The sequence below is a fragment of the Drosophila arizonae genome, chromosome X (assembly GCF_054131065.1).
Source record: "Drosophila arizonae isolate 15081-1271.41 chromosome X, UAZ_ARI_1.0, whole genome shotgun sequence".
NCBI lineage: Eukaryota > Metazoa > Arthropoda > Insecta > Diptera > Drosophilidae > Drosophila > Drosophila arizonae.
The window spans coordinates 35,206,664-35,350,842 of NC_142927.1; the positions used below are offsets into that span (position 1 = coordinate 35,206,664).

General features: G+C 39.2%; 1 protein-coding gene and 2 long non-coding RNA genes across 14 annotated transcripts; 2 read left to right on the forward strand and 1 right to left on the reverse strand.

The window, feature by feature from the left end:
* Positions 1–1,214: 1,214 nt before the first annotated feature.
* Positions 1,215–3,770, reverse strand: LOC149268269 (uncharacterized). The gene is made up of 2 exons (XR_016271151.1): positions 1,689–3,770; positions 1,215–1,631 (listed from the first exon to the last, which is right to left on the reverse strand). It is a non-coding gene; the product is annotated as an uncharacterized LOC149268269 (long non-coding RNA).
* LOC108620656 (leucine-rich repeat flightless-interacting protein 2) lies at positions 3,764–114,760 on the forward strand. Of its 12 annotated transcripts, none has more exons than XM_089474778.1 (9): positions 3,779–3,875; positions 4,063–4,190; positions 36,725–36,929; positions 79,971–80,258; positions 84,533–84,896; positions 84,949–85,107; positions 85,159–85,343; positions 113,028–113,071; positions 114,432–114,760. In XM_089474778.1, the coding sequence occupies exons 3-9, from the start codon at positions 36,843–36,845 to the stop codon at positions 114,505–114,507; spliced, it is 1,203 nt and encodes a 400-aa protein (XP_089330904.1). In that variant the 5' UTR covers positions 3,779–3,875; positions 4,063–4,190; positions 36,725–36,842; the 3' UTR covers positions 114,508–114,760. The 12 variants fall into 12 exon arrangements, with proteins under 12 accessions (XP_089330906.1, XP_089330904.1, XP_089330905.1 ...); XM_089474779.1 differs by having other exon boundaries at positions 36,777–36,929; XM_089474775.1 differs by having other exon boundaries at positions 3,793–3,945.
* Positions 114,761–115,923: 1,163 nt separating this feature from the next.
* LOC149268270 (uncharacterized) lies at positions 115,924–118,518 on the forward strand. The gene is made up of 2 exons (XR_016271150.1): positions 115,924–118,012; positions 118,069–118,518. It is a non-coding gene; the product is annotated as an uncharacterized LOC149268270 (long non-coding RNA).
* Positions 118,519–144,179: the final 25,661 nt, after the last annotated feature.

Here is a 144,179-nt window from a genome sequence, read left to right on the forward strand (position 1 = left end):
AATGCTATGCAATATGAAATGAAATACATATGTCATATTACACTCAAGCTTTACTCATTATTGTCAAAAATTTCTAATTAAGACCAACGGTAAATTTTGGGCTTTACAATTTGCACAGGCTGTTGTGCACAGAAAGAATACAATTTCGCGACGAGCAATAAAGTTAGTAGTGTTTTACGATAATTTTTTCGGTTAAAAATGTGTATAAAATAATTTTAATTATATATAATTATTTACGGATATAAACACATTTATAAACATGATTAGCAATAATAATATATAAATGTACTTATGTACATATGTATGTATGTTCATACATAGTACATCTGTTTAAAGTGGTTATGACAGTCCGTAAGACCGACCAAATGCAAATGCTGGGCTTTAAAATTGCTACAAGCAGCAAGAGTAACGCACGCAGGTCACAAATGCTCATACATGTAGCAAGGGACTACAAGTGTGTGTGTACTTGCCCGTCGCGAAATCATATTCTTTATGCGTATCAACGCTTTCATACCCTTCCCACGAATAACCATCGAAACGCTTACATGTTGCTTGCATGAGCGTGACAAATGCTTTTATGATTTCGGTATACCCTTCACTCAAGAGGAAAGAGCTGGGATCGTCGCGAACAATATTCAATTTCTGTGCCCTGCTGCTATTTGAGAGGCCATAGAGAGAGAGAGATAGAGTGAGAGAGAGAGAGAGTAGGAAAAATAGCGCATAGCCGTGCTTCATATAAGAATGGCACCATTTCGTTTGAGCGCTTGCAGCACACTGATTTTGTCGTGCAATATTTTCACTGCTTGAGCCTCAAGAGACTGAGCCGAGCAAATACGAAGTTGTGTAGTCTCCTCAGCGCATTTTTTCGTCGGTGAAAAAATTTGTTCTAGATGTCTAGTCTATGTGTTCTCTGGTTAGTGGTTCAGGGTAGTATCACCAGTGCTGCCAACTTTTTACCAGAAAAAAGGCTGGTTTTAGATGGAAGAAACGGAAAAAAAAGCTGAAAAATTTTAATTTTTTTTTTTTCATGTTTTTTGTTTTTTTTAATTTACAAGATTTTTAGCATGCTGTCTAATTCTTCGCGACTAGCATCGGTTTCAGAATCGTACGACCTGTTAGTACCTATCATGCGAAGGAACTTTGTATTCATAGCAGCATTTGCCCAGTCTTCGCAAACCATATCTGTGTGTTATATTAAATAAAAAAGTAATATATAAATCGGTATCATCTTTTCACTCTTAATAAAATATTATCTTATGCTAAAAATACTGTTTATTGTTCTTAGGCTCATTGAGTTCCTTAACTTGGACTTTACAAAGTTAAGCTGGCTATTTAGCGTTCCACCTCCGCGTTGGACCATGGTAAAAATAAACATTTGCAGGGCAACAGCTGCCAAGTCAAGGAATCTGCTGTTGCCGCCAGAATCCTTGTACTTAGAGACTTCATTCCAAAATTTGGAGTTGTCATTGACGTTTTACCACTTAACTAGATTAATATCATAGTACTGCCGCTAAATGTCGGCTATTCTGTCTACTTGGAGGTGTTCTAATAATTCTGAGATTCCTTTTTTTTTTAGTGGACAGAATTTTGTCAACGGAAAAAACGTCAATGTTTTTAAATTGTCGGGGAGCCTGCAGATGAAATGAAATTATTTAACGGTCGGTAGAAGAATCTGACAAATTGGTTACCTCTGCTTTAGCTGCTTTATGAGTTCAATCACAAAATAAGAGCAGCGAGCACGAATTTCTTGTTCGATATCGTAGTCTTACAATAACTGCAATAGACCCTTGTGTCGCTCGTGTCATCCCTGAGAAGCCACTTCTTGAATTCTTCGCTCTTTATCCAAGCATCACGGCACTTTTGCTTATATTCCTCTGGCATGGCGAAATTTGTAGCCAAAAAAAATCCCACTTATTGTGATCACAGTTTGTGTAAAGTAGTGGTGGTGATATTGGCGAATATCGATATAAACGTATGATAAAGCTGCCACTCTTTGACACATTTGGTATATTTTTAACAAACTTCTTCACAGGTTTATCGAAAATGGAAGATTTTAATACCAAACTTTTTTTACAAGTGGCAACCGCGCTGCTACATTTTTTTATTGGTGGCAGTATTAAAAAAAAGCGAAAAAAACCTAATTCATTTTTAAAAAATTCCCAAATATTTCCCGCAATTGGTCTTCGGAAACAGCCAGATTTGACGGGAAAAAAGCTAAATTGGCAGCAGTGGTGCTGCGACTGTTGTCACGAAATGCACGCATTACCAAATGAAGCACGGCTATGCGCTCTTTTTCTCTTACTCACTCTCTCCCTCTCTTTATGCTCTCTCTCTCTATGGTCTCTCGAATAGCAGCAGCGCACAAAAATTGAAAATTGTTCGCGACGATCTCAGCTCGTTCCTTATGGGTGAAGGGTATACCGAAATTTGTTCGCCACGTTCATACAAAATGATAGCGTTTTCATGATTTTTTCTAAGAAGGGTATGAAATCGTTGGTGCTCATACAAATATGATTTTGCGACGAGCATGCACACACACACTCTCCCTTGCTACATATACTATGAGCATTTGTATACCTGTGTGCGAAGCTCTTGCCACCTGTAGCAATTTTACAGTTCAGCATTTGCATTTGGTCGATCTTGTGAAGTGCTCACATATGTATGTTTGTATGTATGTATATATACATTTGTATATATACATATGTATGTATATATACATTTGATTGTGTGTACGCATGGGATGTGCTGCTCACAATTATGGGATATCACTTGTAGAAGCATTTGTATGCCTATGTGCCTTTACATGTGCGTGTGTGTATGTGTTTGTATGTATGCATGGGAGATGAACATTGGCGTGTGCCTCCCTCAACTTAGATTTATGTGAACGATTTTGGGTTTTAATTGAAGAGGCGCTTTTATTTATATACAATTTGCTCAGGCAGCAAGAGTTACGCACACAGGCCACAAATGCTCACACATGTTTCCAGAGACTGCAAGTGTGTGTGTTCTTGCCCGTCGCGAAATCATATTCTTTACCATAACCATAAAACGCTTACATTTTCTTTGCATGAGCGTGACAAACGCTTTTATGATTTCGGTATACCCTTCACTCAAGAGGAAAGAGCTGGGATCGTCGCGAACAATTTGCAATTTTTGTGCTCTGCTGCTATTTGAGAGACCATAGAGAGAGATAGAGTGAGAGGGAGTAGGACAAAGTAGCACATAGCCGTGCTTCATATAAGAATAGCACCATTTCGTTTGAGCGCTTGCAGCACACTGATTTTGTCGTGCAATATTTTCACTGCTTGAGCCTCAAGAGACTGACCGAGCAAATACGAAGCTGTGTAGTCTCCTCAGCGCATTTTTCCGGTGTTGAAAAAGTTTGTTCTACATGTCTAGTCTATGTGTTCTCTGGTTAGTGATCATATCCTAGTTTAGTTAGTTCCATATTATTACCGCTTGGTTCGTTCATTTAGTTTTCAATTCAACTACAATGAAGAAATTCATACGAATTATCCCTACAAAATACGAAAATTTTCTCAATAAATGAAAAAGGGAAATTAAAGCAAATTATTTAAGAAATCGAGAATTCCCGTTGCCCACTGTTTTTGAATTTTTCCCGCAGTCGACTTTTCTAAAAACCAGATTTGACGGGTAAAAGCAGATTTTTTCTCTCAGATATGTTTCATTCCTCTTCATTAAAAATCAACGCTATCTATACGAAGCAGCATTGAAATATAAACTTATGCTGAGTATGTACGATCGTGACAGTAGATAGGTCGGGTACGCGATGTTACGATGATTGAGCAATTTATTTCTTTCCCATGTACTAAAAAATTTTTTTAATCCATTTTACAAATGAGTAAAATAAGGGTGTAAGCTTATCGTAAAGAAATACTAAGTTCATTCATTGAGTTCTGTGAATATTTAATTAAATCTAAATATGTATGTAAAGTATGCGTGATGCTGCAGTTGCTCAAAGCCTATTTGATTCAGCACCATAAAAAATTAAGTGCAAGATGATAGTCCAATGTTTTAAGTTAAGTTTTTGTTCTTCACTAGATTCATCCGCTACCGCGGTATTAAAACTTACTTGTAATAAACTTATCAATAATTAGTATTTGATAGTGGGTTCAACGAAAAATCGGACAAGACTTACATATTTAGTTCAATGGGTTGTTTCCTAAGCAGTAAGTTACTCAAGTGTGTTAAGTTTTCATATTTATACTCGTTTACGAAAATGAAATGAAATTTAGAGCACATACTCATGAATATCAATTTATTAAGTGTTAAGATTTTTCCGATCCGACCGCTAGGGGCGTGGCCAATCCTAAAATGCATATTAGTTGAACTAGTAAACTGAAATTTGTAATGTATAGTGGTGAGCAAGTATGGATACATGTTGGCCAAGTCGACGTTAAAACGCATGAATCGGTCTGAATTGGATCGGATTTAGATTTACTTGTTATACCGTGGCGAACAAAATTGTTGGTACAGCAAGCTTTTTAAACTTTATAGCAATTTTTAAAATCTTTTTAAACGTTATTTTAATAAAATAACAAATTGCCTAAATAGAATAGGCTATTTATTATTTTTTCAGATCGTAATTATAACAATAATATACGTGCACTCCCAAGTCTCAAGTATTTGAAATACGTTGGTTAGGGGTGGATATAGGGGTGGGGGGTAAATTTTAACAAAACTCGACATTGTATAAAATGTATATAAATATACATTCAAACTGTAAAACCGCACTGTAAATACGCACATTAAAAAAAAAAAATTTAAGTCTCTAGCTCTTATATCTTCTGAAATCGACGCGTTCATACATACGGACAGACAGACAGGGCCAAATCAACTCAGCTCGTCGCCCTGATCAAGAATATATACAGTGGCTCACAGCTTATTTGACCCAACGTAAAATAAAAATTTCATCTGCTCATTACTTTTTACCCAATAGAAATTTTTGAAAAATTCAAACGTGGAATTGTTATTTCAATATTAAATTAATGGAAAGCATAACTTTTTTATTGATATTTAAAAAAACACAGTAAGAAAATAACAAAAACTAAAAAAAGTCATAAAATCAATGTCACAGCTTATTTGACCCATTAGTTAATTTTAACAGTAACTTAAAAATGATGGGTAGTTTTTTTACACTTACTATTTTGCATAGCCCCCTTATTGATCTAATACTGCCTGAAGCCTTCCAGGCATTGAAGCCACCAATTTTTTGGTTGTTTCGGACAGGATTTTCCCCCATTCCTCGACTAATGTCGTTTTTAAATCTTTTTTGTTGAAAATATTTTGAGACCTGATACTAGTGTCTAAAATGAACCACAAATTTGTATTACATTACATTTACATTAAGATCGGGGACTGTGCTAAAGGTTTGAGGTTATGCGGCCAGTTCCATACCCACCAAGACTGGACGACAACCGATGTGTGCTTTGGGTCGTTCTCCTGATAAAATGTAAAGTCCTCTTTCAGGGCAAGATATTCAGCACTTTGCATAAGATTTTGTGTTAAAATGCTTAAGTACATAATCTTATCCATGGTGCTTTCAATAAAAGCTAGTTTTCCAACTCCAGAGACAGACATACAGGCCCAAACCCTCACAGACCTTCCATCATGCTTTACTGTGGGTTTCAGGTGCTTCTCTTGCAGCTCGGTATTCGCTTGTCGCAAGACGTAGGGCCTCCCATCCAAACCAAATATGTTAAACTTGGACTCGTCAGCGAAAATGGCTTTGTTCCAGTAGCTGGTGTCCTTGTTTATGTACTCTTTAGCGAGTAGGAGCCGGCTTTCCTTATTTTTCTTACTAATGAAAGGCTTCTTGCGAGCAATTCTACCATGTAAATCATGGTCTCGGAGTATACGACGAATCGTTTCTGCACCACACGACTTCCCCAGCTCTTGCTCCATCTGACTAGCCAGTTTTGGAGCGGATAACTTGGGGTTTTCCTTCATTTGGCGCACAATGTATCGCTCATCGGTGTCATTGAAAATTTTGTTGGCAGCCGTTCTACCCCTATTAACCACTCTGTTTTCAAAAACAAATAGGTTTATTATGTTTTTTACTGTAGATTCGGGTAAATTAACGAACTCTGCAATTTTTCGCCGCAAAATTCCATTTAAAAAGTGGTGTAGCACCAATTCCCGCTGCTGTATTGTTGTGCGCTTTCCCATTTTTGCAAACACGTGTTTCCTTAACAAAATCTCACTTTGAATGGTAAAAATACTTCAGCTTCACATTGCGAATTCAATAATCAAACCAAAAACTGAAATAGTACCTTTAATTTCCATTTTACGCGAATATACATACCTGTTCTTAAAAAAGTGTGGGTCAAATAAGCTGTGACATTGATTTTATGACTTTTTTTTAGTTTTTGTTATTTTCTTACTGTGTTTTTTTAAATATCAATAAAAAAGTTATGCTTTCCATTAATTTAATATTGAAATAACAATTCCACGTTTGAATTTTTCAAAAATTTCTATTGGGTAAAAAGTAATGAGCAGATGAAATTTTTATTTTACGTTGGGTCAAATAAGCTATGAGCCACTGTATACTTTACATATATACTTTATGGGGTCTGCCACGACTCTTTCTGCCTGTTACATACATTTCAACAAAAACATTATATCCTGATTTCCCATTGAAAATGGGTTCAGGGTATAAAAACCTAAAAAATATAGAAAAAATGGGTAAAACCTATAATTAATATTTGGTGTGTAACGCTTTAGTTTTAATAACGGCTGATAAGAGGTTCGGCATCGAAAAAAATGTTTTTGAGTAACATCTTCCCTAATTTTCTGCCATTCTTTAAGAAGAGTTTGTTTTCGGTTGGTTTTGTTCTGGTTTTGCACGTTTTCAGATGCGCCTATCCATTATTCCCACAAGTGTTCAATTTGGAGATTGTCATGTTGAAATGCGAACGAGCTTGGTAGTCGTAGTTTTTCGGCATTTTTTAAAGGCTATCTTTCAAAATATTTAGATATAAATGTATGTCCATTATACAGTCTACAAATACCAACTCGCCCACACCTGAAGCAGACATGCAACCCCAGATCATTACCCCACAACCACCATGCTTAACTCTTGGGTAATATTGTTTTTGTCAAAATTCAGTATTCTGCTTTCTCCAAACAGTTTGGCGCTCATCCGATCATAATATATTGAATTTGATCAGATGACTTGCTAACATAATTCTCAGCGTAGTCCAAATATGACTTTTTATAACCATCTTTGATGCACTGTTTTCGTCTATCCATACGCGCTTTGTCTTTGGCCTCGTGCAGTACTCTGCGTATCGTAATCGGGTGCACATCATTCTCTATTTCATTTTTAACCCTAGCAGCAATCTGTGTTGATGTTGTTTTGGGATTTGCATATTTCTAACGATTTTCATGCAAATTGTTTACTTTTTAGGGCTCTTCTGTCACTTTCGCGGGATATGTCAATACGACATTTTTGCTGCAGATTCCTACCAAGCATTCTGGTCGACATTGTTGTGTTCCCATTAACATTAAGTTTCCTGGCCAGAATAATCTCTGACCTATCTATTAACGCCTGAGGTCGTCCAGTTGAACGCTTTGACTCCAGTGTTTCATTGTTCTCTGCGCGGCTAAAAAATATTATAAACGGTCCTCTTATAAACATTTCTGCAATCTCCGAGACCGATTTGCCTATGGAGTGGTAATAAGAAACCAATTGGATCATGTCAAATTACAATAGATTTACTGGCATTTCTAAAGTATCCAAAGTTTGTCAAGATTTAATCGATTCTTACAAAATATGACGAAATTCTTCAGAGCATAGTATAAGCCACAGCTGTTCACATTAAAAAAGCTAAAAACAACGGTAAAGTGAATTTAGCAATAATAAGAAATAAAAACAAGTAAGAAGACTCTAGTCAAGACTGCTCGACTACGAGATACCCTGAACCCTCCAATCTGATATTCTAATTACTGTGCACTTCTTTTCAGCACACATACATACACACGCACATTAGAACCGGCTCTGCTAACTGTGCAATAAGCAGCGACTGCGCTTGGGCTGCGCTGCAGTGTGAGCAACATTATAAGAATTTATTTGTTGAATAATTTAATTTCTAGACGTACAATCTTAATGAAACTTTCAGAACATAATCATAATGTATGTACATTCCAAAGCACAAGTCTCTAGTATTTGAAATACGCTTTTTACAAAGGTGAGGATGAGGAGTGGAAATAGGAGTGGGGGTAAATTTTAACAAAAATCGAAATTGTATAAAATATAAATAAGTCTACATTTAAAATTTAGAAGCTCTAGCTCTAAAGGTGTAGAAGATATAATTAAATAACTAGTTTTCGATAAGGTTTTTAATCGATAATAAAATATCGAGAGTAGTTATCGATATTTAGAGAAAAACTTGATATGCGCGTGATATACACGGACCTAGGAAAAAAAGTTTCAAGTCTCTAGCTCTTATATCTTCTGAAATCGACGCGTTCATACATACGGACGGACGTTCGGAAAGACAAACAGACGGACAGGGACAAATCGACTTAGCTCGTCGCCCTGATCAAGAATATATATACTTTGTGGGGTCTGCCACGCCTCCTTCTGCCTGTTACATACTTTTAACAAAACCATTATACACTGATTTCCCATTTTCAATGGGTTCAGGGTATACAAATTTGGTCATCCGATTACCGCCCCCTTCAATTTATTTCAGTTAATGACAAAAATTAACACCTTTGTATAAAGCTTTTATTATTATGCTCATTCAAGCGAAATGAGTATATTAGTTTTGTGCAATGTCCGTCCGTCTCTCCGTATGAACGCAATCTATTTCGTCGCTATTGAAGCGAGACTTGAAATTTTGAACACATACACATGTATATATCCGATTTAAAAAGTGTTAAAACTTTCCCGATCCGCCCACTAGAGGCGTGGCAAATCGGAAAATGCGTTTCCCGATATACCAGAAAATAATGTTGATTGAAGAGCTATGTAGATCCGCGTCAACCACCCAAGATCACGAGTATGGCGGATAGGATAGGTGAAAAACTTAATTATCTACGCCTACTAGGGGCGTGGCAAATCGGATCTGAAGATATTGTGATTTTTCGAATTCTGCTATATTTTAGGCACTATTGATGCTAGAGACCTGAAATTTGGTATATATACGCGGTAGATATATGTCCGCCCATAGGGGTCGTGGCAAACCGCAAAAGATTATATCTCCTACAGTTTAAGAGCTAGAAGCTTCAAATTTGGATAGTTGAGTTACTGGTAGTCTCCTCTATCGATGCCCCAAAAATAATTTTTAAGCCTCTTTAGGGGCGTGGCAAATAGAGAATTACCCTGTAATTTTCACATTTTTCGAGCGTAAGAATTCAAATTTTTTATTTAGGTTACTGGTTGCTCTTTCTAAGAACTGGCCAAAAATGAGGAGCCTACGGCCACTAGGGGCGTGGCAATTTACAAAAAAAGAGTTTTCCGCGGGATTTGATCTCGCACCCAAGCCAAATAGCATGTTTGTCAAAATAACTAAAATAAAGATCACCAGCGCTTCTGCCTACAGCACCACTGAGTCGTTTCGAACCGCAGTAGTTAAAGCGAAATAACATTATTGTTATGACGGCATATAACAAAGAAAAGCCAGTGTACCGGCTGGAAATTCAAAAACAATGCAAAGACAAATCAATCGATACTGATGTTCTTAGAATATGCTAGAGTACGCATTTATGTGTACATACATACATACAGATACAGCTATACGCATGTATAAGACTGGAATGCTTGATGCTATGCGTGCAAACCTATACATACATACATATGTGTATGTATATGTATATGCGTATATGTATTTGAGCGCTATTTAAGAAGGAACAAATTTAAACATAAAATTATTCCTATAAGAAAAAGGAAAGTGTTAAGTTCCATTCATTCAAGCTCGCATCTTCCCAATAAAATATCTATTTTATAAAAAACAAAATATGTACATATGTACGACGCATGTTATGTTAGAATAGGTAGGGGAAGTTTGAAACCACTTCGATGATATATATATATATATATATATATATATATATATATATATATATATATATATATATATATATCATCGAAGTGGTTTCAAACTTCCCCTACCTATTCTAACATAACATGCGTCGCCTTTATCACCCGCGCTGCTGCTTTGCTTGATCAGCCAATCAGCCAATCAGCCAATTAAACAAAATAAATTAATAACAAAGCGTCATCTGAAAACTACAGTAACGGCTAGAAAATCTAGAAATCAGTCGAAATTTTAAAAATATTATAAAAGGCGCGCTTCTGTCTGTACGCATAGAATACACGAAATACAATTAAAATTGTATAAATTATATATGTAATTTGAAGATCCTAGCTGCAATGATGCAATGATGATAGCAATAGCTATCGATGATTTTCCAAATTTAATGGGATCATGCCCTGTTTTTTGTTGCTATATAATCTGGTTGACAGCGTTTGGGCAGTGAATGAGTATTCTGCAATCGGTATCGCCCGACTGCAACATTCTTACTTGTTTTTATACCCTGAACCCATTTTCAAAGGGAAATCAGGGTATAATGGTTTTGTTGAAATGTATGTAACAGGCAGAAGGAGCCGTGGCAGACCCCACAAAGTATATATATTCTTGATCAGGGCGACGAGCTGAGTCGATTTGGCCCTGTCCGTCTGTCTGTCCGTATGTTTGAACGCGTCGATTTCCGAAGATATAAGAGCTAGAAACTTCAATTTTATTTAAAATGACCGTATATACAGCGCGGACGTCAAGTTTGCTTTTAAAATTCGATAAATCATCCTGTTATGTTTTTATCGAGTAAAAACATTCAAGTTCAAGTCAGATGTCATAAATGAGTTTTGTATTTAATTTATATTTTTAAATACACCGAAATTGAAATTTTAACCATACTAAATGGGCATTTTTATTTGTTGGGTTCTGGGTAGTATGTAGTCGAGCACTCTCGACTAGAGTTTTCTTACTTGCTAAGTAATATAAGTAGTGGGTAGTGCCGCCTTTGTTTGAAATTACTTCAAAAATTCGATTAGAAATGGAATTATAAAATTGTTCAATATAATTCCAGGACATAGTTGACCAAGCGTATTCAATATCGATTAACTCTGTCTTTGTACAATACTGCTTTCCAGACTCACAATTTCCTGATCACCCCTCCCCCGACGTTTTCAATGATATTAAGGTCGAGTGAGTCTGGTGGCCACTCCATGAGATCAATTTTTTGGCCCTGAATCCAGGACTTTAGGGATGGAAAATCTAATGCTGGTTTTCAGGCAGGTAAAAGAAATGCGGAACAGCAGTTTTAAACACGGTGTTATAGTCCTATGCGTTCATGCGAGATGTCAAAAATTGAAGCTTGCAAGTGCTGTAGTAAGATATTGCTACCTACACCAATGCCGCACCACCCCCCCGCCGCAGCGGCTTGGCAACCGTTCCAAATAATGTTCTTCTATGAGTAGGTCATGGATATAATAATTATAGCCATCAGTTCCTTCTAAATTCCTTTTTTCTCATCAGAAAAGACAACATGCTGCCATTCGGTAGACCACGTCATTTTCGGCCGGGCAAAATTAATGCGTATTGCTTTTCTCAGCATATCGACTGCTGTCTTTTTTTTATTTCTGTCTCTTTAGGTAATTAACTTTCTTATTTACTCTTTGGACCGCTGATAAGTTCGTCTTAACACTGATTCTACCCCTAATCTTCGTGGTCGATTCGTGGGATTTCGAAGCTTCCCGAACTAATGCTCTTCTATTTTCTTGTGAAATCACTTGATTATTGCCGCCTATTTAGGTTTTTTCTTAGTTTTGCCAATTGGTTTTCTGTTTTTTCCTGTCTTTGCAATTTTATGGTAGCATAGTATGCCTAAATCATTCATTTTTTAACCAAAGATAAAACTGTTTCTTTACCCATACTATAAATATATTGAGTACTTTGACCTTCACAAGAAAGTGGTGAGTGTAATTGCCAAAATATGCAAGATAACTGCAATTGCATTTGGGGGCGCTAATCTGATAACACTAATAAGTGCACGCATTGTTTGCTAAAATAAAGAATAGAAAATAAAACATAAGACAAGATATGCGAGACATCTTATATGATGATAATAAAACCTGAACAACAACTAAGAAGTTTCGTGCAAGAGAAAAAAGTAAAAGAATGATAAACAAGTAAGAAAACTCTAGTCGAGAGTGCTCGACTAGATACTACCCTGAACCCAACAATTAGAAATGCCCATTTAGTATGGCTGAAATTTCGATTTCGATGTATTTAAAAATATAAATAAAATACCAAACTCATTTAATGAAATATAAAAATATTTTGAAACAATTAAAAAAGTTATCATCAGTTGCACCCCGATCGGGATTCGAACCGCGACTTCTCGATCGAGCGTCATGCAGCTAACACACTAGGCCACCCCACTCCTGCTAGTGGCGCTGGCAAAACTCAAATAGATTCACTGCTGCAGCGCCATCTACCAAAACTAAACGAAACTAACTGCTGATGTGATTCTAAGAATCTGCTAGAATAACCAAACTATTAAAAACGCACATAAAGTATAGTTAAAATTTCAATTTCGGTGTATTTAAAAATATAAATTAAATAGAAAATTCATTTATGAAAATATAAAAACATTTTGAAACAATTAAAAAAAAATTAACATCAGCTGCATCGACCGGGATTCGAACCGCGACTTCTCGATCGGGCGTCGTGCAGCTAACACACTAGGCCACCGCACTCCTGCTAGTGGCGCTGGCAAAACTCAAATAGATTCACTGCTGTTGCGCCATCTACCAAAACTAAACGAAACTAACAGCTAATGTGATTCAACGAATGTTTCTGTTGTAGCTGCTGCACGTGCTTTGTTAATTGGCCAAATATTTGATTATTTTTTATTAATTTTTGACTGAACGGAATTTAATGAAACTTTCAGCATATGATCTACATATTATATTGAATATTTGAGAAATTTAAAAAAAAAGAAAAATCATTCACAATTAGCTATAGTGGCATCTGATTTGAACTTGAATGTTTTTACTCGATAAAAACATAACGGGATGATTTATCGAATTTTAAAAGCAAACTCGACGTCCGCGCTGTATATACGGTCATTTAAAAAAAAATCAAGTCTCTAGCTCTTATATCTTCGGAAATCGACGCGTTCAAACATACGGACAGACGGACAGACGGACGGACGGACAGACGGACAGACGGACAGACGGACAGACAGACAGACGGACAGGGCCAAATCGACTCAGCTCGTCGCCCTGATCAAGAATATATATACTTTGTGGGGTCTGCCACGCCTCCTTCTGCCTGTTACATACATTTCAACAAAACCATTATACCCAGATTTCCCATTTTCAATGGGTTCAGGGTATAAAAATAGAAGATGACGCGCAGTGTATATTCTTCTCCATCTCGTAGTCGGGCAGTCTCGACTAGAGCTTTCTTACTTGTTTTTATTTTAAGGAACAAAAATATAATTTTTTGTTTATATCCACTTTTGCATGTTTTTTTACTATTTACGATATTTAATATTTTTTCAAAGACCTTAAGTTTTAATCACACTTGCAATGTGCTTAGGCATACTTTCCACCAATTTTTCAAAAGGGGCATGCGGAATTTCGTTCCACTTTATCTAGACCCTACAGAAAATCTCTCCACCCCATTTGGTGGTATATCCAAATTTGAGAGCCCTTTTTTAACCAAAGCCCATAAATTGTTAATGCGGTTGAGGTCTGGACTTTGTTTAGGATACTCCATTAACAAAAATTTTAAAATGTCGAGCCAATTCTAGACGATTTTCGCTTTGTGCTTGGGGTCATTGTCCTTCTGAAACACGATACAATTGTGTAGATGGGTCTTCAAAATATACAGATAGTCGTCCTTCTTCATAATTTTATCGATCATAACCAGCCGATGGTCCACCATGTTTTTTGCTTTGATTTGATTGATATTTAAATATATTTTTAACAACTTTTAATCATGGCATCATTTCTTCAATCACCGCAAGCCGTATCTATGAAGTTTTATAATATACATATATGCTTTATCTGACGGTTGAAATTGAGTTTAGTTATCCTAGTTTAGTTAGTTTCATATAATTACCGCTTGGTTCGTTCATTGAAAATTGAATTACTGAACTATTTGGTTTTAATACGAATTATCCCTACAAAATATACGCTCAATAAATAAAAAAAAAGCGGAACTAAGCAAATTATTCATTAAGCAAGTAAGAACGCTCCAGTCGAGACTGCTCGAATAGGAGATACCCTGAACCCTCCAAGCTGATATTCTACGCATACACACGCACCCACACGCACGTATATTACGCGCTCTGCTGACTGCGCAGTTAGCAGCGACTGCGCTTGGGCTGCGCTGCAGTGTAGGCAATATTATGAAAATTTATTAGTTGAATAATTTCTCTTGTGGTAAGACTATCTTTATGAAACTTTTCATATGGTTAAACTGTGTGTACATTACAAAGCACAAGTCTCTAGTACTTGAAATACGTTTTCTACAATTTGTGGGCGAAGGGGCGTGGTATCCAAAATCTGTAAATTAAAAAATCTTTGTATCCATTAACTATATATACAATGCAATTGAAGTTTTCAGGTCTAAAAATGTTCAAATTAGGCTGAAAAAACAAAATCAAATTTTCGATTATTCTCGATAAAAAGTTATCGAATGAGTTATCGAAAAATAAGATAAACTTGTACTGCCTATGGTATACACGAGTATGCATGCCCAATTTCTCTCTATCTCTTATATCTTCTGAGATCGTTTTCCTCATACGGACGGACGATGGAGCGAGCGGTCAAAAATACTTCTAGTGGAGATAAAAATCTAAAACTATTTTCGAAATTCAGTAAAAATATTACAATTAGAAAAAGCAGAAAAAAGCGCTGATATTCAACTCCTTCCCAAAATTATACCCCCCCACTCTAACTCAAGGCAATGGGGAAAAATAGCTCTAGTTGAAGTATGGATAGGAAAATAATGTTGTTTTATTTTAATAAATCAAAATCAAATTTTTTTTAAAATGTCCGTAATTACAGCGCGCATATCAAGTTTATCATTAAAATTCGATAACTCATCCCGATCTTTTTTTATCGATAAAAAACCTTATCGAAAACCAGTTATAAAATTATATCTTCTACACCTTTATTGCTAGAGTCTCCAAATTTTTAATGTATGCTTACATGCAATTTATACAATTTCGGTTTTTGTTAAAATTTACCCCCCACCCTTAAATTCACCCCCTCACCCTCACTTTTGTAAAAAGCGTATTTCAAATACTAGAGACTTGTGCTTTAGCAATTACATGCATATCCATGTTATAATTATAATCTGAAAGTTTCATGAAGATCGTACGTCCATAAAAAAAGTTATTAAACAATTAAGTTCTCATAGTAAGCGCACACTGCAGCCCATGCGTGTTTATGCGTGGGTGCTTGTGTGTGTATGTGTTTGTGTATGTGTGTGTGTATGTGTATGTGTGTGTGTATGCGTTTGTGTATGTATGCGTGTGTGTGTGTGTCTGTATGCGTGTGTGTGTATGTATGCCTGTGTGTGCGTACGTGCCTGTGTGTGTGTGTGTGTGCGTGTTTCTTGTGTAAGCTGAAAGACGCGAAAAATTATTGAAATATCTATTGCTCCAAGGGTTCAGGGGATCTCGTAGTCGAGCAGTCTCGACTAGAGCTTTCTTACTTGTTTTTATTTTAAGGAACAAAAATATAATTTTTTGTTTATATCCACTTTTGCATGTTTTTTTACTATTTACGATATTTAATATTTTTTCAAAGACCTTAAGTTTTAATCACACTTGCAATGTGCTTAGGCATACTTTCCACCAATTTTTCAAAAGGGGCATGCGGAATTTCGTTCCACTTTATCTAGACCCTACAGAAAATCTCTCCACCCCATTTGGTGGTATATCCAAATTTGAGAGCCCTTTTTTAACCAAAGCCCATAAATTGTTAATGCGGTTGAGGTCTGGACTTTGTTTAGGATACTCCATTAACAAAAATTTTAAAATGTCGAGCCAATTCTAGACGATTTTCGCTTTGTGCTTGGGGTCATTGTCCTTCTGAAACACGATACAATTGTGTAGATGGGTCTTCAAAATATACAGATAGTCGTCCTTCTTCATAATTTTATCGATCATAACCAGCCGATGGTCCACCATGTGAAACAGCCCCATATCATCATGCTATGCTTTATGGTCATTTTAACCTTTGACTATTAAAAGAGTTTGGTATCTTCTTCACTTAGAAGGGAAGAAAAACGATTGTCGCGAACAAATTTATTTATTCCTTTGCCTATAACTCACTCATTAACTTTTACGAGCTCTCCCATTTTCGATAATTATTGTTTTTTGACTTTTGTAAACAAAATAATAATTAAACGATAATTGTGCTAATTAACCCTGTTCAAAGTGACAATAAAAGACATGGATTAGTAAGTCCACACATGCGTGTTTATGCGTGCATGCCTACGTGTGTTGTGTAATCAGAAGGGCGCGAAGAATTATTGAAAAATAAATTCTCGAATTCTTCGGGTTCAGGGGATATCGAAGGGTAAAGGATGATGTCAGAGTGGCCGCGATAAGCGATGCGATGCTATAAGCGAGAATTATCATAGCGATTTGTAAAGCAATGCCATGTCAGAGTGAAATAGAGAAATATTGCTTGAATTGCCAAAAAGAATACACACCAGTGTTGCCAATTTTTGTTGAGCAAAAAAAGCTGTTTTAGTGGGAAGATACTTTAAAAAAGCCGAAATTTTGTGAAAAAAAAATCGGAAAAAAGCAGATGTTTTTTGCTTTGATTTGATTGATATTTAAATATATTTTTAACAACTTTTAATCATGGCATCATTTCTTCAATCACCGCAAGCCGTATCTATGAAGTTTTATAATATACATATATGCTTTATCTGACGGTTGAAATTGAGTTTAGTTATCCTAGTTTAGTTAGTTTCATATAATTACCGCTTGGTTCGTTCATTGAAAATTGAATTACTGAACTATTTGGTTTTAATTCAATTACAATGAAGAAAACTTCATTCTTCATACGAATTATCCCTACAAAATATACGCTCAATAAATAAAAAAAAAGCGGAACTAAGCAAATTATTCATTAAGCAAGTAAGAACGCTCCAGTCGAGACTGCTCGAATAGGAGATACCCTGAACCCTCCAAGCTGATATTCTACGCATACACACGCACCCACACGCACGTATATTACGCGCTCTGCTGACTGCGCAGTTAGCAGCGACTGCGCTTGGGCTGCGCTGCAGTGTAGGCAATATTATGAAAATTTATTAGTTGAATAATTTCTCTTGTGGTAAGACTATCTTTATGAAACTTTTCATATGGTTAAACTGTGTGTACATTACAAAGCACAAGTCTCTAGTACTTGAAATACGTTTTCTACAATTTGTGGGCGAAGGGGCGTGGTATCCAAAATCTGTAAATTAAAAAATCTTTGTATCCATTAACTATATATACAATGCAATTGAAGTTTTCAGGTCTAAAAATGTTCAAATTAGGCTGAAAAAACAAAATCAAATTTTCGATTATTCTCGATAAAAAGTTATCGAATGAGTTATCGAAAAATAAGATAAACTTGTACTGCCTATGGTATACACGAGTATGCATGCCCAATTTCTCTCTATCTCTTATATCTTCTGAGATCGTTTTCCTCATACGGACGGACGATGGAGCGAGCGGTCAAAAATACTTCTAGTGGAGATAAAAATCTAAAACTATTTTCGAAATTCAGTAAAAATATTACAATTAGAAAAAGCAGAAAAAAGCGCTGATATTCAACTCCTTCCCAAAATTATACCCCCCCACTCTAACTCAAGGCAATGGGGAAAAATAGCTCTAGTTGAAGTATGGATAGGAAAATAATGTTGTTTTATTTTAATAAATCAAAATCGAAATTTGCAAACAAAGTGGCCGTGGTTAAACCACTAAAAGCCTTTATAATAAAACTTATAAAAATAATATACCATAAAACAAATAAAAAATAGAAAAATAACACACTTAAATTGAAATCAAATACAGCTAAATATATCGAGTTAATCTTCTAATAAATCAATTACAGACTTTGATAATTTTGATTTTTGTTTGCGCGGTAACTCCCTCTGCTCTGTTATTGAGGGATCGGAACTTAAAAGCAAATTGGAAATAGAGTTTTGTAATACTCAGCAATTTTTTTTCGCAACTGTACGCTACACAAGTTTTAAGTTCAACTGGATCTGCAATATACCCATTGTCCTCAATATCATTTTGCAGAAAATTAAAAACCCTTTCCGCTTTTTCAGCATGAGTTCCCTGTTGCGCGCACCAAATATCAAAAATATGTAGCTGCAAAAGCTCGCAATGATAGAAACTAGAGGCCTGCACGAATACGTTTCAAACGCTAAACGAGACACCCGTGTCTTGGTGGTGCTTGGTTTCACACTGTTTCGTTTTGTTCAAAACTTGCATTGCTCACATACCGAACGTAATTTTGTAATCTTAGCCATTACATATTTTTTAACAAATATTTATATATATATTTTTTTCAAATTGAAGTTTAAAACCATAACTTCATTAATCATGGCACTGTTTGTGGCAATATTGCTTCTCTTTTCGGAAATTAATAACCGGGCCTGAGAGAAAGCCCTTACAGACGAAGCACTGCTGGCGGGAATGCATAAAATTTTACAGCTTACTTTAAAAAGTAGTGGATAATGTTCTTTATTCAAATTCCACCACTCTAAAACGTTAAATCCATCTGAGTAAAAAACTTTGAGAGACATGTATGTATGAAGTTCAGAGTTAATACATTCAGTTAAATTGTCACTATAAACTGGCATTTCGTGAATATATACTTCTTGCTCCTCTGTCATTTTTATACTCATTCACGAAAGTGAATCAGTATATTGGTTTTGTGCAATGTCCGTCTTGCTGTCCGTCCGTCTGTCCGTCTGTCCGTCTGTCCGTCCGTCCGTCTGTCCGTCTGTCCGTCTGTCCGTATGAACGCAATCTATTTCGGCGCTATTGAAGCTAGAGACTTGAAATTTGGAACACATACTCGTGTATATCTCCGATTTATAAAGTGTTAAAATTTTCCCGATCCGCCCACTAGGGGCGTGGCAAATCGGAAAATGCATTTTCCGATATACCAGAAATCATGTTTGTTGAAGAGCTAGAAAGCTGAAATTTGGTATGTAGGTCCGCGTTGACCACCCAAGATCACGAGCTATGGCGGATATATCTACGCCCATTGGGGGCATGGCAAATCGGATAAAACTGTATCTCCTAAAGTTATAAACCTAGAATGCTGAAATTTTGCACGTCAGCTAATGGTATGATTCTATAAAGTCTGAAGATAAATTATAAGTCTACGCCCGTTGGGGGCGTGGCAAATCGGACCTGAAGATATAGTGATTTTTTAAATTCTCCTATATTTTGGACACTATTGATGGCAGAGACCTCAAATTTTGTATATATACTCGGACTGATCACCCAAGACCAAAAAGTTTTGTCGGATATATGTCCGCCCACAGGGGGCGTGGCAAACCGCAAAAGTTTATATCTCCTAAAGTAAAATAGCTAGAAGCTTCAAATTTGGATAGTTGAGTTACTGGTAGCCTCCTCTATCGATTCCCCAAAAATAATTTTTACGCCTCTTTAGGGGCGTGGCATATCGAAAAATACCCTGTAATTTTCACATTTTTTTAGGGTAAGCATTCAAACTTTGCAGTTAGGGTAACGTTATCTCTTTCTAAAAACTGACCAAAAATGAGGTGTCTACGCCCAGTTGGGGCGTGGCAAATCGGAATAACCTGTATATTCTACAGTATTAGAACGAAACTTAACTACTAAATTGTTGATGGGATGTGAATGAGTATTCCGCAGTCGGTAACGCCCGACTGCAACGTTCTTACTTGTTAATATTGTTTGGTCAGAGTCACTTCCTAACCAATAGTTTGCCATTAATTCTTTACACTGTTCAACTATTCGTTCTTTTTCAGCGTTACTCAAACCAACCAATCTGTTTGTGGGGGGAAATAAAAACAAAGCAATTTTGTGATAGTCCGTAATTTAAGGATCCACAACGGTTTGAAGTAGGCTAGTTAAAGAAGATTTTAATTGGCTAGCTAAACCAGTATCGCTTGAGTCAACTTTAGTTTTTCTTTTTAAACAAGTAAGAAAGCTCTAGTCGAGACTGCTCGACTACGAGATCCCCTGAACCCTTAGAGCAATAGATATTTCAATAATTTTTCGCGTCTTTCAGCATACACAAGAAACACGCACACACACACGCACGTACGCACACACAGGCATACATACACACACACTCATACACACACACACACGCATACACACACACACGCATACACACACATACACAAACATACACAAACATTTACATACATATACACACACAAGCATAAACACGCATGGGCGGCAGTGAGCGCTTACTATGAGAACTTAATTGCTTAATAACTTTTTTTGTGGACGTACGATCTTCATGAACCTTTCAGATTATGATTATAACATGGATATGCATGTAATTGCCAAGCACAAGTCTCTATTATTTGAAATACGCTTTTTACAAAAGTGAGGGTGAGGGGGTGAATTGAAGGGTGGGGGGTAAATTTTAACAAAAACCGAAATGGTATAAATTGCATATAAACATACATTAAAAATTTGGAGACTCTAGCAATAAAGGTGTAGAAGATATAATTTTATAGCTGGTTTTCGATGAGGTTTTTTTATCGATAAAAAAAGATCGGGATGAGTTATCGATTTTTAATGATAAATATGCGCGCTGTAATTACGGACATTTAAAAAAAATTTGAAGTCTCTAGCTCTTATATCTTCTGAAATCGACGCGTTCATACATACGGACAGACGGACAGACAGACGGACAGACAGACGGACAGGGCCAAATCAACTCAGCTCGTCACCCTGATCAAGAATATATATACTTTGTGGGGTCTGCCACGCCTCCTTCTGCCTGTTACATACATTTCAACACAACCATTATACCCTGATTTCCCATTTTCAATGGGTTCAGGGTATAAAAATTTATGTATGGTATGACTGAATGTAGTGTCGAATAGTCTTCTCCTTCCAATGTTTTTGAAGTCCTTTCAAAATGTTCTAAAATTTTTACAATAGATTTAACATTGTCAATGCTTACCGAAAATTTTCATTTTTCTCTTTTAAAATTGTAGTGATTTTTTCGCAGTTTTGTGATAATGAAAAAAAAAGTGTAATACACTGTATTCCACCTAGTCTGACAAAAACTTTTGAGAGATACATTGAGTTGGGAATTTATCCCAGATTTTTAAAAATATTTTACTATCTTGTTACAATTGAGTAACAGGTCAGATAGTTTTAAAATATCTTTAAATGCTTTCTCCACATTATTTAATAGGTGATTTATGCAATGAATGTGACTGCCACTTTTAAATGCGTTAATCATGTTGGAGCCTCGGTCAGTGACTGCTATGGCTTTGTCGTCATCCATTGCCAAATTATAATCATTCAAAATTTTTGTGATTTTATTCTTAATGTTTGCGCCTAAAATAATAAACATTATTTCAAAAGAGCTTTTGGAATATTAATCAAGCTATTCTACCTGTATTTGATTCATCTCCCATTGACTTCAGTGCTAGCAGGCGGGTGAGTATTGCACCGTCTCTAATATACTGCACTTTGCACGATATATATGATCTCTTTAGGAACTCGTCCGTCCAGATATCAGATTTGATGCTATAGCCGGATGTTTTCGCTTTAATAACATCTGCTTTTATATTTTCAAACTCTAAATTGTAGAGCTCTGACACATTTCTCGAGATTGTCGACGGGTGGGGAGTAATTTCATCTATATTTACTCCACCAGCATATTTTGCTCCAACTTTAGTAAATATTGCAAGTAATTTCGTTAACCCATCGTCTTTGATGATATTAAAGGGTCGACAATTTTTGAAGGTCCATTCAGTAGCAGCTTCTAAAATAAGCTTTTTGGTTTCTGGATCGACACGTGTTGCAGGGACGTCTGTTTCAGTTAACGAGTTCTTTGCTGCACACAGCATTTGTGTTTAACTAAATTGGAAGTACAATTAGAGTACTTCAGAATTTCGAAACATTTTTTGCATCCAACAATATTTTTTAACTCTTCTCCATTCTCATCCATTACCATTCCTAGTGTATTCCAGACTTCACTCCGTCCTCTTTTGTCCTTAAATTTATATATTCCTTCCAGCAATTTGGTCTTGATCGCATCATATTGTTGGATGGTATGAGAGTTTGCCAATATTCCATGCCAATTTGAAAGCAGTACAAATTTATGTACAGTGGTCCCTCAGTAAATAAATAGCAACAATCATAATTGTAATTAAATCATACTTACATTTTCGGAATAAGTTTCAAAATTTTCTTCAATGTTCATTTTAGCACGCCCAAAAAAGCGACCCAAACTTAACAACTCACAGAAAGAGATTAAAGGAAAGCAAAAAAAAAAAAACAGCTAACCGAAAGAGATTGAAGGAAAGCAGAAATCAAAGCATCATAAATCTTTTCACGTTCATATAGTACTTAATATTGCAGCATATTACTGAGTAGACTATAAAACATTGTGCATTTCAACAAAAAAGGAAAAAATGTTAGTTTCTAAACCTATCAGTTAGTTTTTATAATCTAGGTTGCTATTCTAGCATTTATTCTCAATTTTTAGCCAATTCTAGCCTGATTTTTGCTCAGCAACGGCGCTCAAAGCGCAGTAAAAGTACCGTACGATTTTTTTCGACGTTACTCGCTTTTCGTTTGTCAAGATTTTTGTTTTACTCTGCTTAAAGCGTAAGAAGTTAAGTAAAACAGAATACTTGGCGACTTCGAGTACCATTCTTTTTGTTTTGCAGCAATGCTTGGTATGCTCAAACACTTGCAAGTATCAGTATATTTGGAAGACGACCACAAGCAGGCCTCTAATAGAAACACCCTAGCAAAACAAAATTAAAATAGAAATCTTATAATATCTAAAGCAAAACATGCAAAACCCACGAACACAAATCAAAACAAAAACAAACAACAGCAAACACGCACTACAACATAACCTTAAAAAAGAGAGATATGAGGTTAGTTTTGTTCCTACCATTTCTACGTTTGCAAATATTTGCAGCCAATTTAAGTACCTATAATATAAGAACAAAATGCCAAAAGTCCCATTGGAGGAATACGGGGGGAACACAACTAAAACCTTAGGTAAACATGAAAAACGGAGAGCAAACTACATACAATAATCAATGTTACTAAAACACATATTTCACAAATACAACATGTAAAATGACATAAACTTAAATTTTTACCAAAATATACATAATATTAACTTTAAATTCCATTAATCGTAGAAACAATTAGTTTAGAAACAAAAATATGAATTTGTTTTTCGTGAGCCTCTGTTTTGGTTGCGTTCGTTCAGCTTGTCAAATGTGAGCACATGTTCTGCGTTCCAGAGCTATTTTTGAGAAGTTGCCGTTAAATTTGCGACAAAAGCGAGATGTACTTGAAAAGTTTAGACATTTTTGTGTCGCTTTGATACATTTTTTTGTGAATTTCCCAACTTCTATTTTTTATTTTTGGCCTATGGGCGCAACCACTGTGCAGCGCTCTGTCCACTCTGCCTCTTATGTACGTTTTACAAAACCAATTTACCCTGATTTCCCATTTTCAATGGGTTCAAGGTATAGAAACTCAGAATTCTCACCCATTTGGCAACACTGGTACTCACCAATGTTCATGTCCCATGCATACACGTGCACATATTCGGGCACATAGGCACACAAAAGCTGCTACAAATAATATCCCATAAGTGTGAGCAGCTCACAACATCTACGAAATGCAAATGCTGGGCTTTAAAATTCTACACGCAGCAAGAGCTTCGCACACAGGCATACAAACGCTCATAGTACATGTAGCAAGGGACAGTGTGTGTGTGAATGCTCGTCGCGAAAACATTTTCCTTATGCGCAGCGACGCTTTCATAACCTTGCCAAAAATAATGATAACGCAAAATTTTTGCACGAGCATGACAAACGGTTTGAAGAGTTCGGAATACTCTTCAAACAGAAGGGAAGACATGGGTTCTTGCTGCGAAGAAATTTCAATTTTTGTGAGCTGCTCCTTGCGTTTGCCAAGCTCCTACAAAATATTTGCGTTTTCGTTATTATTTGTGGGAAGGGTATGAAAGCGTTGGTGCTCATAATGAAAATGCTTTCGCGAGAAGCGTGCACGCACACACTCTCCCTTGCTACATGTACTATGAGTATTTGTATGCCTGTGTACGAGGCTCTTGCTACATACATACATACATATTGGAGAGAGTAGAGAGCGTCGACAGAGTGAGAGAGCAAGGGAAGCATTGAGCATAGAGGAATATTTTGTTTAACAGTCGATCATCTCGGTCGAACGCGTGAAGTGAAGTGAACCTAAAAGTGAGGAACCGAGCAAACTCGAAATTGTTTGGGACGAAACGCTTTACACTACGTGTCCGGTCTATGTGTTCTATGGTGGTACAGATTATGCAATTATGTCAGTCATACATAGAGTTTGTTTAAAATAATCAGTAACTATTTCCGTTTTAGTGTTATCGATTAAAAACATCGAAATCCACCTTAATAAATTGTATTTCGCTCAGCGTAGAATTATTGGAATATCAGTTCCTCTAAGGGGTTTAGGGAATCTTTTAGTCGAGCCCTTTTTCCATTTTCAATGGGAAATCAGGGTATAATGGTTTGTTGAAATGTATGTAACAGGCAGAAGGAGGCGTAGCAGACCCCGCAAAGTATATATATTCTTGATCAGGGCGACGAACTGAGTTGAGCTGGCCATGTCCGTCTGTCCGTAAGTTTGAACGCGTCGATTTCAGAAAAGATAAGAGCTAGAGACTTGATTTATTTTTTTTTAATGACCGTATATACAACGCGGATGTCGAGTTTGCTTTTAAAATTCGATAAAACATCCCGTTATGTTTTTATCGAATAGAATAGTTCAAGTCAGATGCCAGTATAATTCTGAATGATTTTTCATTTTTTTAAATATGTCAAATATTTAAAATAATATGTAATTCATATGCTGAAAGTTCCATTTAATTCCGTTAATTCAATCGACCTTAAAAAATAATAATTAACAAACGCACGTGCAGCAACTACAACAGCGAAGCTTCCAAGAGTGACTGACTAAACTAAAATTTTAACGATACTAAATGTGCGTTTTTATACCTTGAACCTACTGAATATGTGAAATCAGGGTGTATAATGGCTTTGTTAAATGTAACAGGCAGAAGGAGGCGTGGCAGATTCTATAAAGTCGATTTAGCCCTGTCCATCTGTCCGTATGTATGAACGCGTCGAGATATAAGAGCTAGAGACTTCAAATTTTTTAAATGTCTATCACGTCTATCATTAAAAATTATATAACAAATTGCAAGTTGCGTGGTGGCTAGGATAGCGCGCGGTGCTTGCGGGACGGCCGTAAAGCATTGCTTCGCAAGCACTATGCGCTACCTTAGCCTGGGACAGCTCGTCTTCTCAGTCGCTCGACTCTGCGGAGCTCCATCATCACCGTGGCCGCGAAGGTACTTGTTAGTTCCCAAGCTTCCTCCGATGCGTGCGTGTGTGTGTGTGTGTGTGTGTGTGTGTGTGTGTGTGTGTGTGCGTGTGTGCGTGTGTGTGTGCGTGTTTCTTGTGTAAGCTGAAAGACGCGAAAAATTATTGAAATATTTATTGCTCCAAGGGCTTAGGGGATCTCGTAGTCGAGCAGTTTCGACTAGAGCTTTCTTACTTGTTATTAGTTGGGTTCAAGGTAGTATCTACGAGCACTCTCGACTACAGTTTTCTTACTTGTTTTTCCTAGGTCCGATAACTTGTCCCGTTGTTTTGTTATCGATTAACAACATTATCGAAAACCAGTAATAAATTTAGATCTCCTACATCTTTAAAGCTAGAGTCGCCAAATTTTATATGTGTACTTATATTTTATATAATTTCGGTTTTTGTCAAATTCACCCTCTCACCATCACATTTGTAAAAGGCGTATTTCAAATACTATGGACTTGTGCTTTGGCAAATACATGCATATCTATTCATAATCTGAAAGTTTCATGAAGATAGTCCATCCACAAAAAATGTTTTTGTTCTTCAGTTACAAGGCCAATGTATGACCGAATTAATGTTTTTCTGTTGATTTTCACTTTTACAAGTTGATGTTTTAAATTTTCAGAAGTGACAACAGAATCACTAATCTCACTTCTTTTATCATCGATTTCAATTTCGTGCAACAATAAATGCTTTTATAAATTAAAAACACGAACTTAAAGTCTTAAAAGTCTTTCGCATTTTTATACCCTGAACCCATTGAAAATGGGAAATCAGGGTATAATGGTTTTGTTGAAATGTATGTAACAGGCAGAAGGAAGCGTGGCAGACCCCATAAAGTATATATATTCTTGATCAGGGTGACGAGCTGAGTTGATTTGGCCCTGTCCGTCTGTCTGTCTGTCCGTCTGTCCGTATGTTTGAACGCGTCGATTTCCGAAGATATAAGAGCTAGAGACTTCAAATTTTTTGTAAAATGTTCGTAATTACAGCGCGGATATCGAGTTTATCATTAAAATTCGATAACTCATCCCGATCTTTTTTTATCGATGAAAAACCTTATCGAAAACCAGTTATAAAATTATATCTTCTACACCTTTATTGCTAGAGTCTCCAAATTTTTTATATATGCTTATATGCAATTTATACAATTTCGGTTTTTGTTAAAATTTACCCCCCACCTCTAAATTCACCCCCTCACCCTCACTTTTGTAAAACGCGTATTTCAAATACTAGAGACTTGTGCTTTGGCAATTACATGCATATTCATGTTATAATCATAATCTGAAAGTTTCATGAAGATCGTACGTCCACAAAAAAAGTTATTAAACAATTAAGTTCTCATAGTAAGCGCACACTGCAGCCCATGCGTGTTTATGCGTGGGTGCTTGTGTGTGTATGTGTTTGTGTATGTGTGTGTGTTTCTTGTGTAAGCTGAAAGACGCGAAAAATTATTGAAATATCTATTGCTCCAAGGGTTCAGGGGATCTCGTAGTCGAGCAGTCTCGACTAGAGCTTTCTTACTTGTTTGCATTTAAAGTAATCGTCATCACTTGCATCAAAATATTTATTAATAGTAAAATTAATTTTTTGTGGTGGCATGTTTGCACATTGAATCAATACATTGAAGTGCCAAATTTTCAGTCTGCTTCAAAGCAATATGAAAAAGGAACGCTGCATTTTGCAATAAAAACAAAAACAAACCAGATCTGCTGCTGCTCAATCCGCTCTAGCACATTTGTTTTACTCTCATCTCGCTTTCGCTATCTGTTTTCAGCTACCGCTACGGCAGAGCGTAGCACATCATTTCGTTTTGTGCTATTGCTATCGCTACAGATTTTCATTTTCAAACGCTGGTCTCATCTATGTGCTCTTTGGTCAGTGATACAATATTACTGGTTTTAGATAATGCTTGTAATCGATAACAAAATAATAAGGTAAGTTATCGATTTTTAGAGCAAAATGATATGCGTGTGGTACACACGGACCTAGGAAAACAATTTCAAGTCTCCAGCTCTTATATCTTCTGAGATCGACGCGTTCAAACATACGGACAGACGGACGGACGAACAGAGGTAAATCGACTCAGCTCGTCGCCTGATCAAGAATATACAATGACGAACTAAATTATTGGCACAGCAAGGTTTTTAAACTTTAAAGCAATTTTTCAAATATTTTGAAGTTTTTTTAATGAAACAAAAAATGAACCAAATAGAATTGGGAATTTTTATTATTTTTATATTCCGAAAAACTTCATCGTACATTTTTTAAAAATTAAATAACCAAAAAAAAGACCTAAGTTTTGCTGAACAAAATTATTGGCACAAAAAAAAAAAAAAATAAATAAATAAATTAAAATACATAAAAATGTTATGAAAATTTGATAATAACTATAATTAACATTGGGTATGTATCTTTTAACCTTTAATAATGGCTATAAATAGGTTTGGCATAGAAAAAAATTATTTTTGGTTGACGTCATCACTAATTTTTTGCCATTCCTCAATAAGAGTTTGTTTTAGGTCGGCTTGTTTTGTTATTAGCCGTTTTGAGATGCGCCTATCCAATAATTTAGTTCATCACTGTATATACTTTATGCGGTCCGCCACGCCTCCTTCTGCCTGTTACATACTTTTAACAAAACCATTATACCTTGATTTCCCATTTTCAATGGGTTCAGGGTATAAATATAGTTAATTAAATTATCTATCTACCTGTGTTTCATTCAAAATAACAAAGCTTACTGATTTTTTACAAATGTTGACAAAAAGCTTTACCCCATATATTCAATCTTGATGCGCACAATGACGAAATTCGCAAATACCATTAGTTTTTTTACACGCGCGCAGTAAATGAACAAATTACTCAAAAAGTCAATGCAAACGGTCTTCACTTTTCTTAATATGTACAAATTATAACAAGACTGTTTTTATTTCGAATCTTTTTATTTTACCGCTCGACGTGTGAGCTTTTCGGGAGAAGATTATAAACTAAACTTTTATAAAACTAAACGGCGGCTCCAAGCCATCGCTGCCGGCGGCCGGGCCGACAGAACGCTGAGCTTGCGTCTTCCATGGATGATCAGCCCGCTTCTGCGTGTTGGTGTCCAAGCCATTGCTGCCGTCGGTCAAGCCGACAGAACGCTGAGTTTGCGTTTCCCACGGATGGTCAGCCCGCTTCTGCGTGCTGGTGTCTAATTTCGCCTGCAACTCTGTCGCAACGGCGTCCGGTGTAGAAGTTGCTGACTTGTTGTCAGCACTATTTGATCGGCGCGTGTTAACTCCTCCCCGGGTAGGTTGAAACCCGTCCTCGGGTTTCCCATTGGTCGGCTTCCGTTGACATATTTTAAAACCGAGAACTAGGAGGAAGACAAGAGAGACAATGATAGTGACGCAACCAATTGACCTCGATGACAGTTCGGCCTTGAGGTTACTGATGTGGCGAAGGTTACTTAAACTCAGGTCGTGCAGGAACGGAAGGCTCAGGTGTTCTCGGAATAGTGTGATGTTGACTATTCCTGACGTCGAAACTGCTGGTTTTTTTCTCAGAACACCCCGATGATTTATGTAACGGGTTCCATTCAATGAGATGTGGTCATCGAAGGTGACTAAATAAGTCCCCGTGACCTGCTGGCTAGTTCCGGTGCTGCCCACTACGTCGATAGTGGCGCTGTTGATGATAACGACGCCTTCATCGACTACGATTATGGGCTTTAGATGCCCAAGACGTGTAGCGCATTGTGCAGTGCCGCCTGAGACCAGCTGTTGGGCACATGTTGTTTTCTGCATTTGGTTGCAGAAGGTGGTGCTCACTGTAGAGGCGCAATCTCGCACGGCGAAGGTTTTTGTCCCGCAATCGGCCACCACGTCGCCTTCTTCTAAATCTATTATTATATTACTATGCTGAACGGGAAAAATATTGATTTTTTTGCAGTGTAACTTAGGTTTAGGGAATTTGATTAAAAAATATAGTAGTTGGGAATTTTGAAAAGCCTTAATATTAGATACCTCTAGTAGGTCTGTTACGCTAACATTGGTGAGTTGCTCATTTAGTTCTTTTACATCAATGCTGTCGAGTATGAGTGGGCTAATTAAATTTATTTTTGCAAGTGAAATTGAGAGAATCAAATCTTCTAAGTCTGAAATTATCATTCTGTTTTTCGCCAAGATAGTCGTATAAAGATATTCGACTTCAGTTTCTGGTTTTTGAATTGTATTGAGAGCTCTTGAAATTTCGTTGAGTCTTACTTGAATTTTGTTATTGATCTCGATTTGCTTGTTTTCGGCATCTACTAATTGTCCTTGTTTAAATTTTATCTGCTCCCAGTCATCGAAATCTGGGGTTCCTGCTATTACCTTAAGGGCACTACCTATCAAATTTATGCTTCTGGCCTGTCTATGGTGAACGTTAAGGGTACTAATTAAAGTGGCTATGTGTTGTAAGTCGGTCTTAAGTACCTGTCTCATATGGTCTTTGGGTAGTCCGTCTATTAAGTTCCATGTCTCGTCAACATATGTCTCGTATATCGTCAGGTTAGTTGTGTGTCCCATGTAGCCGTATTCGTCCCAAATTGTCACGTCCCCGTCTATTATAGGTATGTAGTCCGCGTGCGTATAGTCATTAAGTCTCGAAGTCGCCTCAGTTCCAGTCAGAGCCACTATTTTTAAAACTAGAATATATTTTATCCTAAGGTAAAAGAGTGTAATTATTAAAAAGGATGTTTTTTTGTTAAAAATTTAAACAAATGGTTTACTTAAGGTTGTCCTTATGGACCACCCTCCCCTTTATAAGGACCGTTGTCCCAAGGTCTGCTTCAACCACTGCTTCGGTGAACAAGGGTGAAAGTTTATTTCCCAGTCTCTTGTTAGACTTTACCCATACTTTCTCTCCTATTTGGTACGCTTTTCGGACCCTGTTCTTGTTATGTTGCTCCAAAGACTTTTCTTGTGCTGACGTGAGGTTGTTTTTTATCTGCACTGCAACGTTTGTAGGGATATTATGAATAATTTCTATCGGCTGTTTCTTTGTCACCGAGTGGATCGACCTATTGTACTTTATTGTCGCAAGGAGGGTACTGTCAATAGTATCTTCAATGTGATTTCCATTTTTTAGGCAACGACTTATATCCCCTAAAGTGCCGTGAAAACGCTCGACCTGCCCGTTAGATGTACTATGTAGGGGGGGTGCGTTTGTGATCACTATGTCAAAGTTGTTTGACAACATTGCCCTGATGGTCTCTGAATTTAGTGATTTTTCGTTATCGCAGTAGATTGTTTTTGTCTTTGGAAAAAAATTTAAAAGTTGCAAGAGTGGAGCCTTTATGTCCACAATTGCTCGTGATCGGATCGGTTGGACGACAGCAAATTTGGAAAATTTGTCAATACAGGTTAAGAAGTATTTCCCATCTGTGGAGTAAATGTCTACATGTAACATTTCTCCAGAATATGAAGGTAAAGGGGTTTTCCCCAGTTCTTGCCTGATCGGGTGTCGATTGTGTTTGTTCATAGCGCATACTCGACAGTTTGCTGCTATTTCAGTTGTTAACCGGCCCATTTTTGGAAAAAAATAGTCCCTAAGTATTTGCTGGGCATTCTCCTGTGCTGCGCGATGAGCGCGATTGTGCTCCGTTATAGCTATTTCTCTTTGTTCTGTAACGTCTGATATATCTATCACGAAACTTTTAGAATGTCGTAACGTTGTTGAGGGGAATTCCTTCACTAGATTGTGTTGAATGAAGGCTAGAATAGGAAGTTCACAATATATTGCGTTAGTCACCTCGGAGTTTACAACCTCTCGTAGAGTTTGTATTAATGTGTTGCGATCGGAAAACTGTACAACGTGTCGGGTTTTCGTTCTAAACAAGATATATGTCTTGTGTTGTGGGACAGTGCTTTCCTCCAGTATAATCTGATTTCGGAAGCAGTTTACCGGTTTATCTGTTGTCTCGATTGTGTAAGTTAAGGATTCTTCGCTGTGGATCGTAGCGGCATCAGATTCTGCCGTGTCTTCCAGAGCGTTGATATTCTGGCGAGACAGAGCGTCTGCCACAAGATTTTCTTTGCCAGGCTTATAGATGATGTTTGCGTTATGCTCATCAATGAAAGCCTTCCAGCGCTTTATTTTGGCATTCGGATTTTTATCCGATACCGCAAATGTTAGCGGCTGGTGATCTGTGTAGATGTTAAGGTTTTTAACACCGTACAAGTAATTTCTGAGATTTTTCAGTGCCCACACAATGGCTAGGAGTTCTCGCTCATTTGTGGCAAAGTTAATCTCATTGTCCCGCAATGTGCGCGAGATCATTGTTATGGGGCGTCCGCCCTGAGATAGCACAGCGCCGAGCCCTTGGCCTGACGCGTCTGTTGTCAAGTCAAATGGTCTTTTAAAATCGGGATATGCCAACAGCACCTCCTCGGACGCTAGCAACTCTTTTAATCTGTTAAAGGCATCTAACTGGGTTTGGTTTAATTCGAGTTTCACCTTCCTCGAATGGTTGGCGCTTATTTTCCCATTTTCGCCTTTCAAGATCTCCGTTAGGGGTCTTGCAATGCTGGCGAATCCTGCTATGAAGCACCTGTAATAACTTGCTAACCCTAGGAATGATCTAAGGTTAAACAATGTTGTCGGTGGTTGGAAATTCTTTATGGCCTGCACTTTGTCGGTTGATGTCCGAATTCCACCTCTGCATACTGTGAATCCCAAGTATTCCACCTCCTTTTTGAAGAATTTAGACTTTTCTTGAGAAACCCTCATGCCTGCATCCCTAAGTCTTTTCAAGACCCACTCAATGTGTCTTATGTGGTCTTCCTTATTGGGGGAGAAAATTATTACGTCGTCCACATAGACGTAACAAGTTTTTCCAATTTGATCCCTGAGGACATCGTCTATTGCCCTCTGGAAAATACTAGGGGCGTTTTTAAGCCCAAAGGGAAGTCTGCAAAATTCATACTTCCCATTGTTTACAGAGAATGCAGTTTTTTCTCTGTCTCTTTCCGCCAATTCTATTTGGTGGAAGCCCGATTTAAGGTCCAGTGTTGTGAAATATTGGGCCTCACCCATATTCGACAAAATGGTCGAAATAGTTGGGATAGGGTATTTATCGTCGGTTGTCTTCTGATTTAACTTCCGAAAATCGATTACCAGGCGTTTTTTTTTTATGGCCAGATTCGTCGACACCTTTTTTGTCGACCACCCATATTGGATTGTTATATGGTGACTTTGAGGGTCTAATTATGCCATTCGCCAGAAGTTGTTTAACTTCTGCGTTGACAAATTCTGACAAGCCCATAGGGTACGGGTATAGCTTAGAGTATACCGGTTCGTTGTCAGTTGGAATTGTGGCAATAGTGTTGATATTGTACGGTAGGGATTCGTTAACGTCTGCAAAGGCGTTAATCGTTCGGTCAATCATTTGATTGAAAGTGAGTCTGACTGCGGCAGGAACGTCCGCGTCACTAATTTGAAAATGGTTCACTTGTTGACATGTTGTGAACTCAATTTTCTCTGTGCCCCGGTCATGCTTTATGGTGTTATTGTTCAAATCAATGTGAGCGTTAATCTGTTTTAGTAGATCAAGGCCAATTATGCCGTCGAAATCTTTTAATGATTCTAGCTTGAAAAAGTATGATTTTACACTGAATAGGTCAATGAGACATTTCTGTTCAATTTTTGTGTGTCCATGGATTGATTTAACTTGAAAGGGGCTATTCACTGGTTTCCAATGCGCCAGCTCGGGAAGAGGTTTAATATAGTTTTTAGAGGCTCCTGTATCTATCAAAAGTTTGATTGTTCGCCCTGCGACCATGCGTCTTACAAACGGTAGCAGGGAGCTTCCACTAAAAAATTACAGCTCTCTGCTCCTGACAGGTCATCTTCGACCGCCTCTGCTTCATGATGTGAATAAGATTCGTAATTGTTATTATCGTTGCTTTCTTCTTGGGGTAGGTGATTGATGTTCTGTTGAGTCCTCATAGACTGGTCCCCATAGTTTTGATTGCCTCTATAGCCCTGAGTGGGCTGCCTAAATCGTGAGGAGGAATCCACTTCCATTGGTTCAGGGCCACGCCCTTGTGAGTTTAGGGGTTGAGAGCGCTGTTTTGAGCTGTTTACTTTCGGCTGACTCTGGTTATCTTTGTTACCTTTCTGAAAATGAGGATTCTTCTTCTGAGAGTTACCTTCATATTCTTGTTGGCTGCTTTGACGCCAATTCTGGGTCCTTTGACCACTGTTTTTCTGCGGTTTTTCTTCAGCATATTTTGCAAAATTAGCCGCAAAGATGCTTCTTTCATTGCTTGACTCAGCTTCTTGTGCTAGAGCCAGAGCGGTTGGGAGATCGTGAGGCTGTGCTGGGAAGACAGCCCACCTCAGGGATTTTTTCAGTCCGGAGACGAATGTATGGAGGGCATCGTTCCTGAATTTTTCGTTCAGAACGGCCGCTCCAGCAGGGTCATGTGTCATTAAGGTTTTGTTTGTTAGTAATGTCAACTTTTTCCCAACCTCATCATAGTACTTCGCTAGTGATTGGTCGCCCTGCCTAAGAGTGCTTAACTGCTGTTGGATCACGTGTACTGGTGTTTTGTCGGCAAACGTGAAATCCAACCTGGCAATGATTGCCTTAAAGTTTAACACTGTGTTAAATGATGCAAGCTCCGCATCTGCTGAACCCCTTACTTTGTTTCGAATTATAGCCACAGCTTGGTAGTGTCTTGAGCTGCCATTATACGGCTCAAACACTTTGTACGCGGAACAAGCAGCCTGTCTCCATGAGACATAATTTTCCTGTTTTCCATCGAATTCTGGAATAGACTTTACTATATCTAAGGGCTCGTCGCATTTGGCCCCTGGTACTATCTCTATTTCCTCGTAAACTTCTATCTGCGGGGCTGTCCCCTTGAACTGGGCGAATTTTTCTGTAAGGTCGTTTATTTTTTGCTCGAATCTTGCTGTCTGCTGTTCGAGGGCTACGCGCATTTGCGCTTCAAGTTGCGCTATTTGTTCGTCTGTCATTTTCTTTTGTTTATGTTCTAAATAGGAAGTGATAAGTTCGTCTTCGCTGCTCTCTTCTGTTCTGTTTACGCCCTGCATTCGCTTAGAATGTCAAACCGAGATCACTTTACACTCACAGTATTCTCAACAAATTTTAGTATTTAGAAAAACGATGACAGAATGTTTAAGTTTCGGACTTCCAATCTTTAATATTTAATCAAAAATGTAATGATGTAGAAATAGTTTTTAATTTTAGAATCGAAATAAACATTTGTTAACTATTATTTATTTACTATTCAAATTTTAGCATATCATACTAGACAGCTTCTTTCTTTCTTTATTGTTAATAAAAATGAGCAATTCACTTACATGATCATTTCGAAACTAATTTAGAATTTTTCCTTTTAAAAGCAAATTAGTTGAGCGTTGGTGGCCGATGGAGTTGCGTAGTATTTTCCTCCAACGTTGTTTTGTTGTTTTTTCTTATTTTTGTTCTTTTATTCTTTTTTCCACTTCGGTTTCGGATTTCGTTGTTTTGTTGTTGTTGTTCGTTTCTTTCGTTTTTGTTTGTTTTTTATTATTTATTATTTTTTCCACTATGACTCTTGGCGTTGGCTGAAGAGTTGCACAGATCACAAATAAGCCGTAATATTCTTTTGTTTTGGCAAAACTTGTGGGTTTATTTGCCGTTGGGCGCCAATTATAACAAGACTGTTTTTATTTCGAATCTTTTTATTTTACCGCTCGACGTGTGAGCTTTTCGGGAGAAGATTATAAACTAAACTTTTATAAAACTAAACGGCGGCTCCAAGCCATCGCTGCCGGCGGCCGGGCCGACAGAACGCTGAGCTTGCGTCTTCCATGGATGATCAGCCCGCTTCTGCGTGTTGGTGTCCAAGCCATTGCTGCCGTCGGTCAAGCCGACAGAACGCTGAGTTTGCGTTTCCCACGGATGGTCAGCCCGCTTCTGCGTGCTGGTGTCTAATTTCGCCTGCAACTCTGTCGCAACGGCGTCCGGTGTAGAAGTTGCTGACTTGTTGTCAGCACTATTTGATCGGCGCGTGTTAACTTACACATTCAAACTCCTGTGTGCTATCGGCATGTTGACTGCTTATTAATACGGACACAAATGACGTTTAGCTTCATTTAACTCACAAAAGCGTTTAGGGTACAAACTAGAGCGAAAAGAACCAAACAAAAGACTGTTTTTACAGCTACAAAGCTGAAATTTTTACCTGATGTTACAATTGTATAAAGATCGATGAAAAATTATATGTCCAACTCTACTAGAATAATTATTATAAATTTCGAGCTCTATCGATGCTAGAAACATTAAATTTTAAATATGTATATATTCAGGTTGACAGCTTAAACCACTAACCAGACAGCACATAGACTAGACATGTAGAACAAATTTTTGCAACACCAAAAAATCTGTCTAGTAGGTACCAATCAACTGCGTATTCGCTCGGCTCGTTATTTGCTGGCTCGGGTAATGAAAGATAGCACGACGAAATCAGCGCGCTACAAGCACGCAAACAAAATGGTCCCGTTGTAAGCGCTCTGTGTTTTTTATCATACTCTCTTTCACACTCTATTTCTCTCTTCTCTCTCTCTCTCTCTCTATGATCTCTCAAATCATCAAGCTCAGCAGCGCACAAATACTGAAATTTATTCGCGACGATCTTAGCTCCTTCCTTTTGAGTGAAGAGTATACCGAAATCTTAAAAGCATTTGCCACTCTCATGCAAACAAACTATTAGTGTTTCGATGATTATTTCTGATTTCGTCGTGCTATCTTTCATTATCCGTATTCCATATTCATTCTATATAGAGCTAGGAACTCAAAATTTAACAACTGAATTGATGATAGCGTCCTCTATCGACCTGCTCATAAACAATGTATATGTATATATACCGATTGTAAGTGTAGCAAATCGGAAAATGGCCGTGAATGAGTATCTGTTCTTAAGTTCTTCTATATATGTACATATATAAATATTTTTGTTTGTTTTGTTTTTTAATAGGAGAATATATTTCTGGATTTGTCTTATCAATACTTAAATTCCATTTACACAGCTAAATTTGGTTTTGTGGTTAATGTGAGCTAAACTGGATAATCATTTATAAATAATTTTGTATGCGATGGACAGTACTAATGCAACCGGACGGCGGCGAAATAATATATGCGTTAATGCCGAGGATAACGCGCTGGATCAGATAACAAAAGAGGTATGTAATAAATAATAAATACCATTTATTGCCACAGGAGTTTGTTCGAGCCCTTTTAGCTCAGGCCACGTAAATATTATTTTGTTTCATGCGCTCGGTTGAGATGGTCGACTTCACTGCTTTTCGATGAGGGCTTCAATCCTAACAAAATTATAAGTCTCTAGCTTTTATATAAAGTTATTTTATTATTCAATTCGAACATTAAACAAGTAAGAAAGCACACACAAACACAAACATTTACACACACATACACAAAAACATACACACACAAGCATAAACACGCATGGGCGCAGTGAGCGCTTACTATGCACAAGTCTCTAGTATTTGAAATACGCCTTTTACAAATGTGAGGGTGAGGGGGTGAATATAGGGGTGGAAGGTAAATTTTAACAAAAACCGAAATTGTATAAATTGCATATAAGCATACATTAAAAATTTGGAGACTCTAGCAATAAAGGTGTAGAAGATATAATTTTATAACTGGTTCTCGATAAGGGTTTTATCGATAAAAATATCGGGATGAGTTATCGATTTTTAATGATAAACTCGATAACCGCGCTGTAATTACGAACATTTAAAAAAAAATTTGAAGTCTCTAGCTCTTATATCTTCGAAAATCGACGCGTTCAAACATACGGACAGACGGACAGACAGACAGCCGGACAGGGCCAAATCAACTCAGCTCGTCGCCCTGATCAAGAATATATATACTTTATGGGGTTCGCCACGCCTCCTTCTCCCTGTTACATACATTTCTACAAAACCATTATACCCTGATTTCCCATTGAAAATGGGTTCAGGGTATAAAAAAAATTACGATTTAAATTCTTGTTTGGGACTGAACTTAACAAAACTTCGCTAATGTATATTTTGCGGTGTCCGCTGCTAGTGTTTGTGCGATCAGCTATTTGGTGCCACTGCAAAATTCACAATATTATTTAATTTGTGTCGGATGTTTACCACACGATGCAGTTGCAATATTATGATAATGTATTGCAACAGAATTGGTATTAACTCTTCCCGCGTAAATCCAAGCTTGCCCTCAAGCGACTTAAAAGAACGGAATGTTACTGAATTGAAGTGGAGGGTCTGCTTTTTTGCTTGTAGTAGTAGGGAAGGGTAGCTGTAATATGATTTTTTTCGTCTTTGCCTTAGCTTCGTTGTGTTATTTTGTCACGTTATAGTTCCATTGAGCTCTTTCCTTTTGAGTGAAGAGTATACCGAAATCTTAAAAGCGTTTGCCACGCTCATGCAAACAAACTGTAAGCGTACCGATGATTATTTGTGGGTAGGGTATGAAAGTGTTGATGGGCATAAAAATGATTTCGCGACACACTTTCACACTTGGTACATGAGCATTTGTATGACAGTGTGCGAAGCTCTTGCTGTCTGTAGTAATTTTAAAACAGCCCAGCATTTGCATTTGTACGATGTATGAACATATGTACATATGTATATAAGTACATTCATATATTATTATATCTAATCATGTTTCTAAACGTGTGTATATCCATAAAATTCTACTAATTATATATAATTATAATTTATACACATTTTCAACCGAAAAAATTACCGTGATACACTAAAAAGTTTATTAAATGCTTTGCAATATATCGGGTTGCGACTACAAAAACTTCAAGCGGGACATGAATTACAATGTATTCCATATTATGCTCAACTTGTAGTCATTATTACTAAAATTACTGATTTAATCATAAAGGCCTATTTGACATTCACTCTACAATTCAAACCATACCAAATTAACAATCTATGAAATCGAGAGACAATTATCTTGCCATCCCATACATACACACATATGCAAATTTATGTATGTCACTTCATATGGTCGATGGACGGTCAATTTTGGGCCTTACAATTTGCACAGGCACACATTGCACACATTTTCGCGACGATCATGCACACACGCATTTACAGTATGGGCTTTAGATTGCGTGCGTCGCGACACTCAATTCTCAAAGTATATATATTCTTGATCAGGACGACGAGCTGAGTTGATTTGGCCCTGTCCGTCTGTCTGTCCGTCCGGCCGTCTGTCCGTATGTATGAACGCGTCGATTTCAGAAGATATAAAAGCTAGAGACTTCAAATTTTTTTTTAAATGTCCGTAATTACAGCGCGCATATCAAGTTTATCATTAAAAATCGATAACTCATCCCGATCTTTTTTTATCGATAAAAAACCTTATCGAAAACCAGTTATAAAATTATATCTTCTACACCTTTATTGCTAGAGTCTCCAAATTTGTAATGTATGCTTATATGCAATTAATACAATTTCGGGTTTGTTAAAATTTACCCCCACCTCTAAATTCACTCCTCACCCACACTTTTGTAAAAAGCGTATTTCAAATACTAGAGACTTGTGCTTTGGCAATTACATGCATATTCATGTTGTAATCATAATCTGAAAGTTTCATGAAGATCGTCCATAAAAAAAGTTATTAAACAATTAAGTTCTCATAATAAGCGCACACTGCAGCCCATACGTGTTTATGCGTGGGTGCTTGTGTGTGTATGTGTATGTGTGTGTATGTGTTTGTGTATGTGTATGTATGTGTTTGTGTATGTGTGTGTGTATAAGGAGCCGAGCGAGTCCAAAGCTGTCTGGGGTGCTAAAGCCTCAAAAAAAGCGTGCAAAAAGCTTTCCACTAGTTGTCTAGTCTATGTGTTCTCTGGTTAGTGATATAAATTAGAGGTCTGCATGAATGTATTTATTTCCAAAACCATAGTACTGTACAGTAGTAAAATGTTCTCAAAAATACTGTACTCATTATGTACTGTACAGTATATTCACTGTCAAAAAAAATTCTGTAAAACATTTTACTGTACTCACTTAGAAAGACTGCCAGTAAAAGCTGTACTCTTTTCAAATGAGTAATTTTTTTTGTCTCTTTCCCACACGTTGTATACCAAATTTCAATATGAGTATACTAAATGTGATTGAGAACAACTGTAAAGATATTTTGAACTGCTCTGCTAAGCCTACTAATGAAAATGATGCAAACGCAATAATATTGCAGCAGAGCGCGTGATTTACATGCGTGTGGATGCATGTGTGTAAATTTGTAACAATTAAAATATTGGCCATCTTTTTCTTGCATATAACTGATTTTTGTACGCCCCCCTTCATTAAAAATATATATAATAAAAATAATAATAACTTACTGTACAGTAAGTATACTGCACACCAAAGTAGTGTACAGTCACTGACCAAACAACACATAGACTAGACATGTAGAGAACGCCGCAACATCTGTCTAGCAAGTCCCGGCCAACTTCGTATTCGCTCGGCTTGGTATTGGATGGCTCGGGTAATGAAAGATAGCACGACGAAATCAGTGCGCTCTAAGCACGCAAACGAAATGGTCATGTATGCGCATTGCGTTTTTTGTCTTACTCTCCCTCTCTCTCTCTCTCTGTGGGCTCTCAAATCATGAAGCTCAGTAGCGCACAAAAATTGAAATTTCTTCGCGACGGTCCCAGCTCTTTCCTTTTGAGTGAAGAGTATACCGAAATTTTAAAATCGTTTGCGACATTCATGCAAACAAAATGTTAGCGTTTCGATATATATTTATAGGAAGGGTATGAATGCGTTGAGGCGCATAAAGAATATGATCTCGTGACGGGCATGCACACACAAACTTATAGTCTCTTGCTACATGTATGAGCATTTGTGACCTGCGTGCGTGATCCGAGGTGAGAGTTTCCCAATTATCTTTGATTCTGGTGTATTATTCCTTGGCTAAAGATACCTTTGCACAAAGGGCTATGTTGAGCTATCGAGATTTTTCGAATAGCTTTAAATTATGAAACGTTTAAATTTACTTAATGATTAGTTTATTAGCGATTATTAGAGTTTACAGAGTTTATGTGATAGACGCGAGCAAGCGACTAGGCTGTCGTGCTGTCCGCTACTGTGTTTGTAATAGTCAATCTAACACTGCATCTGCTCTAAACAAGAGTTCATTGCATACTAACTACAATGTACGCGAGCCGGCGGATTAAGCTGAGCCGGTGCGTGGGTGAAAGAGACAACGCAAAAGGGAGAGCGTGATCTCCGTTACAAATTCTCTTAAATGATAACATATTCTATGATAACATATTCTAGTGGCAGTTCCGCTCTTAATTAGAATGAAGCGATGATTGCTGAGCCCAACATCCTCCCCCAGTTGAAGACTTAGTCTTCAACAGAATCCTTAAGGGGCAGAAAGCACAGCTTATTTGTCGCTCTTCTAATCTCGCCAGCTTCAGTTTTTAGTAGGGCTACCCGTGCAACGCCATCACTTCCAAGGATAAGTTCGATTATTCTGGCTAGTGGCCACTTAAGTGAAGGTAGATTCTTATCCTTCACAAGAACTATGTTGCCAACATCCAAGCCAGGTTTGGAGGTTCTCCATTTCGCTCGCTGTTGTAACAAGTTGAGATATTCGTCCCGCCAACGAGTCCAGAATACCTGCTGGAGGTAGCTTACGCGCTGCCAAGCATTCAAACGATTAAAATTGAGCCCTGTCAGGTTTGGCTCACTGAAGGACGAGGGCCACCGTTGAGGAAATGCGCAGGAGTCAACACGTCTATGTCTGATGGGTGCTCTGAAATCGAAACTAAAGGGCGTGAATTAACGACAGCAGCGATGTTGCAAACAAGTGTGCGAAGCTCATCGTAAGTTAGGACGGAGGACCCAACACATCGGTAGAAATGATGCTTCGCTGTCTTCACTGCAGCCTCCCACAAGCCACCAAAGTGAGGCGATCGTGAAGGGATGAAATGCCATTCGATTGAGTCTGCCAAACATAAATCCTTCACAGCCTTCTGGTGAGTGTCTGACAGAAATAGACGCTTCAACTCCTGAAGCTGGCTGCGGGCTCCAAGTAAGTTTGTGGCGTTATCCGACCAGATTTGACTTGGCTTTCCTCTGGTGCATATGAAACGTTGAAGTGCATGCAAAAATGCCGCGGTAGTTAAATCCTTGACTAACTCCAACCAAATAGCCTTCGTAGCAAAACAAATAAACACACAAACGTAGCATTTCACAGGCGCCTTGTTTCGTGACTCAGGCTTGTAAAAGAAGGGTCTGCAAAAGTCGACTCCAGTCACTCCAAAGACCCGATAGCCGTCGACTCGATCCTTGGGTAGATCTGCCATTATGTGTTCAACGAGTCGAGGCCTTGCACGAAAGCAAATTACGCATCTCTGAATTACACTGGCTACAGTTTTTCTACCTCCAATTGGCCAATATTGGGAACGAACCAACGCTAGCACTGCTCGTGGACCAGCGTGCAAGTTTCGCTGATGGAAATGCATTATGATGGCTCTAGTTACTGGATGAACTTTGGGCAAAATAATTGGATGGCGACTATCGAAGTTTAAAGTCAAGTTTTTGAGACGACCATCGACACGTAGCAGCCCAATTTCATCAAGGAACGGTGACAGCGAGGCTAGACTGCTGGATGACGGAACCATTCCTTTATTTCGAAGAGCATTTATGTCGTCTGAGAGATGTGTTCGTTGAATCATTATTAACACCATATGCGTGCCGTTCCGGATGTCTGCTAGGGTTACTCCTGGACCATGACTTTTTTTAATAAACTTTGATACGTATGCAAACGTACGCTGCAAGCGGCCGAAAGAATTCACAAACTTGCAGTCCATAGAGACATCATGGACTGCGTCCTTTACAGGAAGCACAGTTCTTCGACGCTCAATTGAAGTTCTTTCTGGAAGTGCTGAGACTGGCCACTGAGATCTGGGCTTACAGAGGAAACCTGGACCGTTGAACCAATGTAATGATGCATTTAAATCCGAGGGCAATGCACCCCGAGATAATATATCCGCGGGATTCAGTGTTGCAGGTATATACTGCCATTCCATTGCTGATATGAGATCTTGTATCGTGGCGATGTGATTTGAAACAAAAACGTTAAATCGTCCGGGTTCGTCATTGATCCAAGCAAGCAACGCGCAAGCAACTCTGCCCCGCATAGTTCCAGCTTGGGAACCTTGAGTGTTTTCAGAGGCGCAACTCGAGACTTAGAGCAAAGTAACCTGCTGATGGTATGCTGACCTCTGGATACAATATAAATGCAAGCTCCGTATGCCTCGATGCTGGCATCGCAGAATCCATGGACCTCAACCTTCGATCCTGGTACTAATGATAGCCTGGGAAATGCACTACTAAGACCATTGCCAAAGTTGCTGCAAATGTCTAGCCATGCAGTGTGACATGCAGACGGAAGACTCTCGTCCCAATCAAGTCTATGCCTCCAGAGTTGTTGCAAGAAAATTTTAGCCTTCGTTATTACTGGGCCGACCAGGCCGAGGGGATCATAAAACCGAGCAATAGACGAGAGAACAGAGCGCCTGGAGGGCTTAGAGGCTGAATTCAGGGCTAGATATGAGAAAAGAAGTTGATCAGATGCCGGATTCATGCAAGGCCAAGTGTCTTAGTAATGTCGCTGACATCATTGAAGCTAATGAGCGATTCCTTGTCGCAGTCTGTTACGCCGTCCAGTACCATGGGATGGCTTGAACACCACTTCCTCAATTTAAACTTCCCACTTGCCAAGATTCCAGCTGTCTCTTGCATAACAAGTCTTGCTTCTTCGACTGAATTTCCTCCACTAATCAAATCATCAACATAGAAATCGCGAAGCAGTACGTCGGACCCCACTGGGAATGCGTTCCTTTCATCTACGGCAAGCTGATGCATGGCGCGCACAGACAAAAATGACGCTGGTTTTGTTCCATATGTTACCGTATCAAGCCTGAAAACTTCCAACTAATCATCTGGCGAATTCCTCCATAAAATGCATTGTAGATAGCTGTCCGGCTCAGGTACTTTCACGCAACGATACATTTTGCAAATATCGCCGGTGAGTGCAACTGGATAAGATCGGAAGCGCAATAATATATCGACTAATTTTGGCTGAATGGCGGGACCTCACATTAGAATGTCATTCAACGAATGCCCAGTTGTTGTAGATGCAGATCCATCAAAGACGACGCGAAGCTTGGTAGTTGTGCTATCATCCCTCAGAACGCAGTGATGAGGAAGAAAATATCTGCATAGATGGAATGAATTTAAAGGAACGCGTGACATGTGACCAAGTTCAAGATACTCTTTCAGAAATGCTGAGTATTGAGACTTTATATGCGGCAAACGACTCAATTTCTTCTCCAAATTGAGAAACCGATGTCGCGCTTGCTCATAAGAATCTCCAAGAAGCTCGCAACTAAGCTTAACAGGCAGGCGTACTGTATATTGGCCACTAGCCAATCGATTGTAATGCCTCGCAAAATGCGCTTCGCAGTCTGAGTCTTCCTTGCTGAACTTTACAATGGAATCGCTGCAGCGCTGAACTTCCCAAAAGCGACGAACGAGACTGTCCAACTTGATATCAGCACAGGAGTCTGTAATCGGATCCGAAGGCGCCTTTCTCTACTCTACTCGTTACGGCCTATGGAAAGCTGGATCTGCCAGCACTATATTTTGCGGTATGCTCCAATTGCTCGTATTCACATTAGAACTGGGCTGCCTGCCAGTTATATTTGTAGCTACCATAGCCGTTATGCTAGTTGTATATTCAGATGCATGAGCTTGAAGAGTGAGGCAAATGCTGCTGCCATCCATGGCAACATTGGAGTCGCCTACGCCGCATACAGATGCAACCGATTGTGTTCTCTTAAGTTGCAGGAGATTCGCAAATCTGGCTGTAATGAGATGTAGTTGAGAGCCTGAATCTAAAAGTGCACGACAAGGAACAAGCCCGCCAAACCGATTCCTTGCCAGAACCACTGCGGTAGCCAGGAGCACAACGTCGCTGTGCCGATCCTTGGATAAGAGAGTAGCGGCTGGTGCTGAGGGCTGAGGGATGGTCTTTACTCTTGATGTTGAAGATTGTTGATGGGGCGGAATTGCTGCCTGCGATGTGCTGGAGTGGCCGAGATGAAGAAGCGTATGATGCTTGACTCCACAGACCCGACAACTGCGCGAGCCACATTGTCGCGACTGATGACCTCCCTTGAGACAATTCAAACATAAGCCAGCCTTTCGGACCTCATTCAGGCGAAGACTAGGAGACAAGTTTGCGAATCTTGGGCATTTGTAGATTGTGTGCTCAAGATCATTATAAAAATTGCAACTGTGCGTACTGTGGCCGGTTATTAGAAATGCTGATCTGCTGGTAGCAACCTTACTGCAAGAATTCATCGGCTTACTTGACGAATAGTTTGTGGGAGCAAATTTCATCGATTCCAAAGTACGGCAACGAAGCTCAAGAAACGAGGAGACTTCTTCATATCTGGGTATCTGAAGAGCCATCTCTGAGTTGTCCAATTTCTCTCCCCATTTAGCTTGTGAGGCATCATCAAGCTTCTGTAGCAGTATCTGAGCAATCATGGCACTGGCTATCTGCTCTGTTGTGCCCAGACTACTGAGCGCACGCATATGGACATTGAAGCTGTCAGATAGCTCACGCAGCTTGGTTATGGATCCATTTTCTACTCTTTTGAGACCTAAGATCTTTACGAAGTGGGCCTGGAAGATTAAACATCGGTTATCATATCTCTGCTTCAATAAAATTATGGCAATTGTATAATTATCATTAGAAATTTCCAAAGAGCGAACCGTATCCAACGCTGCGCCATCTAGGCAGGACTGGAGGTGCTGAAGTCTTTCCATATTGCTGATTTCTGGCCGACTTTCAATGATTGTAGAAAACATTGAGTAGAAATCAGCCCAATTAGCATATCCACCGCTGAACGTAGGTAGCTTTAATGGCGGCAACGCTGGTGCAGCCTGCAATCTGGGAGCGGATGCGCGAGGAGGGTCACTTGGACGAGTAAACGTGAAAAACTATGATGCACTTGAGCAGTACGACTTTGCACTTCGGACATTATTGTTGACTGCATGACCATTATTAAATCATCAAAGTCAGTGCGCAAATTGCTGGACATCTCAGTAAAGTCGAGCTCCTCTAGACTTTCATGGGCCTTGCTAAAAGAGTGGCTTAGCTTGTCGATATGCTCCAGTAGAACATTTAGAGTGCTGTCACTGTGATCGGCAAGAGCATCTGAATCGACCTTGGATTGTAGCTTTTTTACGCGTTCAAACACCGACTGTACCTTGAGCTTATAAAACCGCACGCGATCTTCGGGAGCAACTGCACTAGCATCTAAATTCGCCATGACGAGTGCAGCAAGAGTAACACGATAGAGTTCAAAGTCGTTGGTGCGAGCGCGATTGCAAGAGTAAAGTAAATGTATGTATGATATAGCGCATACACAAAACTTGGAATAAGTCGTATTTGTTGAGCAGAGCACTTGCAACTTTAATAAACTGCCAAAGAATTATATTATGGTGATAAAATAATATACACGTATGAATTGTTGCACACCGGTACGATTATTATGGACGCGCTCGTATCGCAGCCGTGGCGAAAGAGTGCAATGTCAACGAAGAATAACGGCAAGCATGTAATTACACTGCTTATGCAAACTTAATCACCTATAGATTGAAGCTATAGAACACGCAGTCACTAACCATAGACATAGTTAAGAAGTTAGCTGATTCTTTATTAGATTGTCATTTGCAGAAGTTTTCGCATGTGTACTACTTTTACGGGCGCCAGTGTATTGCAGACCGAACGAAAGAGTGTCTGGCGAATTGACAAAGTAACGCAACTAATTGCTATATACACTGCTTATGTTCTCGGGTGTATGTATGTATGTGATGCTGTCAATATATATATATATATGCAAATATGTAGAATGAAACGAAAGAGATCACGTCGGGGTCACCAAATGTTGAGCTATCGAGATTTTTCGAAAAGCTTTAAATTATGAAACGATTGAATTTACTTAGTGATTAGTTTATTAGCGATTATTAGAGTTTACAGAGTTTATGTGACAGACGCGAGCAAGCGACTAGGCTGTCGTGTTGTCCGCTACTATGTTTGTAATAGTCAATCTAACACTGCATCTGCTCTAAACAAGAGTTAATTGCATACTAACTACAATGTACGCGAGCCGGCGGATTAAGCTGAGCCGGTGCGTGGGTGAAAGAGACAACGCAAAAGGGAGATCCGTTACAAATTCTCTTAAATGATAACATATTCTATGAACTGCCGCTCTTAATTACAATGAAGATGAGAGAGTACTCGGGTCGAGACTGCTCGACTGGTAGATGCCCTTGGCTCCTTGGGCTGTTGTTCTGGTTATTCTGGGCATTTTTGTGTACGCATACGGTGGCGCATGCACCCGCTCTGCTGGCTGCGCTGCGTTGAGACCGTTGTTGTGGGAGTTTGTTTGTTGGATGGTTTCTCTTGTGGTGGGACTGTCTTTGTGGGACTTTCGGAGCGTGATCGTGGTGCTCAGATGTGTGAGTTCCGAGGTGCGGATCTCTAGTACATTTTGGTGGAAGAAGTTTTAGGTGGTGGCAGATATTTGATAAAGTCGCTTAACGATAATTGAATGTATATGTGTTGCCATGAAAATGTTCGAAAAATGCCAAATGGTTCATGTAGATTTTCTGTCCCGAAATCCTTTGCCCACAGAAGTCAAAATTATAAGAAAAGTAGAAGTTCGTGTTGACCTAGCAGAAATTACAGATCATTGGCTATTGGCGGAGCAACAACGCGATATGAACATAATGGACATAGTCAAACGATCAGACGCTGGGAACTCAAAACGAAGGTTTAAGAAAATATGAAACTAACCGTGTTGCTATTATTCAGCGAAATGGTAAGACACGTGTGCCTGTGATATCGAATGCTTTCAGATAGTCTGTAATTTATCATGAGCATGAAGCAATAAGCATTTGGGTAGGCAGAAAACACTAGACGAGATTTTGAGCTATATTGGTTTCAAAGTATGTGTGATAAGTGAATATTCAATATATTTCGATCGGATGGGCGTTAAACTGCTTGGAGAATGCCGAATATTACGCCAAGCGTTATGCATGGTGATTGTGGGGTGATGGTCTGGGGTTGCATATCTGCTGCAGGTGTAAACGAATTGGTATTTGTAGATGGGATAATGGACAAACATTTGTTTGTATCTAAATATTTTGAGTGATAACCTTTAAAAAAATTAAATACAATTTAATACAAAATTAAATAAGAAATAGGATGAGCATTAATACGTTAAACTCAACAGTAACGTAAAGGCCCAAAGAATTACAATCTCATAAAAATAGAATATTTTTAAATTTTACATCCGAATTGAGCCAACATAACAGATGTTGTTTTGATTACATAGTTTTTCCCAACTGCCTTAAATCGATCGAAACACCAGGGAACATTTAAATTATGATCCCGAAGAGTCTGTCGATTATCTACAGGAAGATTTATTTTCAATGTAAACATTTAAATGAATGTAATGTTAAAATTTCTATTATTTTCGGTAAGTTTTTCGTGAATATAAAATGTTTGTTACAATATTTGTACGTGTATTATCTATTACGATATATAAAGTTAATTATAATACAGTGCTTATCATAATTATAGCCCACTTTTAATCCACTTAAACGAATCGGCTGAAAATTTTTCCCAAATGGAATATTTCCTCAAAATCTTCAAAAATGAGTAGTTCAATATTTCAATTATGAATGGCAAAAAACTTTTTCACTTAAAATTCACGATTTAATAACGATTTCTTAAAAAGAAGTAAAAAACAAGGAAAAACAGCACCATTTTCTGTATCAAAATTATAGCCCATATTCATATTTTTGTAAAAAAAATCCGAATTCGTTGCGGATTAATGGAAAAACTAATGTTAATACTTAATCCGGCCTCCATTTGTCTTAGTTAACTCAAAAATTCTCTTCCTCATTGAAACCACTAAATTTAATAAAAGGTCCTTTTCGAAATTTTGTTATTTAGTCATTGTCGTTTAGAATTTGCGTTTTAAGATATCCAACTGTCTCCAGCTGGCGATTTTTGGCAGACACACGTCTTGCAAGATTACCCCAGACATTTTTATCGGGTTGAGATCCCCAAAACATGCTGGCCAGTCAAGGACATCAACATGACATTCCTCCAAACACTCTTTTGTACGTCTGCTCACATGGATTCTGGCATTATCCTGTTGGAAAACCATTGGTTTCTCACGTAATTCCCTTGAATATGGAATGAGAATACTATCCAGAGCCTGAATATACTCTTCACTGTTCATTCGGTTCGTTACAAACTTCAATTCCCAGGTACCAAATGAAAAAAATTGACCCCAAATCATGACGGAGCCACCTCCAAAGTTTGTCCTTGAAAAAAACATAGGATCCTTCCTCAAATCATGCTAATAAGTATCAAACCCATCAGGACCATCCAGGTTAAACTTCTTCCCATCAGAAAATACGACCTGTTAGGGTAAAAATTTATAAATATACTGTAAGCCAAAAGACGATGATTCAAACGCGCGTATGTCAGATCGGCCGCAGTATGTCCATCGGCAAAACCAAGTCGAGCAACCTTGTGGCGACTTAGCAACATGGATGCTTTGGTCAGTTTAGACCTATTTATGATTCCTGAGCTCTTAAGTACTCGCCAAACAGTCATCGCTGACATAGATTCGGCCACATGTGCGGCCAAAGCTATACAAGCGGTTGGGTTGTTGCTGGCTTTCTTAATAATTTTGCGTTTATCGTGCGCAATTAGTAACGGCTTTCACCCAGTACGTCTTCTTGATCCTTATTCTTCGGGGTTATCCAAAAAAATTTTAATTACACTTAGACTTTTTTTCAAAATTCGTAAAATACTCGAAATAGACTCTCCTGACTCGAAAAGTGAGAAAATACGGCCCTTTTCATAATAAGATAATTGTTTTCCAAGCGGCATCTCTTAAAAACTATCTAAATTTACTTAATTACAATGTCTGTAAAGCCAAAAGTCTGTTCCGCACTTAATAAATTCAAATTTGCGACAGTGGGCTATAATTATGATACACAAAAATGCAAGCAAAAATGCTAGCACAGAGCAAAAGTTAACGGTTCTTTCTTAGTTTTCCATAAATTGAACTAAAATTTTGATCAAATCTACTGAACATGCTCCAGTCTATAATGTGCTGTAAAATTTATTTTTAAAAAACCTTAAAAATTTTGTTACAACGGGCTCAAAGTTTAAGTTGCAGGGTGGGCTATAATTATGATAAGCACTGTATATTAGCTTATTTTTCAGCTAATTGTTCCTGGGACTTAGCTTATTTTGGCTTATTTTTTGTCGAAGTTCAGCTGTTTTTTTCGGGGAAAAACGGCAACACTGCTCATGTTTCCAGAGACTTCAAGTGTGTGTGTGTGCACGCTCGTCGCGAAAACATTTTCATAAGTATCAACGCTTTCATACCCTTCCCACGAATAACCATGTAAACGCTTACATTTTGATTGCATGAGCGTGACAAACGCTTTTATGACTTAGGTATACACTTCACTTCAAAGGGAAAGAGCTGGGATCATCGCGAACAAAATTCAGTTTTTGTGTGCTGCCGAGTTCGGTGATTTGAGAGACCAAAGAGAGAGATACAGTGAGAGAGAGTAGGACAAATAGCGCATAGCTTTGCTTCATATAAGAATGGGACCATTTCGTTTGAGCGCTCGCAATGAACTGACTTTGTAGTGTTGTATTTTCACTGCTCGAGCCGTAAGAGACGGAGCCGAGCAACTACGAAGTTGAGTAGTACCTAATGCACATTCTTTCGGTGGTGAAAAAGTTTGTTCTACATGTCTCATCTATGTGTTCTTTGGTCAGTGGTTTTGCACAGTGAATATAGTGGGCCAAAAAACCGGAATGTGATATCGATTTTTGGAGATAAACTCGATATTCGCGCTATATATACGAACATTTAAAAAAAATTGAAGTCTCTAGGTCTTATATCTTCTGCAATCGACCTTACGGACAGACAGACGGATGGGCCAATTCAAGTCAGCTCGTCGCCCTTCTGCCTGATACATACATTTCAACAAAACCATTATACTCTGATTTCCCACTTTTAATGGGTTCAGGGTATAAAAACGATCAACTCTCATTTGCGAGCTTTACAGTTTTGTCATCAGACTTTCGAGAAGTGGAGTGGCGTTGTGACTATCAACGTGACGCTCGATCGAGAAGTCTCGGGTTCGACTCGATAGCGCGCAATTCATTTATATACCCTGAACCCATTTTCAATTGTAAATCAGGGTATAATGGTTTTGTTAAATGTATGTAACTGGCAAATGGAGGCGTGGCAGACCCCATAAAGTATATATATATTCTTGATCAGGGCGACGAGCCCTGCCCGTCTGTCCGTCCGTCCGTCTATCCGTCTGTTCGTCTGTCCGTATTTTTGAACGCGTCGATCTCAGAAGATATAAAAGCTAGAGACTTGAATTTTTTTCCTATGTCCGTGTATAGCACGCGCATATCGAGTTTTGCTTTAAATATCGATAAATTGCCCCGTTATTTTATTATCGATTAACACATTATCGAACATTATCGAAAACCAGTAATAAATTTATATCTCCTACATCTTTAAAGCTAGAGTCTCCAAATTTTACATGTATACTTATATGCATTTTATACAATTTAGATTTTTGTCAAAATTTACCCCCACCCTTAATTTACCCCCTCACCCTCACATTTGTAAAAGGCAAATTTCAAATACTAGACTTGTACTTTGGCAAATACATGCATATCAATGATATACTCATAATCTAAAAGTTTCATGAAGAAAGTACATCCACAAAAAAAGGTATTGAGCAATTAAGTTCCCTTAGTAAGCCACCACTGCAGCCAATGCGTGTTTATGCTTGCGTGCGTCCCTCTGTGTGTGTGTGTGTGTGTGTGTGTTTGATGTGGGTGTATATGTGTGTGTGTATGCCTGTGTGTGTATGCGTGTGTGTGTCTTGTGTAAGCAGAAAGACGCGAAAAATGATTGAAACAGCTATTGCTCGAAGGGTTCAGGGGATCTCGTAGTCGAGCAGTCTACAGCTTTCTTACTTGTTATTTTAATTGTTCCAAAGTATTTAATTTTCTCTATTGCAACTAGTAAAAGTGCGTCGTGTCATTTGTTTTGCAATACACTGTGTAAGGAAATGAGTTTTTTATTTCATTTATATTTTTAAATACATTGAACTTGAAATTTTGAACCCTACTAAATGTGCTTTTTAATTAGTTTGGTTCAGGTTAGTATCTAGTCGAGCACTCTCGACTAGTGTTAATATTACTTTTATGAACTGTTTTGCTTGATCCTAATTCAAATTGATCCTAATCTATTGTTGATTTTTAAGAAAATTGTGTCAGGTCTGCCTTTGTTGTAGTGTTGTAGCTCTTGATCTTAATTTGGTTTCAGTCGAGCTATGTTATCTAGTCTGGCTGTTACGTATTGTTCTGGGGTCGTAGTCACAGTGCTATCAAAGAATACTTTTAAAGGTCGTCTATTCGTAACAAAGTGGAAAGTAAAGCTATACTCGTTCACGGGTTTGTCTAGGAGTTATTTTCTAGGAGTTATTCGAAGTAGTGTAAAGTAAAATCTTTCTATTTGGCCGTTTACTGTGCTTTTATATGGAGGGGTTTTATAAATTTCGATGCCTAGCTGATCTTGATTGATCTGATTTGGCGCTATCCATCACTATAAATTTTGGTACGCCAAAATAAAATATTTTGTTTTTTGAGGGTAGTCTTCTATTGATTTTGATTTTATGTTTATAGCTTGTGCCAGTTTGGAAAACTTGTCTATTGCTTTGAATAATAAGATTCCTTCTGTTGAGTAGATGTCAACCTGAATAATGTGCCAGGGTATTCTGGAATTGGGGTTTCTTTAATTTGGAAATTGGTGAATGCCTATCTCTGTGCAGATTTGACATTGTTTTGAAATGGTGGCTGTTTTACTTATTTTATTTAGAAGATATCTGAATTTTGTTTTCGCCTGCATTAGGATTAGATAATGTGAGGTACTATTAACACTATGTGCTGTAGAAGTTAGTGAGTTTATTTAGTTTTATGGAATTCCGGATAATGTATCGGCGATTATATTATCTTTCCCTGGCTTATAGAGGAGTTAGTAATCATATTCTTCGAGGAGGGCCTTCCACCTTTTAACCCTGGTGTTGCTGCTCCAATTGCTTAAGGAGTGTTTTATAGGTTGGTGATACATATAAATTTTGATTTTTGCTCTATCGTAAAGGTAGTTACGTAGAGATTTAGTAGCCCAAATTTATTTTTCATTTGTGGCATCTCTCCTGCTTTTGAGAGAAAAGCGACAAAGTACAGTACCAATAGCGAAGTTCCATGCGTCTGTCATGTGAATATATGTCATGCTGAAATTCTTTGTTGAAATGGGATAGCTAAGTATGACCTCTTCTGATATCAGTGCGCTTTTGTTTTTGAAATGCTTTCAAGGATTCTTTATCCATGCTCATTGGTTTTATGGCGGACATATGTTTTGAGACTCTCCCATCGTCTCCTCTAAGTAAAGTTGTTAGTGATTTTACCAATTTTGCATCATCTCTTATAAATCGTCTATAATAGCCGGATAATCCCAAAAAGGGTCTGAGTTTTTACTTTCTATTCCCTTATCTAGTACTACGAAACCTAAGAATTCTAATTTAGTTCTAAACAAGTACGAATGCTCTAGTCGAGACTACTCGACTACGAGATCCCCTGAACCCTTGGAGTTCTAGATATTTCAATAATTTTTCGCGTCTTTTAGCTTACACAAGAAACACGCACATACACACCCACACGCACACACACAAACAAACAATTACATACATATACACCCACAAGCATAAACACGCATGGGCGGCAGTGATCGCCTACTATGAGAACTTAATTGTTTAATAACTTTTTTTGTGGACGTACGATCTTCATGAAACTTTCAGATTATTATACCCTGAACCCATTTTCAATGGGAAATCAGGGTATAATGGTTTTGTTGAAATGTATGTAACAGGCAGAAGGAGGCGTGGCAGACCCCACAAAGTATATATATTCTTGATCAGGGCGACGAGCTCAGTCGATTTGGCCCTGTCCGTCTGTCTGTCTGTCCGTCTGTCCGTATGTTTGAACGCGTCGATTTCCGAAGATATAAGAGCTAGAGACTTGATTTTTTTTTTTTTAAATGACCGTATATACAGCGCGGACGTCGAGTTTGATTTTAAAATTCGATAAATCATCCCGTTATGTTTTTATCGAGTAAGAACATTCAAGTTCAAATCAGATGCCACTATAGGTAATTGTGAATGACTTTTCTTTTTCTTAAAATTCTCAAATATTCAATATAATATGTAGATCATATGTTAAAAGTTTCATTAAATTCCATTCAGTCAAAAATTAATAAAAAATAATTAAATATTTGGCCAATTAACAAACGCACGTGCAGCAGCTACAACAGAAACATTCGTTGAATCAAATCAGCTGTTAGCTTCGTTTAGTTTTGGTAGATGGCGCAGCAGTAGTGAATCTATTTAAGTTTTGCCAGCGCCACTAGCAGGAGTGGGGTGGCCTAGTATGTTAGCTGCATGACGCTCGATCGAGAAGTCACGGTTCGAATCCCGATCGATGCAACTGATGTTAATTTTTTTTAATTGTTTCAAAATATTTTTATATTTTCATAACTGAGTTACCATTTAATTTATATTTTTAAATACACCGAAATTGAAATTTTAACTATACCTTATGTGCGTTTTTAATATTTTAGTTATTCTAGCAGATTCTTAGAATCACATCAGCAGTTAGTTTCGTTTAGTTTTGGTAGATGGCACTGCAGCAGTGAATCTATTTAAGTTTTGCCAGCGCCACTAGCAGGAGTGGGGTGGCCTAGTATGTTAGCTGAATGACGCTCGATCGAGAAGTCGCGGTTCGAATCCCGATCGATGCAACTGATGTTAATTTTTTTTGTTTCAAAATATTTTTATATTTTCATAACTGAGTTACCATTTAATTTATATTTTTAAATACACCGAAATTGAAATTTTAACTATACCTTATGTGCGTTTTTAATATTTTAGTTATTCTAGCAGATTCTTAGAATCACATCAGCAGTTAGTTTCGTTTAGTTTTGGTAGATGGCGCTGCAGCAGTGAATCTATTTGAGTTTTGCCAGCGCCACTAGCAGGAGTGAAGTGGCCTAGTGTGTTAGCTGAATGACGCTCGATCGAGAAGTCGCGGTTCGAATCCCGATCGGTGCAACTGATGTTAACTTTTTTAATTGTTTCAAAATATTTTTATATTTTATTAAATGAGTTTGGTATTTTATTTATATTTTGAAATACATCGAAATTGAAATTTCAGCCATACTAAATGGGCATTTTTATACCCTGAACCCATTTTCAATGGGAAATCAGGGTATAATGGTTTTGTTGAAATGTATGTAACAGGCAGAAGGAGGCGTGGCAGACCCCACAAAGTATATATATTCTTGATCAGGGCGACGAGCTGAGTCGATTTGGCCCTGTCCGTCTGTCTGTCTGTCCGTCTGTCCGTCCGTCCGTCTGTCCGTATGTTTGAACGCGTCGATTTCCGAAGATATAAGAGCTAGAGACTTGAATTTTTTTTTTAAATGACCGTATATACAGCGCGGACGTCGAGTTTGCTTTTAAAATTCGATAAATCATCCCGTTATGTTTTTATCGAGTAAAAACATTCAAGTTCAAATCAGATGCCACTATAGGTAATTGTGAATGATTTTTCTTTTTTTTTAATTTCTCAAATATTCAATATAATATGTAGATCATATTCTGAAAGTTTCATTAAATTCCGTTCAGTCAAAAATTAATAAAAAATAATCAAATATTTGGCCAAATAACAAACGCACGTGCAGCAGCTACAACATAAATATTCGTTGAATCACATCAGCTGTTAGCTTCGTTTAGTTTTGGTAGATGGCGCAGCAGCAGTGAATGTATTTGAGTTTTGCCAGCGCCACTAGCAGGAGTGGGGTGGCCTAGTGTGTTAGCTGCATGACGCTCGATCGAGAAGTCGCGGTTCGAATCCCGATCGATGCAACTGATGTTAATTTTTTTTAATTGTTTCAAAATATTTTTATATTTTCATAAATGAGTTTTCACCGAAATTGAAATTTTAACTATACTTTATGTGCGTTTTTAATAGTTTGGTTATTCTAGCAGATTCTTAGAGTCACATCAGCAGTTAGTTTCGTTTAGTTTTGGTAGATGGCGCTGCAGCAGTGAATCTATTTGAGTTTTGCCAGCGCCACTAGCAGGAGTGAGGTGGCCTAGTGTGTTAGCTGCATGACGCTCGATCGAGAAGTCGCGATTCGAATCCCGATCGATGCAACTGATGTTAATTATACCCTGAACCCATTTTCAATGGGAAATCAGGGTATAATGGTTTTGTTGAAATCCCGATCTTTTTTTATCGATAAAAAACCTTATCGAAACCCAGTTATAAAATTATATCTTCTACACCTTTATTGCTAGAGTCTCCAAATTTTTAATGTATGCTTACATGCAATTTATACAATTTCGGTTTTTGTTAAAATTTACCCCCCACTGTTAAATTCACCCCCTCACCCTCACTTTTGTAAAAAGCGTATTTCAAATACTAGAGACTTGTGCTTTGGCAATTACATGCATATCCATGTTATAATCATAATCTGAAAATTTCATGAAGATCGTATGTCCATAAAAAAAGTTATTAAACAATTAAGTTCTCATAGTAAGCGCACACTGCCGCCCATGCGTGTTTATGCTTGTGTGTGTATATGTATGTAATTGTTTGTGTATGTGTGTGTGTGTGTGTGTGTGTGTGTGTGTGTGTGTATGTATGCCTGTGCGTGCGTGCGTGCGTGTGTGTGTGTGTGTGTGTGTGTGTGTGCGTGTTTCTTGTCTAAGCTGAAAGACTCGGAAAATTATTGAAATAGCTATTACTCCAAGGGTTCAGGGGATCTCGTAGTCGAGTAGTCTCGACTAGAGCTTTCTTACTTGTTTATTAAATGAGTTTGGTATTTTATTTATATTTTTAAATACATCGAAATTGAAATTTCAGCCATACTAAATGTTCATTTTTATTTGTTGGGTTCAGGGTAGTATCTAGTCGAGCACTCTCGACTAGAGTTTTCTTACTTGTTATTTGTTGGGTTCAGGGTAGTATCTAGTCGAGCACTCTCGACTAGAGTTTTCTTACTTGTTATAACATGGATATGCATGTAAATGCCAAACCACAAGTCTCTAGTATTTGAAATACGCTTTTTACAAAAGTGAGGGTGAGGGGGTGAATTTAAGGGAGGGGGGTAAATTTTAACAAAAACCGAAATTGTATAAATTGCATATAAGTATACATTCAAAATTTGGAGACTCTAGCAATAAAGGTGTAGAAGATATAATTTTATAACTGGTTTTCGATAAGGTTTTTTATCGATAAAAAAGATCGGGATGAGTTATCGATTTTTAATGATAAACTTGATATGCGCGCTGTAATTATGGACATTAAAAAAAAAATTGAAGTCTCTAGCTCTTATATCTTCTGAAATCGACGCGTTCATACATACGGACGGACGGACAGACAGACGGACAGGGCCAAATCAACTCAGCTCGTCGCCCTGATCAAGAACATATATACTTTGTGGGGTCTGCCACGCCTCCTTCTGCCTGTTACATACATTTCAACAAAACCATTATACCCTGATTTCCCATTGAAAATGGGTTGATTTAGCCAACGGACGGAGCTGATTTCGACGGACGGACGGACAGACGGACAGAGCTAAAGCGAACTAGAGCTTTCTTACTTGTTCTTTAATTGAATTCTTATGGAGTTTCTAATAAGTATTAAATTTTTATTGGTATGAATGAGTTTTTTTTTAACGAGTCATTACCTAGGACTCCATTGAGCGGCTTTAAGTTTGGTAAAAGCAAGAATTTTATGTAAACGTCTGTTATCCCAAACAAATTGTCCATTTTATTATGCCCTGAACCCATTTTCAATGGGAAATCAGGGTATAATGGTTTTGTTGAAATGTATGTAACAGGCAGAAGTATATATATTCTTGATCAGGGCGACGAGCTGAGTTGATTTGGCCCTGTCCGTCTGTCTGTCTGTCCGTATGTTTGAACGCGTCGATTTCCGAAGATATAAGAGCTAGAGACTTCAAAGTTTTTGTAAAATGTTCGTAATTACAGCGCGGATATCGAGTTTATCATTAAAAATCGATAACTCATCCCGATCTTTTTTTATCGATAAAAACCTTATCGGAAACCAGTTATAAAATTATATCTTCTACACCTTTATTGCTAGAGTCTCCAAATTTTGAATGTATACTTATATGCAATTTATACAATTTCGGGTTTTGTTAAAATTTACCCCCTTAAATTCACCCCCTCACCCTCACTTTTGTAAAAAGCGTATTTCAAATACTAGAGACTTGTGCTTTGGCAATCATGTAACATGTATATCCATGTTATAATCATAATCTGAAAGTTTCATAAAGATCGTACGTCCACAAAAAAAGTTATTAAGCAATTAAGTTCTCATAGTAAGCGCGTGTGTGTGCGTGTGTGTGTGTGTGTGTGTGTGTGTGTGTGTGTGTGTGTGTGTGTGTGTGTGTGTGTGTGTGTGTGTGTGTGTGTGTGTGTGTGTGTGTGTGTGTGTGTGTGTGTGTGTGTGTGTGTGTGTGTGTGTGTGTGTGTGTGTGTGTGTGTGTGTGTGTGTGTATGTGTGTGTATGTATGCCTGTGTGTGTGTGTGTGTGTGTGTGTGCGTGTTTCTTGTGTAAGCTGAAAGACGCGAAAAATTATTGAAATAGCTAACACTCCAAGGGTTCAGGGGATCTCGTAGTCGAGCAGTCTCGACTAGAGCTTTCTTACTTGTTTTTATGATGATTTGGATACTAAGGCTGATTGGATGTAATTATTGTTGGATACTGTATCTATTAGAATATATAAAATGTTGTCATTGTTAACTCGGCTTTCAAAATAGGAAAGTGCATAATTTCTTATTTTAAACAAGTATGAAGAGTCTAGAAGTGACCGCTCGACTAGGAGATACCCTGAACCCTCCAATCTGATATTCTAATCACTGTGCACTTTTTTTCGGCTTCCATACATACACACGCACGTTTTAGAACGCGCTATCTGTGCAATAAGCAGCGACTGCGCTTGGGCTGCGCTGCAGTGTGGGCAACATTATAAGAATTTATTTGTTGAATAATTTAATTTCTAGACGTACAATCTCAATGAAACTTTCAGAACATAATCATAATGTTCGAATGTATGTACATTCCAAAGCACACGTCTCTAGTACTTGAAATACGCCTTTTACAAAGGTGATGGTGAGGGGGTGGATATAGGGGTGGGGGGTAAACTACAACAAAAATCGAAATTATATAAAATACATAATTATATAATAATACATAAGTCTACATATAAAATTTGCAAGCTCTAGCTCTAGAGGTGTAGGAGATATAATTAAATAACTAGCGTTCGATAAGGTTTTTGATTGATAATAAAATATCGGGAGTAGTTATCGATATTTAGAGAAAAACTTGATATGCGCGTGATATACACGGACCTGGGAAAAAAGTCTCAAGCTCTTATATCTTCTGAGATCGACGCGTTCATACATACGGACGGACGGACGGACGGACAGAGAGGCGGACAGGGACAAATCGACTTAGCTCGTCGCCCTGATCAAGAATATATATACTTTGTGGGGTCTGCCACGCCTCCTTCTGCCTGTTACATACTTTTAACAAAACCATTATACCCTGATTTCCCATTTTCAATGGGTTCAGGGTATAAAAATGAAGATCTGATCTCGGTTTGTCCGTCGTTAGCAACTGTTTGTTGAGTTTGTTCGTAGTCCTGTTGTTGGGAGATGTCGTCTGTTGTGTGTCATTAGTCGTTTGATTTTTCCGATGCCGAATATGTAATTGACCTGCGGAGTTTGTACGGTTGAACCAATTTCCATTGGTACTGGATTTTGAAGGTGTTTTGGACCAGTAGGTGGCCGAATTGGCATACAGGTCTGAAGAGACATAGGCATGGTTTGGTACTGCTGTCGGTTCATCTGTTAGTTTTCCTGAGGTCTAAAGTAGGTTGTCTGATTGGGTCTTTAGTGGACATTGGATATGAAGTGTGGTTGAAACATGGTAAGGCGCGACTGTTGTTGGGCATTACCGTATTGGTAGTGTTGCTGTGCGTAATTGTATTGGTTCTGAGTCGGTCTCTGTGGCGGGCTTTCTGGCATCCGTTCTGTTCTGAAGATCGGGGGTTGCGGTTTATTACTTACCTGAAAGGCAACTTAACTCTGATTTTCAAGTTTCAAACACAGATGCAATGCTTGGGACAGGTCGGTTCTCTCTTTTACTTCTTGGAGTCTGGAGAAGTCACCTCGTAGATCTCTTATAAATTTGTTGAGTATTTTCTGATACTTAGATCATCCCATAACACCTATTTTGTTTAGTATGAATGACAGATGATTAGAAATTGAAGAATGAAATTCTTCCAAAGATTGCGATCCTTGTCTTAAGGCTTACATCTGGTAGTGTGTATATGTCTCTCTTGTCTATAGTCATTCACGAAAGTGAAATGAGTATATTGGTTTTGTGTAATGTCCGTATGAACGCAGTTTGTTTCGGCGCTACCGCAGCAAGAAACTTGAAAACACATATTCGTATATATCTCCGATTTATAGTGTTAGAATTCTCGCAATCCGGCCACTATGGGCGTGGCAAATCGAAAAATGCATTTTCCGATATAATATATATTTCTGCTATATTTTGGGCAGTATAGATGCTACAGATCTGCATTGATCGCTGCAACTATATAAAATTTTATGTATTTGACATGTTCATGCTTGAAAATCCCAGGAGGGGCGGGGCAAATCGGCCAAAACAGTATTTTCTACAGTATTAGAGCTAAACTTAGCTATTAAATTGCTGATGGGACGTGAATGACTATTCTGCAGTTGGTAACGCCCAACTTCAACGTTCTTACATTTTTAAATCATATCATACCAAATCAGACTATCAGAATAAGAGGATATACAACGGTCTACAATCTTTCCAAGAACTAAATTCTGCCTGGTTTCCTGAAAATTGTTTTAGTCCTTTCACTATATCAGGTACTTTATCTATGTAGTTAATTCAGTGTATTTGGTCCGGATTGATGGTAACGTCAGTGTAGTTGAATGGATTACTGATGGATTGTGTCGTGATATTATTTTGGTTCTCAAATCCAATGCTATTTATAATTTCTTTTATTTGTTCGATTGTTATATTGGGAGCTCTAGCAGCTGCTGGAGGATTGCGTAGGACTGAAGGTCCAACTAAATTAGTCATCTTTATTTAATTTTGATAATTCGGTTTTATATATTCTAAAAATATTTTATGTTATTTTAATTTATTTATTTCTTTTTTGTATGTATTTATTATACCCTGAACCCATTTTCAATGGGAAATCAGGGTATAATGGTTTTGTTGAAATGTATGTAACAGGCAGAAGGAGGCGTCGCAGACCCCACAAAATATACATATTCTGGATCAGGGCGACGAGTTGAGTCGATTTGGCCCTGTCCGTCTGTCTATCCGTCCGTATGTATAAACGCGTCGATTTCAGAAGATATAAGAACTAGAACTAGATATAAGAAGATATAAGAACTACAACGCGGATATCGAGTTTATCATTAAAAATCGATAACTCATCCCGATCTTTTTTATCGATAAAAACCCTTATCGAAAATCAATTATAAAATTATATCTCCTACATATTTAAAGCTACAGTCTTCAAATTTTAAATGTATAGTGATATGCATTTTATACAATTTCGGTTTTTATTAAAATTTACTCCCATCCTCTATATCCTCCCCCTCACCTTCACCTTTGTAAAAGGCGTATTTCAAATACATGCATATTCATATTATATTCATAATCTGAAAGTTTCATGAAGATCGTATGTCCACAAAAAAAGTTATTAAACAATTAAGTTCTAATATTAAGTGCACACTGCCGCCCATGCCCATGTTTATGCGTGGGTGCTTGTGTGTGTATGTGTTTGTGTATGTATGTGTATGTATGTATGTGTGTGTGTGTATGCGTTTGTGTGTGTGTTTTTTTTTTATATTCATTTATTGACAAAATTATATAATAAATTGCAAGTTGCGTGGTGGCTAGGATAGCGCGCGGTGCTTGCGGGACGGCCGTAAAGCATTGCTTCGCAAGCACTATGCGCTACCTTAGCCTGGGACAGCTCGTCTTCTCAGTCGCTCGACTCTGCGGAGCTCCATCATCACCGTGGCCGCGAAGGTGCTTGTTAGTTCCCAAGCTTCTTCCGATTCCAGCATGGCGTTGACTAAGTTGTCCGCTCTGATGGAGCGGCCCACTGCCTCTTCCAGACGACGCCTCTCCTCCAGGAACCGTCCACATTCGAAAAGAATGTGGTTGGCGTCTTCCACATGCCCTCGCTCGCACCAGGGGCACTCGTCAGATTCCTCGTGGCCAAAGCGCTTCAAATAGCTCCGAAAGCATCCATGACCCGAGAGGATCTGCGTAAGGTAGAAGTTAACCTCGCCATGGTTGCGGTTAACCCATGGTTCAAGCTCCGGGATGAGCTTGTGCGTCCACCGCCCTTTAGCTGAGCTATTCCACCTTCTTTGCCATCGTGCGATGCTGTTCGCCCTGACAGCGTTGGGTCGCGTAGGCCCGTGCGAATTCCGCTCCACGGCTTCGGCGACCAAATACTCCAGTGGCACCATACCGGCTATGACGAGCGCCGCGTCATCGGAGATAGTCCTGAAAGCGCAGCTGACTCTGATTGGGCTCAGCCTGTAAATCGCGCAAATGCCTCGGCTGTAGCTCGGCGTTGCCATCGCTCTTGCCCATATTGGCGCAGCATAGAGGATGACAGACCTAATGACGCTCATTAGGAGGAGACGTCGTTGCTGTTTAGGTCCCCGCGTGTTAAGCATGATTCTCGAGAGAGCTCTACAAGAATCAGCTGCCTTTTTATGCACATACTCTAAGTACTCGCGGAAAGTTAATCTTGTGTCTATCATGACACCAAGATATCTTATCGCGCTCTTTGACGCAATGGTGACGCTGCCGATCTTTATATTGGCAGTTTCCACTCTTTTGCGACTGCTGACTAGTACAACTTCGGTCTTGTGTGCCGCTAGCTCGAGCCCAGCTCCTGTCAACCAGCTTCGTATGCGATTGATACTTTCGCTGCACATATCCTCTGTATCTTTGAGCTCCTTTCCTATGGCTACGACAGCTACATCATCAGCAAAGCCAATGGTGTTCGCGCCTGCTGGTAGTTCCAAGCGCAGTACGCCGTCGTACATGATGTTCCATAGGAGAGGCCCCAGCACTGAGCCTTGGGGTACTCCAGCTGACACTGTATGAGTTTGGGGACCCTCACTCGTGTTGTATACCAGTGTTCTTCCTCTGAAGTAGCTCTTTATTATCTCTCTTAGATATTTAGGGATATTATATTGTGACAGCGCATTCAGTATCATATCCCAACCAGCTGTGTTGAAGGCATTCCTTACATCCAGGGTCGCGATGATGCAGTATTCCTTCGTCCCGTGCCTCCATCTGGTGCCTTGAATAGCGGGAGTGGCCAGACCAACAACTTTGTTAAGCGCGTCCGTTGTTGACCGGGCCTTCCGGAATCCAAATTGTTTTGGTGACAGGCCTCCGGCGCTTGCAATCGCAGTCTCCAGCCTAGAGCAGATCAGTTTCTCAAACACCTTTCCCATGGTGTCTAAGAGACAGATCGGTCTGTACGAAGATGGCTCATCTGGTGGTTTGCCAGCCTTGGGTAGCAATACCAGATTCTGGGCTTTCCATTTTGCCGGGAACGTCTCTTGGATCAGGCATTCGTTAAATAATTCGGCGAACGTACTTGGGTGCGAGGCGAGGGCTAGCTTTAGCGCACGATTTGGGATCCCGTCCGGCCCTGGAGCTGTGTTGGTTCTAAGACCTCGGAGAACTACTGATATTTCTTCCTCTGTAACTAAAACAATTTCAGGGCTCGTTGAGCCCTGATCAGCAGACTCGGACTCAGGGGCGTGAATGGAGCTTAAACTTTCTGGAAAGAGTGTTTCCACAATCGATTTAAGCTCCAGACGATCCGTAGGCTGCACCTCTCTACCTGCGTATAGTCTTTTAACTACTATCTTATATGCCCTGCCCCAAGGGTCATATTCGGCTGAGTCGCACAACTGTAAAAAACATTCTCTTTTGCTTGCCCGAATGGCCTTCTTCAGCTGTCTTCTAGCTGCCTGGTAAGCTAACTGTTTCTCAAAAAACGTTGACCTACCGTGAGCCCGTTGGTAGCTTCTTCTCGCCTGGATGCATTTGCGACGAATGTCACCTATTTGCGTATTCCACCAATACGTAGGCTCATGTTGTCGCGTGAACTGCTTGCGGCGTAACATGCTGCTATTGCAGGCACTCTGTATTTGGGCTACCATTTGGCATGCTCTGGCCTCAGCATTAGCAATTGTACCCAGAGACCGAATGGCCTCTGAAAAGACCGCGGGATTAAAAGTATCTAGCCGATACAACTCCCTCCACAATGTTGACGCCCTGGCAGGTGGCTCACCTATTGTGAACAGAAGTGCCGTATGATCGCTGCCTGTATAGCTATCGCAATGGCTCCATGTTGCTCCCCGAAAGAGGGATGAAGTGACAAAAGTAATGTCGATAACAGACCCGTATCCCGCCCGACTGAAGGTGTACTCATGGCCAGTGTTGAGCAGTGCAACATCTAGTGTCGCGAAGATCTCCAGTAGGATATGACCTCTGGCATTTGTTGTGGGGCTACCCCATTCCAGCGCCCAGGAGCTAAAATCTCCAGCTATAATGGCCTTCCGACCCCTAGCATCCTCGGCAAGCTCGTCGAGCACCGTCGTGAATTCACTGAGCTGCATGCTGGGGGCAAGATAGCAACTGTAAAGCCGTAAGCTACCATATCGGCCACGTACGAACCCATTGAATGACTTAACATTCGAAAGTACGTTCGTTGAGTTGCCGCATACCCACAACGCAGCTTTGCCATTAACGTCTGTTGACCATGTCCCAGGGCAGCTGGTTCTACAGTGGTGAGGCTCACTGAGAAAAGCTACATCTATACATTCTTCCCTAATGGTCTGCTCTAGAAGATCTTGGGCAGCAACACAATGATTTAAGTTAAGCTGCAAAAACCTTAACATTTCATTTTACGAGCAGCTTCACGGTAAGATGGGCACTTGAAGCTGCCTGCTGAATGGTCCGTCTGCTTTTCACCTTTCCGGATACAGAGGCTGCATTTTGGTGGCTTGGTGCATGCTTTGGCACTGTGACCCATCTCCCCACACCTGAAACAGGCGCCCTTTAAGTCACAGTCGCTGCCGCAGTTTGCTGCCATATGACCGTAATCGAGGCACTTGAAACAGCGTTTAGGCTGTTCCACGGCTCGGATACGGCATACTACCCATCCTATTCTAATTTTGGACAGCTCGAGCAGAGTTTTAGCTATCCCAATTGGAAGAGCAACCGTAGCTCTTTTCTGTCCACCAAAAGCTGGCCGAAGCGATTTAATAGCTTCAATAGGGAGTGAGCTATCCTTCAACTCCACCCTAATTGCCTCCAAGTACTCCTCTTTGCTTGCTAACTCATCTAGGTCGCGAATCTCAATTTGAGCCGATTCGGTAAGTGTTTTAACTACCGCTCGGTCTCCCAAGGCCTTGCCTACAGCTTCGTGAAGAGCCTCAGCGCTATGCTCTGGCTTCCTACTCAGTTGCAATAAAAGGTCCCCCTTAGCTGTCTTCCTAATGCCTTGAACGTCGCTGCTCAGATGCTTCAAATTTGGGTCGCTTTTAACTACACGAAGCATGTCCGCATAGCTGTAACCCCCTACGCCTGAAATCGCAATCGCGTCAGTCCTGGGACGTTTTTGCATAGGCTTTCGCCCTTTGACGACTGTCCAGCTGCTCTGATTTGTCTGTCGAGCGGCCTGGTTTGAAGTTTCAGCTGTAGCCCGTAGAGCAATTGGTTCTTTTGGGTTTGCTGCACTTCTATTGGGCCTCGGCTTTTTTGAGGGTGTTTTCCTCATTTCGGAGGCAACTTCCCTCGACCGCTTGGGAGTATTGCTACCTACTGTAGCACTAATGCTCGCTGCCTTAAAGTTTTCGCCTACTTTTTTGAGTGGCGTGGTCTGCACCTCACAGTTTTTAACCGAACGGTTGCAGAACGCTTCGGCCGTCTTGTGAAGGCTGACCAGCCTAGCCAGCTCCTCTCTCATTAAGGCATTTATATGCCGCTGACCCCCAAATAAGGCAGACAAACCCTCTAGTGTAGCTCCTATTTGAGCTAACGCTTCTTTTAGTGACTTGGGTGCCTGGCACTCAGCCACTGGAGCCTGATTAGAAGTCGACGGCTGCGCCAACGCCCTCTGTTGTTGCTGCGGCGATCGCTGCAACGAGGAACGACGCGCAAAAGCTTGCAGCTCGTCCTCCATCATGGCATCCATTTCTGCTCCGACTACCACGGCGTGAAGCCTGTAGTGGGCAATGGCTACTAATATAATCTGAGTTTACAACCCGCAGTAACTTAAACTCAACTTGACTACAGCGAGAGCCCGAAAGTATGCACTACTTTTAATAACTGCAACTTCACTCCAGCAGCTAGGTTGCTGTCTTTGCTAAGGCATAGCAACTCACCAACGTTAGTGAGCAGCTGATTGCCCGATGCAATTTCCAGCACTACTAACAGCTGTTAGAGTGAATGCACCTGATTTTTATTATTGCGCAAGTGTGACGCCTAAAGTAAGTAAATTTACGCGCCCACAAAAGACAAGGAAAGGAAAGAAGCCCTGACGCCAAAACAATGACGCTATCGCCCCCCCCCCCCCCCCCCCCATCTCTTGCACCACCGAATTATACCGCTTGGGAATTCCACGAACCGCCGCGCAGTAAGTCTCTGGTAGTTTTTTTGAGGTAGTTTTGTTGAGGTACGCCGCGCCCACAGCAAACACGTTGACTTCAGTTCTTTCCACTTTCGCAGGGGAAAACACAGTTCAAGCTATTGTCTACGATGGATCACGATGACATCGACCGCACTCCGTGAAAACGCAACTCGAACTTCTGTATGCGTGTGTGTGTGCGTGTGTGTGTGTGTGTGTGTGTGTTTTTTTTTTTTTTTTATATTCATTTATTGACAAAATTATACAAATTGCAAGATGCGTGGTGGCTAGGATAGCGCGCGGTGCTTGCGGGACGGCCGTAAAGCATTGCTTCGCAAGCACTATGCGCTACCTTAGCCTGGGACAGCTCGTCGTCTCGATCGCTCGACTCTGCGGAGCTCCATCATCACCGTGGCCGCGAAGGTGCTTGTTAGTTCCCAAGCTTCCTCCGATTCCAGCATGGCGTTGACTAAGTTGTCCGCTCTGATGGAGCGGCCCACTGCCTCTTCCAGACGACGCCTCTCCTCCAGAAACCGTCCACATTCGAAAAGAATGTGGTTGGCGTCTTCCACATGCCCTCGCTCGCACCAGGGGCACTCGTCAGATTCCTCGTGGCCAAAGCGCTTCAAATAGCTCCGAAAGCATCCATGACCCGAGAGGATCTGCGTAAGGTAGAAGTTGACCTCGCCATGTTTGCGGTTAACCCATGGTTCAAGCTCCGGGATGAGCTTGTGCGTCCACCGCCCTTTAGCTGAGCTATTCCACCTTCTTTGCCATCGTGCGATGCTGTTCGCCCTGACAGCGTTGAGTCGCGTAGGCCCGTGCGAATTCCGCTCCACGGCTTCGGCGACCAAATACTCCAGTGGCACCATACCGGCTATGACGAGCGCCGCGTCATCGGAGATAGTCCTGAAAGCGCAGCTGACTCTGATTGCGCTCAGCCTGTAGATCGCGCAAATGCCTCGGCTGTAGCTCGGCGTTGCCATCGCTCTTGCCCATATTGGCGCAGCATAGAGGATGACAGACCTAATGACGCTCATTAGGAGGAGACGTCGTTGCTGTTTAGGTCCCCGCGTGTTAAGCATGATTCTCGAGAGAGCTCTACAAGAATCAGCTGCCTTTTTATGCACATATTCTAAGTGCTCGCGGAAAGTTAATCTTGTGTCTATCATGACACCAAGATATTTTATCGCCCTCTTTGACGCAATGGTGACGCTGCCGATCTTTATATTGGCAGTTTCCACTCTTTTGCGACTGCTGACTAGTACAACTTCGGTCTTGTGTGCCGCAAGCTCGAGCCCAGCTCCTGTCAACCAGCTTCGTATGCGATTGATACTTTCGCTGCACATATCCTCTGTATCTTTGAGCTCCTTTCCTATGGCTACGACAGCTACATCATCAGCAAAGCCAATGGTGTGCGCGCCTGCTGGTAGTTCCAAACGCAGTACGCCGTCGTACATGATGTTCCATAGGAGAGGCCCCAGCACTGAGCCTTGGGGTACTCCAGCTGACACTGTATGAGTTTGGGGACCCTCACTCGTGTTGTATACCAGTGTTCTTCCTCTGAAGTAGCTCTTTATTATCTCTCTTAGATATTTAGGGATATTATATTGTGACAGCGCATTCAGTATCATATCCCAACTAGCTGTGTTGAAGGCATTCCTTACATCCAGGGTCGCGATGATACAGTATTCCTTCGTCCCGTGCCTCCATCTGGTACCTTGAATAGCGGAAGTGGCCAGACCAACAACTTTGTTAAGCGCGTCCGTTGTTGACCGGGCCTTCCGGAATCCAAATTGGTTTGGTGACAGGCCTCCGGCGCTTGCAATCGCAGTCTCCAGCCTAGAGCAGATCAGTTTCTCAAACACCTTTCCCATGGTGTCTAAGAGACAGATCGGTCTGTACGAAGATGGCTCATCTGGTGGTTTGCCAGCCTTGGGTAGCAATACCAGATTCTGGGCTTTCCATTTTGCCGGGAACGTCTCTTGGATCAGGCATTCGTTAAATAATTCGGCGAACGTACTTGGGTGCAAGGCGAGGGCTAGCTTTAGCGCACGATTTGGGATCCCGTCCGGCCCTGGAGCTGTGTTGGTTCTAAGACCTCGGAGAACTACTGATATTTCTTCCTCTGTAACTAAAACAATTTCAGGGCTCGTTGAGCCCTGATCAGCAGACTCGGACTCAGGGGCGTGAATGGAGCTTAAACTTTCTGGAAAGAGTGTTTCCACAATCGATTTAAGCTCCAGACGATCCGTAGGCTGCACCTGTCTACCTGCGTATAGTCTTTTAACTACTATCTTATATGCCCTGCCCCAAGGGTCATATTCGGCTGAGTCGCACAACTGTAAAAAACATTCTCTTTTGCTTGCCCGAGTGGCCTTCTTCAGCTGTCTTCTAGCTGCCTGGTAAGCTAACTGTTTCTCAAAAAACGTTGACCTACCGCGAGCCCGTTGGTAGCTTCTTCTCGCCTGGATGCATTTGCGACGAATGTCACCTATTTGCGTATTCCACCAATACGTAGGATCATGTTGTCGCGTGAACTGCTTGCGACGTAACATGCTGCTATTGCAGGCACACTGTATTTGGGCTACCATTTGGCATGCTCTGGCCTCAGCATTACCAATTGTACCTAGAGACTGAATGGCCTCTGAAAAGACCGCGGGATCAAAAGTATCTAGCCGATACGACTCCCTCCACAATGTTGACGCCCTGGCAGGTGGCTCACCTATTGTGAACAAAAGTGCCGTATGATCGCTGCCTGTATAGCTATCGCAATGGCTCCATGTTGCTCCCCGAAAGAGGGAAGAAGTGACAAAAGTAATGTCGATAACAGACCCGTATCCCGCCCGACTGAAGGTGTACTCATGGCCAGTGTTGAGCAGTGCAACATCTAGTGTCGCGAAGATCTCCAGTAGGATACGACCTCTGGCATTTGTTGTTGGGCTACCCCATTCTAGCGCCCAGGAGTTAAAATCTCCAGCTATAATGGCCTTCCGACCCCTGGCATCCTCAGCAAGCTCGTCGAGCACCGTCGTGAATTCACTGAGCTGCATGCTGGGGGCCAGATAGCAACTGTAAAGCCACAAGCTACCATATCGGCCACGTACGAACCCATTGAATGACTTAACATTCGAAAGTACGTTCGTTGAGTTGCCGCATACCCACAACGCAGCTTTGCCATTGACGTCTGTTGACCATGTCCTAGGGCAGCTGGTTCTACAGTGGTGAGGCTCACTGAGAAAAGCTACATCTATACATTTTTCCCTAATGGTCTGCTCTAGAAGATCTTGGGCAGCAACACAATGATTTAAGTTAAGCTGCAAAAACCTTAACATTTCATTTTACGAGCAGCTTCACGGTAAGATGGGCACTTGAAGCTGCCTGCTGAATGGTCCGTCTGCTTTTCACCTTTCCGGATACAGAGGCTACATTTTGGTGGCTTGGTGCATGCTTTGGCACTGTGACCCATCTCTCCACACCTGAAACAGGCGCCCTTTAAGTCACAGTCGCTGCCGCAGTTTGCTGCCATATGACCGTAATCGAGGCACTTGAAACAGCGTTTAGGCTGCTCCACGGCTCGGATACGGCAAACTACCCATCCTATTCTAATTTTGGACAGCTCGAGCAGAGTTTTAGCTTTCCCAATTGGAAGAGCAACCGTAGCTCTTTGCTGTCCACCGAAAGCTGGCCGAAGCGATTTGATAGCCTCGATGGGGAGTGAGCTATCCTTCAACTCCACCCTAACTGCCTCCAAGATCTCCTCTTTGGTCGCTAACTCATCTAGATCGCGAATCTCAACTTGCGCCGATTCGGTAAGTGTTTTAACTACCGCTCGGTCTCCCAAGGCCTTGCCTACAGCTTCGTGCAGAGCCTCAGCGCTATGCTCCGGCTTCCTACTCAGTTGCAGTAAAAGGTCCCCCTTAGCTGTCTTCCTAATGCCTTGAACGTCGCTGCTCAGATGCTTCAAATTTGGGTCGTTTTTAACTACACGAAGCATGTCCGCATAGCTGCAACCCCCTACGCCTGAAATCGCAATCGCGTCAGTCCTGGGACGTTTTTGCATAGGCTTTCGCCCTTTGACGACTGTCCAGCTGCTCTGGTTTGTCTGTCGGGCGGCCTGGTTTGAAGTTTTAGATTCAGCTGTAGCCCGTAGAGCCATTGGTTCTTTTGGGTTCGCTGCACTTCTATTGGGCCTCGGCTTTTTTGAGGGAGTTTTCCTCTGTTCGGAGGCAACTTCCCTCGACCGCTTGGGAGTATTGCTACCTACTGTAGCACTAATGCTCGCTGCCTTAAAGTTTTCGCCTACTTTTTTGAGTGGCGTGGTCTGCACCTCACAGTTTTTAACCGAACGGTTGCAGAACGCTTCGGCCGTCTTGTGAAGGCTGACCAGCCTAGCCAGCTCCTCTCTCATTAAGGCATTTATATGCCGCTGACCCCCAAATAAGGCAGACAAACCCTCTAGTGTAGCTCCTATTTGAGCTAACGCTTCTTTTAGTGACTTGGGTGCCTGGCACTCAGCCACTGGAGCCTGGATAGAAGTCGACGGCTGCGCCAACACCCTCTGTTGTTGCTGCGGCGATCGCTGCAACGAGGAACGACGCGCAAAAGCTTGCAGCTCGTCCTCCATCATGGCATCCATTTCTGCTCCGACTACCACGGCGTGAAGCCTGTAGTGGGCAATGGCTACTACTATAATCTGAGTTTACAACCCGCAGTAACTTAAACTCAACTTGACTACAGCGAGAGCCCGAAAGTATGCACTACTTTTAATAACTGCAACTTCACTCCAGCAGCTAGGTTGCTGTCTTTGCTAAGGCTTAGCAACTCACCAACGTTAGTGAGCAGCTGATTGCCCGATGCAATTTCCAGCACTACTAACAGCTGTGTGTGTGTGCGTGTGTGTGTGTGTGTGTGTGTGTGTGTGTGTGTGTGTGTGTGTGTGTGTGTGTGTGTGTGTGTGTGTGTGTGGGTGTGTGTGTGAGCAGTCTCGACTAGAGCTTTCTTACTTGTTCATTTTGTTTTCTTTTCTTAACACGATTTCATTATCTTAACAAGTAAGAAAATTCTAGTCGAGAGTGCTCGACTAGATACTACCCTGAACCCAACAAATAAAAATGCTCATTTAGTATGGCTGAAATTTCAATTTCGATGTATTTAAAAATATAAATAAAATACCAAACTAATTTAATAAAATATAAAAATATTTTGAAACAATTAAAAAAAATTAACATCAGTTGCATCGATCGGGATTTGAACCGCGACTTCTCGATCGAGCGCCATGCAGCTAACACACTACGCCACGTCACTCCTGATAGTGGTGCTGGCAAAACTCAAATAGATTCACTGCTGCAGCGCCATCTACCAAAACTAAACGAAACTAACTGCTGATGTGACTCTAAGAATCTGCTAGAATAACCAAACTATTAAAAACGCACATAAAGTATAGTTAAAATTTCAATTTCGGTGTATTTAAAAATATAAATTAAATAGAAAACTCATTTATGAAAATATAAAAATATTTTGAAACAATTAAAAAAAACTAACATCAGTTGCATCGATCGGGATTCGAACCGCGACTTCTCGATCAAGCGTCATGCAGCTAACACACTAGGCCACCCCACTTCTGCTAATGGTGCTGGCAAAACTCAAATAGATTCACTGCTGCTGCGCCATCTACCAAACTAAACGAAACTAACAGCTGATGTGATGTTTTTGTTGTAGCTGCTGCATGTGCGTTTGTTAATTGGCCAAATATTTGATTATTTTTTATTAATTTTTGACTGAACGGAATTTAATGAAACTTTCAGCATATGATCTACATATTATATTGAATATTTGAAAAATTAAAAAAAAAAAGAAAAATCATTCACAATTAGCTATAGTGGCATCTGATTTAAACTTGAATGTTTTTACTCGATAAAAACATAACGGGATGATTTATCGAATTTTAAAAGCAAACTCGACGTCCGCGCTGTATATACGGTCATTTAAAAAAAAAATTCAAGTCTCTAGCTCTTATATCTTCGGAAATCGACGCGTTCAAACATACGGACAGACGGACAGACGGACGGACGGACAGACGGACAGACAGACAGACGGACAGGGCCAAATCGACTCAGCTCGTCGCCCTGATCAAGAATATATATACTTTGTGGGGTCTGCCACGCCTCCTTCTGCCTGTTACATACATTTCAACAAAACCATTATACCCTGATTTCCCATTGAAAATGGGTTCAGGGTATAATTAGCTTACATAATTAGCATACATACATTCTGCGGATTGGCGACTCCTCTATGGTTTATGTGTTTTGGCCTTTATACTCTTAATCCATTGAAAATGGAAAATAATAGTAAAAATAATAGTTTTTTGAAAAGTAGAGCTGAGTAGATTTGGCCCTGTCCGTCCGTCTGTATGAGCAAGCCGATCCCAAAGGATATAAGAGCTAGAGAGCTAAATTGTATTGCATGCATACTTGTGTATCATATCATATTTATTCGATAAGTCATCAGATATCTTTTTTATCAAGAATAATCGATAAAATGATTTGGTTTTTTCAGTCTAATTTGACCACTTTTAGACCTGGAGACTTCAGATTTACTGTGTATATACATTTGATGAATATAGAGATTTTGTAATTTACATATTTCGCCCCCAATTTGTAAACAAGTAAGAACGTTGCAGTCGGGCGATACCGATTGCAGAATACTCATTCACAGCCCAAAAGCTGTCAACCAGAGTATATAGTGCAATTTTCAAGTCTAGTGCGCAACATAAAACAGGGAATGATCCCATTAAGATTGGAAAATCATCGATAGCTATTGCTATCAACATTGCATCATTGCAGCTGGGTTCATCAAATTACATAGATTTGAATTTTATTATATATTTATATCCATATATTGGATACCGGCTTCAAGTTGGCAGCAGATCAGCGCGATTTTCCTATATATATGCACACACTCATCGTCTATTCTATGCGTACAGACAGAAGCGCGCCTTTTCGCACATTCTTAGAATTTCGATTGATTTCTAGATTTTCTAGCCGTTACTGTTGTTTTTTCAGATGACGCTTTGTTATTAAGTTATTCTGTTTTAGCAACTGGCTGATTAAGCAAAGCAGTAGCGCGGGTGCTGAGGGTGACGTATATTATGTTAGAGTAGGGGAGGCTCGAAACCACTTCGATGATATATATATATATTTTTTTTTTCTTCATACATATTTTGTTTTTTATAAAGTAGATATTTTATTGGGAAGATGCGAGCTTGAATGAATGGAACTTAATACATTTCTTTTTCTTAGTGGAATAATTTTATAAGTTTTAATTTGTGTCTTCTAAAATAGCCCTTAAATACATATACACATAAATGCATAATCTAGCATATTCTAAGAATCTCAGCTGCTATTAATTTTTCTTTGCATTGTTTTTGAATTTCCAGCCGCTGCACTGGCTTTTCTTTGCTATATGGCGTCATAACAATAATGTGATTTCGTTTTAACTACTGTTGTTCGAAACGACGCGGTGGTGCTTTGGGCTGAAACGCCGGCGATCTTTATTTTAGTTATTTTGACATGAGCATGCTATTCGGCTTGGGTGTTAGTTCAAATCCCGCGGAAAACTCTTTTTTTGTAAATTGCAAATTTATGTTATTATATTATTAGCTTCTTTTATATTTTTTAAATTTCATAAAAATGTTTCCTTCCGTATTATGAATATCAGGCTTATTTATATGTGCAAACACATAAATAGTTGGCTGAGGCATATGAGGTGAAAAAACATGCAATGATCAGGATTCCTCTGATCTATTTGCTGATTTTTTTCAATCCACTTATTCTTCTGCTGATCTCTACAGCAACTCATATCCTTATTCTCTTCCTGAATATGTATCTATAAATACTCCCAAAGTTACTGCATCCTCTCTGGCTGGCCATTAGGACATTGAAATCATCTTTCTCTCCTGGTGCTGATAATATTCCTAGTTGTGTGATTAAAGAGTGCAGTGTTTCTCTTCAGTCACAATTACTAAAATTGTTTAACTTGTCCTTGGATACTTCTGTGTTCCCTTCAATTTGGAAAGAATCTTTCATCATTCCCTTATATAAACAAGTAAGAAAGCTCTAGTCGAGACTGCTCGACTACGAGATCCCCTGAACCCTTGGAGCAATAGATATTTCAACAATTTTTCGCGTCTTTCAGCTTACATAAGAAACACGACACGAACTGCGAACTGCGACACACATACACACACACATGAATACACACATAAACGCATACACACACACATACACACACACACACACACACACACACACACACACATATACACAAACATTTACATACATATACACACACAAGCATAAACACGCATGGGCGGCAGTGTGCGCTTACTATGAGAACTTAATTGCTTAATAACTTTTGTGGACATACGATCTTCATGAAATTTCCAGATTATGATTATAACATGAATATGCATGTAATTGCCAAAGCACAAGTCTCTAGTATTTGAAATACGCTTTTTACAAAAGTGAGGATGAGGGGGTGAATTTAAGGGTGGATGGGTAAATTTTAACAAAAACCGAAATTGTATAAATTGCATATAAGCATACATTAAAAATTTGGAGACTCTAGCAATAAAGGTGTAGAAGATATAATTTTATAACTGGTTTTCGATAAGGTTTTTAATCGATAAAAAAAGATCGGGATTGGTTATCGATTTTTAATGATAAACTTGATATGCGCGCTGTAATTACGGACATTTAAAAAAAAATTGAAGTCTCTAGCTCTTATATCTTCTGAAATCGACGCGTTCATACATACGGACAGACGGACAGACGGACGGACGGACAGACGGACACACGGACAGACAGACGGACAGGACCAAATCAACTCAGCTCGTCGCCCTGATCAAGAATATATATACTTTGTGGGGTCTGCCACGCCTCCTTCTGCCTGTTACATACATTTCAACAAAACCATTATACCCTGATTTCCCATTGAAAATGGGTTCAGGGTATAAAAAGGTGGAAGATCTGGTATTTCCAATTATAGAGGCATTGCCAAATTATCTGCTATTCCGAAGTTATTTGAGAAAATAATAACGTCGGCCTTGCAGCATTTTTGCAAATCGATTATTCAACCATCTCAACATGGTTTTGTTCAAAATCGAACAACATCCTCTAATTTACTTGAGTTTACTTCGCTCGTTAATGACAGCTTTGGTAAAAAAATGCAAACTGATGTTATTTATACTGACTTCAGTAAAGCATTTGACTCTGTACATCATCACATATTAATTCTTAAGCTTGAACGCTTAGGATTTTCTCCTAGACTTGTGTCTTGGATTTCTTCCTATTTAATGGGTAGAACCCAAAGAGTCTTGCAGAGAACAGCTATGTCTAAAAAGATCTTTGTATCGTCTGGTGAACCTCAGGGTAGCCATTTGGGTCCATTGCTCTTTTCCCTTTTCATAAATGACCTTCCTAGCTGTATCCCATATTCTACTATATTTATGTATTCTGATGATGTTAAACTTTGCCTTCCATACTCCAATGGTCATCATCACCTTCAAGATGACCTTAATGCATTTCAACTTTGGTGTGTGGCAAACCAGCTGGACTTAAATTGTTCAAAGTGGATGACAATGACCTTCAGTCGTACCGTTCCTCTAATTGCTGATTATAAAATTAGCAACACTTCCCTAAGACGCATCTATACAGTCAAAGATCTTGGTGTGCTCTTTGACTGTAAACTTAACTTCAATATTCATATTTCTACCATCGTTAATGAAGCCAAAAGTGTGCTCGGCTTTATTAAACGTTGGTCTAAGGAATTTAAAGACCCTCTTACCACCAAGCGATTATTTACTTCGCTTGTGCGTCCTATCTTAGAGTACTGCTCTGTCGTATGGTCTCCGCAACATAAACTGTATCAGGATCGTATCGAATCGGTCCAAAAACAGTTTCTTCTCTTTGCCTTAAGAGACCTTAGATGGGACAGTAATTTACGATTACCGTCTTATCATAGTAGGCTCCAGCTAATTGATCTTCCATCGCTAACCAATCGCAGAACAATTTTAGGAATTGTTTTTCTGCATAAATTGATTAGTGGTGATATTGATTCGTCCTCTTTGTTGGGCCGTCTAAATTTTTTGGTTCCGTCCCGAGCAACTAGACACTATTGTCCGCTTCATTTACCTGTGTGCACTAGGGATTATTCTTTGCACAGTGCGTTTCATGTTCTTTGTGTTAATTTTAATAAATATTATCACGTTTTTTCCTTAGAGCTCTCTCCTCCTAAAATAAAAAGTGTACTATCAGCTTATCTTAGGGAAATCACTTACAATGCCCAGGCATAGGCATTGGAATACGTTTTTGCTGCTAATGTTGTGTTAGTGATTTCTCAATTCTATTCTTATACTCTATTTTTGGCTCTTCCCTTACTCTTTTCTTTTTATTATTTCTTATTCTTTTTATTAACTTTTCTTGCAACTTCTTTTATTACCGTCCTTTTTCTTTTTCTATATTTTATCTCTTCTAATTTTATTCTTTTTTTCTTTTTTTTATTATTGATTTTTTTTAACTCCTTTTATTTATTTATTTATTTTTTATTATTATTATTATTTTTTTATTTTTTATTATTATTTTAAGAATTATTTTAATTATGCTAGACATTGTTAATAACCTACATTTTAATATTTTATTTTTTTAAGTTTTCTTACTAACACTTTCTTTTCATACCTTCAATAGTATCACTGACCATATTTGGCTGTGAGACGTGGGGAAAACCCGCCGGACTGGCAAATAAAATACCCCCATCGGGTTGGTGTTACTATTGAAATTATATCGTGTACTTTGTATAGGCTTTTTTAAATTAAAATTGACTCTCGTTTTTGTCAATAGCTATAAGAAATAAATAAATAAATGTGGCAATTCGGGCACTAAAAATGCCGATTGCCTCGCCCCTAGTAACCGTAGACTCCTCATTTTTGGTCAGTTCTTAGAAGGAGCCAACTGGTAACCTAAATGCAAAATTTGAATTTGTGAAAATTAATTTGAAAAATGTGAAAATTACAGGGTGTTTTTCGATATGCCACGCCCCTAAAGAGGCGTTAAAATTATTTTTGGGGCATCTCTAGAGGAGGCTACCAGTAACTCAACTATTTAAATTTGACGCTGCTAGTTCTTAAATTGTAGGAGATATAAACTTTTGCGGTTTGCCACACCCCCTATGGGCGGAGATATATCCGCCATAGCTCATGACCTTGGGTGGTCGACGCGGTCCTACACACCAAATTCAGCTTTCTAGCTCTTCAACTAAAATTATTTCTGGTATATCGGTATATACATTTTCCGATTTGCCACGCCCCTAGTGGGCGGATCGGGAGAATTTTAACACTTTATAAATCGGAGATATACACGAGTATGTGTTCCAAATTTCAAGTCTCTAGCTTCAATAGCGCCGAAATACAATGCGTACGGACAGACGGACGGGCGGACAGACGGACTGACGGACGCACAGCAAGACGGACATTGCACAAAACCAAGATACTCATTTCACTTTCGTGAATGAGCATAAAAACTTGTTTCAAGTAGTAAAGAATGTACACATACATATTCTAACCATATGATCTCGCTCTGAAAGTTTTATAAAGATTGTCTGTCTACAAAAGAAATTATTCAACAAAAAAAGTCTCATAATCATAGCTCTCAAATGAGTGTACATACTTTTTCGTTGTCTGCGAATAAGTGTCTTTCACACACACAAGAAAAAAGACTCAGACAGCAACTGCTTTTGTTGTGTCTGGCTTAGCTCTCTCGCGCTCTGAGCGAGGCAGTTATTTCTGTTTTCGTTTATAGGTAATGTATGGGTATGTATGTTTAGTGGCTTGAAAAGCGTGCTCGAACGGTGTGGCATCTTAGTTACACTATAGCAACAGAGTGGCAACTTCGTTTTAAAGACGAATGCAGTTATTACAAGGCGTTGATGGAACAAGACGTATAATGACAAGCTTTGAGAAGACAGTGAGAGAAGACAGATGTACACGCTGGTGATTGGAAGTCAAGCTCTAAAGTTGTTTAAGTTCTCAATACTCTGTTAATTTCAATTACAAATACTCAATCTAAATAATAAATACATAATTATATACAAAATAATTGTTACATGTATGTATTTACATGCATACGAAGGCAAAGTTAATTTCTGTTGAGTTTTTTAGTCAAACTGTCTTTGAGAGTCTTTGCGTGGGCGAAAATCGTATTACTCTTTACGCGACACTCATTTAAGAGGCTTCACACGAATAAGTTAATGCGAAGCGCTTGACAGAAACCGATTCAAAACAAAAGAAAACAAGTAAGAAGACTCTAGTCGAGACTGCTCGACTATGAGATACCCTGAACCCTCTAATCTGATATTCTAATCAGTCTGCACTTTTTTTCGACACACATACATACACACGCACGTATTAGAACGCACTCTGATAACTGCGCAGTAAGCAGCGACTGCGCTTGGGCTGCGCTGCAGTGTGGGAAACATTATCAGGATTTATTTGTTGAATAATTTAATTTCTAGACGTACAATCTTAATGAAACTTTCAGAGCGTAATTATATGGTGAAAATGTATGTACATTCCAAAGCAGAAGTCTCTAGTACTTGAAATACGCCGTGTAAAAGGTGAGGGTGAGGGGGTGGATATCGAAATTGTATAAAATACATATAAGTATACATATAAAATTTGGAAGCTCTAGCTCTAAAGGTATAGGAGATATAATTAAATAACTAGCTTTCAATAAGGTTTTTGATCGATAATAAAATATCGGGAGTAGTTATCGATTTATAGAGAAAAACGCGCGTGATATACACGGACCTAGGAAAAAAAATTTCAAGTCTCTAGCTCTTATATCTTCTGAAATCGACGCGTTCATACATACGGACGGACGGACGGACAGACAGACAGACGGACAGGGACAAATCGACTTAGCTCGTCGCCCTGATCAAGAATATATATACTTTGTGGGGTCTGCCACGCCTCCTTCTGCCTGTTACATACTTTTAACAAAACCTGATTCCCCATGGGTTCAGGATATAAAAAAAAATTCAGCACCCATTAAAATTTATTCGAAGCTCACAAGGTAAATTTTTAATTATATTTTCTTTAACGCAGGCTGAAGCTCGACTAGCCGCTCGACGTTTGGCTCGCGCTGAAGCTCGGGATATACGTATGCGTGAATTAGAGCGGCAACAAAAAGAGTTAGAGCAAAATGCTGATCGTGCATTTGATATGCAATGTACGAGTGGAAACGTCATTACGGACCCACTTTCAGCACATTCTGTACGCCACGCTTATAGCGGCTTTATTAACTTATCGCGTGCAACTACGTCACGACGTAGTAGTGAAGATTCATTAGAGGATGAGACTCGCAGCTTGCGTGATATTAAACACGAACTTAAAGTAAGTATATATATACATATCATTATATATTACATACAATTACCTGATAATCGTAAAGCGAATTCGCCAATGAAAAGGTCATTATTGTGAATCCTCTGACAGATTACTGGATCTAGATTATTGTGTGGTATTCGTACCTACACTTGACTGGCAGCTTGTTGCTGTTTAGCGACATCGTCTAAGGCTTTTGTTCAATTGTAACGCACTTGGATAAGGCTGCATTTATGTTGTAATATCCTGGTTCCATTATGACGTTCTGTTTTTGATTGGAGCAGTCCTTGCTCATCGCTTTTACTAGATGTTGTATGGACATATCTTTTCTGAAACATATATTTCCTGTGTCACTCTCTTTTTCAGATTTTTGTTTATTATATCAGATATTTGTGTCGCGTTTTTAACTTACAGAAACAATTTAATTTCTTGTTATTATAGTCACTGCCCAATTTTCATGTTAATCCTTCATTTAATTTGCCGCATTCACGGTTTCTGTATATACCGTTTTACTTGAGAAAAGTACTCACTGTGAGTTTGAAGCGGGCTCTTTATATAATTTCGCTTTCTGTTTTCTGACGATTTTCGTACTTTAGATCTAGCGTCAAGCCATATTTTTCGCGTAAATAGATTCCAAGCGAAATTCCACAATGTATTAAACAATTGTAAATCTGGCCAATACCACAGATTGCATCTTTAGTTGTTCCATGATCTATTTTGATTATTAATTATTTTATTAAAATAAATTATCCTAGTTTGTCCTTTCTTGTAAAAGTAATTTTTCTTGTATTATTGATCTTGTTCGTCTGTCTAACTGCACCGTCTGTGTTCCATGTCATAAGAGCTAGGGCTTTCTTTCTGGGTCCCAGTATGGAACACGCAGATAGAGTTTGATTAATAATTGATTACTATTTTTGGTTTAATATTATCGACAGAAAGCTTTATAAAATGCAGTTATAAAGTTATATATTGTATATTTGTTTTTATATCCAAAGCCCATAGAAAACGAAAAATTTGTATTAATATTATGTTTTATTTGCGTTTGAAGTTGAAAAATAAACAAGAAGGCTCCAGTCGAGACTGCTCGACTGGGAGATGCCCTGAACCCTCTAAGCTGATATTCTACTTATTCTGCACTTCTTTTATGCACACATGCATACACATGCATTCACACGCACGTATATCACGCGCTCTGCTGACTGCGCAGTTAGTAGTAGTAGTAGTAGTTAGTAGTAGCGACTGCGCTCGGGCTGCGCTGCAGTGTGGGAATATTATGAGAATTTATTTGCCGTTGGTCTGCCTTGTGAAGTGAGCACACGCATACATACATTTGTGTATGTGTATGCTTGTATTGGATGGCAAGCTAATTGTCTCTGGATTTAGTAGTTTGTAAATTTTGTATGATTTGAATCGTAGGGTGACTATCAAATGGGCCATTATGACTTAATTAGAAATTTTTGACAATAATGAGTAAAGCTTGAGTATAATATGACATGTGTATTTCATATATTGCAAAGCATTTAATAAAGTTAGTAGTGTTTTACGATAATTTTTTCGGTTAAAAATGTGTATAAAATAATTTTAATAATATATAATTATTTACGGATATAAACACATTTATAAACATGATTAGCAATAATAATACATAAATGTACTTATGTACATACATATGTATGTTCATACATAGTACATCTGTGTAAAGTGGTTATGACAGTCCGTAAGACCGACCAAATGCAAATGCTGGGCTTTAAAATTGCTACAAGCAGCAAGAGTAACGCACGCAGGTCACAAATGCTCATACATGTGGCAAGGGACTACAAGTGTGTGTGTGCATGCCCGTCGCGAGATCATATTCTTTATGCGCCTCAACGCATTCATACCCTTCCCATAAATATATATCGAAACGCTAACATTTTGTTTGCATAAATGTCGCAAACGATTTTAAGATTTCGGTATACTCTTTACTCAAAAGGAAAGAGCTGGGACCGTCGTGAAGAAATTTCAATTTTTGTGCGTTGCTGAGCTTCATGATTTGAGAGCCCACAGAGAGAGAGAGAGAGAGAGAGAGTTAGAGAGAGAGAGAGGGAGAGTAAGACAAAAAACGCAAAGCGCATGCATGACCATTTCGTTTGCGTGCTTAGAGCGCACTGATTTCGTCGTGCTATCTTTCATTACCCGAGCCAGCCAATACCAAGCCGAGCGAATACGAAGTTGGCCGGGACCTGCCACACAGATTTTGCGGCGTGGAATAACGTTGCTCTACATGTCTAGTCTATGTGTTCTCTGGTCAGTGCTATTACCTTTATATACAACACAAATTTGAGGTCCAGGTCTAAAAATGTTCAAATTAGGTTAAAAAAACAAAGTAGATTTTTTGATTATTCTCGATAAAAAAGATATCGGATGAGTTATCGAAAAAATATGATGAATACGCGTGCCAAATTGCATGGTCTCTAGCTCTTATATCGTCTGAGATCCTTTTGCTCATACGGACGGACAGACGGACAGGGCTTTATAGACTCAGCGTCGTCCTGATCAAGAATATATACCTTATGGGGTCTGCGATGATTCCTTCTGTCTGTTACATACTTTTCACAGGGTATAAAAAGCGGATATTAATGACTCAAGACTCTTGTTCTTTGATAAATATATTGGTTTTGAGCAGTGTTCGTTTTAACAACTCAAACCTATACTGATGTGATGAATATACATATATACGGCTGCGTGGCAACTGTTTATATCGCATAAAGTATTTGAGCTAAAAACGACAAAATGCAAAAGTTGACTTTCTAAGAGCCTCTTTGGAGGCGGGACACTACAAAATAAAATTTTAAACTTTCGTTAACTTAGACGCCTTTTAAGAATTTACCGGAAATTGCATTTTTACGTCACTTGGTGGCCGAACATAGGATTCGAATATGTTTCCCATAAATTCATAGATCGCATGAAATGTGAATCGGACGGTGTGGAGAATAATTCCTAGTCAGGCACTCCGACTGAAGTTTTCTGTTGTTGGTTTTTTATACCCTGAACCCATTTTCAATGGGAAATCAGGGTATAATGGTTTTGTTGAAATGTATGTAACAGGCAGAAGGAGGCGTGGCAGACCCCACAAAGTATATATATTCTTGATCAGGGCGACGAGCTGAGTCGATTTGGCCCTGTCCGTCTGTCTGTCTGTCCGTCTGTCCGTCTGTCGAACGCGTCGATTTCCGAAGATATAAGAGCTAGAGACTTGAATTTTTTTTTAAAATGACCGTATATACAGCGCGGACGTCGAGTTTGCTTTTAAAATTCGAAAAATCATCCCGTTATGTTTTTATCGAGTAAAAACATTCAAGTTCAAATCAGATGCCTCTATAGCTAATTGTGAATGATTTTTCTTTTTTTTAAATTTCTCAAATATTCAATATAATATGTAGATCATATGCTGAAAGTTTCATTAAATTCCGTTCAGTCAAAAATTAATAAAAAATAATCAAATATTTGGCCAATTAACAAACGCACGTGCAGCAGCTACAACAAAAACATCACATCAGCTGTTAGTTTCGTTTAGTTTTGGTAGATGGCGCAGCAGCAGTGAATCTATTAGAGTTTTGCCAGCGCCACTAGCAGGAGTGGGGTGGCCTAGTGTGTTAGCTGTATGACGCTCGATCAAGAAGTCGCGGTTCGAATCCCGATCGGTGCAACACTGATGTTAATTTTTTTTAATTGTTTCAAAATATTTTTATATTTTCATAAATGCGCTTTCTATTTAATTTATATTTTTAAATACACCGAAATTGAAAATTTAACTATACTTTATGTGCGTTTTTAATAGTTTGGTTATACTAGCAGATTCTTAGAATCACATCAGCAGTTAGTTTCGTTTAGTTTTGGTAGATGGCGCTGCAGCAGTGAATCTATTTGAGTTTTGCCAGCACCACTAGCAGGAGTGAGGTGGCCTAGTGTGTTAGCAGCATGACGCTCGATCGAGGAGTCGCGGTTCGAATCCCGATCGATGCAACTTATGTTATGTTAATTTTTTTTAATTGTTTCAAAATATTTTTATATTTTATTAAATGAGTTTGGTATTTTATTTATATTTTTAAATACATCGAAATTGAAATTTCAGCCATACTAAATGAGCATTTTTATTTGTTGGGTTCAGGGTAGTATCTAGTCGAGCACTCTCGACTAGAATTTTCTTACTTGTTTTATTTATTTTTATTTTTTTATTGTCATAAATCGAAACTGAATGATAATTAATTTATTATATTTTTGTGTGTTTTTTTTTTCTCCAGGAAGTCGAGGAACGTTTTCGAAAAGCTATGATAACGAATGCCCAACTTGACAACGATCGTTCATCACAGACTTATGAGGTTAAATTACTTAAAGATAAAAGTGAAGCATTGCAAGAATCTCTTGCTCAATTGCAACGTGAATTTAAAAACAAACTTCGCGATTGCAGCGCCCTTAAGCGCAGCTTAGATCGCACAACCCTAGAATTAAACCTGGTGCAAGGCCAGCTAAGTGAGCGTGATACACTAATAGAAGAACACGGTCTTGTTATTGTTGCTATTGAAAATAGTGATGGCAGCGATGCGAAGCGTGCTCTAGTCACCGTTGAAAACGCCAATGTATTGGCATCTGTTCAAGGTTCTCTTGGTAAGTATAACTGATTAAAAGTTACAATATACGACAAAATATATATTTTCAGACGTTCGAATTAAAAAGTTTACTGATGAAAAACTGCGACTTCTTAATGAAATGCAAAAGCTCCGTGAACAGCTGGACGCTCTTAAAACTGAAGGAAGACCAGCTCGAGGCAGTCTAATAAGTGACTCTTTAGGGTTAGATGATGACTATGATGCTCAGAGTAAGTTAAGAAAAAGAAAAAAAGAAACAAATTATGACTTTTTTCATACAGGAGAATCAAATAAAATCATATCCGACTATAAATATAAACTACAGAAAGCTGAACAGGAAATTGCCAGTCTGCAGGCAAACCTAGCGCGCTCAGAGACTCAAGTTATACGTTACAAAAGTACGGCTGAAGCTGCCGAAAAATCTGAAGCTGAACTTAAAATAGAAAGACGTAAGCTTCAACGTGAGGTACGAAAAAATACGTTAACTATCAAGTATTACAGAGAAGCGTACGTTTAAGTATCGTTGGTCTAAGTTTTTGTACTTCTAATCCATCCTAATCCATATACAATATATATATATATATATATATATATATTATTACAATAAAAAGATAATTACACATGGTTACTTACCTAAAAATAATGCTCCCATTCTTCATTCAGTTGAGACTTCAATTATTATTTAACTTGTGTGAGATAATTATTAATTTGCTTAAAATTAATTTTATAATTTTTAATATAATATAATATTGATTTCATTTCTTATTGAACTTCACTTTGTTAACTCTCTTTTGTTATAATATTCTTATTCGACAGCTGATCTTATTCGATTGGTTAATTGTATTAATCGATATTTGGCTCAAATATGCATGTATGTATGTAAAGCTCACAAACATATAATCAGTGAAATAAATGTACACAAAGCTTACATGGCCAGAATTGGTTCTTCTTCCCTTCATTTTTATACACCGAACCCATTTTTAATGGGAAATCAGGGTATAATGGTTTTGTTGAAATGTATGTAACAGGCAGAAGGAAGAAGAAGGAAGAAGGCCCTGTCCGTCTGACTGTCCGTCCGTCTGTCCGTCCGTCTGTCCGTATGTATGAACGCGTCGATTTCAGAAGATATAAGAGCTAGAGACTTCAAATTATACCCTGAACCCATTGAAAATGGGAAATCAGGGTATAATGGTTTTGTTAAAAGTCTGTAACAGGCAGAAGGGGGCGTGGCAGACCCCACAAAGTATATATATTGTTGATCAGGACGGCGAGCTGAGTGGGGTTGGCTCTGTCCGTCTGTCTGTCCGTCCGTACGACGATGAACGCGTCGACTTGCAATTTTTTTTCCTAGGTCCGTGTATATCACGCGCATATCAAGTTTTTCTTTTTATATCGATAACTACTCCCGATATTTTGTTATCGATCAAAAACCTTATCGAAAGCTAGTTATTTATTTATATCTCCTACACCTTTAGAGCTAGAGCTTGCAAATTTTAAATGTAGACTTGTATGCGTTTTATACAATTTCGGTTTTTGTTAAAATTTACCCCCCACCCCTATATCCACTCCTCACCCTCACCTTTGCAAAAGGCGTATTTCAAATCCTAGAGACTTGTGCTTTGGCAAGTGCACGCATTTCATTGTATTAATTACGATCTAAAAGTTTAATGAAGATCATATTTCCACAAAAAAGCTATTAAACAATTAACTTCTCATAGTTAGCGCACACTGCAGCCCATGTGTGTTTATGCGTGGGTGCTTGTGTGTGTGTGCGTGTTTCTTGTGTAAGCAGAAATACGCAAAAAATGATTGAAATAGCTATTTCTCGAAGGGTTCAGGGGATCTCGTAGGCGAACAGTCTCGACTAGAGCTTTCTTACTTGTTTTTATAAGCCAATGTGCCAATGCTGCAAATGAACTATAGGATTCCTCAGTTAGGTTATGTTATGCTTTGTCTTCTAAGGAATATCTATAAGGTCTTAGGAATGGAAGTATAAAGTTGTTCAATATAATTCAAGGATATGGTTGACCAAGCGTGTTCAATACCTTCGATTCGCTTTCCGGACTCATATACTTTCCTGACCATCCATCCCCAGACGTTTCCAATGATATTAAGGTCGAGTGAGTATGGTGGCCACTCCATGGGATACATTTTTTGGCCCTGAATCCAGGACTTCAGGGATCGATCGGTCTGAATTGGAGCATTATCATGCTGGAAAATCTAATGCCGGTTTTCAGACAGGTTATAGAAATGCGGAACAGCAGTTTTAAACACGCTGTTATAGTCCTATGCGTTCATGCGCGATATCAAAAATTGAAGCATGCTGTAGTAAGACATTGCTACCTACACCGACGCCGCATCACCCCCCCGCCGCATCGGCTTGGCAACCGTTCCAAATAATGTTCTTCTATGAGTAGGTCATGGATATAATAATTATAGCCATCAGTTCCTTCCAAATTCAAATCAGAAAAGACAACATGCTGCCATTCGGTAGACCACGTCATTTTCGGCCGGGCAAAATTAATGCGTATTGCTTTTCTCAGCATATCGACTGCTGTCTTTTTTTATTTCTGTCTCTTTAGGTAATTAACTTTCTTAATTACTCTTTGGACCGCTGATAAGTTCGTCTTAACACTGATTCTACCCCTAATCTTCGTGGTCGATTCGTGGGATTTCGAAGCTTCCCGAACTAATGCTCTTCTAATTTCTTGTGAAATCTCTTGATTATTGCCGCTTATATAGTTATTTCCATAGTTTTCCTTATTTTTAAGAAAATAACCAATTGGTTTTCTGTTTTTTCCTGTCTGCAATTTTATGGTAGCATAGTCCAGATTCAAAGTATGCCTCAATCTTTGATTGACAACCAAAGATAAAACTGTTTCTTTACCCATACTATAAATATATTGAATACTTTGAGCTTCACAAAAAATTTTGTGAGTGTAATTGCCAAATTAAGAAAGATAATTACAATTGCATTTGAGGGCGCTAATCTGATGACGCAAAATAAGTGCACGCATTCTTTGCGAAAATAAAGAATAGAAAATAAAACATAACGGGTTTACACTCGCTTTTTTTTTTGGGGTATGAGAGACATCTCATATGAGGTCTGTGTGTACCACCACTGACCAAACAACACATAGACTAGACATGTAGAGCAACGTTTTTCCACGCCGCAAAATCTGTGTAGCAGGTCCCGGCCTATTTCGTATTCGCTCGGCTTGGTATTGGCTGGCTCGGGTAATGAAAGATAGCACGACGAAATCAGTGCGCTCTAAGCACGCAAACGAAATGGTCATGCATGCGCTTTGCGTTTTTTGTCTTACTCTCCCTCTCTCTCTCTCTCTAACTCTCTCTCTGTGGGCTCTCAAATCATGAAGCTCAGCAGCGCACAAAAATTGAAATTTCTTCACGACGGTCCCAGCTCTTTCCTTTTGAGTAAAGAGTATACCGAAATCTTAAAATCGTTTGCGACATTCATGCAAACAAAATGTTAGCGTTTCGATATATATTTATGGGAAGGGTATGAATGCGTTGAGGCGCATAAAGAATATGATGTCGTGACGGGCATGCACACACACACTTGTAGTCCCTTGCCACATGTATGAGCATTTGTGACCTGCGTGCGTGATCCGAGGTGAGAGTTTTCCAATTATCTTTGATTCTGGTGTATTATTCCTTGGCTAAAGATACCTTTGCACAAAGGGCTATGTTGAGCTATCGAGATTTTTCGAATAGCTTTAAATTATGAAACGTTTGAATTTACTTAATGATTAGTTTATTAGCGATTATTAGAGTTTACAGAGTTTATGTGATAGACGCGAGCAAGCGACTAGGCTGTCGTGCTGTCCGCTACTATGTTTGTAATAGTCAATCTAACACTGCATCTGCTCTAAACAAGAGTTAATTGCATACTAACTACAATGTACGCGAGCCGGCGGATTAAGCTAAGCCGGTGCGTGGGTGAAAGAGACAACGCAAAAGGGAGAGCGTGATCTCCGTTACAAATTCTCTTAAATGATAACATATTCTATGATAACATATTCTAGTGGCAGTTCCGCTCTTAATTACAATGAAGCGATGATTGCTGAGCCCAACATCCTCCCCCAGTTGAAGACTTAGTCTTCAACAGAATCCTTAAGGGGCAGAAAGCACAGCTTATTTGTAGCTCTTCTAATCTCGCCAGCTTCAGTTTTTAGTAGGGCTACCCGTGCTTTACAATTTGCACAGGCTGTTGTGCACAGAAAGAATACATTTTCGCGACGAGCATGCACACACACATATACATCCTTGCTACGTGTATGTGCTTTTGTGTGCGTGCGTCGCGAAACTCAATTCTTTCTCAGTATTTTCGTCTATCAGCCCAAAATTTGCCGTTGGTCTGCCTTGTGAAGTGAGCACATGCATACATACATTTGTGTATGTGTATGCTTGTATGGGAAGGCAAGCTAATTGTTCTGGATTTAGTAGTTTGTAAATTTTGTATGATTTGAATCGTAGGGTGACTATCAAATGGGCCATTATGACTTAATTAGAAATTTTTGACGATAATGAGTAAAGCTTGAGTATAATATGACATGTGTATTTCATATATTGCAAAGCATTTAATAAAGTTAGTAGTGTTTTACGATAATTTTTTCGGTTGAAAATGTGTATAAAATAATTTTAATTATATATAATTATTTACGGATATAAACACATTTATAAACATGATTAGCAATAATAATATATAAATGTACTTATGTACATACATATGTATGTTCACACATAGTACATCTGTGTAAAGTGGTTATGACAGTCCGTAAGACCGACCAAATGCAAATGCTGGGCTTTAAAATTGCTACAAGCAGCAAGAGTAACGCACGCAGGTCACAAATGCTCATACATGTGGCAAGGGACTACAAGTGTGTGTGTGCATGCCCGTCGCGACATCATATTCTTTATGCGCCTCAACGCATTCATACCCTTCCCATAAATATATATCGAAACGCTAACATTTTGTTTGCATGAATGTCGCAAACGATTTTAAGATTTCGGTATACTCTTTACTCAAAAGGAAAGAGCTGGGACCGTCGTGAAGAAATTTCAATTTTTGTGCGTTGCTGAGCTTCATGATTTGAGAGCCCACAGAGAGAGAGAGAGAGAGAGAGAGAGTTAGAGAGAGAGAGGGAGAGTACGACAAAAAACGCAAAGCGCATGCATGACCATTTCGTTTGCGTGCTTAGGTCGCACTGATTTCGTCGTGCTATCTTTCATTACCCGAGCCAGCCAATACCAAGCCGAGCGAATACGAAATTGGCCGGGACCTGCTACACAGATTTTGCGGCGTGGAAAAACGTTGCTCTACATGTCTAGTCTATGTGTTGTTTGGTCAGTGGTACCACGCAACTATCGAGTTTAGCTTTAAATAACCATAACTTGTCCTGTTATCGTTAAAACCATTATCGAAAACCAGTAATAAATTGATATCTCCTACATCTTTAAAGCTAGAGTGACCATATTTTTAATGTAGATTTATATCACTAACCAGCGAACACATAGACCGGACAAGTAGTGTAAAGCGTTTTGCACACTTATTTTCGGGATTTATCTCCTTTCGTATTTGCTCGGCTCCTCCATTTTTGCTTCATGCGCTCGACCGAGATGATCAAATATTGAACAAAAGATCCCTATGCGCTGAATGTTTCCCTTGCTCTCTCTCTCTCACGATGCTCTCTGCTCTCTCAAATATGTACATGTATGTATGCATGTGAGCACAAGCAGCAGCTCACGAAAATTGAAATTTCTTCGCTGCGAGAACCCATGCCTTCCCTTCTGTGTGAAGAGTATACCGAACTTTTCAAACCGTTTGTCATGCGTTTTCCTTATTATTTGTGGGAAGGGTATGAAAGCGTTTGTGCGCATAATGAAAATGTTTTCATGCACACATACACTGTCCCTTGCTACATGTACTATGAGCATTTGTATGCCTGTGTGTGAAGCTCTGGCTGCCTGTAGCAATTTTGAAGCCCAGCATTTGCATTTGTCGATCTTGTGAAGTGCTCACATACATATGTATGTATGTATGTATATACATTTGATTGTGTGTACGCATGGGAGACGCTGCTCACAATTATGGGATATAACTTGTAGAAGCACTTGTATGCCTGTGTGCCCTTACATGTGCGTGTGTGTATGCGTGGGAGATGAATATTGGCGTGTGCCTCCCTCAACTTAGAATGGTGTGAACGATTTTGGGTTTTATTCAGTGTTGCCAATTTTTGTTGAGCAAAAAAAGCTGTTTTTAGTGGGAAGATACTTTTAAAAAAAAGCCGAAATTTTGTGAAAAAAAATCGGAAAAAAAGCTGATGGTTTTGCTTTGATTTGATTGATATTTAAATATATTTTTAACAACTTATAATCATGGCATCATTTCTTCAACCCCCGCAAGCCGTATCTGTGAAGTTTTATAATATATATGTTTTACCTGATGCTTGAAATTGAGTTAAGAATCACAGTATTGATCTGACGAAAAATGTTACCCACTTGGGCATTGGCAAAGAAAGCAATGCAAAAGTGGCCAAGTTCCTAAATTTCATATATCCTATCAAACCCTTAGAACACGCTTCTCAGCTCAAAACTTTGTAGCGTCTTGAGTAGTTTCCTACTGAATTGAGTGGATGTTCTTATATTGGGGTTCAATACTATCAATGTTCTCAAAAAATATATATGCATGAAAAGGAATTAACATTTTTCACTATTATTTTTTAGTCTTTTCGTTTCATTTACATAGAATCAAAAAGTTCGATATTGTTGTTCACAATAAGTTGTTCTGAATTAAATATGAATCATATCCTAGTTTAGTTAGCTCCATATTATTACCGCTTGGTTCGTTCATTGAAAATTGAATTACTGAACTATTTGGTTTAAATTTAACTACAATGAAGAAAACTTAATTCTTCATACGAATTATCCACACAAAATACGAAAATTTACAGCGCGGATATCGAGTTTATCATTAAAAATCGATAACTCATCCCGATCTTTTTTTTTATCGATAAAAACCTTATCGAAAACCAGTTATAAAATTATATCTTCTACACCTTTATTGCTAGAGTCTCCAAATTTTGAATGTATACTTATATCGCTCGCTACACGCTACAAATACTGTAGACTTGGCAAATGCACGCGTTTTAATGATACAATCACAATCTAAAAGTTTCATGAATAAAGTTAAGTTATCAAACAATTAAACTACCTTAGTAAGCCCGCACTGCGTGTTTATGCGTGCATACTAGACGTCTGCATGAATGGCAAAAAAAGCATTCAACTGTACAAAGTCATCATTGAATTGAGTGAAACGAAATGAGAATGAGTGAGCGACTGAAATCGTGTTTCTCTCGGCTGCACAAAAATATACCCGAAAGGAAGCGAAGTGAGTGAGTGAGCAGCAGAAGCTATTAAATGTTGTATATTGAATACATTCGAATATTGTCAGCTGTTTTCTGCTGTGTGTATCTGTTAAAAGAAAGAGGAAAAAATAAAGAAATATGTGTGCAATGTATTCTTTGTTGTGGAATTTTTAACTTATATATTTATTACAAATAATTAATTAATAATATTAGAATTTAAAAACATAATTTTATTAATGCTATCAGGGTTGGAAGCTATTGACCAAATAAATATTAAATCTGCAAATATCAACACAGAAAACATATATAGACGGTCACAACTACACATTTTGTTAGTAAAACTAAAACACAAGCTTTAAACAAAACAAAACACAACAAGTAAGAAAGCTCCAGTCGAGACTGCTCGACTAGGAGATACCCTGAACCCTCTAAGCTGATATTCTAATCATTCTGCACTTCTTTTATGCACACATACATACACATGCATCCACACGCACGCATAAGCCTGCGCTCTGCTAACTGCGCAGTAAGCAGCGACTGCGCTTGGGCTGCGCTGCAGTGTGGGCAAAATTATGAGAATTTATTTGTTAAATAATTTCTTTTGTAGACATACGATCTTAATGAAACTTTTAGAGCGTAATCATATGGTGAATATGTGTGTATATTCCAAAGCCCAAGTCTCTAGTATTTGAAATACGCTTTTTACAAAAGTGAGGATGAGGGGGTGAATTTAAGGGTGGGGGGTAAATTTTAACAAAAACCGAAATTGTATAAATTGCATATAAGCATACATTAAAAATTTGTAAACTCTAGCAATAAGGGTGTAGAAGATATAGTTTTATAACTGGTTTTCGATAAGGTTTTTTATCGATAAAAAAAGATCGGGATGAGTTATCGATTTTTAATAATAAACTTGATATGCGCGCTGTAATTACGGACATTTTAAAAAAAATTTTAAGTCTCTAGCTTTTATATCTTCTGAAATCGACGCGTTCATACATACGGACGGACGGACGGACGGACGGACGGACAGACAGACGGACAGGACAGACAAATCGACTCAGCTCGTCGCCCTGATCAAGAATATATATACTTTGTGGGGTCTGCCACGCCTCCTTCTGCCTGTTACATACTTTTAACAAACCCATTATACCCTGATTTCCCATTTTCAATGGGTTCAGGGTATAAAAACAACACGCTGGTATTTGCCGAAAAAAAAATACATACATTTTTTCCTGCAGCTTCCGCTTCCATTTCGCACGTCTGCTCACAACGCAATGAAATATAGAAGTCGATCATAAACACTTCGCGGGGTTGGAATATTTCTGGTGTTAATTGAAATGGGGCGTTAGTATTTCTATGTTCTGTTTTCGACAATTGGCAAACATCGCATTGATTAATAATGATTTGTATTTACCAGAGTCTTTCTTTGAAAAATCTTAAAATTTTTCTGTGCCAGGGTGGATAAGATTAATATGTTGATTTAATATTAATTCTTTAAATTCAGCGTAACTCTCTATATCTTTTAAATATAATAATGCTCTTACAATGGAAGTTTTTTGGTCAGAGACTATCTACTTGTAAGCTTTTTGAATGATGAGAAAGTCGAGATCACTTTCAATATAGAGTGCACTGGAGTCCATTAATAGGTGCTTTGCAGATTCTTTTTTTTTTAATTTATTAGAATTTTTTGTTTTTTGAAATAATGTTCTACTTTAACTGAAATATTGTCCATTCTGACTAGGCTCACTTGTCGATAGAAGTGATTTTGAAGTTATAAGGATTAAAAATGAATTATCCTCTTCCGCACCTAACATTCCTAACATTACTCCTTCTTTTTGTGATTGAATGCGTGAAAGCGCATCGGCTACATAATTGGGATTTGTTTTCGTTGATAGGAGCGACTGTAGCTATCGCTTCCGACAACTTTATTGTTCTGTTCTTTCTGTTCTTTTGATACACATTTAAGTATAACTTATATGTAATATGTAATACTAAGATAGGTAGCTTATATATAAGAAATGAAAAGTAAGCTATTGGAGTAAAGCGTGTTATGCACATATATTCTGCAAGCGGTCACTGCATGGTATTCATGCATATATTATTTTTATACCCTGAACCCATTGAAAATGGGAAATCAGGGTATAATGGTTTTGTTGAAATGTATGTAACAGGCAGAAGGAGGCGTGGCAGACCCCACAAAGTATATATATTCTTGATCAGGGCGACGAGCTGAGTCGATTTGGCCCTGTCCGTCTGTCTGTCTGTCCGTCTGTCCGTCTGTCCGTCTGTCCGTCCGTCCGTCTGTCCGTCTGTCCGTCTGTCCGTATGTTTGAACGCGTCGATTTCCGAAGATATAAGAGCTAGAGACTTGAATTTTTTTTTTAAAATGACCGTATATACAGCGCGGACGTCGAGTTTGCTTTTAAAATTCGATAAATCATCCCGTTATGTTTTTATCGAGTAAAAACATTCAAGTTCAAATCAGATGCCTCTATAGCTAATTGTGAATGATTTTTCTTTTTTTTAAATTTCTCAAATATTCAATATAATATGTAGATCATATGCTGAAAGTTTCATTAAATTCCGTTCAGTCAAAAATTAATAAAAAATAATCAAATATTTGGCCAATTAACAAACGCACGTGCAGCAGCTACAACAAAAACATCAGCTGTTAGTTTCGTTTAGTTTTGGTAGATGGCGCAGCAGCAGTGAATCTATTTGAGTTTTGCCAGCACTGCTAGCAGGAGTGGGGTGGCCTAGTGTGTTAGCTGCATGACGCTCGATCAAGAAGTCGCGGTTCGAATCCCGATCGGTGCAACACTGATGTTGACTTTTTTTAATTGTTTCAAAATATTTTTATATTTTCATAAATGCGTTTTCTATTTAATTTATATTTTTAAATACACCGAAATTGAAATTTTAACTATACTTTATGTGCGTTTTTAATAGTTTGGTTATTCTAGCAGATTCTTAGAATCACATCAGCAGTTAGTTTCGTTTAGTTTTGGTAGATGGCGCTGCAGCAGTGAATCTATTTGAGTTTTGCCAGCGCCACTAGCAGGAGTGAGGTGGCCTAGTGTGTTAGCAGCATGACGCCCGATCGAGGAGTCGCGGTTCGAATCCCGATCGATGCAACTGATGTTAATTTTTTTTAATTGTTTCAAAATATTTTTATATTTTATTAAATGAGTTTGGTATTTTATTTATATTTTTAAATACATCGAAATTGAAATTTCAGCCATACTAAATGAGAATTTTTATTTGTTGGGTTCAGGGTAGTATCTAGTCGAGCACTCTCGACTAGAATTTTCTTACTTGTTTGTTTTGTTTTTTTTGTTTTTCGTTTTTTGGAGTACGTATGTTTCAATAAAAGTAAACAAAACATTAAAATTTTAAATTTTTGATTATATTTATATGTATATGCTTTTGTTTTGTATTAACTTTTGAAAAGGTTTAGTCTATTCTTATTAACTATCTGTGGTTTCTTTTTTCCTGAATCTATTATGATATTGTTTCTATCTCTTATTTTTATTACTTTGTAGGGCCCTAGATATTGGTTATCTAATTTATGACCTGAGTCATTTTTAAGTAGTACTAAGTTTCCTATTTCTAACTTTAAATCGTTAGTCCTTTTATCATATTCCATTTTACGTTTTTGTTTTTCTATTTCAATCAATGACATTGCCCTTTTGTACGCTATCTGTAATTTAAATTTGAATTCTATTGCATAATCATCCAAATTGTATATGGGATCTATTTTAGATGAAGTATTGAATTCTATGAATTGTATTGGCAATCTACCGTAAACAAGTTCATACGGACAGTAATCATGTGCCGTCGATGGAGTAATTCAACCATTCATCCCAATCATCTTTTTCAATCGAGATGTATGAACGTAAATATTCGTTGAATGTTCGGTGACTTCTTTCTACTGTTCCTAAAGTCTAATGGCGGTGTGCTGTTGATAATAAATTACAGATTTTCATATATTTGCATAAGTCATTAATAAGTGCATTTTTATACTCAGTACCCATGTCTGTTATGAACGTCTTCATAGACCGTACTTTAGTATAAACGATTCAAATATTGCTTTGGCTACTGTTTTTGCGCTTTTATCCGTTATTGGTATTGCAACCAGATATTTTGTAAGATCGCATATAATCGTTATTGCATACTCATTGCCATTCTTTGTTCTAGGTAATGGACCTATGGTATCAATTAAAACAGTATCAAATGCTGTGTTTGGTGTATTTGTTATAATCATTGGTGCTTTTGTATGTGTTGTAGTCTTAGCTCTTTGGCAGTCTAGACACTTTTTTACATAATTATACTCATTCACGAAAGTGAATCAGTATATTGGTTTTGTGCAATGTCCGTCTTGCTGTCCGTCCGTCTGCCCGTCTGTCCGTATGAACACAATCTATTTCGGCGCTATTGAAGCTAGAGACTTGAAATTTGGAACACATACTCGTGTATATCTCCGATTTATAAAGTGTTAAAATTTTCCCGATCCGCCCACTTGGGGCGTCGCAAATCAGAAAATACATTTTCCGATATACCAGAAATCATGTTAGTTAAAGAGCTAGAAAGCTGAAATTTGGTATGTAGGTCCTCGTCGACCACCCAAGATCACGAGCTATGGCGGATATATCCCCGCCCATTTGGGGCGTGGCAAATCGGATAAAACCCTATCTCCTAAAGTTGTAAACCTAGAATGCTGAAGTTTTGTATGTCAGCTAATGTTATGATTCTATAAAGTCTAAAGACAAAATTATAGGTCTACGCCCGTTAGGGGCGTGGCAAATCGGACCTGAAGATATAGTGATTTTTTTAATTCTGCTATACTTTGGACACTATTGATGCCAGAGATCTCAAATTTTGTATATATACTCGGGCTGATCACCCAAGACCAAAAAGCTTTATCGGATATATGTCCGCCCACAGGGGGCGTGGCAAACCGTAAACATTTATATCTCCTAAAGTATAATAGCTAGAGGCTTAAAATTTGGATAGTTGAGTTACTGGTAGCCTCCTCTATCGATTCTCCAAAAAATAATTTTTACTCCTCCTTAGGAGCGTGGCATATTGAAAAATACCCTGTAATTTAAACTTTGCAGTAGGGTGGGTACCGTTACGCCCAGTTGGGGCGTGGAAAATCGGAAAAACTTGTATATTCTACAGTATTAGAGCGAAACTTAATTACTATATTGTTGATGGGATGTGAATGAGTATTCCGCAGTCGGTAACGCCCGACTGCAACGTTCTTACTTGTTTTTAATTGTTTGGGTCATTTTTGGCCAATAATATAATTTCTTTATTTTTAACAAGGTACGCGTAATCCCTGTATGGCCTCCTTCTATTGGGTCATTATGATATTTTTGCAGGATTGCATTAATCTGACTTTCGTCATTTCGGTCTACTTGTGTTACCTTTTGTAATAGCGCTATTTTTATATTTTGTAAATTTTCATTGCCCTTATTTTTATACCCTGAACCCATTTTCAATGGGAAATCAGGGTATAATGGTTTTGTTGAAATGTATGTAAAAGGCAGAAGGAGGCGTGGCAGACCCCACAAAGTATACATATTCTTGATCAGGGCGACGAGCTGAGTCGATGTGGCCCTGTCCGTCTGTCTGTCTGTCCGTCCGCCCGTCCGTCCGTCTGTCCGTCTGTCCGTATGTTTGAACGCGTCGATTTCCGAAGATATAAGAGCTAGAGACTTGAATTTTTATACCCTGAACCCATTTTCAATGGGAAATCAGGGTATAATGGTTTTGTTGAAATGTATGTAACAGGCAGAAGGAGGCGTGGCAGACCCCACAAAGTATATATATTCTTGATCAGGGCGACGAGCTGAGTTGATTTGGTCCTGTCCGTCTGTCTGTCCGTCTGTCCGTCCGTCCGTCTGTCCGTCTGTCCGTCTGTCCGTATGTATGAACGCGTCGATTTCAGAAAATATAAGAGCTAGAGACTTCAAATTTTTTTTTTAAATGTCCGTAATTACAGCGCGCTAATCAAGTTTATCATTCAAAATCGATAACTCATCCCGATCTTTTTTATACCCTGAACCCATTTTCAATGGGAAATCAGGGTATAATGGTTTTGTTGAAATGTATGTAACAGGCAGAAGGAGGCGTGGCAGACCCCACGATGTATATATATTCTTGATCAGGGCGACGAGCTGAGTCGATTTGGCCCTGTCCGTCTGTCCGTCTGTCCGTCCGTCCGTCCGTATGTTTGAACGCGTCGATTTCCGAAGATATAAGAGCTAGAGACTTGAATTTTTTTTTTTTAAATGACCGTATATACAACGCGGACGTCGAGTTTGCTTTTAAAATTCGATAAATCATCTCGTTATGTTTTTATCGAGTAAAAACATTCAAGTTCAAATCAGATGCCACTATAGGTAATTGTGAATGATTTTTCTTTTTTTTAAATTCCTCAAATATTCAATATAATATGTAGATCATATGCTGAAAGTTTCATTAAATTCCGTTCAGTTAAAAATTAATAAAAAATAATCAAATATTTGGCCAATTAACAAACGCACGTGCAGCAGCTACAACAGAAACATTCGTTGAATCAAATCAGCTGTTAGTTTTGTTTAGTTTTGGTAGATGGCGCTGCAGCAGTGAATCTATTTGAGTTTTGCCAGCGCCACTAGCAGGAGTGAGGTGACCTAGTGTGTTAGCTGCATGACGCTCGATCGAGAAGTTGCGGTTCGAATCCCGATCGATGCAACTGAAGTTAACTGTTTTAATTGTTTCAAAATATTTTTATATTTTATTAAATGAGTTTGGTATTTTATTTATATTTTTAAATACATCGAAATTGAAATTTCAGCTATACTAAATGGGCATTTTTATTTGTTGGGTTCAGGGTAGTATCTAGTCGAGCACTCTCGCCTAGAGTTTTCTTACTTGTTTCTCTTTCGAATTTGGGAGTGATTTTTTTGTAACTAATAGAAGTGGGCTATTATATTCGGATATAGATGGTTCGACTATACCATCTTTTATCAATTTTTCTACTTGTCTATTTATTTCAGGCTTTTCTGTTTCTGCATTTCTTTAGTTTTTAATGTATACTGGTGTTTTGTCTGCTAACCTTAATTTTTGTTTGTAGAAATTATTGCTTGTAAATGCTTCTGTTTCTAGACCAAATATATCACTGTATTTGGTACATATTTCGGTAAGTTCTGGCCTTACATGATCAGGAAATTTTAATTTACTTAAGACTTCATTTGTTCTATTTATATTGTTTTTACTAAATGATTTGATTTCGTAATTATTTATTGTTTCAAATTTGATTTTTGGATTTTTAATATTTATATGTTCATTTGTTGTATTCAAGATACGAACTATTGCATTATTACTTGTTACGATGCTGTTAGCTATCAATACCCCAGGAGGAATTTCCTGATTTGGTATTAATACTGTATCATCAGTAGTCTGAAGTGTAATTTTTCTCATAGCTTCCGATCTAGCTGGTAATAATATTGAATTGTTAATATCATTGTGTAATAGTGGTACATGTATTTGGTATTTAAGCGATTGCGGTTTTAGTATTAATTCATCATTGTGATAATCTACTATGCAATTGAATTTTCGAATGAAGTCAAGTTCCAGAATTCCGTCACATGGTACGGGGAATTCGTTATGGACTATTTGAAAGTCGTGACTGATTATGAAATAATCGAAGAGTAAATCAATTGTAGCTACTCCAATTGATTTTATTGTTCCCTGACCAATTCCTGCAATGTTGGTTTTGAAATTTTAATTAATTTCAGAACATAGATTATTGTCTTTTAAAATTGATATGTTAGCTCCAGTATCTACTAATAAAGTTATAGATTTATTATTTTTTTGATTGTTTATTTTTATAATGCTGCTGAGATTTAGATTTATATTAAAGACTTTTACGATCGATTGCTCAAGGGGGTTTGAGTGTTTTCCGGGTTACTTTGCGTAACTCGTACTTGATTGTTGTTGCTGTTTGCTCTATTTGGGCCGCCTCTTCTCGAGCCGCCTCTAAAGTTGGTATTATTATTATTATAATTGTTGTTGTAATGCCTTTGGCCGCCTCTGTTGTGATTGCGGCCATTATATCTACCACCACGACCGAGGATTCTGCCGCGTTGAGAGTGGCTTTGGTAAGACCTAATGGTATTTGATTCTTCGGCTACATCATTGGATTTTTCGATGTATGCAGTTATTGCTTCATCTATATCGTTAAATACACGAGAACGCATAACTGTCTTAGCATTTTTATTTACGCAATTTTTCTTCATTGCTGATACAGCTTGTTTCGTACTTAGAGATCTAGCTTGTTCTAGGGTATATTTGTTTTCAATATATGCTCCCTCTAGAGACTTAGCCAATTTTTAAATTTCCTGTGTATATACATTGGGTGTCTTGTTTTTCGACGAAAGAGTCATTAATCTTGCCGATAAATTATCAATTGACTCACCCTTGACGTTAGCTTTGAGTTTGGTGATTATTTGATCTACCTTATTCTCTTTGCTTATTAGGTTTCTAGCTGGTCCTTTTAGTTTTATTTTAATTAAAGAAACAGCCACTTGTTCTCTTGTGCTCACTTGTGCTCCTTGTATTGACTTTATCATTTCCAATGCATCCAGAAAACTACGCAGGTTTTCAGCTTTACCGCTGAAATCCGGTATAATCTTAGATGTTTATGAAATCAATATTGGTTTGCGCCATGATTAGTGATTTGTGCTCTAATAAGCTGGGATCTGAACAACAGTTTGTTTCTTCTGCTTCCGGTAAGTTTAGTACCGCAGGTATTGTTAGGTCTTGTAAATCTTTCTCTTTTATTTCTGTGTCACTGCTATGGTCTGATTCTGATTCATCTGAATCTATATCTACTTGGTCATTCTTCGATTCTTCACTAGTTGTTACTGTCAAAGGGTTATTCAATATTGTCGGTATCGAAATATCTAAATTGATTTAAATATCGATAAATTGTCCCGTTATTTTATTATCGATTAAAAACATTATCGAAAACCAGTAATAAATGTATATCTCCTACATCTTTAAAGCTAGAGTCTCCAAATTTGTTATGTATACTTATATGCATTTTATATAATTTCTATTTTTTTCAAAATTCACCCCCCCCCCACCCTTAATTCACCCCCTCACCCTCACATTTGTAAAAGGCGTATTTCAAATACTAGAGACTTGTGCTTTGGCAAATACATACATATCCATGATTTAATAATAATCTGAAAGTTTCATGAAGAAACTACATCCACAAGAAAAGTTATTGAACAATTAAGTTCCCTTAGTAAGCCCCCACTGCAGCCAATGCATGTTTATGCTTGCGTGCGTATCTCTGTGTGTGTGCGTGTGTGTGTGTGTGTATGATGTGTGCGTATATGCCTGTGTGTATGCGTGTGTGTGTGTGTGTGTGAGTGTGTGTGCGTGTGTGTGTTTTGTGTAAGCAGAAAGACGCGAAAAATGATTGAAACAGCTATTACTCGAAGGGTTCAGGGGATCTCGTAGTCGGGCACTCTCGACTAGAACTTTCTTACTTGTTTTTTGTTATGATTATAATTATTTGTTCTATTTAGACCTTATCAAGATCATTTGCCTTATCTTATAAATTTTAAATAGCAAAGTAGCTGCCATTATTACAACAATTATGCTTAACAGTACAGTTATCGTAAAAAGATCTTGAGTCTCTACCTCAACTTTATTAATTACATTCGCAGTGGAGTCCACTGTCGTTGTATCTATTAAACCCATCTTTGGAGTTTTATATTTTGTAATTTTTGTGGTTTTAAATGATTCTAAATTCGTTTCTACTGATTTGTTGATGTTATTATAGTTTATACATTCGTACATGAGTGTATGTGTTTTTACATATTTCCTACCTATTATTTGCGTATGGCTTTACGGGCCTACTCTAGTCGGGCAACTTTAATGTCGCTCAATTTTACAAAGTTATTTTTTCTTATTTGTGTGTGTTATGCATCGCAGTGCATTGTTATTAGTGTATAAAAACTAAAATTATTGTTGCGCGCACTTGGAAGCGCTGTCGGATCTCTTTTCCGTGGTCTGGCTGCCTCTTTTTGCCGCTTATTTGAAGTCCCCCGATGTCCAGTTTATAGTCCTAGGTCCTCCAGGACCCATGTCACGGTCGCCATGTAAGAAAGGGAAACGCACGGGATTTGTTTTCGTTGATAGGAGCGACTGTAGCTATCGCTTCCAACGACTTTATTGTTCTGTTCTTTCTGTTCTTTTGATACACATTTAAGTATAACTTAACCTGGGGTGTCGCTTGCTTCAGTGGCAGCGCTGCCTGTTGTATATATGTAATATGTAATACTAACATAGGTAGCGTATATATAAGAAATGAAAAGTAAGCTATTGGAGTAAAGCGTGTTATGCACATACATATATTCTGCAAGCGGTCACTGCATGGTATTCATGCTGCGTCGGCTTGTTTGGGGCTCGATACACTCTTAGTATGTCATATTTCGGTGTACTTGAACTGCACTTGAATATGAATAAGTTTATGCAATAATGAGTAAGTGTCGTTGCCTTCTAGTGTAAACAATTATTGGTATATAGAGAGTATATACTTGACATAGTGTTGAGCACAGTGAGCTCTCGATATGTGCATAACACACAGCCCAATGGTTTATGGTCACTCAATCTATATTATATAAAACAGCACCATTGCTACATTACTAGCGTCAGTTGTGGCTTGAAACAATTTTTTGAAATCAGAACAAACAAGTATTGGGTCGCTTTAAATTAGAATTTTTAATTTTTCAAAGGCCTGGATAAAAGCTTCGTTTCTTAAATCAATCTAATTTTTTTTTAAGACAATTGGTAATAGGTTTGGCAATTTTTGCGAAATTTGGGATAAATTTCCTATAGTCGCCACATAATTCAAGAAATGATTTTATTTCTTTTGAATTCTTGGAGAAAGGAAAATATCTAATTGATTTTATTTTATCTTCATTGGGCTCGATGCCATATGGGCTTATATGGCCTTCAAATGTTGTTTCCCCTTTTAAGAATTTCTGCTAAACACCTTTCTCAAGGATTCCAAGTGGGCAGTTAATGATGTGGAGAATACAATTACTACATCGAGATATGCTAAACAACATTTAATTATTAACTCTTTAAAAACATTATTCATGCAACGCTGAAAACCCAACTGACATTTGTGTGTATTCATAATGTTCATTTTTCGTTGAAAATGCAGTTTTTGTGATGAAATTGGGATATATTTCTATTTCGTGGGAACCTTTTGAAATAATCATGAAAACGCAAATATTTTGCATGAGCGTGACAAACGCTTTTGAGATTTCGGTATACCTAGGGACTCGATATCGAATGTAAAGTATCGATCATATACTCATAAGAAGCATCAAATGAAAAGCATCTTACTTATAAAAATATCAAGTCAAAAGCATCGATGTTGCAAGGTATCGGGTATTTATATTTGGATGAAATATTTATTAAATCTAGGATATATTTCAAGTTTTTTGAGTTAAAAAGTAAAAGTTACAAGTAAATTTTCAATTATTACATAGTACAATGAACACATACAATTTTTCGCTCTCGTTGTCTTTAACAACCTTTTTCTCTCTTAGTCTGCACTTCGCCGCGAAATGCCTGTTTTGCCCGCACAACCAACACTTCATGTCTTTCGGGTCTTTCTTTGTCTTGTTTCGTTTACCGTTTGTTGGACGCGACGAAAAAATTTTATTCTCGCTTTTTTCACCCTCGTCGCCTCTCTCCTTCTACCAACAATTTGATTTTTAGAGCGCTAAATGAAGGCAATGTGTCCCGTGTCTCGATAGCGACTACGAAATTGTCCAACTCTTCATGTAAACTTGCTATTAATATTATTACAAGCATTTCATCAGCCACCTGCACTTATATTTCTCTTAACTTTTCTACGACATTAAAAAAATTATTCAAATGCTCACGAACACTGTCTGTAGCTGTCATTTTCATATACAACAATTGCTTGAACAACTGTACTTTACGCGCGGGTCCCGAAGGCATGTGGATCTCGTATAACTTTGTCCACGCTTCTCGCTTCTCCACGCTTTTACAGACAACAAAATGCTAGCTAGAGCCTTCTCATCCTTGCTATCAAACGACGCTTTCTGTTCCACTGTATCGTTCTCATTTTTCAATAACCGACCACATGTCACCGACCACAAGTCAGAATGAATCAACAGACTTTTCATCTGCACTGACCACGCACTATAGTTTTCACTATCTAGCTTCTCAATTGCAAACATTGAACTCATTTTGCACAAATTAGTTTAACACACGCTTTAACTAATAAATCGGGTCTCATATGTGATTTTTCCAATCACCAGCACAGCATTCACTTTCCGCTGTCTGGGCCCATAACCTATTCGATTCAGAGGTTTATTAGAGACTAAGAATGTACGCTAAAACAGAGATAATCTCAAAGATCTTTTCGCTCGGTGCCACTTTGAGTTTGCTAATATTAAGTATACCGGCTTCTGATTCAAGCCTTTGAAAGAATTGACCTAAGTCAAAAGTTTCATTTGTGTAGATATTGATAACATCAATTCTTGCGATAACACTCTTTCCGTGTTTTAATAAACATAGAGAATTTGTTATTCGCAAGGTCACTACTTTTCGTATCTCGTCATTTACAATGACTTCGTATACGTTGGGCTTAGAAGCATTTGGAGTCTGCTTTTGCAAGACCTCCTTTTGTTTTTCTTTTCCTGCGCAGGAATTTAACTGTTTACTTTGATTTCTGGTAGTAAGTTTCAGAATTTTATTGTTTGTATATTTTTTAAGTCTGTTATGGTTATTCTAGATAGCGCATCGGCTACGTAGTTGTCTTTCCCTTTTTGAAATTCTACAGTAAAATTATATTCCTCTAGTTCAAGTCTTATTCTGGTGAGTTTGGAGCTCGGATTTGTCATTGAAAATAGATATGTGAGTGCCCTGTGATCTGTTTTGTCTACCATAAATGTATGGCCTGAAGTACGTTATTGCCCAATGTATAGCTGTTAGTTCCTGTTCTGTTGTGCTTTTATTACTTTCTCCTTTAGTAAAAGATCTTGCTGCGTATGCTACCGGGAGTTGAAGTCCATCTTTGTTTTGGGTCAGGACTGCTCCACAAGCTTGCTTACTGGCATCCGTTATAATGCAAAATTCTTTGCTGAAGTCTGGGTATTGGAGAAGTGTTGGATTTATTAATGCCGATTTTAGATGTTCGAAGGCGTTTTGGCAATCTGCCGTCCATTTGACATCTTTTTTGCATAGCTTTGTTATGTGACGAGAATAGTCGGCGAAGTTCTTAATGAATCGTCTGTAGTAATTTCAAAAAGCTATAAATCTTCTAGCGCTGTGCGCATCATGTGGGACTGGGTAATTTTGAATGACGTCGTATTTTTTGTAGTCGGGTAAGATTCCTTTATCTGTGCATTTATGTCCTAAGAAAGTGACTTCATGCATAAAAAATGAACGTTTTTCTATGTAACTTTAGGTTGTGCTGCCTACATTTCTCAAAAACATTAGTTAAGTTTTTGAGCATATGTTTTCGGAGCAATGACTATTAAGTCATCTATATAAAGGAATGCTTGAGAGGGTTCAAGTCCAGAGATTGCTATAGTCATCATTCTCTGAAACGAATTTGGCGCTATTTTTAAACCGAATGGTAACCGCGTGAAGCGATATGAACCGTTGGTTGTTGAAATTGAAGTAATATCTCTTGATCTTTCTTCGAGTTCTATTTGTTGAAAGCCTGACATTAAATCTAGGCATGAAAAGAATTTCGCTCTACCTAGTTGATCTAAAATATCATCAATTCTAGGGAGTGGAAATTTATCGGACAACAATTTTTTATTAATCTGACGATAGTCAATTACTAATCGCCATTTATTCTTTTCTGAATTCGGAAGTGTTTTCTTGGGCACTAATAACAAAGGGCTATTATAGGGGGATACGGACGGTTCGACTATTTTGTCGTCAATTAGTTTTTGGACTTGTTTCTGAATTTCTTCTTTTTGGCTATGAGGATTTCTATAATTTTTTATATATATCGCTTCATCTTCATTTCTTCTTTTTGGCTATGACGATTTCTATAATTTTTTATATATATCGCTTCATCATCTTACAATCTTAGTTTTTGTTTATAGAAATTTTTTGTGGTCATTAGTTCGGTTTCTAAGCCGAGCACATCGCTATATTGTACGCACAGTGACGTTAGCTTTTTATGGAATAATGGCAGAAAATTTTTTGATAGCTGACTTAGTACAATTTTTTCTCTTTTCTGGAGTTGTTGTAACTACTTCGTAGTTTGAAAGTGGTTCATATTTTAAACTATTTATGCTAATGAATTGGTCTTTGTTAGTTGTATTGAGCATTCTTAAGAATGCGTTTTGAGAATTTACTATGGTATTTGCTATGTAAACCCCATGTTGAATTTCTTGATTTGGAATAAGTATACTTTCTTCTTCTGAGTTTATTTTAATGTTTCTGACTACTTGAGATCTGGCTGGCAGAATTATGGAGTTGTTGCCAGAACTGTATGTTATTTGAACATAAATAGGATATTTTAAATTGTTTGGTCTAATTATTATTAAAATTCAGTAGGATTGAAATCCAATAGACAGTTATATTTCTTTATAAAATCGATTCCTAGTATTCCATCACATGGAATAGCGCAGTTTGTGTTCACGATGTGAAAATCATGTGGAATTATATATTTTGAGGTTTGTATTTCTATAGAAGTAAATCCTTTGGATTTAGTAACTTCTTTACTTATTCCTTGTATGTTAATTATTTTGTTTGTTTGTATGTTTTGATAAACATTCGAATTTTCTTTTAATATTGAGATGTCTGCGCCGGTGTCGACTAAAAAGACTAATTCGTTTCCTGTACTAACGTTTGTGAATTTTACATATATATTTTGGCTGAGATTGATAGTGTGAATTTCTGATATCTTTACTGCTGATTTTCTAAAGGTTGTTGGTAGTTTCCTAACAATGTTGGGCCACCCAAACATTGTTATTATTATTGTTTCGGTTATAACCGCTGTTCTGCTGGTTATTTCCTCTATTGTTTCCTCTATTACTTCTATTATTGTAATTCCCTCTATTGTTTCCTCTATAGTTGTTATTTTGATTGTTTTTATTTTGGTAGTTGTAGCGATCATTATAATTATTATAATAACCGCGGCCATTGCCTCCACCACTACATCTGTTATTGAAATTACCTCGACCCCTTTGGGTGTAGAACACCGTGTTGGGATTTCCGGTCATTTCTGTACTACATTGTACATATTTGGCTATGGCATCATTCATTGTTTTGAAGCTTCCAGCCTCAAGACCTTGTACGCAATTTTTAATCATTGCGTCAATGGCTTCCTTGGTCTGAATTTATCAGCATGTTCTGCTGGTAAACCTTCATCAATATACGAAGCCTCAAGAAGCCTTCGTAAAGTGTCTATTTCGGTCGTGAATTTTTCGGCAGTTTTTCCTTTTTGTATAGTTTTTGATAGTTTGGCCTTTACTACGTCGGATGTTTCACCAACTATAGTATCTTGAAGTTTCTTTATTATTGCCTTTATAGATGTTTCATCTTGGACTTTATATAGTGTTGAGCCAATAATTTTTGATTTTATTACTTCAACAGCTATATCTTCAAATGTGCCTTTAGTAAGATCTACTAACTTCAAAGCTCTTATGAATCTTCGAAGATGTATTCTTTGTCCGTTGAATTCCGGAATGGCATTTGAAATGTCCTTTATGTAGGCTCTTTGACCGTTTATATCTGTCATGATGCTTATTTTTGTATCTACTATACTTGTATCAGAGTCTATGTCTGAATCTTCTTCTAGTTCATTATCGGGTTCCGTTAATGTAAATAGGGCTGGTATTGTTAGATCGTTTAGATCATTTTCTTTTATCTGAGTTTCGGATTTAGAATCGGAATTTTCATCAACTGATTCTATGGTGGTCGATGATTGTTCTTTGCAAGTGAATATAGCTAGAGGTGTATTCAAGACGGTTGGTATGAATATATCTAGCTTATATTTTTCTTTTACGTTTATAAGGTTCGAAACTATAGTTTGATCAATAGTTTTGAAATCTTTTTCCAATTTGATTTGCCAATTATTTCTCTATTGTCATTTACTAACGTTCGTGCGTCGTTGAATGAATCAACGAGAATTTTCGCATGCTTATTTAACGTTTCTTTTTGTATTGTCTTATTCTGTGTTACACAAATATATAGGACTTGCTAAATTTTTCTTTTATTTCACGTATATTGAGGCTGAATTGTTCCCATTCCATTCTTAGGATTAAATAGCTTATTAGCGATGCAATCGCACCATAACTTTTTCGGATTGTCCTAGAATGGGGCTTTATTCAATTACTATTTTAGCCTGTAAATAAGGAACGGTTGTCGTTAAGAGAAGACCTTGCTCGATTTGGGTCAGACCATATAATGGACCTGTAACACCACCGAACGTTTCCATATACTCTCCTGAGAATTCATATACGGTTATACATTCTTTGTGCTGTTGAAGCACATTTAGTGATCTCACTAGGAATTCTGGCTCTCTGTTGAGGACTTGCTGACATATGTCTCTAATAATTGCGTTTGACATTTTAGTTATTTCTTATATGTTAGAAAAATATTTGTGTTTTGAGTTTGAGCTTTTATTACTAGAACCGATTATATAAAAGTTTCTTTTTTTTTTTTAATGTATTCTTGTTTAGACCTTCTGTGCATTTCTTTAGATCTTGTCTAGATCATTAGCTTGGCTTAAGAGCCTCTTTGTAAAACATTTGCAAGTATGCTTTATAAATTACATATGCGCTCATAATTATGACGGTTATAAACAGCAATATATTTGTTATTTTAGAATCAATATTATTTGTCTCAATTTTGTTAATTACGTTTGCAGTGGAATCCACTGTCTTTGTGTCTATGAGTCCCATTTTGGGTGGTATTCTTAATTCGACAAATTCCTCAGATTCTATTTCTTCGAATTTTCTGATACTGTTACTTCGCATAGAAGTATGAAACGATAATATAATAATTCTTGTTAAAATGTATTTCTTATATATTAATTTTGTTTTCTTTTTTTTCCAATTCATAATCAAGTTTTGGGTTTGTCATTTACTTGTTTTTTTTTTCTCGACTTGGTTTTTCTTAATTTTGGTATACATAGTTCATTTATATATTTTTTTGTATTATAATTTTCCTATGCGATCAACGCAGTGATCTCCTGGCTAATGTTTCGTGGGGCTTTCAGTCATAAAAGCTCATTTGACAGTCACTCTACAATTCAAACAATACAAAATTGACAAACTACTGAATCGCCAGACAATTATTATCCCATCTATGTGCTCATCCCATGTGCATCCCATGTATGTGCTCCCTCAAAGGCCAATCAACGGTAAATTTTGGGCATTACAATTTGCTCAGGCAGCAAGAGTTACGCACACAGGCCACAAATGCTCACACATGTTTCCAGAGACTGCAAGTGTGTGTGTGCTTGCCCGTCGCGAAATCATATTCTTTATGCGTATCAACGCTTTCATACCCTTCCCACGAATATACATCGAAACGCTACATTTTGTTTGCATGAGCCTTACAAACGCTTTTATGATTTAGGTATACCCTTCGTTCAAAAGGAAAGAGCTTGGATCGTCGCCAACAAATTTCAATTTTTGTGCGCTGCTGAGTTCGGTGATTTGAGCGACCATAGAGAGAAATAGAGAGAGAGATAGAGAGAGAGAGAGTAGGACAAAAGCGCATAGATGTGCTTCGTATAAGAATGGGACCATTTCGTTTGAGCGCTTGCAGCGCACTGACTTTGTCGTGCAATATTTTCACTGCTCGAACCTCCAGCGACCGAGCCGAGCAAATACGAAGTAAAGTGGTCGACCAATTTAACATTTTCTGCTGTAGAAAAATTTGTTCTACATGTCTAGTCTATGTGTTCTCTGGTCAGTGTCGAAACCCAGTTATAAAATTATATCTTCTTCCTTTATTGCTAGAGTCTCCAAATTTTTAATGTATGCTTATATGCAATTTATACAATTTCGGTTTTTGTTAAAATTTACCCCCCACCTCTAAATTCACCCCCTCACCCTCACTTTTGTAAAAAGCGTATTTCAAATACTAGAGACTTGTGCTTTGGCAATTACATGCATATATGTTATAATCATAATCAAGATCGTACGTCCATAAAAAAAGTTATTAAACAATTAAGTTCTCATAGTAAGCGCACACTGCAGCCCATGCGTGTTTATGCGTGGTGTATGTGTTTGTGTGTATGCGTTTGTGTGTGAGTATGTGTGTGTGTATGTGTGTCTGTATGCGTGTGTGTGTATGTATGCCTGTGTGTGCGTACGTGCGTGTGTGTGTGCGAGTTTCTTGTGTAAGCTGAAAGACACGAAAAATTATTGAAATATCTATTGCTCCAAGGGTTCAGGGGATCTCGTAGTCGAGCAGTCTCGACTAGAACTTTCTTACTTATTTATTTTTAGTTTTAGGCATTGCTCAGAGCCTCTACTCACTCAGTATTCAGCCACAGTTTTTCCTGATGCTATTGCCTGCTGCTGCTTCGCTTCCGGTGGACGTTGTTGTTCCCGTTGTGGTTAGTTTTGCCTTAGCTCCAATTTCTCCAATTTCAACGAAACACAGAAAGTTTTTGCATATTGTTGCTGGCTGTGAATTTGTCGGTTTGTTGGTTTCCTTTGCATTTGTTGTGTCGTTAAGTAGCTTTGTTGATCAGGTTAGTCTTTAAAAGGACTGGTCACGGTCGCCATGTTGATGAGGAAAAAAATTAATACGATGGCACGTCAGTGCCTCTTTTGACTTTACTGACGAATGTTCTTTATTCATTATATTCTTATGATTAGAGCCGCATAGCTGCGCTGCCGGTTACGCCAGCAGCGGAGCGGCTTCGTACATATACATATATGCTAAGTGTTTATGTGTTAGCTTAAGGGTCTGGCGAGAGTCGCAGACGGAGAGGGGGTAATGTGTCCACTTGTTTACGAAACAGTCGCGCATGTAAAGTATGCCGACTCAGCGGAGTTAGTACTCGCGCTCTGTTAAGGCACATGCACTTGAGAGTGATCATGTTACCTCTTATGTTGTGAGTGCGAGTTATTTATGAATATTGCAGTTTAATTGTAACAATGTATTTGTGACATTCTTTGTATCTGTATATATGTATGTTACTGAGTACAATGAACATTTGATAAAGTGGACATAATACAAGGTTGTATAGTTTGGGATATACTACTTTCATATCACCCCATTATTTGAAAGCGTCGATAGAAAGTGGTAAAACGTGGATAGACAGGTAGCGACCTACTTTGTCATCCTTCATTGTAAATCTTGTTTTTTTGGTCTGCTTCCCTGCGTGCGTCCACTTCTTATAATCACTCCAAAGATTGTTTGCTGAGTCTATGGAAGTATAGCTCTCATTCTCACTGGAGAGAGAATTAGGACTGGATAATATAAATTTTCTTAGTAAATTAATTGCTTTCGTACAAGCTACTTTATCTTTAAAAGGGATATTTTTGAATCTTGGATCCAGTAAACAAGCTATCGCAATTAGGTGGTTTTCTTCGATGGACCCGAATCGGCGTTCCAATCGTTTAATTATTTCATTCCTTACGGCATGTATAACTGTCATATCACCGTCGTCCGCATCTACATCCACATGTACATTATTAATCTGGTTCTTCAGGGTATTCACCATCGGTATTATTTTACTTATTGTCACGTATTGTTCGCCCGACAGCTCTTTGGTAACATTTTCTAGTGGTCTCAAAATACTTATCAGTGTTTTCATTTTTTGAATTTCATCAGTTGAGAGTGTGGGCGATGCTTTAACATTCAACAATAAAACTTGATAAATCATAGGCGCTATGGAATGGAATTCCACCGTGTCTTTGCATCCAAAATCAGTCTAAGAGGTTGAGAGCAAGCTTGCCTTTCTCGTAACGCATCGCTGGCAATTACAATGCTCTTGAAGAATTTTACAATGTCTCGGACTTTGCTTATTAATTCATTGAAATCATCAACTGAATTTTCCGCCATCAGAATACGAAAATTTGCGTTCCATTGATTGTATAATGGACAGTTGTCTTGATATTTTAGGTGAGTCATATATACTTTCCACATCGCTTTCATTTTCAGTATCAAGTGGTGTATAAGCTTTTACAAATGGCTGCGGCTCAGTTTTATGACTTGATGAACTTATTAGATCAAGATCTCTTGTAAAAGTTGATTGTTTTTTTTCCAGTTTCTTTCAGGGTGGCTCTTTATATGTTTATCCATGTTTTAGGTGTTTCCTGATGATTTAAAAATTTTGAAGCAAATTTTGCACTTCTGGTGAAATACTGCCAAACACTGCTGCGGCTTGGTGGCATTCTTTTAAAGGCACATGTTTCAATAAAGTGCATAGAATAATTGCTTTATTACTTACTTTAACTATAAATCAAATTTACTTCGATAATAATGGCACTAGGTATACCCTTCACACTGCTGAGCTTGATGATTTGAGAGCCCATAGAGAGATAGATAGATAGATAGTTGGGGTCTGCGATGATCTCATAAGATATTAGAGCTATAGCCCTGAAATTGGCATGCATACTCGTGCATACCATACGCAGTACATGTTTATAATATTTTTTCCAATAACTCATTCGATAACTTTTTTTATCGAGAATAATAAAAAATTTTTTTGGTTTTTTCAGCCTAATTTGAACACTTTTAGACCTGGAGACTTCAAATTAATTTTGTACGTAAATATAATAAATACAAACATTTTGTAATTTACAGATTTTGGATACCACGTCCCCTTCGCCCCCAATTAAAAAAACGTATTTCATGTACTACCGGCTTGTGGAATGTACATACATTCTAACTATATAAATCACGCTCTGAACGTTTCATAAAGATAGTCCTACTACAACTAATAAATTCTCATGCTATTGCCCACACCGCAGTGCAGCTTAAGCGCTGTCGTTGCTAACTGCGCAGAGCACCGTGCGTGCTTATGCATGTGTGCATAAAAAAAGTGCAAATGAGTAGAATATCAGATTAGAGGGTTTAGGGTATCTCCCAGTCGAGCAGTCTCGACTGGAGCCTTCTTACTTAGATTGAGTATTTGTAATTGAAATTAACAAATTAAACATCTTTAGCATACTGTGACTACTTGATTTCTAATCAACAGCGTGTACGTCTTTCTTCTTTCAATGTGTTCTCAAAAGTGACTTCGTCTTTTAATGGGGTTGCCACACCGCTCGACCACGCTACTCATGTCACTTTACATTGGGTCATCCTGATCATCATCTATCTCCGATGATTCCTCTGTATCTTTTCTTTCGTTGAAGTCTAAATAACGCCAAAGCTTCATGTTGTCTTCACTGGTGGACGTCATATTTGGGTCTGAAAAATACGCAGACTTCTTTACTTCATACCTAGCATTTCCTTTTACTTTGGTAATTTCGTATGGACCAAGATATTTGTGACTCTAATGGCTACTAGGTCTCCCAACTGTTAGCTGTGTGGTCCCTTTCGATTTTTGTCAAATTGTGGTTATATTTGGTTTGTGCTTCTTGAATTTGCTGTCATGCCTCTGCTCTTATACGGGCTCGATCAAATTGTAGTGATACTAGTATTTCTCCGTCTAAGATTTTTCTTAATTCGGGGTCTGTCTCCTTTTTAATTTTTATTCCAAAAATGACTTCAAATGGTGTAAACTTCGTTAATATATATTGGAATTTATACACCGCTCCACCTGTGATGTATATTTATACCATTTAGCCTTCTCTGCTGCTGACTTCTTAGCGAGACTCGATTAACTCGTTCTATTTGATCATTTCCTCCTACCACGCCTGTAGTTATCTCGATGTGATTTATCCTTAAATTGTTTTGATGTGAATGCGACGCCTCTATCGCTTATGATGCGTTGTGGTTTTCCGAATGTTACTTGGTACTTGTCACTTGCCTCTCCTCGTATTGACACTTACACATGTGTGTGTGTGTGTATGTATGTGTATGTGTGTAGAGGATATTTAAATACGAAACTTTGTGAGACTCACTTATGTTTAACACGAAATGTATACTAATTTATGATCTGTTATTTCTATTTGCAGCACCGAGAGATTTTGGAACGATTGGAGGAAGCAGAAACTGCTAACAATCATTTACTTAAACGTCTTGACAAACTAAAAAATGCAAAAAGCACAATATTGAAGGACTTATGATTGATGATGACAAAACAGAATAATAATACTTCAGGAAGAAAATGGCTAACAAATTATAATTTCATAATAGTCCATGAAATGTTAATCTTGTGTTGTAAATATTTACAACTAAAAGTATTTAATATTCATTACATGATGCATATTATCCTCATTTGGCAGAAAATATATGATTTTAATTATTTACTTAATAAAAATAATTATATATTTTTTGTTCATTATTTGTATCATACTAGAATCTTATAACATCGTATATCAAGAAGACAAATTTGTATTTGTCACTAACAAAATAACACATAGACACAGGCAGCAAGAATACCGCTGTGTGCGTTAAATATGTAGTAAGGGACTGCAAGTGTGTGTGTGCATGTCCGTCGCGAAATCATATTCTTTATGGGCATCAACATTTTCGTACCCTTCCCGTTAATTTCGGTATACTCTTCACTCAATTTTCAATTTCAATTTTTGTGCGCTGCTGAGCTTGATAATTTGAGAGACCATAGAGAGAGAGAGAGAAAGTGTGAGAGAGTGTAGGACACACTGCGTGCTTGCAGCGCACTGATTTCGTCGTGCTATCTTTCATTACCCGAGCGAATACGGGTGTTAGTGTTATTGTTAATCATTTGTTACAATGCGATACGATGCATCGACAAATGCGTGTACCATATCTAGGTACCACATCTAATTTTTAGTCACGAATAAACCATTGCAATTAAAGCATACAAGCGCGGCTTTTTATATTTCAAATGGGGTTGTCGAAAATTGTTATAATATCGTATCGATGATATTTTAAGTTTTGAAAAAATATCAAAATGATATTTGAAATGCAATTTGAAAAAGTCGATATATCAATATTTTTCGATTTTTTTTAAAATTGTTTGAAAACTTTTTTCCCACAATAAATTTATAATCCGTCTTAAAAAAACAAAAATAATAAGAATACGTTTTTATCAGTGTTTGAAATGCTGACAGTCACAGCAGTAACAGTCGTAAAATTTTGTCTGTGCTGTGCTTCTGCAGCCAATAGTTTTCGCAGTTCTGTTATAGCTTGAACTGTTGCTGCGAGCATTTTCGACAGTCGCAGTCGCAGCAAAAGCAAAAAACAATTCTTGATCAGCAGCGCAGCGCTTCGAACTGCGTTCACTGGCGACAGTCGCAGTCGCAGCTAGAGCAAAAACTGTCGACTGCCGAACAGCACAGCAGACAGCTTTCACAGTTTTTGCTGCGACTGTCGCCAGTTCACGCAACAACAGTTCTAGTATTCTCAAAACTGCCGAAGCTGTCGATTCCCGAAGCGCTGCGCTGCTGATCAAGAAATGTTTTTGCTTTCGCTGCGACTGCGACTGTCGAAAATGCTCGCAGCAACAGTTCAAGCAATAACAGAACTGCGAAAACTGTTAGCAGTTTTTAAACACTGGTTTTTATTATACCCTAAACCCATTGAAAATGGAAATTCAGGGTATAAATGGTTTGTTGAAATGTAAGCAATAAGCAGAAGGAGGCGTGGCAGACGCCACACAGTATATAATGCCCTAAAAAAGGGCATTGCACCGGCCCAATTATATCACGGCTCCAGTGCATGCACTTTTGACAAGTGCGCTTTGTCAGCAAAATACAACGCAACCGCAACCGTGGGAGCCTATCGTCAGCAATAATAATAAGATCAATGCACTTGGCCAAATCACATTCTGGTCAACGTGTGCATTTCCGCCACGAGCGCCGAGTCAGCGCACCGATCAGCACCACCGTGAGAGCCATCGTGTCACAAGACACCTATCAGCAGCAACAGCAGTGACCACGGCGGCAGCGACGCCAATAGCAGCAGAGGCAGCTTTCATATAAATAGTACTTGTATAATTATTCTTAAGTTAGTTCTAATCCAACTCCGAAAGTGAATACATGTTTTTTAAACCAAAAACCGCTTTCGAATATTTAATTGGCGCCCGAGCAGGGACTCGCGATCGTTATCTTAGAAAGTTTACGCGTCGAAAAACATAGTACTAACTATTGTTCGCGAGAGCACCTATAACGAAATATACATAGCTGCTAGTGAACGCGACGAAAATCCTTAGTGCCTAATCCGCAGCTATCGAAACGTTAGTACCTAATCCGTAGCTAACGGGAGCATTCGAACGATCCGTAATAGTGCCTAATCCGCAGCTGCACCGTGTTTGTGAAAGAGTGACTCTAACTACGTAAACGAGGTACGGTCGTGGGTCAAAAACATTGTTGCCACCCTATAAGTGTCCGCTCGTAGGGTACCGCGTAATCAGTGTGCGTCGCGGGATCTTTTGTAACAGACACACCACTAATACTGAAATCTGAGGAAAGAGAGCAATCCGGACCATCATCGCGGGAGTCAACGATGCTAAAAATTATATTGTAAGCATAGTGAATAAGATTTAAAAACAAGAAATAAACAACAAACATTAAACAATTCACCTAGAAATTAAGAAAAAGAAGAAATAAACAAGAAATATTGAACTTTAACACTTAGTATTTAAAAAAACTCTAAAATTGTACTACTGAGCGACGTCTAGTTGCCCGGTATAGCGTATGGCCCGTGAAGCCATACAATAATAGTCAGGAAGATCACTGCCTTGATCGCGTAGGAATTTACTAACATAAATCAAAATTCCAAGAACATTTTCTGAAAACAAACCACCATCATTTCCGATTCGACAAAAAAATTCGAACTAACGACCGCATTCTCTAAAATAAACATGCCACCACCAGAAAATACACTCCCATCCACCAGTACAGGTGCCGCAAAACCAACTTACTTGACCGAACCTATTGAGAGTACGATAGAGAGATACCTTAGGAAGATATTGTCTGAGAAAGGTGACGAGTTACTTAACCCAGGTACAACCGTTTCAGTCGAGCAAGATCAGACGATTCTCCCAGAACATATGGGACGAATCAACGAGTTAGACAAGTTACCAGACGTTGTAAGAGTTTTAAAATACTTTTCCGGGAATAGAGCAGAATTCACTTCATGGCGCAAAAGTGTAGACAGGATATTTGAGGCATACTCTACTGTACAGGGAACACCAACAGGGTGACCGAATATGGTATTTTAAATACTTTTTGGTATTTTATCAGCTCTAATTTTGCTCAAAAGTATTTCAATGGTATATAGGTATTTAGTAGCATTTTTCTTAGATTTTATGGTATTATATGGTATTTTCGGCTTGGTCACACTTTAAGACTTAATGAATCGAATGCTTAATGCTTAAGACTTGCTTAATTTTAAAACAAATAAATAGAAAACATGAGCAATAAGCAAAAATATAGAGTTGAGTAGGAGACTATGCCGGAAAATGCAAAATGGCTGGGCAGGAGGGCAAATAATATGGATGCGCACTGCAAAGCGTGCCAGACTGACTTTTTGAGTAGGCTGGCGTCACTTAAGCAGCACGCGGCTACACAAAACCAAAGATAATATGAAATACTTCTGAGGAAAATCAAAGGTGAGTTCTTTATATGCTTTTTAATTATATGTAAGTAATAACTATTCTTTTTTCAGATTCAATCGTTTTTTAAAGAAATTATGTTTGCTGCAGCGATTGCTGAACACAACATATCAATGAGAGCAATGGACCATATTAGCGATGTGATCAAGCATGCGTTTCCCGATAATGCCATTGCGCAAGGGTTTTACTGCAAACGCACCAAAACAGCTTCGCTTACGTACAATGTACTGGCACCTGTGATGAAGGAGCAACTGATCTCTAGCATGAAACGGTGCCTTTCTGCAGCGGGAAGGCCTGTGTTCTCCATAATCATTGATGAATCGACGGATGTTTCGTGTACAAAGGTCTTGGCGTGTGCTGTTATGTATTCGACAATGAAGTGCAAACAAAATTAAATATATATTGGAATATGGAATGCATATTGTTCTAGTTTTATGTTGGACTGAAATATTATTAATTTTTTTAAATGAAATAAACAACAAACATTTTTTGCAATGGGAAAACCCTTATTTTTCTATATATAATTAGTCAGTTATTACTTTTACATATAATTTGAATTTTCAGACGATTTATTTGCTATGGTATTTATAGTGGTATTTTGTAAAATATGAAATAGTATTTTATAGTATATTTTTGAGACCAAATTGGTATTTCTCGTTTGTTCCGGCGCGGTCACGCTGGACACCAAAGCACTATGGTATCTTAATGGTAGTAAGAAGTAAAGTAGTTGGCGAAGCCAATGCTGTATTAGAAGCGTATAATACCCCACTAAATTGGAAAGCCATATCCCAATGTCTCACTGATCATTTTGCAGATCGCAGAGATCTTAAGACACTGGAATACCAACTTTATACTCTTAGGCAAAATGGGCGATCAATAGACGAATTTTACCAGGCCGTTTATTATCATCTGTCTCTAATATTGAATCAGATAAACAGCCATGACTCATCTGCAGAAACAGTAAGAGCTATTACCAAGATTTATAGGGACAAAGCGTTAGATACGTTTATCAGAGGTCTCAACGGAGACTTACCAAGGTTATTAGCCATCAAAGAGCCGACCGACCTTAAACATGCTCTTCACTTGTCCCGACTGATCGAACCAGTCGATTAGAAATTCCGTTAATCCCATAAGAACCCAATGGAAGTCGACTCGTCTACCAAAACCAGGAATGTGAATTATATGAATAGGCCAAATAATAACCAATTTGCTGGGAAAAGACCCTTATCTTCTAGGGCAGAAAACACCAGCTACAATTTCACATCAATACTGGGGAAACCCAAGTGCATAACGTAGATGATGAGGCTAACGCTTACGCAAATGCATATGCAAACGCATACGCCGCCGAAGCTTATGCCGAGGCAGACGAGCAGTGTATGAGCACTAACCAGAGAACACATAGACCGGATACGTAGTGTAAAGCGTTTTGCACACTTTTTTTCGAGCGTTAACACCCCAGACAACTTCGTATTCGCTCGGCTCCTCACTTTTAGGTTTGGGTTACTAAAATATACGAAAGCCCAATCATTTCGCTTCATGCGCTCGACCGAGATGGTCAAATGTTGAACAAAAGATCCTTCTATGCTGAATGTTTCCCTTGCTCTCTCTCTCTCTCTCTCTCGATGCTCTCTGCTCTCTCAAATGTGTATATGTATTAGAGGCCTGCACGAATACGTCTCAAACGCTAAACGAGACACCCGTGTCTTGGTTGTGCTTGGTTTCATACTGTTTCGTTTTGTTCAAATAGTGTAAGCCAAAGCATCGTGGACGAACGAAACAAAACGAGCATTGCTCACATACCGAACAGTTCGGAATGCAGATGCTTGTACAGAAAGGAAGCAACGAACGAAAGAAACGATAAAGCATAATTCAAATATTGTTTTCGTTTTAGCTTTCAGCTAGTTATGCCACGTTAGACTATTTCAAGCTAGATTTAGCATATTACTATTGAATGCACAAAGACATTTTTATTTAGAAATAAAAATAATAACAATAAACGTAATTTTATAATCTTAGCCATTACATATTTTTTAACAAATATTTATTTATATATATATATATATATATATTTTTTTTTTTAATTGAAGTTTAAAACCATAACTTCATTAATCATGGCGCTGTTTGTGGCAATATTGCTTCTCTTTTCGGAAATTAATAACCGGGCCTGAGAGAAAGCCCTTTCAGACGAAGCACTGCTGGCGGGAATGCATAAAATTTTAGCTTACTTTAAAAAGTAGTGGATAATGTTCTTTATTCAAATTCCACCACTCTAAAGCGTTAAACTCATCTGAGTAAAAAACTTTGAGAGACATGTATGTATGTTAGTTTCTAAACATATCAGTTGGTTTTTATAATCTAGGTTGCTATTCCAGCATTTATTTTCAATTTTTAGCCAATTCTAGCCTGATTTTTGCTCAGCAACGGCGCTCAAAGCGGAGTAAAAGTACCGTACGATTTTTTTTTGACGTTACTCGCTTTTGTTTCGTTTCGTTTGTCAAGGTTTTTGTTTTACTCTGCTTAAAGCGAAGGAAGTAAAGTAAAACAGAATACTTGGCGACTTCGAGTACCATTCGTTTCGTTTTGCAGTAATACTTGGTGTGCTCAAACACTTGCAAGTATCAGTATATTTGGAAGACGACCACAAGCAAGCATACCCATGCAGGCCTCTAATATGTATGTATGCATGTGAGGCTCACATTGTGAGCACAAGCAGCAGCTCCAGTGCTGCCATTTTAGCCACTAAGTTGCTAGATCTAGCAATTTTGAATTTGAGTTTGCAATTTTTTTTTTAAATTGCTATTAGCCACAAATATAGCTATTTAAAAAAAAAATTATGCAACTTTTAGCAATTTTGTGATTTTTGTGATCTCACAATAACATCATCTTAAAAAGAACTCAACTTGTTCAAAATCATAACAATATCGATTAATGCACAAACTGGTGAACAATAGTTCAATAGTTGTGAACAATAAGTAGTTCACAAATTCATCGAAAGTGATCGAGTGTCATTTGTGCGCTGAGCTTTAAATTGTATGTGTCGTAGATTCATTATCTTCCGGTTCCACATTTACTTTTTCAGCAGCGCGTGCCTTGCGTTTTCTCGGATCTGACATGACGCGACCTTTCTTCTTCAAGTTTTCAACATTAATGCGCGTTACTTTTCTCTTCTTCTTCAATATACTCAAGTGGATACATACCACGCTCAATACTAATACGTTTTTGCTAGATGTATAGTCATCTCACTCTGTCGCATTGTCAGACCGAGACTACGCAGAACAGCTGATCTGTTGGGCTCGCGAAAATTACATGATTTGTGAGACAGATACAAATAAAGGAAAAGGGATAGAATCCCATAACGGTAAAACAACAATTTGGTTCTCTTTCGTTCTCTTTACTTTGCTTATTAGAGATGATACATATGTAGATCAGTGATGACACATGAATTAAATAACAAAATATCGGAAATACAAATTAATAAAGAAAAATAAAATATCGATGCGACACGGCCTTCCTGACCCTCACACGTCCTCGTGTGCTACAAAATTTTGCATCTTTTTTTTTTTTATCAGCAGATCATGTCAAGCTTAATTCTGAAAAGAGTAGGGTCAATAAGTAGATCAAAATTCATAGCCCAATTCAATTACAAACTTTATATATTATTATTATTTTTTTTTTTAATCTGATCTCACTGGTGACAGAAAATAATCAACAACCTTTCAGCATCCATCAGACAGAAGATTCCTAAGCTAGCATTATATCCAGTACATTCAACCTGACGGACTCTACCACAGTGGTAGTCACCAGACATCTCACAGGTCAACACTTTAACTCGTGTACCTGCGAGCACTGGCAACCCTACACTACGGCGCTACCGAAGGTGAATGTATGGATCACCACATTGAATTTGACGCGAGGCTTATTGTCAATTTTATGGAGGAGGATAGCTCCATAGCCATCCATACTGGCGTCAGTATGTAGTTCTATGGGGTATTGAGGATCAAATATGAAAAGTATAGGATCGCCTGTAAGAATTTTTATAACCTTTTGGCGAAGTTGTTCGTGCTCTGACTTCCATAGGAATGTTTTATTTTTACAGGTAAGACCATATAGGGGTTTCATTATTTCAGAGAACCTAGGTACAAATTGTCGAAAATACGACGCTAGACCTATGAATTGCCTCACTTGTGTAACCGACTGTGGGGGAGGTAAGCTATTCAACGCATGCACCTTCCGTGGGTTGGGTCGGATTTCACCATCCTTAACTAAAAACCCAAGGTACTCAACACTTGACTTTACAAAGGAACATTTTGTCACATTGAAAGAAAAACCAGCTTGAGATAAAATTCGCAATACTGTATTCAGCCTCACAATTGCCTCCTCTTGTGTTTCTGATACAACCATGATGTCGTCCATGTATACCACGACATACGAATGGGCGAGATCCCCCAATGCTTTCATTAACGCACGCTGGAACACAGACGGTGCATTTTTCAATCCAAAGGGCATAGTCATAAATTCGTATTGGCCCTCTGGAGTAACAAAAGCCGTACGTTCAATCGAATCGGGCTTTATAGGGATTTGGTGAAAACCACTGGCCATATCCAAACATGAAAAGTACTTTGCGCCACGCAATCTAGATATCTGGTCACTAATAAGTGGTAATGGAAATTTTTCGGAAACAGTGTTTGCATTTAATTCTCTGTAATCCACACAAAGTCTATCAGAGCCATTCTTTTTTTTTAACGAGTAGAATTGGGCTGGCAAAAGGAGAAGTGCTAGGACGGATAATATTTGATTCTAATAGTTCATTAATCTTTCCTCTAACTATTTCTTTCTCCTCAATACTTAGACGATATGGTCTCCGATGCACAGTCTTATTAGGATCAATCAGACGAATTTCCAGCTCACCTGTACTAACCTGTTTTCTGGGGAAGCCATCTATGAATGCTTCTGAGAACTCGCTTAAAATTTCTAACAAATGCGCCTTATCTGAACCACACAACTCTGTATCAATATCGGCCCAGCTGTCACGACTTTTCGAAGCAGATAGAGTGTATACAGTTTTTGTCTTATATAATTCTAACGTATTGGTTGTTACCTTAATACCAAAGTTCTGGGTTAGAATTTCTCGGCCAATTATTATGTCGTAATTAATATAGCTATTAAGAACAACGTGAAAAAGAACCTCAAGAGAGTATTCATTTATAATAACATTTGACAAAATTTGTAATGTGCTGGTTATTGCACTATCTCCGATTCCCTTTAAAGCGACAACATTATTGATTCGTGTGCCAGAAAGACGCTGAGCCACAGATTCCTTTACCAGTGAGCACTCAGATCCGGAATCGAAAAAGAATGGGTATGACTCACCAGATGATACCAGATTACCAATTGGATCGGCCAGTTGACACAAGTTTACCCTTTTCTCGCCTGCTTTATTTGAATGAGTTGACTCCGGTCGTCCACAGAAGTGACATTTTACGGGTATGTGCAATCGCTGTCTCTTAGATGTTGAGGTTTCCTCAGCTGAACAATCTCTTTTTTTCAATTTCAATTTCAATTTCAATTTATTTCACTCTTTGTTGTAATTACAGTTTTTTTTTTTTTTTTTTTTTTTTTTTTTTTTTGTGAATGGTATCTTACAATAATTAAAGAGTTTAGACTAGGAACTAGGCCTTTTCTGCTTAGATATTTACTTAGAGATATGACATGGTATATAATATGACTTAATTATTTGGGGGAAAAATCAAAGAAATAGAAAACCCCGAGGTTATTTATTACAAACTAACTTAAACACTAAATAATACTTCAAATTAAATGGCTATGCCAGTTCATTTATATGTGAATATGTTGATTCATGACACTTGGCTATGAAATTTTGCGATAGTCGCGATAATCTAATATCTACCAATTCAACATTGGCTCGACAGTGTAGATCTAACGTGGAATGATGCCAAGGAAGATTCAAAATAAGCTTCAAGATTTTATTTTGTGCGATTTGCAATTGACTTATGTGACATTTGGCTATATCTGACCAGACAGGTGCACCGTAAAAAGTAACTGATTGGAAAATTGACCTATACAAGAACATTTTGTTTTCTATGCTTAGCCTCGAGTTTCTATTTATAAAGGGATATAACGTACGAAGAATATGTTTGAGCTTTTTGTTTGTATTGGTTATATGGTCCTTGAATGTAAGTCTTCTGTCCAGTGTAATACCCAAGTACCTGACATTTGGATCCCACTTTATATATTCCGAGCCCAATCTGATGTCTGTTACTGGCACGTAGATGTCCTTTCGTTTTTTTGTGAAGAATATAGCCTTGGTCTTTTCTGGGCAGACTAAAATTTTCCATTGAGAGAAATATGTACCTAAAGAGTCATATGCTGTTTGGAGGTTTCGAACTATATCTGCAGAAAGAATTCCACCACAGAGAATTGCTGTATCGTCCGCAAAGACCGAGGTAGTGCAATGAGGTAATATTGGGAGATCAGAGGTATATATATTATATAGAATAGGGGATAGGCATGAGCCTTGGGGACAGCCTGCTGAGATGTTAACTGCTGTGGATGAAGCATTACCTAAATATACAATAAAAGATCTGTTTTTTAGATAACTTTGGATTATCTTTATGGCCGCAGGTGGGAAATTAAGATGTAGCATTTTGTGTATTAGGCCGTCATGCCACACTGAATCAAATGCGGCTTTGATATCTAGCAGTACCATTCCCGTTGACATAGAACTAGAAAAATTATCTTTAATGATTTTTTTAATTCTATAAAGGGGCTGAACAGTATTGTGTTCGCTTCTGAATCCAAACTGGTGACTTGGAAGGATATTATTGGATTCAACAAAATGAGTTAATTTATCTTGGATAACCTTCTCTAGTATTTTGCTGACTGCCGACAAAAGACTAATAGGTCTGTATGACGAGAGCAACTCGACAGGCTTATTTTGTTTTGGAATAGGAACAACTTTAGCACATTTCCAGACAGAAGGGAAATAGCATAGCTCTAGGCATTTATTGACTATGTAAGTAATAAACTTTATTCCCTTCGTAGGTAGGGTTTTTAAGCATATATTGTCAATTTTGTCAATACCTGGAGATTTCTTCTTCTTCAGCTTTTTCAGTATACCTTTTATGACGCTGGAGCTAACAAAGTAATCATTCAGCGGCTCTATAGATAATTGCGCGACTGAGAGGATTGAGGCATCGACAGCGGCTTTAGTTAGCGGATCACCGAGCCCAGCAGCTACGATATGATTTAGTCGAAAGGATTGAGCTAACGCCTCAGCCTTTTCTTCTTCTGTCGTGTGACTGATGTTATTATTGACTAATGTTGGGATATTTAAGTGTTTCTTTCTAACAATTTTGGAGAGTTTCCAAAAGGGGGAAGAACCTTTATCTAAGGCTGCAAGAGTGATATTCCAGGATTTATTTCTAAATTCTAGTATCGCTTTGGTGATTAGTTTATTTAACCATTTTAAAAGGATGAGATCGGACTGGTGACGATATCTCAGCCAGGTGCGCCGTCGTATGTTCCTACTCTTTATAAGGTTGAGAATGTTTTGCGGCAGTGGTTTTGGAGAAAATTTGATTTGTTTTTTTGGGATGCTAATATCTTTGGCTTCGCGAAGGACATCACTAAAAACATTAATCATATCATCAACATCTTCTGTGCGGCACATTAAGTTGGAGTTTAGGGGTGGAAGCGAATTTTTGACAAAACGGGCGAATCTTACCCAGTTTGCTCTTTTCACATCGAAGTAAAAGTAGTTTGCGGTAATGGCAGAATTGACAGATACCTCAAGCAGCACTGGAAGGTGATCAGAGTTTAATGTGTGTAGCACACGTGGGCTAGCTAGATAACCAGGACGATTAGTAAGGAAAAAATCTAAAGTTGAGGGTTGCCCGTGACTTCCTGCAGGGTAATATGTATGTTCAGAGGGATGCATTAGATAAAAGTTCCTGCAGTCTACCTTAGATTTGAGTAGATTACCCCACGAGTTCGCTCTAGAGCATCCCCACGACTGATGTCTGCAATTAAAATCCCCTCCCAGAATAAATGTTCCATTTGCACTACACAACTTATGTAAATCGGCCTGAAAAAGCTGTTTTTTCGAGGAATTTTCGCGGCCCCCTGGGAAATAGCATGAGTAAATGGACGTCTCAGTGCCATCACTAATGAAGATTTTTACGCCAATTGTTTCAATAATTTTAGTATTTGGGAGAGGTAGCAAAGAGTGGCGGATATTTTTTTTAATAAAGATTGCTACCCCTCCTCCTCTACTAGTCGTACGGTCGTTTCTGTAACAGCTATAATTACGAATCTTGAGGAAAATACTATTTTTTAACCAGGTTTCAGATACAAGGCAGATGTCAATGTCGTTGTTAAACAGGAAGTGACAAAATTCTTCTTTTTTGTTTTGAATGCCCCTGGCATTCCACGCAATGATCTTTACTTTGTCTAACATTAAGAAAGAAATTTGAAGGCAAGTGAGGTTATTACCTCAAACTGATCAGTCTTGGATTTACAATTTCTGAGATTACTAATGAGCTCAAAAGTAAGACTTTTTAGCTCGTCTAGCGAAAAGAGATCACTGCTTAACTCTGGTTGCCTGGCCCAGGTTGTCTTTAATGGTTCAGAAATCTGTCCATTAAGAGTTGGGAAGGTTTTTACGCAGTTTAACTGTGGAGACTGTAATGGTGTTCTGACTACCCGTGCTTTGGTGACGCCCCTATCCCTTGACTTTATATAATTTATTCTGCCTGGGCACTCCACTGAATTAGACTTATGAGAGCCGTGACAATTTGCACACTTAACAGGTAACTTTTCTGAACACTCAATAGTTTTATGGTTTCCTGCGCAATTCATACAGTATGGTTTTACACTACAATAGGAAGATCCGTGCCCGAACATCTGGCAGTTATAGCACTGAGTCACGGTGTTTGGTCTGCGTCTTTGGTAGTCCCATTTGACTCTGATATGGTCAATGACAGAGTAGTTTTTCTTCAGCTCGTTTAGACTTGTTGATTTGTTGACAAAGTAAACTACATACAGCGAGAAATTACTATTGTTGGCTCGTTTCCTTTGAATAAACTTGACATCTGTACATTGAAGTCCCATTTGTGTAAGCTTGTTCCTAACCTCATCAGCCGGAGTGTCATCAAGTCCCGTAAGCACAGCTTTGTATGGTTTATTGTGTTTTTTTGCAAAGGAGAAAAACTCATTTTTAGAGTTTTGCAGGTGGGTGCAGACATTGGCAAAATCCACCTCTTCTTCGCAGTGTAATTTAACTCCAATAGAAATTTTTCTAATTGAGTAGTCTTTGACATTTAGTAAATGGCAAATACCATGCAGTTGTTCAGCAGTAGTTTTAAGTACCGTAATAGGAGGAATGTGAGTTTTGGTTTTGTTGACAATTACTTCCTCACAGTTGTCGTTATCAGTTTCGTCGTCTCTTTTTTTTAAGAAAATCAAAAGATCTTAGCTCGTTTTGTAATTCGTTGCGTGTGTTAATATTGGCCGTATAAACAGTACGTTGTAGTCTGCTATCGACATGAGCAGCATGCGCCAGCACGACCGACATGGCAATTTGTTCATGTGTTAGTGATTTCCATTTTGCCATGAGCTTTGTTATTAGTCGGCTTTCATACAGGGAGATGAATTCGCCTTCATTTGGTTTGCCACTTAAAACATTGAAAACTGTAGCTGCTGAAGTTTCGTTTTCCTCAAACTGTTGTTAGAACAATCCCTTGAAGTCGGCCCATGTCATTCCATGAAAACAGATTTGTGCGAGCCAGCTCGAAGCGTCACCTTCAAGTGCTTTACTGAGCGCAATTGTTAAAGCGCTTCCATCCAAGGCATTCTCTGTTAGGATGAGGTCTACTGTAGAACACCAAGCGGCGGCATTAGCATCAGTGGAATCGGGTTTAAACTTTGGCAATATAACTGTATTTTGTTTGCCCGACGTTGATTGCACTTCTTTGAACGCATTTATAGCTTCCATGAAATATCGATGTTGAATTTCCAGCAGTGTACCAAAACGGTCTTCTCCTGTTGATTGGTGTGGAGGAGATCCCACTTCTGATGTCGTAGATTCATTATCTTCCGGTTCCACATTTACTTTTTCAGCAGCGCGTGCCTTGCGTTTTCTCGGATCTGACATGACGCGACCTTTCTTCTTCAAGTTTTCAACATTAATGCGCGTCACTTTTCTCTTCTTCTTCAATATACTCAAGTGGATACATACCACGCTCAATACTAATACGTTTTTGCTAGATGTATAGTCATCTCACTCTGTCGTCATGTCAGATCCGAGAAAACGCTCAAGAAAATTGAAACTTCTTCACAGCAAGAACCCATGCCTTCCCTTCTGTGTGAAGGGTATTCCGAACTCTTTAAGCCGTTTGCCATGCGTTTTCGTTATTATTTGTCGAAAGAGTATGAAAGCGTTGGTGCGCATAATGAAAATGCTTTCGCGACGAGCATGCACACACACACTTACAGTATGCTACATGTACTATGAGCATTTGTATGCCTGTGTGCAAAGCCCTTGCTGGCTGTAGCAATTTGAAATCCTAGCACAATATAATTCAATAAATTTTCGATCCCCTGCACCCGTTCATATATGTACATACATATACAGGTGCACGCAAGTAAAAAAACGTATCAAAAGTAATGGGAAGTGCACCTGTCACTTTAGTTAGTCCGCTATTTAAATATAAGCGCGCCTCTTCAATTAAAACCCAAAATCGTTTACACCATTAAAAGTTGAGGTAGGCACACGCCAATGTTCATCTCCCAAGCATACAAACAAAGACATACACAAGCACATGTAAAGGCACGCAGGCATACAAATGCTTCTACAAGTAATTGTGAGCATCGCATCCCTTGTGTACACACAATTAAATGTATATAGTGTGTGTGCATACTCATCGCGAAAACATTTTCTTTATGCGCACCAACGCTTTCATACCCTTCCCACAAATGATAACAAAAATGCAAACATTTCGCATGAGAATGGCAAACGATTTGAAGAGTTAGGTATACTCTTCACACAGAAGGGAAGAAACGGCAGTCTAACGCGACGGAATTTTAATTTTCGTGAGCTGCTGCTTGTGCTCACATGCATACATACACATACATATTTGTGGAGCAGAGAGCAGAGAGAGAGAGAGCAAGAAAAAATGGAGCTTATTTTGTTCAATATTTGACCATCTCGGTCGAGCGCATGAAGTGAAATGATTGTGCTTTCGTATATTTTCGTAGCGCGAACGTAAAAGTGAAGAGCCGAGCAAATACGAAGTGGTCTGAAAGATAACTACCGAAAAAAAGTGTGCAAAACGATTTACACTACTTGTCTGGTCTATGAGTTCTGTGGTGAGTGCCCGAACCTAAAAGTGAAGAGCCGAGCAAATACGAAGTGGTCTGGGAGTTAACTTCCGAAAAAAAGTGTGCGCAACGCTTTACACTACTTTTCCGGTCAATGAGTTCTGTGGTTAGTGGCGAAGCTCTTGCTGCCTCTAGCAATTTTAGAGTTCAGAATTTGCTTTTGATAGATCTTTTGAACTGCACACACGCACATAAGTTTTGTTTGTGTGTACGCAGGGGCCGCGATGCTCACAAATTATGGGGTAATCATTGTACAAGCATTTGGTGCTATGTGCCTTGTGTATGCATGGGATATGAGCATTGGCGTGGACCTACCTGAACTTAGAATGGTGTGAATGATTTTGGGCTCGAATTGCAGAATCGCGTTTAAGTTTAAGTACCTTATTTTGTATCAATGATCGTGTCCTTGACTATCGAAGTCATCAATTCATAAAAACAATTGTTTTTAATAGGAATCTGTTTAATATAGGTAGGGCCAGGTGTTCTTCCGCACAGACGCTAGTGTTGCCTATTGTTAGGCAGTCCTTAATTATAGCGAATGTTTCGTCCGGAGCCACCAACAGCTTCCCAAACCTGGTGTCGATCTGCTTGTTCGCATGGATCGCTGGTTGAACGACCAACATCTGGTACTCCTTAGTGACAATCTTTGGCAGCGCCAATACGTAGAGTAGCGCGGTACCCTTCGTTATAATGATATGCTTTGCAAACTCTGTGGCTTCCGTTAGGACTTGGATTTGTCCCGCGTTCAGCTCCCGCGCTTCCTTCCGCGTTGTTTCTATAGCCGCTTCGATTTCGTCCAGGTTTACCATGTGGATCAAGTTGAAGTAACCGTCAACTCTCCACCCGTTACCTTGCTTTAAGGTTATCAACGTTCCGTCGTATTTAAAGATGTGGATGGCTCGCGTCGATATTAAGAATAGTAATGATAATAATGAAATGCTAATGATAAACAATGGGTTAGTAATACAATGAATTGGAAATCAAACAAATGTAATTTTTATTACAAAAAGGGAAACGTGTGGATGGTGATAAGACATATCCTCCGCTTGGCATAAATATCTTCTTACTCCCTGTTGGGCTCAGCAATCATCGCTTCATTGTAATTAAGAGCGGCAATTCATAAAATATGTTATCATTTAAGAGAATTTGTAACGGAGATCACGCTCTCCCTTTTGCGTTGTCTCTTTCACCCACGCATCGGCTCAGCTTAATCCGCCGGCTCGCGTACATTGTAGTTAGTATGCAATTAACTCTTGTTTAGAGCAGATGCAGTGTTAGATTGACTATTACAAACATAGTAGCGGACAGCACGACAGCCTAGTCGCTTGCTCGCGTCTTTCACATAAGCTCTGTAAATTCTAATAATCGCTAATAAACTAATCACTAAGTAAATTCAATCGTTTAATAATTTAAAGCTATTCGAAAAATCTCGATAGCTCAACATTTGGTGACCCCGACGTGATTCTCTTTTCGTTTCTTTCTACATATTTGCATATATATATTGACAGCATCACATACATACATACACCCGTGAACATAAGCAGTGTATATAGCGATTAGTTGCGTGCTGTTACTTTGCCAATTTGCCAGACACTCTTTCGTTCGGTCTGCAATACACTGGCGTCCGTAAAAGTAGTACACATGCGAAAACTTCTGCAAATGACCATCTAATAAAGAATCACCTAATTTCTGAACTATGTCTATGGTTAGTGACTGCGTGTTCTATAGCTTCAATCTATAAGTGATTAAGTTTGCATAAGCACAGTGTAATTACATGCTTGCCGTTATTCTTCGTTGACATTGCACTCTTTCGCCACGGCTGCGATACGAGCGCGTCCATAATAATCGTACCGGTGTGCAACAATTCATACGTGTATATTATTTTATCACCATAATATAATTCTTTGCCAGTTTATTAAAGTTGCAAGTACTCTGCTCGACAAATACGACTTATTCCAAGTTTTGTGTCTGCGCTATATCATACATACATTTACTTTACTCTTGCAATCGCGCTCGCACCAACGACTTTGAACTCTATCGTGTTGCTCTTGCTGTACTCGTCATGGCGAATTTAGATGCTAGTGCAGTTGCTCCCGAAGATCGCGTGCGGTTTTATAAGCTCAAGGTACAGTCGGTGTTTGAACGCGTAAAAAAGCTACAATCCAAGGTCGATTCAGATGCTCTTGCCGATCACAGTGACAGCACTCTAAATGTTCTACTGGAGCATATCGACAAGCTAAGCCACTCTTTTAGCAAGGCCCATGAAAGTCTAGAGGAGCTCGACTTTACTGAGATGTCAAGCAATTTGTGCACTGACTTTGATGATTTAATAATGGTCATGCAGTCAACAATAATGTCCGAAGTGCAAAGTCGTACTGCTCAAGTGCATCATAGTTCCACGTTTAGTCGTCCAAGTGACCCTCCTCGCGCATCCGCTCCCAGATTGCAGGCTGCACCTGTGTTGCCGCCATTAAAGCTACCTACGTTCAGCGGTGGATATGCTAATTGGGCTGATTTCTACTCAATGTTTTTTACAATCATTGAAAGTCGGCCAGAAATCAGCAATATGGAAAGACTTCAGCACCCTCGGTCCTGCCTCGATGGCGCAGCGTTGGATACGTTTCGCTCTTTGGAAATTTCCAATGATAATTGTACAATTGCCATTAATTTATTAAAGCAGAGATATGATAACCGATGTTTAATCTTCCAGGCCCACATCGTAAAGATCTTAGGTATCAAAAGAGTAGAAAATGGATCCATAACCAAGCTGCGTGAGCTATCTGACAGCTTCAATGTCCATATGCGTGCGCTCAGTAGTCTGGGCAGAACAGAGCAGATAGCCAGTGCCATGATTGCTCAGATACTGCTACAGAAGCTTGATGAGGCCTCACAAGCTAAATGGGAAGAGAAATTGGACAATTCAGAGATGGCTCTTCAGATACCCAGATATGAAGAAGTCTCCTCGTTTCTTAGCTTCGTTGCCATACTTTGGAATCGATGAAATTTGCTCTTACAAACTATTCGTCAAGTAAGCCGATGAATTCTTGCAGTAAGGTTGCTACAGTAGATCAGCATTTCTCGTAACCGGCCACAGTACGCACAGTTGCAATTTTTGTAATGATCTTGAGCACACAATCTACAAATGCCCAAGATTCGCAAACTTGTCTCCTAGTCTTCGCCTGAATGAGGTCCGAAAGGCTGGCTTATGTTTGAATTGTCTCAAGGGAGGTCATCAGTCGTGACAATGTGGCTCGCGCAGTTGTCGGGTCTGTGGAGTCAAGCATCATACGCTTCTTTATCTCGGCCACTCCAGCACATCGCAGGCAGCAATTCCGCCCCATCAACAATCTTCAACATCAAGAGTACATACCATCCCTCAGCCCTCAGCACCAGCCGCTACTCTCTTATCCAAGGATCGGCACAGCGACGTTGTGCTCCTGGCTACCGCAGTGGTTCTGGCAAGGAATCGGTTTGGCGGGCTTGTTCCTTGTCCAGTTCAGCGCTGCAGCGATTCCATTGTAAAGTTCAGCAAGGAAGACTCAGACTGCGAAGCGCATTTTGCGAGGCATTACAATCGATTGGCTAGTGGCCAATATACAGTACGCCTGCCTGTTAAGCTTAGTTGCGAGCTTCTTGGAGATTCTTATGAGCAAGCGCGACATCTGTTTGTCAATTTGGAGAAGAAATTGAATCGTTTGCCGCATATAAAGTCTCAATACTCAGCATTTCTGAAAGAGTATCTTGAACTTGGTCACATGTCACGCGTTCCTTTAAATTCATTCCATCTATGCAGATATTTTCTTCCTCATCACTGCGTTCTGAGGGATGATAGCACAACTACCAAGCTTCGCGTCGTCTTTGATGGATCTGCATCTACAACAACTGGGCATTCGTTGAATGACATTCTAATGTGAGGTCCCGCCATTCAGCCAAAATTAGTCGATATATTATTGCGCTTCCGATCTTATCCAGTTGCACTCACCGGCGATATTTGCAAAATGTATCGTTGCGTGAAAGTACCTGAGCCGGACAGCTATCTACAATGCATTTTATGGAGGAATTCGCCAGATGATGAGTTGGAAGTTTTCAGGCTTGATACGGTAACATATGGAACAAAACCAGCGTCATTTTTGTCTGTGCGCGCCATGCATCAGCTTGCCGTAGATGAAAGGAACGCATTCCCAGTCGGGTCCGACGTACTGCTTCGCGATTTCTATGTTGATGATTTGATTAGTGGAGGAAATTCAGTCGAAGAAGCAAGACTTGTTATGCAAGAGACAGCTGGAATCTTGGCATGTGGAAAGTTTAAATTGAGGAAGTGGTGTTCAAGCCATCCCATGGTACTGGACGGCGTAACAGACTGCGACAAGGAATCGCTCATTAGGTTCAATGATGGCAGCGACATTACAAAGACACTTGGCCTTGCATGGGATCCGGTATCTGATCAACTTCTTTTCTTATATCTAGCCCTGAATTCAGCCTCTAAGCCCTCCAGGCGCTCTGTTCTCTCGTCTATTGCTCGGGTTTATGATCCCCTCGGCCTGGTCGGCCCAGTAATAACGTAGGCTAAAATCTTCTTGCAACAACTCTGGAGGCATAAACTTGATTGGGACGAGAGTCTCCCGTCTGCATGCATTGGCAATGGTCTCAGTAGTGCATTTCCCAGGCTATCATTAATACCAGGATCGAAGGTTGAGGTCCATGGATTCTGCGATGCCAGCATCGAGGCATACGGAGCTTGCATTTATATTGTATCCAGAGGTCAGCATACCATCAGCAGGTTGCTTTGCTCTAAGTCTCGAGTTGCGCCTCTAAAAACACTCAAGGTTCCCAAGCTGGAACTATGCGGGGCAGAGTTGCTTGCGAGTCTAATGAATGAAGTGGCTTGCTTAGGCATTTTCGCAGGCGAGTTTCATTGTTGGTCTGACTCTACTGTTGCGCTTTCTTGGATCAATGACGAGCCCGGAAGATTTAACGTTTTTGTTTCAAATCGCATCGCCACGATACAAGATCTCACATCAGCAATGGAATGGCACTATATACCTACAACACTGAATCCCGCGGATATATTATCTCGGGGTGCATTGCCCTCGGATTTAAATGCATCATTACATTGGTTCAACGGTCCAGGTTTCCTCTGTAAGCCCAGATCTCAGCACTTCAATTGAGCGTCGAAGAACTGTGCTTCTTGTAAAGGACGCAGTCCATGATGTCTCTATGGACTGCAAGTTTGTGAATTCTTTCGGCCGCTTGCAGCGTACGTTTGCATACGTATCAAAGTTTATTAAAAAAAGTCATGGTCCAGGAATAACCCTAGCAGACATCCGGAACGGCACTCATATACTGTTAAGAATGATTCAACGAACACATCTCTCGGACGACATAAATGCTCTTCGAAATAAAGGAATGGTTCCGTCATCCAGCAGTCTAGCCTCGCTGTCACCGTTCCTTGATGAAATTGGGCTGCTACGTGTCGATGGTCATCTCAAAAACTCAACTTTAAATTATGATAGTCGCCATCCAATTATTTTGCCCAAAGTTCATCCAGTAACTAGAGCCATCATAATGCATTTCCATCAGCGAAACTTGCACGCTGGTCCACGAGCAGTGCTAGCGTTGGTTCGTTCCCAATATTGGCCAATTGGAGGTAGAAAAACTGTAGCCAGTGTAATTCAGAGATGCGTGATTTGCTTTCGTGCAAGGCCTCGACTCGTTGAACACATAATGGCAGATCTACCCAAGGATCGAGTCGACGGCTATCGGGTCTTTGGAGTGACTGGAGTCGACTTTTGCAGACCCTTCTTTTACAAGCCTGAGTCACGAAACAAGGCGCCTGTGAAATGCTACGTTTGTGTGTTTATTTGTTTTGCTACGAAGGCTATTTGGTTGGAGTTAGTCAAGGATTTAACTACCGCGGCATTTTTGCATGCACTTCAACGTTTCATATGCACCAGAGGAAAGCCAAGTCAAATCTGGTCGGATAACGCCACAAACTTACTTGGAGCCCGCAGCCAGCTTCAGGAGTTGAAGCGTCTATTTCTGTCAGACACTCACCAGAAGGCTGTGAAGGATTTATGTTTGGCAGACTCAATCGAATGGCATTTCATCCCTTCACGATCGCCTCACTTTGGTGGCTTGTGGGAGGCTGCAGTGAAGACAGCGAAGCATCATTTCTACCGATGTGTTGGGTCCTCCGTCCTAACTTACGATGAGCTTCGCACACTTGTTTGCAACATCGCTGCTGTCGTTAATTCACGCCCTTTAGTTTCGATTTCAGAGCACCCATCAGACATAGACGTGTTGACTCCTGCGCATTTCCTCAACGGTGGCCCTCGTCCTTCAGTGAGCCAAACCTGACAGGGCTCAATTTTAATCGTTTGAATGCTTGGCAGCGCGTAAGCTACCTCCAGCAGGTATTCTGGACTCGTTGGCGGGACGAATATCTCAACTTGTTACAACAGCGAGCGAAATGGAGAACCTCCAAACCTGGCTTGGATGTTGGCAACATAGTTCTTGTGAAGGATAAGAATCTACCTTCACTTAAGTGGCCACTAGCCAGAATAATCGAACTTATCCTTGGAAGTGATGGCGTTGCACGGGTAGCCCTACTAAAAACTGAAGCTGGCGAGATTAGAAGAGCGACAAATAAGCTGTGCTTTCTGCCCCTTAAGGATTCTGTTGAAGACTAAGTCTTCAACGGGGGGAGGATGTTGGGCTCAGCAATCATCGCTTCATTGTAATTAAGAGCGGCAATTCATAAAATATGTTATCATTTAAGAGAATTTGTAACGGAGATCACGCTCTCCCTTTTGCGTTGTCTCTTTCACCCACGCACCGGCTCAGCTTAATCCGCCGGCTCGCGTACATTGTAGTTAGTATGCAATTAACTCTTGTTTAGAGCAGATGCAGTGTTAGATTGACTATTACAAACATAGTAGCGGACAGCACGACAGCCTAGTCGCTTGGTCGCGTCTTTCACATAAGCTCTGTAAATTCTAATAATCGCTAATAAACTAATCATTAAGTAAATTCAATCGTTTAATAATTTAAAGCTATTCGAAAAATCTCAATAGCTCAACACTCCCTGTTCCTTATTTCCAAGAGTTATTACAAATCTAGGGTAGTGGCTCGATTGAAAAAAACGTCGGTAGGTTTCCTCTGTGTAACAGAGTGAATCGAGTTGTTATATCTATCGACTGAAATAGCGACAAGTTCACTAACCGTACAAGTTGGATATTCTTGCTTGAGGCAGCGGTATATTTCCAGAAATGTGAAATGAAACCTCTCCACCTGGCCGTTAACCTCGCTTTTCTGTGAAGGTGCATAATAAACTTGGATGCTCAAGGTTTTGAGGAAATTTAAAACTGTTGGGCAGAATAAACCTCGTTTACTAACCAAACCGCGCAAATTTAGCGCTGATCGACTCTAGAGGGAAAAGTTGTTGCCTGACCTCTCTCGCATTTCTATGCGCTCGGGAATGTTCCCGTTCTATAGCGAACATAATTTCGTCCTCGTCAGTGATGTCTCTGACGAACTTTTGAGCTATTATAACTTTAAAGAGGGAAAACGAGTGCGCTATGCACGGTGGCTAGAACGTTTAGTTAAGGTGGGAGGCGGGAGAGTGCGTCCGCCACGACATTTGACTTTCCTAGTTTATAAAGCAACTGACAACTATATTCTTCAATTCGTGCCTTCCAACTTTTTAGCTTTGCATTATAGTTACGGTTCCCTAGAGAGTATGTAAGGGGTTGGTGGTCCGTAAATATTCTAATGCAACCAGCACCGTAAAGGTACGTGCGCCGATTATTTAAAGCCCAGATAATCGCCAGCATTTCCTTCTCATTGGCTGCATAATTCTCTTCGGTCTTGTTCAAGGACCTGGAAATGTAGGCTATTGCCTAGCTTTTCCGTCCTGAATCTGAGACAAGACTGCACCTAACGCATACCTAGATGCATCGGTAGTCAAATGAAATGGCTTATGGAAATAATTCTTCAAACGCCTTCAAGTATGACTCGTCTAGTTTAATGGGAACTTTCTTTGATTGGGAAGTTTTGACTCTCGCTCCCTCACCTCTCGTCAAGCTGGTAAGAGGGTTCGCGGCTTTTGTATAATCTTGGATAAACTTCCTATAATAGAAAGTCATGCCAAGGAAGCTCTTTAGCTCCTTGACATTAGAAGGTGGTGCTAGTTTTTTTATAGCTTCTACTTTCTTGACATCCGGTCTTATGCCATCGGAGGCTACGATGTAGTCCAAGAACTTAACCTGAGTAGACAAGAAATGTGTGAAGACAGAAGGCTAACTTTCAAATTCCCCTCACGAAGCGTTTTGAAAATCTGTTGCAAATGTTCCCAATGGTTTACATAGCTATCGCTGAAGACGATTATATTGTCAACATAAACGTAGCATATTTACCAATGAATGGCCTGAGCACATCGTTAATTTTCAAATTCACTTCACGAAGCGTTTTGAAAATCTGTCGCAAATGTTCCCAATGGTTTACATAGCTATCGTTGAAGACTATTATATTGTCAACATAAACGTAGCATATTTTACCAATGAATGGCCTGAGCACATCGTCGATCATGCGCTGAAATATGGCGGGGGCGTTCCGCAGGCCGAAGGGCAATCTAGTGAATTCATATTTGCCGTTTAAAGTCAAGAATGCTGGGTTTGGCATGTCAATTTTTTTCATTAGCACTTGGTGGAACCCTGAAGTCAGGTCAAGTGTCGTGAAATACTTTGACGTGCCAAGACTAACCGAAGTTGAGGTAATGTCAGGTATGGGGTACGTGTCTAGTACAGTTACCGCATTAAGGCGATTGAAATCAACTACCATGCGATATTGTTTTTCTCCGTTAGGCATGGGTTTCTTAGGAAAAACCCAAATTGGAGAATTGTATACCTTATTTTTCTAACTCCTTGATCTGTTTCTCTATTTCTCCCCTCATATGGGCTGGGTAAGGGTACATTTTTGAGTAAATAGGCTCTTGAGTTGTGGTACGAATTTCGGCTCTCACTGCCGTCTTGACAGTTTGGCCTGGGGCGAGAGGCTGGAAAACGTCCGCAAATTCGTCGAGCAAAAGATCGAGTGTTTCTCGTATTTCTTCAGAATTTATGCCATCGAATAGGACATGTACGGATCTAGACTTCCTAGTAAACAACGGAATTCTCACCCCTGGCTCTATCGTGAGAAGATCCCGTCTTCTATCTATAAATGCCCTTAGTTCTCTAAGACTGTCATCGCTTATGATCCCGTCGAACGACTATAAGCCAGGAAGCACATAAAAAGTAAGGGGGGTATTATTACCTACCGAGCCGAAGAATGAGGATGAGGATGCTGCCAGCCGCGGAAAGTACCAGAAAAGGTCTCGTTAGATTGGTACATCCGGTGGCAGCTCTGGGGCAAATAAAATTTTTGTTGGCTCCAGTATCTATTAGAAACTGAAGCCCATCATTCGTACCATACTCTATATATGGTACGCTAGAAACAAAAAAATTTACCTGCCCGTCATCCAACTGCGCCAATTTTTCGCCAGACTGGTCCGATTCATCCCCTTGTGATGAGTGTCCAGCCAGACTAGGTCCAACTACCTGGTCAGGCATCTCATAAGTTGCCGTTACATTTGAATGATTAACCGCTTCCAAGGTGTTCTCGTTACTGGGTGGACACGAGCCCTCCAAATAGTAAAGTCGTTGTGACTTCTTAAACGGATTGGAATTACCGCTGGGGGCCCTTTTGACTCTGCCTGACGTGGGCACATTCGACCTCTGGAAGTGCCCTGACTGGTTAGATTCTAGTTTCAATGCAGGTCTTGTCGACTGTACTCCGTATCTTGGAGTGAAAGGTGGTCGAGGGGGTATCATTGTTCATGTAACCCTATTGTTGCACTGCATAGCCAGTATTACCGGGATTTAAGAAATGTCGCGGGTGGCGAATTGCTGAATGGTTCGGTGTTGGTCGTGGATTTCCGGAAAGAACATTCCTAGATACAACCGCAGGTTCAGTCCTCAAGCAAACATTTTGCAACTCATTGCACAATGAATATGCTTCGGGCAGATCTTTTGATCTATGCACCGTTATGAATCGAGGCAGGTCACCATTCAACCCGCGCACGAAGGCATCCAGCGCCTTCTTTTTGTAGATATCCGTCAAAGCGGATGAATCCTCGGCCGAGTACGGCCCATTTCTTAGTTTGCCCATTATGATTGTTCACCTTGTTAAAGAAAACCTCGACGCTCATCGTGCCAGGAAAGGGGCTTTATCAGTGGAAAGTGATACCGTTTGGACTCCATTCTGGGCCGGCAACATTTCAACGAGCACTGGACCAAGTTATAGGCCCAAAAATGATGCCCCATGCCTTTGCCTACCTGGACGACATCATCGTCATCGGCCGAACGCGACAGGAGCATATGAACAACCTACGAAATGAGCTTGGGTCAATCCTGACGCAGACCTCGGAGGACGGAGAGCGCGTCATTTCGTATGCCAGCCGGACACTGAACAGTGCTGAAAAGAACTATTCAGCTACTGAGAAAGAGTGTCTGGCCATAATCTGGGGCATACGAAAGCTCAGGCCATACCTGGAAGGCTACAAATTTGTAGTGGTCACTGACCATATGGCTCTGAAGTGGCTCAATTCGATCGAGAGCCCAACGGGAAGGATTGCCAGATGGGCACTGGAGCTGCAGCAGTACGACTTCGAGATTCGCTACAGGAAGGGCAAGCAGAATTTGGTAGCAGATGTGCTCTCACGGCAGCCTCTGGGAGAGGAGGCGTGCCGTTTAGCCAAGAGCAAGGAGATGCCAGCTGGGACAGGATGTCGCTGGCTCACCAAGCTTCGACAGGACATAAAGAAGACGCCACATAAGTTTCCAGACTATATGGAAGAGTCTGAAAACTTATATCGGCACATCCCGCATCAAGCCGGCCACGAGGATGTGGCTGCATGGAAGTTGTGCGTGCCGGCGGACCGGCGCAAGCAAGTACTGGAGGAGAATCACGACGCAGCCACCGCTGGCCACCGCTGGCCACCGCTGGCCACCTTGGGAGCCGAAAAACAATCGCTCGGGTGGCAGCGCGGTATTACTGGCCAGGTATGTACCGTGATGTGAGAACATACGTACAGCGCTGCGAAGTGTGTCAGCGATATAAGCCCAGTCAGCTGCAAACTGCTGGGCAAATGCTGACGCAGGTGCCCGAGGAGCCATGGGCAACAGTTTGTGCCGATTTTGTTGACCCACTGTCGAGATCAAAGCATGGGAACACTATGCTTTTGGTTTTCATAGATCACTTTTCGAAATGGACGGAGATGGTGCCGCTGCGGAGTGCGAATAGCGCGGCTCTCCAAAAGGCATCCCGAGAGCGGATCTTGGCGCGGTTCGGCACGCCAAAGGTACTCATTACTGACAATGGCACCCAATTCACCAGTCGGGCATTCAAGGTGTTTGTGGAGGAGCTTGGGGTGCGTCACCAGCTTACAGCGCCATACACGCCTCAAGACCAGGACGGTGCATGTGTCGGATCTCAAGCCGTGGAGAAGAGACACGGGTGAGCAATAGAGCTGTTATTTTTTTTTTTTTTTTTTTTTAAAGGGATTGAATACACAGCGAAGTGTATTGCTTCTCATTTAAAAAAAAAGAAGAAAACAAGTAAGAAAACTCTAGTCGAGAGTGCTCGACTAGATACTACCCTGAACCCAACAAATAAAAATGCCCATTTAGTATGGCTGAAATTTCAATTTCGATGTATTTAAAAATATAAATAAAATACCAAACTCATTTAATAAAATATACAAATATTTTGAAACAATTAAAAAAGTTAACATCAGTTGCACCGATCGGGATTCGAACCGCGACTTCTCGATCGAGCGTCATGCAGCTAACACACTAGGCCACCTCACTCCTGCTAGTGGCGCTAGCAAAACTCAAATAGATTCACTGCTGCAGCGCCATCTACCAAAACTAAACGAAACTAACTGCTGATGTAATTATAAGAATCTGCTAGAATAACCAAACTATTAAAAACGCACATAAGGTATAGTTAAAATTTCAATTTCGGTGTATTTAAAAATATAAATTAGATAGAAAACTCATTTATGAAAATATAAAAATATTTTGAAACAATTAAAAAAAATTAACATCAGTTGCATCGATCGGGATTCGAACCGTGACTTCTCGATCGAGCGTCATGCAGCTAACACACTAGGCCACCCCACTCCTGCTAGTGACGCTGGCAAAACTCAAATAGATTCACTGCTGCTGCGCCATCTACCAAAACTAAACGAAACTAACAGCTGATGTGATGTATTTGTTGTAGCGGCTGCACGTGCGTTTGTTAATTGGCGAAATATTTGATTATTTTTTATTAATTTTTGACTGAACGGAATTTAATGAAACTTTTAGCATATGATCTACATATTATATTGAATATTTGAGAAATTTAAAAAAAAGAAAAATCATTCACAATTAGCTATAGAGGCATCTGATTTGAACTTGAATGTTTTTACTCGATAAAAACATAACGGGATGATTTATCGAATTTTAAAAGCAAACTCGACGTCCGCGCTGTATATACGGTCATTTAAAAAAAAAATTCAAGTCTCTAGCTCTTAGATCTTCGGAAATCGACGCGTTCAAACATACGGACAGACGGACGGACGGACAAACGGACAGACGGACAGACAGACAGACGGACAGGGCCAAATTGACTCAGCTCGTCGCCCTGATCAAGAATATATATACTTTGTGGGGTCTGCCACGCCTCCTTCTGCCTGTTACATACATTTCAACAAAACCATTATACCCTGATTTCCCATTTTCAATGGGTTCAGGGTATAAAAAAAGACGGCAAACATTTTCTCAAAAATGCATAATTTCGGCTACGAAACGCATCTGTGGCTGAAAAACTACAGTTGCCATCAGGAAAATTACGGTATATGGGTGCGCAACAACAATTTGTTTGAACTGCGCGCGCACGACAGCAAGCAGTGTACAGTACTGCGCCGAAAAACTTAGCTGCGAGTGCATGCGCAATGCACAATGCTTAGATACAACAACAAAGCAGTGCATGCGCAAGCAGCACTCATATACAGTACATGCGTAACAACAACGCACGCAGCTGAAATTCTGTATTTGTTCCAGCGAAAGCGAAAAGCGGAAAAACAACAACAAACCGCACGCATTCCACGCGAAAGAATTTCTGCACACACACTCAGCGAAGCGAGAGCAAGCGAGCGTAGGCTGGGGCCTACGTCGGCTGCTCAGCGATCGCTAGCGCACGAAGCGGCACGAAGATGTCAAAGTGAGCGACATCTAAAACCGCCAACAACAAAACGTACAGAGACGACTAAAACTGCCAACAACAAAGCGATAGAAACATATAAAACAGTCAACAACAAAACACACAGCGACATATAAAACAATCACTACCGAAGAGATACATAAAACGGACAACAACAATGCAACGCAGCAGAAGAGCTAGCATTTGGATATTCCGCCACCGAAGGGCTATGTATGCGTGTGCCGATGGGAGTGTGGGAAAAACGGTATCTGGGCGATACCGTAGCCTGCCTGGAATTCAGCCATAAGGCAGGGAAGGTCGATCCGAGGATCGCAGCGGCGACGCGGCAGCATTGTGTATAAAATGGGCAGGTGAGCTTTGGCTCGGCCTATTTGTGAAAGTAATTATGGAGAGTGGACGCACCGTGATCAACAAGTTCGATCTGGGCATCGGCCGGGTACACCCTGCCGATCCTCGGTTGCTGGCCAGCGACTACACACACCGGTTTCAAGTCGACGCGCACGACGCGGTAGAGCGCGGCTGCCGCCGGTGAGGCTGCCATTTCACCCGCGCCGGCAGCCGAAGAGACGGCTACGACGCCATCGGCCCTACCTGAAGCTGGAGCCGTCATCCAGCGAGGAGGCGAGCGTGGCCACATCTGGCTCGTGGTCGCCGGACAGCTCGACCAGCGTGGAATCGAGCGGAGGAACGCCGACCAGCGACGTCGAGGACGTGGGCCGGCCATGGTCGCCCGTGGGCTCGCCCGGTGTCGCGACGGCGCCTACCTGGGAGCGGCTGGAAGAGGAGCGGAGGACGAGACGCTGGTGAGCAGTTACGTGCGCAACGGCAGATACTTGCCGACGCGACCGTTGTGGCACCCACCACGGCCACCCACGCCGCACCGGGCGATGCCGAACGGCGACGAGGAGTACGAGGAGGACGGCGAGCCCATCTTAATAGTGGACAGTCTAGCGACGAGGACGAAGAGGAAGAGTTGATCGAAACCATCGTCATCTCAGACTCGAAAGACGAAGAGGCGCCTGAACCCCCTTCGGGTAAGTGCCAGTTACGCTGGAAAGGTGGTGGGGGGTCGCCTGGAGCACCGCGCCGAGGTGATCATAACTTGGAGCGAGCCCCTCACCCCGAAGCCCGCGGGGGTTACACTCGAAGAAATTACAACACCAGCACGGCCGCAGACGCCACAGCAGGCGACACCATCGCCGCCCGCACCACTGGAGGCAGCGACGGGCGTCGACGAGGCGTGGCGGCCTATTCGGCTGCCCGCCCGGCCGACACTGCAAAGCCAGACGTCGGAACCAGCACCGCCACCACCTACGAAGCCTGTGTTACAACGGCAGGTGTCGTTGCCCGACGCGGGAGCAGCGCAGTGGCTGGAGTTGCGGCGCGAGGAGTGGCCACCAGAGGTGGAGCAGCACGCCGCCCGGATGGAGGCCCAAGGCAGCGGGCGCACCGCCCACATCGTCTG

Excerpts from the sequence above, each read along its gene's own strand:
- LOC108620656 (XM_089474780.1), top strand. The coding sequence starts at position 36,843 with ATGGACAGTACTAATGCAACCGGACGGCGGCGAAATAATATATGCGTT. Across the intron at positions 80,259-84,532 it reads ATATTAAACACGAACTTAAA|GAAGTCGAGGAACGTTTTCG; the intron begins GTAAGTATATAT and ends TTTTTTCTCCAG. Across the intron at positions 84,897-84,948 it reads ATCTGTTCAAGGTTCTCTTG|ACGTTCGAATTAAAAAGTTT; the intron begins GTAAGTATAACT and ends ATATATTTTCAG.